General features: G+C 35.1%; 2 protein-coding genes and 1 non-coding gene across 3 annotated transcripts; 1 reads left to right on the top strand and 2 right to left on the bottom strand.

Moving 5' to 3' along the window:
• The first annotated feature begins 15,508 nt into the window (after window positions 1-15,508).
• Lin28b (lin-28 homolog B) lies at window positions 15,509-116,106 on the top strand. Its single transcript, XM_047559324.1, has 4 exons — window positions 15,509-15,518; window positions 16,362-16,549; window positions 68,692-68,876; window positions 115,737-116,106. Exons 1-4 carry the CDS (start codon window positions 15,509-15,511, stop codon window positions 116,104-116,106), a joined length of 753 nt encoding a protein of 250 aa, XP_047415280.1.
• Window positions 42,137-42,478, bottom strand: LOC124989499 (ATP synthase subunit ATP5MJ, mitochondrial-like). The gene has a single exon (XM_047559325.1). It carries the CDS (start codon window positions 42,461-42,463, stop codon window positions 42,281-42,283), a length of 183 nt encoding a protein of 60 aa, XP_047415281.1. The 5' UTR covers window positions 42,464-42,478; the 3' UTR covers window positions 42,137-42,280.
• Window positions 116,107-121,598: 5,492 nt separating the features above from the next.
• Window positions 121,599-121,672, bottom strand: Trnaa-agc (transfer RNA alanine (anticodon AGC)). Its single transcript has one exon. It is a non-coding gene; the product is annotated as a tRNA-Ala (tRNA).
• Window positions 121,673-131,365: the final 9,693 nt, after the last annotated feature.

Genomic DNA, 131,365 nt, shown 5'->3' with positions numbered 1-131,365 from the left:
CGCCGGGCTGCGGCGGCGGAGCGGCGGCGACAGCGCATTTCGCGTCCCCTCGCCGGCTCACAATGTGCTGACCCTCCCGGCCCCGCCGCGCGCATCCCGGGTCTCCCGCGCGCCGCGCTCCCTCAGGAAGTGACAGACTGCAGGCCCCTTCCTCCGCCCCGTCCTACCGGACTAAACGCCACTCACATACTCACACCCTGCCCCGCTCACACCCGAGCTAACGACGCGACCATGAGGCCCCGGAGGTAAGCAGCCGGTCCCCGCGGCCGCGCGAGTGCGAGCGTGGCCGGGTGTGCGCGCGGGTGCGGACCTCGCTCGCGGTCCCGGGTCTGGCACGTGAGCAACGTCGAGGGGAGCTTGGCGCCGAGGAGCAGGAAGCAAAGAGGAGGCGCGAGCGCCAGGGAGGGGCGAGGACAGGGCACGGTGGGGAAGTGACAGGTCTCGCAGCAAGTTGCCGTTCGGGAGCCGGCGCGCCGCATCCCTCCTTCGCCGGCCCTGATTTATTGCCCCGGGGTTGCCACTGAGACGCGGGCGGTCGATGTACTTCCGGGTTCACACCTTTCTCTCCCAGCTCTGCGCCGCTGGGTCGGCGCTCCGGGTGGGCGCGGTGAGACCAGCGCGGTCGCCCAGGCTCGCCGCCACGGCCGCCGCCCCACCGCTGGGGCGAGCTCGGAGCCTGCGGCGAGGCGGGGCGGCTCGCGGCGCTGTGCTGCGGGCGGGCGGGGGTCGCGGCAGCGGGTCCGAGCGGCCGCTGCGGGCGCCTCGAACTCGCGGGGCAGTGCCGCCAGGGGGCGTCGGCACCTGCCCTTCCAGCTCTCCGCACACCAAGCTGCTTTGTACCGGGCAGGCGTCGGGGATCCTTTTTGCTTCGGTATCCGTGGCGCACATTTCAGGAGTTAAAATTAGCAGTTTGGGGAGAACGGAGAAAAACGCCCTTGGATTACGGTTTTTGAAAAGGAAAAGCCAAAGAAGAAATGATAGATTTGCAGAAGCATTAACTGACGACTGGAACACCGGATGCGGATGCTTTACGAGGATTTGTACTCCCAAAACTTTTTTTTTTTTTTTTTTAATTTCACGTTGGTAAATATTGAGTGTTTTCGAGTAACAGCTAACAATATGTATTTAGTAGCCTCATTGCGGAAATTTCTTGAATGTAAGTAATAGTAAGTCCGCCATTTTGAATTGTTTCATGTAACACAGGAAGAATCTTAGGTGCCTGTTTCCTTGAGTTCCCTCAGTTCTTTCTTTGGATTTGTTTTTATCCATAGGTTTTTAAGATTGCCAACTATTGTTGCTGTTCAGAGACCTAAATTCTCCCGTGGTGATTTTTATACCAATAGTTGTTAATGCGGGGGAGAATACATCATGCTTGTGTTTTATTGTAGTTTTTATTTCTTGATCACACATGTTGTCGAAGTGAAAATTTTATATGACAATATTAGAATTCATTTAAAACATTTTGCAACATGGCTGTAAAAAGTATAAATTAGTATGATTTTTACTCTGATCAAGAAAATCTTCAGTTTCCTTTTTTGTGCGGATTATCACCATATTTATCTTGTTATTATAAAAACTTTTTTAAAAGGAAAATTATAAATTCGGCAATAAATTTTAATTACATCACAATTTAATTTTCCAAAGCTTTCAAGGAAACTTTAAAAATCAAAATCGAATTCTTGGAAATTTATACTATTTTGGGTGTTTTTCAAAAAAAACAAATTTGTTGTGAGATTTATGCTATTTTTTTTTTCCTGCTGTGAATTTGCACAGATTTAATAGAGGAATTGTCTATAAATTGACAAAAGAACATGTAATAATCATTATTCCCTTTAGATTAATACCAGACCCTTGTGCATTTTGGGAGCAGTTCTTTTAAAATTATTTGTCTTTGCATGTATGAAATACTGCAATCCAGTGTGCCTCGTTTCCTAAAGAGCTTTAGGAATCAAAGTGACACAGGCCTCTTTCTAGTACTTAACTAGGAGGGGGACAATACCCCAATGAGTAAGAAGTTTTATTAGATTTTTGCATAGTACACATAGGATCAGCTAATCATTGGTTGCAATATAAGAATTTAAAGAGTTGAATCAATTTGTAATACATATTGGTTAATGAAACTCCCCCTACTTCTTGATAGATCTTGAGCCAAGTGATCCAATGATTATGTTCTCATTAATCCTTCTCAGTTTGTAGGTTGTCTTAAATGTGTTCTGTAACCAAACTTCTTTCAAAAAGAGTGAAAAGTTTTATATGGATTAAATCAGAAATTCAATAGAAAATATATTGGAATATAGGGGGAAATAGGATAAATCTTATATTTTGGAAGTGAAGCAGATTGAGCTTTAAAATGGCTCAAAGCTAGTTTTCAGAATCACTTATTTTAAAGGGTGTTGTCTATGTAAGTTCCAAAAGCCACCAGAATTTCAATAAATACAGTGGATTTAAGGTTTTTTGTTGTTGTTGTTGACTCTGAAGGAGGAGATTAAGCAAATCTTACTTGCCTAAAGCTTCAATAATGCTTGGTATCTGATTACATCACTTTTGAAATTTGTAGCACATGACTATCATAATTTGTAAATCACGATTAAGGAGAAAATAAGTTATTAAATAAAACATATACTTAACAGTCTTCAGGTATAGGGACTGATAATCTCAAAAATAATTTAAATGCTGTGCATAGCTACCAATTTGAGGATTATATTAACAAGCTCTGACCAGGAATTGATCTATAAACATTTATCTTAGTCCATAGTTGAGTGGATTAAGGAAAAAGAAAAGTGAGAATACAGAGATGTATCAACTTAGGAGTAACTGAAGCAATTGATTTTGAATGGGGTGTTAAAATTTTGGTCAGCTAAAGGGCCTTCTTATTTGGTATTTTTAGTAGAATTTTATTTTATTTTAAAATTATTAAATGTTCAAAGCTTTTATGTTAAAATTCTTTAAAACCTGTACCTGATTCTCTTGCCTTTTAAAGGAACTATATTTTCTTTATTAATGAGTACTATTTTGATGAGCTAAAAGGAAGAATTTCTAGCTTGCCAGGCAGAACAATGAAAATTCTTTATATTCAGATACTTCAGATTGATTTATACAAACATATCTAGAAGTATGTGATACATAGAATTACATTGGTTTGAGAAACTTGCTCAGCACAAACGTGTATAATAGAATTTACTGTGCTGAATTTCCCTGACAGGACACTCTATGAAGTCGCTGACCATAGTGCTGAATCAAGACAGCCATATTGGCCACTGTACACAGAAATTGTGTAGCAGTTCAAGTGGCATCATAACTACAGGAAATTATAGATACGTAATTCATACACGCATTTTTATTTTTACTTTTATATCTAGTTTATTGCTATTGCAATCAAACATTGGGATAAATTTTATCCCCAATTAATTTACTGTACAAAATTGATTTTGAATAATATCAGTAAAATCAATAGGATCAATGCTAGACATTTTGTCTTCCTTTGAAAGCTGCCATTTCCACATACGACTTCAAAATTAGTTTAAGCATGTAATGAACTCAAAAACTGCAATTTTAGTTGATATAAGGTTGAGTGTGAGCTTCATGTTAGCAATTTTTATTGCAGGTTATATTCTGGCATTATCAAAATAAAAAAATATGTGATTATAAAATGCAGTCAAACTGGAAATGACTCAGGCAATAAATTCCACTTGGAAACAATAATGTGAGCAATTTTCTAACTAAAAGAATATAAATTTTAAAATTGTAATGATTTTGATCTAGCACTTTTGGGAAATTTTCTATTGTTTGAAGCAGGACAAACACCAGGCTTTCATCGCTTACAGTAATATATTATGTTCTACATTGTGTGAGATGAACACTGGTATGAGACACGTGTAGAAATTACCTGATAAGGACTGTTGTAATACATTTAATATTTCAGTGAAAAGTAGTATTTTAAGCATAGAACTTTGACATTTTCCTAAAAATAGAATGGATTGATATGCAGGATCATCAAATAAAGGGTCAAAGGTGACAAACCAGGACAAAGGGCATGCAGCTCATTTTCAAGCAATCAGTTTTTAGTTTTTTCATGGCTGAACAAAAGCTTAATTATATAGAAAAAGAACTCCAGTTCTAATGGTGGAAAAACATGTTTTAAATTTTCTAAGTATTTTTAAATCAGTATCTCTTTTACTGATGGATTGGAAAATACAGGACTGAAATGGTTTTATGTTTTTCAAATAATTCTTTTATGTAATTTTTGTTCAGTTCTTCAAAAGTATTTCAGTTAAAATGTTCTAGACTTTATAGACTAAAAAATAGACTAGAGTTTTTTGGGTAGATTTTAAATTTTATTAAAATCTACAAATTACTGGAGTTTTTTTGTACATCAGTTTACTGGTTTAATCTTCTCTGCTAGTTAAAATGCTGTTATTTTTGTATAATATTATGTGTATGTCACTGTCAGTGATGGAAGGTGAGCAACCTATAAAACATCTTTTTATCTTTATTACACTGAACTGTTTTAAAACATGTTTATTGAAATATTTAGAATACAATGAAAGTTCTTATTCCTTTTTACATCTCTGGCAATATTAAATTTCTAATCACTAACAATATTGTGTATTAAAATTTAAAATGTACTTCAAATAAAATTTTCTTAATATTATAATTGTGTTCAATTTACCTGGAATTGTTTTTGTTTATTTTATCAAGAAGCTATTTTTAAGTATTTAATCTTAAAGTTATGATGGGCCCTTAAAATATAGTGATTAGCCTTTTAAAGGAATTTTGGTTCTTTCTTTAAACCACTATTGCTTTCTCTTATTTTTCTCCTATTTAATATGAACTAAGCAATAACTCATCTGTGAGCTTTATTACATAAAACTATTATTTCATATATTGGAAAATATAAACATTTGAATTGGAAAAACCAACTGTACAATACTTAAATTGTATTGAAGCTCAACTATGTTGTTTACATTTAAGTTAGATAATTGAGTTACTAATTAACATTTGTGCCATGACCATTGCTTTCACACAATCTCTACAGTATGTTAGTTGACAAGTTTTTATTCATTGAAGTTTTCTATTTTATAGAATAAATTATTATTACAGCATTTGAAGAGAATGATAAAGCTGCCCGTATCTTATGTGAAACCAATAAAAATTTCAATTTGTAAAATAATGGAGAAAGTTAAATTTATCTCTTGTGATTTAGCAATATTAAATACTATCCTCCAACTTGTTTCACATATTGTATTATAAGTTGAATCATATACTTTGTAACTATAAAAAAGAAGCTACTTTGAAATGTTTTTTGAATAGAAAATTTCCCCTCAAAATAATTTTCAAAATGTTTCACCAAATATGAATCTTTGTTTTAAAATGTCAATAACCTGTTTTTTTAATTGTAAAAGGTCACATATAAATATGTTACTTTCACTTTTAATAGATTATTTTCTTTACCTGTGTATAATTGAGTATGTAACAGAGAAGCAGCATGTCCAATTATGTCTAAAATTACAGTAGGATGTTTGGTTAGTATTGCAAATTATTTTATCTTGATTTTGCTTAGGGTGCATTTGAATCTATTGACTAATTTGAAGAATAGTTACAGTAAGCTTTTAATTCATATTAAATATTCTCTTAGCTGATACTGTAAGAAAACATTTTGATAAAGCACACGTGTTCATCTCAGGGTTGAATTTCCACATCTATTATTTGTACATGTTGTATCTTAAGTTTAGTTCATGTAAATTATTTTTGTGCTTTAGGTTTTACTCTGAAGTTTGTGTAATATGTTTGCTATATAATTTTAAGAAATATCATTTTAAAATGTTTTTCCCAACTGTTCTTCAAGAAAGAAAAATCATATTGCCTACGTTGACTTCCAAAGAATGTAGTAAATGTACTAAAGTACGTTGATAGTTGAGACATACTTTAGACTCATTTTTGTTATAAACTGTGAAGTGAATATTCAGTGAATTATAGCATATTTTACAATTATTTAGAAAATACTGGTAATAGAAACAGCAAATATTTTTTAAAATGTTGGGAAATTGTAATAAATAATAGTAAGATTTTTCTTTATTATGGGTAATATTATTGTCAATTGTTAAATCCTTTTTTGCTGCCATAAAGTAACTTTTGCATTTTATTAATGTTAGAAAAGTTAAGATGTAAATTGAATTGAAATAAATTATGAGTATTATGTTGTGAAGTTGTATTTTATTTTTATTCCATTCCTTAATTCTCTGGGTTAATAACTTGGCAGTTTTTGAATGAATACCATAATTCATAGTAATGATTGTTTTTGTTTACATTCAGTTACAAGTAATGAATCTTAAAAATGAACAATATATAAAATACGTGAAGAATATTTTTATATATTTCAACAGAAAATATTTAAGAATGTAATGGAGAATAGTTGTCAGGCAGTTCTAGCTAATGAATCCATAACGTATATTTTTTTCTTTTTCTTTTCTTTTCTTTTCTTTTTTTTTTGTGTGTGTGGTACTGGGGCTTAACCCAGGGCCTCGCACATGCTAATAAGCAAGTGCTCTACCACCAAGCTATACCCCATCCCCTCTATATTTAAAAAGAAAGAAAATAGAAATTATATATATATTATTTTGTAAATATTTATCTTAGAGAGTGTAAACCCAGGTATAGAAATCCATTAAGTCATTGATTCACTTATATATTTTTATACCTTTTATTTATTTATTTTGATGCGGTGCTGAGGATGGAACCCAGTGCCTCACAAGTGCTAGGCAAGTGCTCTACCACTCAGCCACAACCCCAGCCCCCTCATTTGATTCATTTAAAAAAGAAATGGATTGAACACTAAAGAATGCTGGGATTATAAGGAGAAAATTGTACAACAGGCTCTGCCACCATAGAGCTTTGAGTCAAATTGGGAGAAAGAACACTTTCATGTGCTATTACAGTAAATTACAATATAGTATTAGATGCTAGAGGCATGGTACCAGTATGGAACAGTAAGAAAAAGAGCTCTAAGTGGAGAGCTAAATGATGAACAGGGAGGAACTAGTCCAGTGAAGGGGCATTTCAGTTTTAACAAATGAAAGTTAATGAACAATGTTATATGAAATATCTTCCCATAATTATAATGTTAAGTAAAAACACCCACATATAAACAGCTGTTCTGCAATATTCATGCATTTAAAAATTTATTTTAATTCTTTATTGTTACTTCAAAAAAGTCATGAAAGAATATGAACATTTAAATTTTAAATAATTTATGTGACATTTACCTGTCTCATTGCTATCATGGTTAAGTAAATATATATGAAATATATATATATGAAAATATATGAAATATATTCATATTTAAACCAAATTGTGCTTACCAACTCTAGTTTTTGGAAAAAACTTAAACCTTTACTTGACATCAGTAAAATTTGTGGCTAGGAGAAGGAGTAGCTCAGTGGTAGAGTGCCATGCTCCTGTGTAAATCCCCAGTATAACAAAGAAACAACAAAAAAGCAAAAAGATGTCAGTGAGATACATGAATTGTTTGTGAAATCATTCCATTTTGCTTTTTCCTTTGAAAAGTATGTAATATTAAAACTATTAAAAACCAAAAATATCTAGTGGTAAGTTTGGATAGTGAAAAAATTGGACATTTTTATCATTCAAGTGATACAGGTCGAACTTTTCTATAAACAGGATTACACATAGGCTGTGAGTTATTAGAATAAAAAAGTATTACCTAGGATTTTGCCGAAATATTTATATATAACATGATAAAACACAAACTAGGAACATAGTTCAAATGTAAAGGAAAGCTATTTAATATGTTTAAATAATGAAGTTTGTAAAAGTTAGGGTCTGTCATCTTGTGTCTTTGTTGTAAACATAGGATGACTGAGGGATTTAATGTACAGAGGTTCATGTGCCTTTTGTTCATATTCTTCCTCTGTTCTTTTCAAATCTTAGTGGGATTGTCATCCTTTGTAAGAAGAATCTTCAGTCGACATTCAGTAGCACTCTTCACTTGGAAAAGCTTCCATTTCCTTGTGAGAAGAAAATTAGATTGCAACTTAAAGAATTTGCACATAATAGTTTTGTGTGTGTGTGTGTGTATGAGTTTATATAGTAGATGTGTGTCTAAAACTTAAAGACAACCATATGATAGTAAGTGAGTGGGTGCTCGTTGAAACCAATCTGTTTTCCAAATCTTTAATTATTCTGATCCAAGGATAAATATGATAATTCCATGGCAACCAGGAGTTTCCCTTTCAAGTGCTATTATTGGGTTGTCTCTTGATTGCAAGTTTCACTTGTTGTGGCATTTGTTAGTGGATATATTGGAAACATCAATACTTATATTTTTAAATGAACACTATTTTTGTTTTACAAAATCTGGGTTAATGCATATTAGATACTTTCAAATATACTTAGCGATTAAATGTATTAAAGTCATTTTCTATCAAAAATTTGAATATAACAGAGACCCAGTATCAATGTTATAGCACCACAATTAGTTTTTCATGATTTATCTTCCAAAATATATCTGAGGAGAATATTTTGGTTCATAAAGAAACACATATTATAGGTTAGGTAAATTTCAACTGTGGTTGAAAAAATATTGGGATTATTGAATTACAGTGTAAAATTAACAATTTTACAATTATATTGTTCATGAAATTGTGACCTTTAATGCCATCTTAATAATCTTGTTTTAAACTTTTTTAAGCCAATGTCTTTTAGTAGAAATAAAGAATAAATTTATGTCAATTGGCTGTCTAATTTTGCTAGGTGAGTTTTAAACTGTAAAAAAAAAAAAGTTTACAGATCATTTCACAGAGTCAAAACCTGGACATTTTATTGTTTTCTAATGATCCATTAAGTTGAAGAAGAGGCAAATAAATAGGCAATTAATGTAGTACTGACTTGAGCTCTCTGATTTTAGGTTCTTCAGAAGACGATGAGGTCATTCAACCAGGTTTCATCAGCCCCAGGTTAGTCTGTTTTTTAAATTAAATATTTTACCTAACATGTTTTAAAAGACCACTAGTGGTGCACAGGAGAACTTGACAGGCCCTCTAGAATTTCCACTTTGACTTTCTGCTTTGGCAAGATGAGCAACATGTCCTACTAGACTCCATCCAGATCAGTTCATCTATAAATTGCACCAGAATTGCATGGATGGCATCTTATAACTAACTCCTTTCCCCACTGGTTTTAGCAGTATTGGAATTTATGATTCCCTTTTTTGTAACTCAAACTAGATGGTAACATTTAAATGCTTATGAGGATGAATGAAAAGTATTTGTGGCTTATTCATTTTTGTAATTCCCAGTAGGCATTAACACTTATCTGTTGAATTAAACTAAAAATAGAGATGTGTTGTTTCAAATAATTCAGTAACATAAATTTTACAATATAATATATTCAACTTCTGTGAGGGAATTTCTCTAATCCAGAAAGCTCCATTTATATTGCTTTTCCTGTACATATGTCAAAATTTCTTACTAATCCTACTGCAAAACTAAATCTTCTTGAACTTTTAAAAATTTAAAGTGTATTTTCTTATATTATTGAAATTGACTTATATAACACTATTTTTGAGAAAATTTCATTTAATAATATTGTTGCTGACTTCTGCTCTGATGAATTTAGTACTTTTTTTGGTTAGTACTATTTTGAAAACACACATAAGAGATGATAAAGCAAAGTTTATGAGCATTCCAAAGTACAAATAAAATGATATTCTATTAAACTGAACAAATAAGGATATGAGTAATCAGAGGGAAGCTTTAAGGATCAAAAGGTTTAGTGGAGGAAGCTGGCAAGTGCCACTTTTTTTCTAGAATGAATTCTTTAACATGGAGATGATGCTCTAATGAGTATTATGAAAAAGAAGATTCTCAAAAGTTGCTACAGTATTTTAATATACCAACTATTTTCCCCTTATTATTGATTGTGCATTTTCTCTAGGGGCAAATAGGGGGCAGTCCAGGGACATTTTTCTTTTCTTTTGGGAAATAATGTTAACACCTATGTGTTAAGTGACTGCAATAAAGTTTCATGTCTGTGTTTCCTTGTGATTAAAAGGGGGTTGGTGAGGAGAGATACCACTTTCTCCAAATGGAAGGTTATTTCTAAAGTTTACATTTTAAGCTAAACCACTTTGAATATCAGCTGGTCCAATCTCACTTTGTAGATGAGGAAACTAAGGCCCAGAGAAGTTTGGTGATTAGTCCAAGACCACCAGGTTAGTAAATGGGACCAGAACTCTGAATTACAATTTCTAACTGGTTGCTCTTTCCCCACAGATTTCCTTCCCATACAAACTTCTTTAAAACCTGAGATTTCTTCTCATTTTCTCATCTTTTATTCCCCACTGTTCTTTTTCTCCCTATTTTTGTAATGCCTGCCCTTTCCCTGCAAATAAACACAGTGTGAATATTGAAATAATACCTGGGATACAGTTCATAGTCTTCTTTCAGTATTTTTTTTTTTAATGCAGTGAAATTTTAAAGAATAAACTTATTTATGGCTTTAGGGAGAGTGAAAGAATTATATATTTGCAGTATATAAATTATGGTTTTCTCCACAAAATCAGAACATTTACTACAAAAAGATCTTTAAATTGCTGGGCATAGCGGTGGATGCCTGTAATCCCACCTACTCTGGAGGCTGAGGCAGGAGGATCACAGTTCAAAGTGAGTCTGGGCAAATTAAAGAGACTTTCAAAAACCAACCAAACAACCCCCAGAAATCTTTAATTTATGAAACATACATGTTCAAGTAATGTAGATAAAAAACAGTGCCTTTTATTTTTCAAATCATAAGGCTTTCTTTTGTGCTTTTCTAAGCAAAGTAAGACTTATTACTATGTGATTTTTATAACATGAATGTAATGAAAATCATTTAAGCAAGTATTTGTTAAGCACGTTAGGAAAATACTTATAACTGTAAAATTTTAATTTTTCCTATTTATTGGGAGAGAAGTGTGTTAATATAAGTTGTTTTTGAAATTTCAATTTTTCCGAAAAGATACTTTCTACAAAATGGTGTTCCTAAAATAATGCTCCTTTTCTGGATTTTGTTGCTCTAAATGCTTTGTTGAAATGTAACTGACCAAAAAGAAAGAAGCATTTGCAAGTGCTTGTTTTGTTTTGTTTTTTGTTTTGAAATAATAAAAAATTAGTTTGAGTGGCAAACAAAATTTACACTAATCCATACCTGTATTTCCACGATTTTGCTTAATTATTTTGCTTAATTATCAAGAAGGCATTTAAAGATAAATTTCAAGATTTCTTGCAGCCATGAAAAATTCTAAAAGCTAGAGCTTGTCTCCAGATAAGAAAATTAAATAAAAACGGATTTCTGCTTTTGGCAACAAAAACAACGTGCCTGTATGTTCTGAAGAGCCTCCACCATAAGACTAACATGGGTAGTCGGTACTCCTTGTTGTTTAACTCCCATGTTTTCACGTCAAGAAAGTAACTGCTAAATGGTGTTGAAACGCAGTGGCTGGCTTCATCCTCCCCGACGTGTGGGTCGGCAACTTGCTTGCGGGAAGGGTGAAACCAGGAGTGACAGGGCTCCCCAGAACCCACGGGCTGAGTGCCCAGCCCCTCCTGCCGGCTGTTCCGGACCCTCGGACGGCACCGGGGTGGGGTGGTGGTGTTTTCATGGCTTCCTGATAGGATGGTTAGAACTGCGCCAGGGTCTGTCTGAAGACAGCTCCATTTTAAGTCTGGCCCGGTGGGGGCGGGGTCGGGCATTTTCATGGGTCCTCCTGTTCTCCTTTTCGACCTTACTCATCTTAAATTCAGAAGGGTCTGGTATCTCATAAAGGGCTCAAATCTTAAATAATATATATGTGGAAACTGAGTAAAAATGCTAGATCGTGCCGGGTTTTTTTGCCACATTGGTAAAGGCAAGGGTTTCTTTTGTTTGTTCTTGGCAACAAGATGAAAAATGTAAAAGTCCCTTAATTAGTGAGACAACACCAGCCCTTGGAATGGCTGGACTTCTAAAGAGGAGGTGGCAATAGGATGGTTAAAGGGAAAGGTGAATAGAGAAAGGTGAGAGGAAGTTGCTGGGCAGGAGGTGGAGGAAAAGGGCAGATTTGCTGGCCAGGGTCTCGGCGACTCTGGGGCGCAGGCTGCGCGTGGAGGCGCGGGACTGAACCTCCCAGGGGCTGTGGACCGGGTCTTATTTGCCAGGGTGGAGTCACTCACAACAGTGCCGCAGCCCCTCCTCCTAGTTTTAAGAACCGAAGCATTGTTTCTGCTTTTATAAAAGTTATTCATTGCTTATAGTTGAAAACAACCACGGTGGGCTGTGGCACCTTTCGGCTCCTTGCATTGTACCGCAAGCGGGGGCAGGGGGCGGTTGTTCAGCTGGGAAAGCATGTACCTCCTTTTTAAAATGAGGAAACTAAGATTGTGATAACCTTCAGACGTGTTAAATCATCTCTGATTTTTCCCCTCTCTATTGCATTGACGATTCTTTGTAGCTACTTGAACTCAAGTTTAAAGACATTTTGAAAGAACTATGATAAATCAAGCTATAAAACATTTGGCTTTCACAGGTATAAAACATGAGTTTTGAGTCAAACACAGGTCTTTCTGGCACTAAAAACCAGTAGGAAATGAGAAAAAAATTAAAACCAGAAGACTTCAGGAAGGTGACAAATTGGAAAACATTGTAGGAGACTCATAGGACTATTTTATATGAAAGAAACACTCTATGAGCTATAATAGTTTATGGTCAGTTTATAAAAGGATCTTAGACTCAAAAGATTTGGAGAGGGAGCAAAATTGGTGAGTGGGATTCTGTGTGTCTCCTGCCTTCCCTTTTCTCCCTTTTAAACTTCCTTTCCTCCTTCCTTTTTCTTTTTGGAGCCTCCTTCCCTATTCTCTCCCCCTTTACCCCACCCCAAGGTATGTAAATGCATTTGCCTTAAATTCTTTGTGAATGAATTTTAGAGAATTTCTCAGGGTTCCCAGTTGGAAAAAGCCTTCTACACAACTTGAAAGGCTGATGTCCCTCTCAGGAAATGAATGAGTCGATAACCTCTGACATCAGTGACCAGTCCAGTGAACCCTACCTTAATTCCTCTAATACTGGAAGCCCCCAATCAGGCACAACTGTGATGTGTATACCATCCAAATATGGTTAAGCCATGTTATCCCTCACTTTTCATTTACATATTGATAGGTTTGAATTTTATCAAATTTAATAATTCAGAATCACTAGCATATTGTTTCTGACTTATGAGTAAACTATTTTCTAATGAAAGAGATAAAATATGATTTAACATATGTTTAACAAAACCGAACTATACTGGCCTGTGAGTTTTATAATTATTTTTCCATAAATAATACCATTTCACCTCAATTTACATGAATACTTTTTCAGATTCTTTTCTATTGGTTTTTAAAAAGTCAACAAATACAAAAACTTAGTTTTCTATCTGTATTGCATGCAATATTTAGCCTTTACTGCTATCATTAAAGTTACTCAAATTAGTGTAATAATTGTATTAGTAATAATCAGTTTCTGCTATTTAAACAATGCCTAGTAAATGTTTTGTTAGGAAAGAAAATTTCAAAGGGTGGAACTTCTGTTACATTTCCAAAATCATTTGGAATTTTACATTTTTCCCCTCCCTACCAGCTGGCACGTTATTCCCCTCAAAATAAATGAAAGCAGAAAGCTTGTCCTCTTTCCTGAGAAACAAAAGAAACATAGGAAAAATTTCTTTCCAAATTGATCAGTTTTGATTGACACCTTTTATCAGAAACAGCTGAAAGTAACTTCCATTTTTATATTCATCGATTTCTTTATATTCGAACTAATTATTTTAAATTTAGTTGTTCAATATGAGGAAGAGGTATTAATTAGTATATGTGGGCTTTTCAATAGTTTTTCCATTCAAAATCCCAACATTTTGTGTGTGAAACACTGGAGAACCTGGACTTGTTTGGAGAGTTGGGGAGGGGGATTGAGGGCATGGTGGGGGAGGGTCAGCTTAGCTTTGCAGAAGGGAAGTGGTATCTGTGCAGTTTGTTTTTCCGTAAACTGCTTGTTTAAGAAAATGGGGGTGGGGGTAGAAAAAGACTGGTGGGTCTCTTAATTTTTCAAAACAGGCTACATTTTGCATTTTAAGAAAAGCAAAGCATTTCTAGTTAATCTATAGTATTTACTATAGTATTCAACAAGGGGGGGGTGATATGATCAGCATCTCATAATCAACAGCCGTTGAACCCATTTGAGAGGTTAGAAAGTAACATTTTGAAAGTGGGGGCCAGCAGAGAAGGAACGGGAAGAACCTAATCCGTTATTAAATTTTCGTTTATTCGACTGTTGTACCCGCTGGCAGTGGACTTTTAAAATGTCATGGCCCAGTCAATATTACACGAATTTACCTTTTCTTGGGCGTGTGGCTCTGCACCCTCCCCGCAGTGCCCTCCACCCCCACCTCCTCTGCTCCGCGTTGTAGCCGCCTCTCCTGGCCGCTCCTCGGCACCTCCCCTGCCCAGCGTTCCCCTCCCCCTCCGCCCTACGTGGTCTTGCTCTTGGGGAACAATCGCCACTGATTGAGGTTCACTCTATGTTAGGCTGGAAAACTGGGCTGTTATTTAGGAAGTCATTAATCACATCTCCTCCCCCGAAAAGAGATGGCGGAGAAACCTGTGAAGTACAATTCCTTACCAACCCCCTCTAAAATGTCCCGAACTGATAAATTTAAACACAATTTGACTATATGAAAGGTGATAGTGATTTTTCCGGCATAACTTTATTTTAAATTTGAAAAAAATTTAGAGACACATTTAGATAATTGTGTGCTTTTTTTTTTTGTAGGCGTATGTTGCATTATCTAAAGCTTAATGGGGATGTAATTGGGTTTAATTTGGTGTTTTATAATTATATATTTTCCTTTAAGTGTTAAATATGAAATTGGCCCAAGCAGCTTTGCTGCTATGAAGTAGCTGGATTTTAAGAGAAAAAAAAAATCAACATTTTTGGTTGCTTTATTTAAATGACTTCCCGGTATGAGATTATTTAGACAGGGCACGCGTGTGTACATATGATTTTTTCTAAATCGACGATTCACAAGGACCCTCCATTGTGTTTAAGTAGAAGCACAAAATCAGCACTCTGATTTATCGTAAAGCGTCCCAAATTGTCTTTAAGATAACATGTTTTGAGTTTTTCGTGTTCATTCATAAATTATTTTGATGTCAGCATAGATGAAATGGCGATTGGTTATCTCTTCCTCCTGCCGGCCCCTTAAGGATCCGAGGTGAAATTAGTAGCAAGAAAGCATGTAATTGACAAAGTCACGTGTGCTCAGGGGGCCAGAAACTGGAGAGAGACGAGAAAAAAAAATCAAAAGAAGGAAAGCACATTAGACCATGCGAGCTAAATTTGTGAACGCACAAAATCAAGATGTTAGATTGATGCAGAAGATCACTCCGTTCCAAAGGCAAAGTTTTCATCTCACGAGTTTGGAGCTGAGGGCCCGTGGGGCAACATGGCCGAAGGTTAATTTTCTTTTCTATTGTTTTACTGTGAATTTCTTTCTTCTTTTCTCCCCCCCACCCCCTTTCTCATCCTTCTTTGCCTGTCCCCCACTTCCCCCTTTACCCCAATACTGGGCATTACCTCCCCACCCCCTATCGTGCAATGGGGCTTTATGCAAACCTATTGTTATAGATCTCCAAAAATGTTTTGTACCGCCCACACTGATTCACAACTTGAAAAGCTTTCAGGGGGCTATTGTTTGAATTGTGTGAGTGTGATTAAGCGCAGTTTCAGTTAGTGAGCCCAAGAAAACTTTTATACACCTGCCCCCTCCCCCATTCCACCCCAACTTTAATTGAAAGTTATGGGGGGAGGGGAGTGCACATTGCGAATAACCGTGGATTCACTGCTGCCCGCGTGTGCATTAACTAGTAGTTCTTACCATCTTCACAATTTCTCTTTCCTCCTCATACCCGCCAGGGAAAATAGTTTAGATGAAAAATTTTTTTTTTCTAAATGGGATCGGTGTTAAATCTGCATTATGCAAGTAAAGTCTCGCATGCTGTACTATATAATATGAGGCTGTAAAAACGGGAGTTAAAAAGTACACGTATGTACAGAAACGTGGAAGTTGGTGTGATCGATAGAACGGTGTGGCCCCCCCCTCCCCGTTTCCTTTTAACCCTTTTCATTTAAAATATTTTCCGTAGATGAGAAAGGATTCCAACTATTGACTAACGTTTTTTTCTATCTGCTCCCCCTCCCCCCAAGCTGTCCCTTTCCCCTTTTTTCAATGAACACAGTATGGAAATACAGACTGACTGATTTTTTTTTTTTTTTTTTTTTGTCCTGTTCCATCTCAGGCGGGGCAAGCAAAGGTGGTGGCGAAGAGCCCGGGAAGCTGCCAGAGCAGGCAGAGGAGGAATCCCAGGTTTTGCACGGAACTGGCCACTGTAAGTGGTTCAACGTGCGCATGGGATTTGGATTCATCTCCATGATAAACCGAGAGGGAAGCCCCTTGGATATTCCAGTTGATGTATTTGTACACCAAGTAAGCCGAATTTTTTCCCCCTTTCACCCTTTTTCATGCGGAGGAGTTGATCTGTAGTTATTTTAATAGGTGTGCTCTTAGGTATATTGAAAGATAAAATTCTTCCTTGAAATCACGTGGTAAATCCAGTTTTTAGGGCACGTGCATGAGCTCCTTCCAGGATATCTTTTCCTAAACAGAAAATGAAATCTTTGATATTTGACTATTCGACCCCATTGACGTTATTAGCATTTCCTCCTTTTCATTCGGCAGCGAAATTGCGTTCTTGTAGCTTCCGGTGTTGTTGGTTACAGAAGACTGGGTCGCCTTGCCAATGAATGGGTGGAAAAATGAATGAAGAACCAGTGATCATTTTAAGGTTAAAAAACAAAAGCAACACATATCGTTGTGATAAGAAATGTATAGACTTTTATTTTAGTCACCTAGTCACACAGTAGCACTTCTGTTTATCGCTGCCTGCCTTGAGATCAGTAAAGCAAAATAGAACACTGTTGGCCTGAATGGATTTGTAGAAACGCCAAATAGAATATTGGTAATTAAACATTTAAGAAATGCACTCCCTGTAGGGCACCCGTGCAAGGATACTGTCTCTTTAAGAGACTGAACCAAAAAAAAAAAAAAAACGTGGTCAAAGGCGGCTTTAGATTGTGTGTTTAAAATGTCCTTGTCTGTTACTTGGGGTAAATTTCCACCTTTGCTTAAATTGTGCTGTAGCTTTTAAAGATGCTTTAATACTAGCAGAATGTCATTGCTTCCCATTCAAAACTTTGTCTAGGAAATATTAAATTAATACCACTTCCTCTTTCATTCCTTTCTATTAATTAATCATTTCATAGTAAAAAAAAAAATACAGTTTACAAGCCTATTTTTTTCATGAAAAGAAGTTAAGGAAATATACATTGAAGTGAATTCGTAGTAAGAAATAAAGAGGCTTAGGACTAAAGAGGTTTATTTTGGCTTGACATCTAAGTTAAAAAGAATTGAATGAATGACTGTTAATACTACAGGTTGACTGACATAGATGAAATACTTAGTATCTTTGCTTGAAAATGATATATTAATTTAATGCTGTGTTGTATGTTTCTGGAATTGGAAATATTTACACCTCACCTTAGTAATAACATCTTCAAATTATGTATATAAACAATAGGAACATAAGAACCATTCTGTTTTGTTGTGTTGTGCTGTGGTGCCTGGCAGCTTCCTGACCTTGCTGTATGGTGTGTTTTCCTTTCCTAAAGGCCTGGTCATCATTATTGGCTGTTTACATGTGGAAGGATCAGCATAATTTGTGAATCGAAATAGGGTTTAAATGCATAAATAGGAGTCCACATGTAGGCTACTGAATTTTATGCCTATTTTATATTGCAAAAAAATCTGTATTTTCGATTATGTTTTCCTCCTCCTTAGACTGAATGAGTAAAATAATTGACAAACCCATTTTCTCTCAGGCTCTTGCTTCCCCCTTTGAACCTTCTTTAGATTGTTAAATTGTTCTTTACGATCTCATAAATTTGTTTTATAGATGAATGAAAAAATAGCACTTTTCTTCTTTGTCTGATCATACCTTGTTATAATTTGGCTTTTAACAAAATCAAATATTAGACATTTTATTAATGTTAATATTTAGACATGTAAAACATCCAGATTTAAGCTATTTAATGGATATATGTTGACAAACATTCCTGTATCCATTGAATTAAAAATATTATGTTGCTGGTAAAGTTTTTTATATATAGCTAACAGTTTCCAGATTATAAACATTATTTTAAATATTTGACTTGCATTAATTTTCTGTTGCATGTTATGTATATATGAAAAAGATAATATTAAATGATACCTAGTTAAAGGTGGTTCTTTATTGAGATTTACATAAATTACATATAAATTGTATGAATAATTGTTTTGAAGAAGACAGGAATCCTACTGAGTTTAGCCAGGCAACAAGAAGTAATAATTAGATGGTTATAAATAGTCTGTATAGGTGTTATGTGAGTATCCCCTGTAGAATCAGATTGCAGTTCAGGACCATTTATAAAATTTCTAAAAACATTTTATTTTAGCCATAAATTTTACTATGTAAATGTTTTTGAAGACATGTCAGGTTTTATGCATGTTAAATTTTTCCATTGTGTCTACAATATAATTTTGTTGTATAATAACATGTACCATAGATACTTAGAAAATTTAACTCAATGTTCAACTGAACCAATACCTATGCAGATTATTTAGGGCTGGGGATGTAGCTCAGTTGTTAAGTGCTCCTGTGTTGAATCCCCAGTAAAAAAAATAATAATAATAATTTTTTTTTTTTTTTTTTACAATATATGACATTTTTTGGTGGGTGCCTCAGAAGTACATGTGTCATTCAGTGAGTATGTTGAACACATTTTTTAATGGTATCTATTTGGGGAAATAAAAAATGATTTTAATTTTTTAAAATAATACTTAAAAATTCATGCCATTATGTACCCAGGAACAATATTGACTGCAAAGAACTATATATCAAAACTATTTAGTTACTATGAAGTAGAAGATATATGTGTGTATATTTTAAAATAGAGCTATAGATTTATTGTTATTTAATTCTCTATAAAAATTTGCTGGTATTAATGTAATAAAACTTTTCTGTAGTTCTTTTGATGTTTCTAAATTCTGAAGTGGATACACATGCACAGGTGCTGTGCTTTCCCTGATGTTGATGAATGCAGTGAGATTCGGCTCTAGGAATATAGTAACAATTGGTGGTTTAAAATGACAGTTTTCATTTGATTTTCTGAAGTTCACTTGTGATTTAAAGATCATATTTTATGACTGGAAAAGGAATGAATGTATTCTGATCCATTTTAATTGTGAAAGGTTGATAATGGACATTAGTTTTTAAAAACTGACATAAATGTGTAAGCACTATATTTGTACATTTTGTCACATTTCACTGTTTTTGAAGTATGCGATAAAATATTTAACTGAAATTTGAAAATTTTGATGATGATTTTGTTTGTAAAATAGAATGAAGTTTTAGGAATGTCTCAAGAATCCAATGCAAAATCCAGAGATTTGTCTCAGTGGAAGTAAGATTTGTGTCATGGTTATTATGGATTTCTAAGTCTAGGTTCTTACTAAGGTGATTTCATCAATTAGAAGACAATTATTTTATAAGTGCCAATAATACTTCCTTATATTAATAAGTTTAAAAAATGCATGCTTAAATTGTCTGGAAAAGGTCACTAGTTTTTTTGAAATATAAGTATATTAAATACTTGATGGTATTTTAGAATTGCATGGTAATTAAATATTAGATCTTCTTTGGAAAAGGGAAAAAGGTAGTTGCACAATAACTACCTGTTGATGTTTGTTATTATGTAAGTTTTTCTTTACATACATCTTGATACTTACTTCCAAAGTCTTTATTTCACCTAAGAAAATGTGATCATTTGAATTTCATTTTCTTCTGGAGAAGCATAGAAACCATTCTTCCTATTGAGCCTGCCTCAGCTTATTTGCAGATCAACACTTTTCTTCACATATTGGGTTTATATATGTATTTGTAATTCTTTGCCACCAAATAAAATACAAAGAATTTTAATGTAAACATATTTATTTAATCATTTATGCAGTAAAATTTCCCAAAGAGAGTAATTTCAAAATTCTGTAATGAAATTATTGTTAACGGATGGCTTACATAGATATGAATTTATTTTTAAAATCATTCCTTACTTTTATGGTCCTTACTCTTATGGTTTTTATTTCTGATTTACATTCTCTTTTTTAAAATGCCCACGTTACAAAGATTTTGTGTGTTTTATGTTCCTTTTATTATTTGGCTTAGAAAGCACCTCAAGGAGTAATGGATAGAAGAAATCAAAATATATTAAGTTTAAAGCATTATTAACAGTATCAGGTGTGCAAATATTTGGAGATCAGTAATAGAAATATGAAAACTTTAAGTGTTACAACACAGTTCAATCAATTGATTTAGCAGAGTTAATGTCTGTGTATTTTCTTATTATGTTTTGTTTGAACCCAGAGGCACTCTACTACTGAGCTATATATCCCAGCCCTTTTTATTTATTTTTTGAGACAGCATCTGGCTAAATTTAGTGCAAACTGGCTTCAAACTTGTGATCCTCCTGCCTCAGCCTCCCTAGTAGTTTAGATTATAAGCCTGTGCCTCCATGCCCACCTTCATGTCTACATTTTTAATATTAATTATATAATTTATGAAGATAAATTTAGTCCAGTATGTTCATGTTTGAGGACTTTTCATAGTATTTCATTGCTAATCACTTAGTCATGTTTACTTTTTTAAAATGTTTTTGTCGTAGATGGACACAATACCTTTATTTAATTAATTTATTTTTATGTGGTGCTGAGGATCGAACCCAGTGCTTCACATGGGCTAGGCAAGCGCTCTATCACTGAGCTACACCTCCAACCCCACATTTACTTTTGTGATAGTTTGGCATGATAACTTTTTATATGCAGAATATATGTTTATTATCTTAGGACTGTTTAAAAAGGCACTTTTATCTTTTTTTTTTTTTCCCCTTGCTGGGCTGCTGATTGAATCTGGGTCTTTACGCATGCTAAGCAAATATCAGCACAACACTGTATCCCCAGAAGAAAATGCCAATTTTAAAATATAATTATGCAAAAAGAAATCTTGAAAACTTAAGAATGATTGTAAACATTCATAGCTCATTTTTATAACTCATTATGTATTTTAATATTCTGAAGATGGTTTCTAGCTACAAAAATTTGAAAGTGATTTTCCTAGTTGATCATTTCAGAAGAATCTCACTCTAAATCCTTTACAGCTGTTTAAAAAGATGCTCCTATTCAATTTAATCTTGAAGTGTGAATTTGTTATTAAGACATATTTATTGCTTTATTTTTAAGTATTTTCTCTTACCTTTTTTTGTGTGTGTGCTGAGAATTGAACCTAGATCCTAAGCATGTGTTCTAAGACTGAATCACATCCTTACCCTTTGACATTTTTTCTTACTTTTTTTTAAGACTTCTCCTTTCAAGACAGTTTTAGGGTCACAGCAAAATTAGGAGGAAGATACAGAGATTTTCCCGTGTGCCTCCTGTACCTATATATGTATAGTTTCCCCCATTAACATCCTCCACTAGAGTAGTTTATTGTAAAAGTCAATGAACCTACTTTGACTCATTATAATCACCCAAAATCTATACTTGACATGACTCATTATAATTACCCAAAGTCTATACTTGACATTAGAGTTAGCTCTTGGTGTCCTACACTCATTACTCATTTTCGATTCTTTTTATTTTGTTTTTCCATACTGGGTATTGAACCCGTGGGTGCTTTACCACTGAGTTATATCCATAGCCCTAATTTTGTGCTGGGGATTTGAACCCAGGGCCTTGTGCTTGCAAGGCAAGCACTCTACCAACTGAGCTATATTCCGAGCCCCCGCCTCCCCCCCCCCAATTTGTTTTTAAGTGTTTATTTGCTAAGTTGCTGAGGCTGGCCTGAAACTTGAAACTTGGCTATCCTCCTGCCTCAGCCTTATGTATCTCCAGGATTACTGGGGGAGCCACTTTGATTCATTGTCTTCTCCCTCTCTCTTTCTCTTTAAAGATAATCTACATCAAATGAAGGCAATACATGAAGGAATTTGTTTTTAAATAGGTAGTTAAGTGACCTCACTTACAAGCATTTAGTATTCCTTAAGCTGTCTAATTTATCTCAGAGTTCTGGGCTTTCATGAAAAGTTAAACTTGTTTGTTACCTATACTAAATATAGTAGGTTAAAAAGTGAGTCCTTGATTGTAATTTTTGTTGCTTTCAGGTAGCAATGAAACACTGTTTGGTTTGGTTTAATTCTTCCTATTCAGAAATTACATAAATATTGCAGATAGTTTTGTATATCTTACCCAAGCAGCTTTTTTGGTATTGGAATTAACCTCAGAGTTGTTAAGCAAAAATATTATGCACAATATTTTTAGTTCTAAACCAAGTATAACCTCAGCAAAGTGAGAATATTTCTGATTAATTAAACTGGAAATATCTTAAATGTGATATTCTATTAGACCTGATTTGGGACTGAATATGAAATCTTTTATCATTATCAACTATTATTAATTTCTTCATACCTTGACATATTTCCCCTAGAATTTTAAGAAAGGTTAGCTTGTTCTATATGTAGTTGCTATAGATTTATGGATTTGTACCATGTATAGTCCATTAGAAGCTCAAACAATTCTTCCCTATTTTATTATTCAATTTTGTCATCTTAACATCTTAGAAGTTGCTGACAATAATATGTTCAAGAAAGTACTTTGCAGACCAGTAGGGGTACATTTAGAAAATGATTTTTTAAGGAGTGTTCTATTAAAGAAGTAATAAAAGTGTTAGGTTGCATTTTGGTATGTTAAGATTCTATCTTTTAAGTAGCAGCAAGGTAGATGATAGTGTGATGATTGCTTCTTTCCCCTAATATCTAAATATTTGATAATTTGGAATTGACTTCTGAAATAAGATTTATACATAATTGGTAGAAATAATTTGTATTTTTATCATCAGCTATAAACCGGAGTAATAAGAGTACTTTGTTGTGAAGAGTAGAGATAATATTATATAAACTGCATAGTAAGTATGTGTTGAATAAACTGGTCTTCATGAAAATAAGATCATTTTAAAATGATTCATAATTGATATTCAGTATAAATATTTTTATACTCATATACTCTTGAAAATTAAATCAAATTATGAACTTTCTTTAAATTGGGAAAAATGTGTTATAAATATTGATAGCTCAATAGTTAATGTATGTTTGTTGGCTTATTTATTTATGCATATAGAGTTTTGACCCCAGGGTCTTGTGCATACTAGGCAAAAATACTCTACCACTGAGCTACATCCCCTGCAACAGTTTAATTTTTGTTACAGTGAACTCTAAGACTTTTTATTATAGTTTTGTGGCATAGACTATTGTTTAATATTGTTTAACAGGCCTATCATTCCAGATACTTGGGATATGCTAAGGCAATAGTGTGACTTGAGCTAAGGAATTCCAGGTCTGCCTGGACAATATAGCAAGATTCCATCTCAAAAACCATTGTTTATAATATGAGGGTATAAACTGAAGCTTGGAAATAATTTTGTTATATTTTTGGTTTGATAGTTTATTGTACCACGAGATCTTTTTTACCCATGTTTTCAGGTATAAATGATGAACTTGTATATTCTTCAGTAGAAGGGAAGGAAAAAAAATATTATTTATTATTATTACTTGTGTGTGTGTGTGTGCGTGTGTGTTTACTGGGGATTGAACCCAAGGTGGTTTACTGTTTAGCCACATCTCCAACCCTTTTATTTTTTATTTTGAAACATGGTCTCCCTAAGTTGCTTCAGATCTCACTAAATTGCTGAGGCTATTTTTTTTTAAATTATTTATTTATTTTTAAATTTTTTACAGACTGCATTTTGATTCATTGTACACAAAATGGGGTACATCGTTTCATTTCTATGGTTGTTCACGATGTAGATTCATACATTCGTGTAATCATACATGTACATAGGGTAATGGTGTCTGTGTCACTCCACCATTTTGCTATTCTTGAATGTAGGATCCTCTTGCCTCAGCCTTCAGAGTTGCTGAGATTACCAGTATGTGCCACCACAACCAGCTAAATTATTGTTTTAATTAGGCCTGTTGTAATAGTTTAGTTCCTACTGCTCTATTAATTAATCCTTGTGAGATTGAAATGTATGGTATAACATGGTATAGACTGGTCAAATAGATCAGAATTCAAATCAGTTTGTTTTATTAGATGTCTATGAGGAAAGTAAGTTACTTTGTTAATGTCTTAACAGACAAAAAAATTAAAAAATACTCAGGTTATTATGAGGGTTAAATGTTATTACATACGTAAAGCACTACACACAGACTTGGCAGGTGATGAGGACTCCAAGGAGAAGTAGTGTGGTATCATGGTGGAAAAAACATTGGGAATGAGGGTTTGGGCCTCTTGGTGGGTTTCTGGCTTTTGGCTAGTCACTTCCTGGTAACTTCAGTGTTCATGAGTAAAAAGTGGCCAATAATGTTTCCTCCCTATTTTACAGGAGTGAGGTAATAGTGGAAAAAATGTGCATGAAAATAATTCAAAGACTATAGCAATCTCAGATTTTAGTTTTAATCTTTATTTTGAGCACTGTATTTATATTAGTACTTTTACCATATAGACGGTTGCTAATACTTTTGAAAGATACTGTTTATGTCATTAATTTTATTAATTTTTTGCCTTATCAGCTTTATTGAGGTCTAGTTTGTATATAATCAAATTCAAATGTAAGTGTATACTTACATGAGTTTTGACAAGTTGTAACTACATTCCTATCATGACATAGAACATTTTCATCATTTCAGAAAGTTTTCTTATGCCCATTTGTAGACATTCTTGAAGAGGCTAAGTTGATATATACCTAAATAAATAAATAGAGGAACCAGGCCCTGTGTAGGCACTGGGGATTGAACACAGAGCGCTTTACTGTTGAGATACATCCCTAGCCCATTTTTATTTTGAGACAAAGTCTAAGTTGCTTAGGACTTCACTAAGTTGCTGAGGCTGGTCTCAAATTTGGTATCTTCCTGCATAGCCTCCAGAATCATGGGATTTCAGTTGTATGCCACAGTACCAGGCTTGGCCTGGTTTGGACACAGGTTATAGTCCGAAATATTTTGTCAAAGAAGATCCATGTTTATTTCCATTTTTTTCCTTCATTTTTTTTCTTTAGTTATTTCTGCCTGAAATTCTGGAAATATCATTTACACCAGCAGTTTCTATGCCTCTGAACTAGAAATTAATTCATATGTATTTTACGAATCTTTAGTCTTTTTGTTGTTGTTGTTGCTGCTGGGGATGGAATTCAGGGGTGCTTTACCACAGAACTACAAATGCAGCCCATTTTATTTTTATTTTGAGACAGGGTTTGGCAAGTTGCCCAGGCTGGCCTCAAGCCTGTGCTCCTCCTGCCTCAGTATCCCAAGTAGCAGGAATTACAGGCATATGTCACTACGTCTGGCTCCAATCTTCAGTCTTAATTTCATTTATCTTTATGGTGCTTTTTCATACACTATAAACTCACTGCTTGCCTAAAGGGTATAATTAGGATTATTGGTACTTCTATTTCTTGTCAGAAATTTATTGAATTTCTGTCTCAACTGGGTTTTTTCTTTAAATATCCTTAGAGGTGTAAATCAACAAGATGGTGGCTCATTGTTATTGAGAAGTATTAACTTTTAAGAAAAAGTTTACTTAGAAAAATTGTTTCTTAATTTTTTTCTAGTTATCTAATTTTTATTGATCAATGACTAAATATAAAGTATCATTGGATGGTATATTCAAGGATTCTTTGTTTTCACTACCTATGTATTTTTCAGTTTTTAAATTATTGCATACATTTTAACTAAATTTTTTCAATTGCTTCTTATTCTTTTCATAAAAGCAAAAGGTCATTTTTTTCCTATATACTACTTTATTCACTTTTTTACCAAGTAAAATTGTATTATCATTACTGATTTTATTTGGGGATAAATATGATAAAAATAAATGATAAAAAAATGTTAGTTTTAAAAAAATTTGAACTAAATACAGTGATTTCTCAGCTCTATTGGTTTTCAGATCTGTGGAGAAACTACCTTTGCCAGTACTCAAAATCATATTAATTTATTGTACTATTAATAATACACTTAATTTTTACCAGTTGCTTTAAATCTTTTTTATAAGTCTACTTTTAAAAATCAAAGTCCACTTAAATTTATTACTTTTGTTAATCACAAAGTTGGATTCTTATTTTAAAGTGTTGTAAGTTTAATTTGCTCATCAACCTAAGATTTTTTGTTTAGTTTTATAGTTTGTGCTGAATGGTATAAATTTCAAATTACTCTGACCAGGACTTGTTCATGACCATTTCTCTCAGCTTTGTAACTAATTTCCTTAGGCCATTAGAAATGGTGACTAGAATGCTCCCAGATCCTGTAAGATGCTTAAATTCTTCTATCTTATATAACATTTTTTTCATTTAAATGAATTGTCTTTGTCTTTAATTCAGTCTATAACAAAAATCTGACCACAGTTGTTATTTATGTCACTTTAGATACTTAGTAAGTCAGCGATAAGTTTGGAATGAATTATTTCAACTTTTTTTCTTAAATATGATTTTAATAATAAATGATTTTGCATACAATACAGAAACACTGGTGCTTGTAAATTATGTTTTTTAGCAACTCCTTTAAGTAGATGAAATAATATTAGAGATACATACCTAGCATAGCTTAGCGTAAGCCATAAATTTTAAAAGGTGAATGAATCTTTTTCATTTTCAACAAGGAAAAACGAAGCTTCCCTTTGTAGGATTGGTTAAGACTGCATCAGAAATTTAACCACAGTATTGACTTCATCTTTTTAAACTCTCTGAAATTTTAGTTGAATACTAAATCTAGGGACAGTTGGATTTGCATGTTTGCCCCTTTCCCTGTTTTCTCCCTCATGCCATTGAAGAATTTGAATGGTGAGGAATTTGCGCCCTTTGGCTCAGGTTGCAGACCCACTTGATCAAGCCAGAGAAGCCAGGGTCAGGACTATTCATTCCTTATCTTTTCCTTGAGATAATTGTAAATCGTGCTTTCTGTTCTGGAACTACAAAACAAAGCAAACACACAAACAAACAAAAACCCCTCTTTATATTGGGCTTATATAAAGCCCAGAGCATAAAATCGTATATAATAGTTGATCTTGTGACTCCACATGGGTTAATTCCATTTTCTTGAAAAGTTTTTCATTGCATCACAGCTTATTCGATTTATATAATTTTATTTAAGTACATGTTATTTTATATTATGAAAGTGCCTTGCTGAATGAAAGCCTATTTGTTGATATGATGTTTTCTCTTAGGTTGAGGGTTTGTATCTTTGAAATATAGTGATTATTTTTAAGAAAATAGCATTAAGTAATTTGAATCAAACTTAGCAAAAGCCCCAAAGTATTTTATTTTGATGTGCTTAATTTATGCTGACACTTAAAACTTGCCTAAATCAATAATAGCACAAGTTTATGAGCTGTACCATAATGGTGTAAAGACTTTACATCTAGACCCATGTTTAAACAAACACAAAACACTTTGTTCTTATCTCAGCATCCCTTAAAAGTATACAGCTCTGGTTCAGGACCTCAGGACCACCCATCACCCCGGACATTGGATACTCCTATTTATTCAAGAGGCTTGTGAAGTATCTGTGTAACAGTGGGGGAAGGGCTGTGTATCTATGCAGGGAATCACAGTTAAGGTGATTTACCCCAACAAAGCAGCAACATTGTTTGTAAACTGAATTATGTCCCTGCAGAATTTTGTAGTTGTGAAACCTAATTTATTTTACAGATTTGTTATTTTATGTAAGTACTGGTTGTATTCACATTTTTGATGCTTTGAGAAGGTTAAAGTGGGCCCCTGTTAAGATTAACCTCAATTCATTACAGCTTTTTGGCTTGCAGGCCCCAACCATTGGCCTTGGATAGCTAATACCAAGCTTTTGTTTCTTCCTGTAGAAAGAAAACTTTTCTTTCTCTTTCATTGCTTAAGTCATGTGACTTCCCTTTTAGTTAGTCACAGATAGGGCTGAAGTGAATCTCAGAATGAATAAGATGACAAAGTTTTATGTTTATCGGAAATTCTTATTGAAATGTGCTTATTCATGTATTTTACGCATTAAAGAGTTTTGAATGATCACCTTATTTTACATCCATGATGTTCTTTTTTAGGAGTCAAAAAAAATTTTAGTAATAAGTATTTAGTAATAATAGGTTTTTTACACTTTAATGAAGATCTACATAAAATGCTAGGTTCTATCCTAAAATAGATTAAAAAAAGACAAACAACCAATACTGACCTTTTTATCTCAGTGTACTCTTTTACCAGTTATCTTTTAGCATCATATGAGGTTTTCAAACTGTAGCTTATTTCTTAGAACTTAAAGTGTAAACAAAGTAGAGGTGGTGGTTGGGATAACTTTAGTAAGGAAAAATTCCTGGTAGAGAAAAAAAAAGAAACATTTTTATTTTTTTTATTTTTTAGAAACATGTTTTAGAACTGCACATAAATATTTTTAAAAATTAGATATATATTTTTTTGTTCCTTTTTCACCTCCAGTCGTAGTGTAGCTGGTGTTTGGGAGACAGTGCTGTCCAACTCTTAATATTTCATTTTGAAATTAAATGAGGATAAATGTTGGCTGCTTAGTCCTAATTTGTTGATTTAATCATGATAGCATGAACCATTAAGTATTTAATCTTTGCAGTTATTTCAATTTGTTCTTAAGTTACATTTCAAGTGTTTGAATTATATTTTAGTAAACAGTGTAGCTGTCTCCAAATAGTAACTAGATTATATGAAACAGTAGTAGTTTCCTAAGAAGTATCCTCTCTTTTCACTGATTACATATTGTTCTTTGGCACATGATATTTCCATGCAAGTAGGTACTTTTCAAGATTTACAGGAAGAATGTTATTTTGAATAAGTCTAATATGCATTTTAATTTAAATAATTTTATATCAATAAAATGTTTCAGAGCAATGATATGTAAAAAAAGATGGTTCTTTGCATTTCCATAGACTTGTGAATCTTAAAAAACAATGATTTTAATCAGATAACTTTGCTATCAATCCAAGATAGCTAACTAGATTTGTAAATATGATCTTTTGCTACTCTTCAGGATGAATACGAAAGAACTAAAATTCACGTAATTTTTAGCAATGTGTGTTGTGATGAGTTTTTGAAAAACCTTGAAAATTAATAAAAGTCTGTTGAGCTACACAGAAAGGCAACTGAGGTTTATGTTAATAACTGGGTTATCAGCTTTTCAACAACTAGGATCTGATGTGTTGGTTCATGCTTTTGCTAACATTAAAATTTATGGCAAATGATTTTTGTGTGTCCTTTACAATTGAATGCTTGAATGCTTCAATTTCTGTTTACTTAATTTTAAAAGTGTAGTGATTTTTTAAATTGTCACCAAAATTTTGCTTTTGGGAAAAGTTTAGGATTCTAAGTCTTTCAAATTCATGATCTATCTTCATTTATTATTTGGATAGCATGATACTCATGAAATACAACTATTATTAAACATTTTAATAATATGAATCAATCTAGTACTGACAGACATTGAAATAATCCATCTGGTGTCTGTCTCAGTAAGTTATGAGAAGGTAAACAAAAGCTTACTTTTTAAAAAATTACTACCAGGGGGCTGGGGTTGTGACTCAGTGGTAGAGCCCTCATCTGCACGCATGAGACCCTTCGTTTTGATTCTCAACATCACATAAAAATAAAATAAAGGTATTGTGTCCACCTATAATTAAAATTATATTTATATGTGATATATATCATATAAATTGCATATATATGCAATTGCATATATATATGTGTATACACACATACACACACACATACATGTATGAATTGATATTGCTACGAGGGTCTTTTGTGTGATACATGTATTTTTTTAACTGAACAGAATTGGGTGTTAATTAATAATAAAATTTGAAGAGGAGAAAAGTTGAATGTTTCTTCTTTTATAACCAGTTTTTCTTCCTGCAGAATTTTTCTTTAACCTATGTGGAGAAAAGTAGTTTCTAGAATGAATGAATATTTTGACTTTGTCTTCAGATGTTGTCAGATGTACAGGGTTCATTTGCGGGCAGTGGGTGAAGGTGACACCATTTGATGTATTTCTACTTATTTTCACATGAGTTATTGTAAATATTAGGTTGATGAGTCATTTAGTTTCATTTATTTTCTTTCTCTTAAAAGAAAACAATAATAAATAGAAAATACTTTTTCAAGTAGGTGAAATATATGAAGAGCCAAGTAAATGGAGCCATAGTCATATTATACCCACATTCTTTAGGATTGGGTGTATTTTTCAAAGATATTCTGATATTAAAGAATCAGATGGATGTTTGGGAGATTCTTTTTAGGTGATGACCACTGTTCCATCTTCTCAGCTTTTAGTTTCAAAGTATTTGGTTATTGTCAAACCATAACTATTGCTGAAAGTAATTCAGAATTTCCTGTGATATCAAGTGTTCAATATATTAAAAAATCTCATAAAACTTGGAATATTTTTAGAGTGAATTTTTAATGGGAAATAATTCATTATTTTGATTTATAGTTTTGAATTTTCAAGCTATAAACTGAAAAAAGAAGTTACCCAAATTATTATTGCCTTTTGCTCTTCCCATATTATTCCCTGCCCTAATATTATAATTTGATCAGGGACCAGGAATTATTATAGCCCTAAGTGGTCTCTTTCTTTGGTGTTGCCCCCCTCCCCCCTTCAACTTCCTCTTCGGGAAGGAAGCCTGGGGCCCTAACTCTAGAGATACCAGGAAAAAGCAGTTGCTCAGCACAAAGGGTCTGTCTTTAGGAGAACTTTCCTTGGAGAAGCGTGTGAGTTGAGAAGAGGTTAACAACATAAGAGTTTCAGATTTTATTCTAAATTCATTTAGAATTTATTTTTGATACAACTGGGTATTACTGTCATTATGAATAAAGTAATCTACATGGTGTGTTTAGGCATTAATACGGTCAATTCTAGTCCTTCACCACATTCTCTCATGTTTGGTTAAATCTTTTACACATTTTCTAAAGGCTTTTGCCAGTGATTTCCCTGACATTAAGGAGGTAAGTAAGTTCTTAACAAATGCTTTGGATGGTTAGGTAATTTAAAAAATGTCTACACACTTACTGCTATTACCAGTATTTTCAGAGAAAGTATATGTGAATGTTTTATTCTACATCATTTGTGTGCCTAGCACATTTTTACCAGGAAGGCTTTTTTTTTTTTTTTTTTTAAACTACAAACAGACTCATAAAATAGTCTGACAATGAAAATAAACAGGAATTGATAGATTGAGAAATGTCTTAAGTGTTTACGTCCTTGGAGAGACTGTTTATGACATCAATCCCTCCCGCCCCCCAGGGATGAGTAAGAAATGCAGATTCAGTGGCATGAAGTTTGAACACTGTGAACCATAGGGTAAGATTGCTGAAGGGCCAAAGTTTCTTTCCACTATGGTATAGATATTTCTGCTAGCCTTTCTTCGTCTTAAAGGGTAATCTCTTTACTTAGATCCACATGCATTTGATTAAATTTGTTATTCTTGTTGACCCTAATTTGAAAAACTTAAGTAAGTATGGTCATGGAATTTTACAATTAAGCTTAAACAGGATTTTATAAGTCATAATTTATATCTAAGAGATAATAAAAATTATTACATTATGCTTATATTTCAAAAATTTAAAATATTAGTCATTTAAAGGGAAAATACAAAAATATAACAGCTAAACAGATTTAAAGTTAAGAGTGTATAAGCAATCCTTTAACAGTATAAAAGAGAATTAGATTATAATCCTGTGTTCCTCCCTTTTGGTCTAAAACCCTTTTCACATTAACATTTGTGTGGGGGTGTGTGTGTTTTAGTTGCTTGCAACACTTAGTTCCCACAACTGCCAATCCCTAGGCATAGACACCATTTTGTCACCAAATGGCAAATGAGTCCTAACTGATCATCCAGAGCCACTGGTATCACACCTCTCCACTAAGACTTTTGTTCTCTTAGCACAAGAGAACCCTTCAGCTATACCAGTTGGTATTATAGTAAGGGTATTGAGGATAATCATGATATTGGTAAAGACAACACAAAATGATAATGGCATTGTGTTAGCCTTAAAAAGTACTTGCATGTGCCAGGTACTGTGCATTTTATATTTGTTAGATTTTCAAAACTCAGAAAGATAGGTTGCTCTTTGTTCCAGTTTTGCTAATGAAGAAAATGATCATAGGATTGCTGCTTGCCTAATTTCACACAACCAAGTTAACAGTATGACTCCGGAGCAGTGTTCTTAAATCGCCCTGTTCTAACCACATTTAGCTATTTTAATTTCATATCAGCGTGTTCACTTCGTGCTAGGTGCTAGAGCTTCAGTTGTGAACAAAAGGCAGAGAGGGATTCTGACCTCGTGGAATTTAAAGAACAGTCAGGGAGACAGATAATCCAATCACACACATCAAAGTAAAATTAGAACTGCTGTAGGTCAGTGAAGAAAAGGTGTACCTTGCTGTGAGTGTGATGGTGAGGGACCTAATCTAGTCTCCAGCTGAGGAAGACTTCTTTGGGTCAGAAGATTTGTGATGTGGAATGAAGAATGAGTAGACAAAAGAACAAGGGGGAAAACAAGCGAAAGGACATTGTAACAGAGGAAGAGGTTTTGTGGGAGCTTTGTGGCAGGAGGGAAAACAGAACTTCATTGAGCATTAGCTTTGCAAAGTATTGAGATTACAGTGACCAGTAATATTCAGTCTCTGTCTTAAGAGCAGTTCCAACGGAGTGCTAACTAGAGGATAAGAATATTATGGTAGGAATTATTCATGATTTAGTAGCATGGAAATCTATAAAGGAAGAAAATTGTTTTGTTGTGGTGGTGGTTGTTCATTTGTGTTTTTTTTTGGTGCTAATGGAGCCCAGGGTATCCAGTGTGCTAGGCAAACAGAACTACCACTGAGCCCAGAAGAGAACTTTTGAAATGAGTCCTGGAAATACCTAGGAACTTAGTCTGTAGGTGCATTCCATATCATAAATGTATAATGGTACAGTGTGTCCAGGTTAGTGGGACTTGATGGTGGAGGTGGGGACAAGAGTAGTAGAGGAATGGTGGAAGATGAGGTTCAAGCCAAGGAGAACTACTTGGTGAACAGGCATATTTATCCTTCTTATTGGTCCTGACCATGAACATTGCTATTTGTGAATTCCTTTGAATTCACTACCCTACAAGGTTAGTTGGCTGTTTGTTTCTGAACAAATTTAGACTTCTTAGGCAGACATCCAAGTTCTTTCTGATCTGATTAAATTTACTTTCTTTGCTTTTCTTCTCATAGTTCCTATTTAAATTGCTTGCTTTGTGAATAGGACCATCTACTTTGTGGACGTAGTCTACACTGTTTTGCCTCTTCCCTTTACATGAACAGTACTGCCTTCCCCCAAATTTTTCCTGCATTCACTTTCGAAGTCATTGCCGTCCTTTGGAGCTAGTACCAGAGTTGGTTCCTTTGTTAGACCTTTCCTCATCAATCTAGTCAGAACTGCTTACTTCCTTATAAATTCCAAAATGCTTTGTAAATAATAGACCATCTTCTATTATATTTTGTTTTCTTATTTTGCATACCAAATTATATACAAGTGGAAGTTGTTTCACCAAATTTTGTATTCCTACAATAGTATTTCTCTTATCACTTCTTCATTAAAATTTCTTTTTCTTTTTTGATACTGAGGATTAAACTCAAGGATGCTTAACTATGGGGCCACATCTTAGCCCCTCCCCCTTTGTGTTTTATTTTGACACGGAGTCTTACTAAGTTGCCTAGGGACTTACTAAGTTGCTGAGGCTGGCTTTGAATTTGTAATCCTCCTGCCTCAGCCTGCTGAGGATTATAGGCATGTGGCACTGCACCCAGCCCCAAACATTTCTTTTCTTTCTTCCTTTCTTTTTTTTTTTTTGTGGTGCTGGGGATTGAACCCAGGCTTGTAAGGCAAGCATTCTACCAACTGAGCTATATCCCCAGCCCCCAAACATTTCTTGAAAAAGAAAAAGGTATAATAAATTAGTACCATTTTTCCTGTCTTTTATTGGATAAAGTAGTTTTGATTATAGGAAACTAACTAGATTCATATTGTATAATAGAACATGTGTGAACTTTCTTGTTTAAGAAAATCTAGTGTTTAACTCCCTTTTAGCATAATTCTTTGGTGTTCATCATACATTGAGTGATGCATGATAAGCTGTGTTTGGAGGTTCAGGGCAATTTTGGTTTTCTGCCTTTTTATTTAACAGAAAAAATGGTGGCTTCTGTGTTATATTTATTATCATTGTTGGTAAGTCAAAAGTATCTGCAATTTATTGATGGAGAAGGACCCTGTGTATCTAATTCTCTTTTTAATTTCAGAGAACATTGAACTGGATGTCCAATAGATATTTTTAAGTGAGATGAGATATAACAGGGTAAATGTAAACCATGGAGATCCTGGAGTGGGAGATACCGGTTTGAATCCTGTCTGTAGTGCTTACTGGGTACTTGCATTTTGCCAAATTACATTATCTCACATTTCCTATCTTTAGAAATTAGTTATCAGTACTAATTTTATAGGATTATGAGCATCAGATTTAATGTATTTTAATTGTCTAGTCCAGTGCCTTGAAAGGGAAATATAGGATATTCTTACTATCCTCATTTTAATTTTAAAAAAATGCATATTGCTATAATTGATATAATGCAGAGAGGTGTATCTGGTGTAAGGGATGACAGAGCCAAGACTATGTATAGTAGACAGATGCAATTTAACTACACAATAGGACATTTAATGGTGAAAAATATAGAAACCAGCATTTTGGGCTGGGAATGTAGCTCCGTGGTAGCATGCTTACCTGGTATGAATGAGGCCCTGGGTTCAGTCCCCAGCACTGAGGAGAAAACCTATTAAGAAATTGGCATCTTAGTTAATAACACAAGAGCATAATTGATGTAGGTCAGTTCCACAAGGATAGTATGGGGCTAGTCTGTCAAGATATTGGATTGTGGGAGAAAGATCTATGATTCTTATACTGGGTACTCTTGGTTACATATCCAGCACCTTTTTCTTCCTTTCTGATCAGAATCCTCATTCTTTTGTTCATGTATCTACCTCTATTTGCTATATGCCCCCAGGAGCGTGACTCCATCTCCAGTATAAAGAGTAGTTCCTTATCAGTCTAAGCACATGACATTCTGCTGGCAACTATTATAAATCCAGAAGCTCGAATGAAACTTCAGTTGCCTGTTCAATCTGAGGAGAGCAGTTGCTTACATTATACTGCTAACAGATCACTGCCTTTTATTTCCAAGATTCTTAGCTTTTCTCTGCTTTAATTCAATTTCTCTGGGCAGAACTTTCACCACTTACAGTTCCTTCTGTGTATACTAATTCCCAGTCAGGGTGTCATGCCTCTCTCACCCTTCCACACCTCAGCCTTTCCAACATTTTTAGTTATTCAGATGTGAAAAGTTAGTGTTTCTTGCTTATGACTCATGTCCAATCAATAATCCAGCTCTATTTTTTTTAATCTCAAAATGCCTCCCAACTTTATATCGTCTATACTTGAGATCTTAATGATCAGAGCAGAGTTTGACTGGCTGCTGTTGGGTCCATGCCTGACAAACAAGTAACTGGAACTTAGGCAAATCAGATAAAGGAGCATTGCAGTTAAAGGCAGGTATATGATGTGACTTGAAGGCAGTATCTTGGTGAGCAAGTAGGTCACTTTTCCCAGAGACCTGGGGCAAACAGTTTCTATCAAGATTTAACTCTATTAGTTTGTTTATTCAGCAAATAGTTATTGGACAACTATTATGTGAGATACAGCAAGAAGCCCAAAAGAACAAATGGAAATACCTACCCTCATATACCAACTTCCACCCCTCTTTTCTTTTGTATTTCTATCTCCAGTGTGAAAAATAGGAAAATAGACTAATTATCTTTAGTACAAAATACAGCATCTTTTCTTTAATTAAACAGTAAATCTCATTAACATTTGAATTCTGGAAATTATTCTACGAAGAACATAAGAAGGTGTTTTATTTTGTGGAAAAGAGAAGGTAACAATATGAGAAGTCTGAAATCTGGAGAATTCTAAACTGTACTTTGAGGTGCCGATAGTAGCATTGTTAGTAAAGAAAAATTGAGGTTAATAATCTGCAGCAGAATTTCTCAACCTGAGCACTTGGGTCAGAGTGAACCTTTTGTGTCTTGTAAGGAACTGTACTGTTCTTCATCGGCTGTTTAGCAATATCACTGACCTCTACTCACCACACACCTCCCCATTGTGACAACTTAAAATGTCTCCAAACATCCCTAAATATCTCCTGGAGGGCACAATCACCTCCATGTGGGAAAGTCTGATTTAGTGAATTTGCTAAGTATTTCAAACAAACATATGATACTTAGCAGTTAACATGTATGTCTTTTATTTAAACATAAATATAGGAAAAAAATATTTTTAGGGCTGGGGAGATAGCTCAGTCGGTACAGTACTTGCCTTGCAAGCTCAGGGCTGTGGGTTTGATCCCCAGCACCAAAAAAAAAAAAAAAAATTTTTAGGGGACCTAAATACCACTGAGTTATTTAAAATATAAGTAATAATATGAAATGAATGCTAAATATGAAACATTTTAATGTTTTTAGTTTTAAAATTTTATTGTATTTTTTTGATTATAAATGTAGCACATATTGATGGAAATTTAGAGGCAAAGAAAGAGCATAAAGTCAATTTAAAAGTCTCTCATTATACCACCATCCAGAGATAACTTCTACATACCTTTTAGTGTATTTTTAAAATTCTCTCCCTCTATTACTTTAAGAAAAATCTATTTCTGAATAGTTTGTTATTTGCTTAAAACTGTAATTACACAGGTGAGGATAAAACTTCTAATTTCCTGTTTCATATTATTATGTATTATAAATTAGAGGAGTTTAAGATGAAATTACTAAGGAAATATAAAGGTATATAAATTTCTGGAAGTTGAAAAAGGAAAATGTAAGAAAACATTACACATTTCAGTGACAGATTCTAAATCATAATTGTTGCTGAAGTATACATTTCTTTAAATAAGAGTAAACCTAACATGGTTATTTCTTACTTAATCCACTTGTAATTTCAGTAGTCTGAATATGTGAGACATTAAAAAAAAATGAAGTCCTTGGGAAATTTTGTTATCTGGCTCAAGAAAAAGCAACAAAATTACATTGATCTCCTTCTCTCTCTCCCTTCCTTCCTATCTTCTTTCCTTCCTTCCTTGGAACCCAGGGCCTCAAGCATGCTCAGAATGTACTCTACACTGAGTTACACCTCCAGCCCCTGTGTTCTTATTTTCACATGAAAAAGTGTAGATGTGATTGGTATGTGTATTTATTTTGTACAAAAACTTAGGCCATCCCTAAGTATTCAGGTAATTTTTAAGTTTTATATGCAAGTTAATTTTTGTAGCTAATATGAAATTAAATTTTTGGTAACTGTCTAGAGATCACTTTCACTTCTAAAATATGTTTAAAATTCTGTAATATAGTTCTGTAATAAAATACCATGAAATAACTTATTAAAATTTATAGGTTTGCCTGAGTTTTGATGAGTAATTGAGAGATTAACCAAGGTAATTGAGAGAAGGTTAATTTTTATTTCTCTGAGAAAGGAAGATGTTTTGGCTGAAGAACAAGGATGGTAAAGTATTCTAGGTGGGGGAAATGGTGTTAAAAGGTTGAAAATTATATGTGACGTGGATTTGGTTTCAGAGATAAACAAATGTGTATTCTTTTGGTCATATATTGATTGAAATTTAAGTGGTAAATGTACTTCAAATTCTGTCTTGCATTGTAGAAATTAAACCTGTTTTAAAAGAAGAGTTTTCATTTAATATTAAAGGAAACAGCCTGTGCACTGTTTTTAAATGTTCCTTTCACTACAGTGATTGATTCATTATATGCTCATCCACATATTCATTGGTTTTCACTCCTGTATCTCCTCTTTGCACTAACATTCTCCTTCTGCACACAAACTGAATTAACCTTTCATACCATGTCCACTTAAATTGTGATTTTCTCAATACAACCATTAGCAACAGCCTATCCCTAACCCATTGTTACTAATTTTATTCCCACCGCATATTAAAATGTATGTCGAATGTATCATTTTCTATTATGTGTTTCCTGGTACATCACAAAGCATATAGGACAGACTTCCACATTATGAATTCACCTTAGCCTTATCCGTAGTGTTATCATTCCCTGTCTTTTCTAAAACACCGCTGTTTTAAAATGCCACTTATTTTTTGCTCCTTGTTGTTTTGCAACACCCCCGTTTCTCTACTCCCCATCCCTACTCTGTCTTCCTGGTGTAAAGAGCTTCTGTGGAAAATTGATAATCCGTGTCTTTCTGCTTCAAAGTCTTTTAACACATGGAGCTGGCTGCTGAGAGAAATTGACCAGGTTCCTGTGATCCTTGTCTGTTTCTCTGATTAATCAATTTTTCTTTACTGGAGAAGATGCTCTTAACAAAAGAAAACTAAACTGAAATTTCCATCATTTACCCATTCCTGCTTAGCTTCTATCTTCTTCTGGTCCTATCACTTTACTCTTTTATTATAAACTTTTCATTCTTACCCTTCAATTATCTCGTTTGTACTGGCAAGTAAGAACTAATTCTTTGTTTCTTATGTATCCTCAGTGATTCCAGCTAATTTAAATACTTGCATAATTTAATTTATAAAGTGAGTTTCCTATTCAAAAGATAATGACTACAAATCAAAATGAGTCCTTTTTGACTTTCTAGCAATAACCAAGGGAAAGCAATTCCAGCATGCTTAAAAGGGAATCATGCTATCATAGATACTATTGGAAGGACACCCAGAAAAATAAGAGCAAGTTATTTTTTTGCCCCTTTTATAGGGATATTTCTTTAAAATATGTCAAGTGCTATTAAATTTACAGAGTTAAAAAATTTGTCTGTAGGTCATGGATAAATTTGAACTGCTAAGTTAGCCAAAAAATAAGGTTATAAGAACTGAGAGAATATTTACAAAATGGCCAGAATGTATTTGGGATATCCTTTAGGCATTATATAAACTTGTTTGTACAAAGTGTCATAGACAGGATTATCATAGGAAAAAGGAATTAATTTGAACGTCCTTGCTCAGTGATAGAGTGAATGTCACTAATGCCTAAAACATGTTTTGTATACAAGTAGTTCTGTGGTATATTAATGTTATCTGAAAGAAAAAAGCATCCCTTATTTAATAAGTTTGAGAACTTCCTGGTTATTCAAAATTTGACCTGTTTCTTCGTTTACTATGTAAACGAAACTTTTGAATGTATTATCATACTGTATGTAGTTTGCTTTCAATTTCCAGAGACAAGGACATAGGATATAGTATATTTCATACTTACTGAATATTGGTTCCTTATATCCCTACACCCTTCTTTTAAAAAAAGCATCTCTTGGGATGTGGTTGTATGGGGACAAGCATTGGGAAATGCTTAACTGATGGCCAGTAATAAATCAGTGTTAACATCTTTATTACGTAACTCATAATCATTAACTTAAAATGCTTTAAAGTTCTTGTAAATGTCTTCTAAAGCATTTTTTTGTTTGTTTGTTTTGTTGTGCTGAGGGTCGAACCCAGGGCCTCATGAATGTTAGGCAAACACTCTATCATTGAGCTACATCTCCAGCCTCTTCTAGGCATTTTTAATGATATATTTTTATTTTATAAAACCAGAGACAATAAATGATGTTCAAGGCATCCAGAAAAACTGTGTGTGTGTGTGGGGGGGGGGGTGGTATCCATCATATAACAATGGCATTACAGATGAACTAAAATCAGGTATTTAGAAAACATCTACTTTGGACATCTTAAAAGGAGAGTGAGGATAACTCAAGATTAGCTGAGGTAAGTAAAGCCGAAATTTAGCAGGGAGGTTAAAAAATGGAAGAAAAATAATGCTAAGTGATATACTTTCCTATTTTCACCAGCAACTTCTCAGAATAGCCTCTGGCTAGGAGCATCTGGCTTCCTTTCCTCGAAGGCAGCTACTCCCTTAACAACCTAGTGTCAGGTTTATTCTGAGGGCAATTTTTGGTGTGCTGGGGCACTGATCCTCAGTCTTTTTATAAAAAGTTTTCTAATCTGTTCTATAGTAGATACTTGTACAAATGCTTACTCTTAGTTTTTATACTTGTCTTGGTCCAGTGATGAACTATTGACCAGCACTGAGCCTTAGACTACACTAGCACTGTACTAGGTTATCACTTCTGTCCAGCTCCTAAACTGAAAATGTACTGAATTTAATGACGGCCTAAAAATTTTCCTACTGAGGACTATAGGCAGAGAAAAGGTGTTTTAAAAGTATAAACAATTCTGGATGTGATTTTGGTAATTTTCAGACCAATAAGTATAAAAAAAAAACCCAGGTGGTTTAGTAAATGTTTAATAATTGACTTTCCAAAAATAATTGTGTATGTGCTATGAATTTTATTGATATAAAGGATACAGCACACCATTTGTAAGAAACAATGGTTATACAAGACTGTGTTATAAATTTCATGTAGTTAATGAATTCTTACCACATAGATTTTTTTTCCTGAACTCTCATCTCTCTTGGTAAACTTGCTTGCTGTAGATGAACAAGTGTGGTTCTTACATGAACACTAAATGATATTTTTTTAAAAATTTTTAATTTTTTTAGTTCTACTTAACATTAAATGGTATTTTTATACTGAGTAAGACAAAAATAAAACTCTAAACATAAAGACATATCAGAATTTTATTTTAGAATGCTGTGAACAATATTCTTTGTTGAAGTGGCTAACAGTTTTTGAATACTGTAAGATTATTCCCTAAGTTTTTCTGCTGTTTACATTGTAATGGCTATAGACATGATGCATTAATAAATTTAATCTGCATCTCTGATATTTTCTTCATCATTTTCCTAAGTATATAGACAATCAACAGAACAATAAATCAAGCCATAATTGGTAGCATATGCCAATTTTCATGCTATTAATACTTCTGTTGTCAATTTCAAGCTCTGGTTGTGGCTCATGTAGATTTGGAAAAGAGAAAAAGCACAATGACAAATTATAGGAGAGAGAAAAAAAATCTTTTTCTCTTTCTTTCCTGGGCCCTGTAGACTAACAAAAAACAGGCTAACAAGAGAAAAACATACTAAGTTTTATATGATACAGAGGCTTTTGAAAGGAAATAGACTTGAAGAAATGATTAAGAAATGAGCGTTTTGTACTAGGTTTGATGAAGTGTGGAAAATCATGATAAGACAAAAAAGGGTGTAAGCTCAGTGCAGTAAGCTAGCAGAAACTAAGAAAGGCCTGTTTTGAGTCCTGTTCAAATCTTTTCCTTGTATTTTAGTTGATTATCATTTATTGAGGTGTAGGAGGACTTTATGTAGTCTTATTAGTACTTTTTATTTTGTACTGTGCTGGAGATTGAACCTGGGCCTTTGTGCATGCTAGGCAAGTACTCTACCACTGAGCTACCTCCCCAGCCTTTTAGTACATTTCTTTATTTTTTTATTTGTTCTAATCGGTTATACATGGCAGTAGAATGCATTTGACACATTGTATGCAAATGGCAGTTAGTACATTTCTTGGTATGAATTTTTCGTCATACACATGTTCTTCAAGTATCTCCTAGTCTGTGGCTTGCCTTTTTAACTTCTATTCTTGGTACTAAGGATTGAACCCAGAGATGCTTTACCACTGAGCCACATCCCTATCCCCCCCCCCTTTTTTTTTTGTTTAGCAAACATTTATTAAGTATTAGACTTCAAGTGAATACCTAGACCTGACCACCAACCCCTATGGCAGTGGAGACTTGCTCCTCATCCCAGGTCTCATCATGAGGGCACCTGCTGCATTGCAAAGGCTCAACTTGGAGGAAACACACAAAGCAGTACCGGCAAGGCAGTGGTGCATCTCAGATCATATATTCACGCCACGTAGTAAGTGGTGCTTATGTGAGGGCATGGTGATGCTCCGTGTTCCCATCTAACAAAGTCCGCTTACATTTACAGGCAGACTGACGATTCTCTACTCAAGCAAGCTGGCTAATGATGACCATGAGCAGGTGCAGGACTTGAACCTTTCAAAGCTTTACTTTTTTTATCAGCACTCCTGATTTTATAAACAATGAAGCTCATCAATCCCATTCCTATCCAAATCTCTTGGTAAACCTGGGTATAGTAGCGCTTCAAGGGGATCCAGTATTTTCTAATAATGGTTTGAAGCATCTCGGCAGCCCCAAGGGCTCCCACCGCAGCAGCCCGTGAAGCCACCCTCAAAGCCCTACCCCTTTTTATTTTTTAATTTGAAACACTAAGTTGCTTAGGGCCTCACTAAGTTGCTGAGGCTGGCCTTGAATTTGTAAACCTGTCTCAGCCAACACACAAGGCCCCTTTTAACTTTCTTAATGGTAGATATACACAAGTTTTAATTTTTGATAATGTCCAGTTTTTTTTTTCTTTACAAAAGACAGTGTTCTGTGTCCTATTGAAGACATCTTTGCATACCCCAAGGATATGAAAATATTCCCTTTGTTTTCCTCCAGACATACTATAGGTTTAACTTTATATTTATATCTATGACCCATACACATACCAAGATAATTTTTTGGAATGGTGGTGCCAGGACGTTTTGCCTGACAAACATGCGCTCTGCCACTAAACTCTATCCCTGTCCCTCAAGTTAACTTTTGAATAGGTAAATCCAGTAGATGTTAAGGTTTATTTTATTTTGTTTTGGGTATGCAGTTAACCCAGCATCCCATATTTAAAAAGATCATCCTTTTTCCAATAAGTCACAATAGAACTTTTGTTATTGATCAGGTGACTGTAATGTGTGGGTCTGCTAATTCTTTGGTCTGTTTGTCTGTCCTTGCATCAGCATTAATTACCAGTTAGTGTAAATATAGTGAGGAACTGTCTGGTTGTTTAAGTTCTCCAGACTCATTCTTCTTCAATACTTGTCTCATTATTTTAGGTCCTTTCTTTCCATAGAGAAAATGAGCTTGTTATTTTCTACTGGAAAAAAACATTTCAATTGGGGTTTTGATTGTGATTATTTTTCATCCATGGATCACTTTAGGAGAGTGATGACATCTTCAATAATAATAATGTTTGTGCTTCTAGTTAGAGCTTCATTAATTTTTCTTTCTTTTTTATACATATTTTTTATTGGTTCATTTTAATTATACATGACAATTTATTCTGATACATTTACACAACCATGGACTATATCTTATTCTAATTAGGATCTTCATTAATTTTTCTCAAATATGTTTTTAATTTTCAGCACAGAGGTCTTACAGATCTTTCTTTGGTTTATTCCTATGTATTTTAGTTTTTAGTTGATCATGTTAAATAGTATTTAAAATTTTTTTTTCTGTTTTTTGTTATTTACAGAAAAACTGTATATTCTTTAAGTATTGTCCTTTTATCTTATAAACGTAGTAGATTTTCTTTTTCTTTCTTTTCTTTTTTTTTTAACAGTACTGGGAATTGAACGCAGGGCTTCACACATGCTAGGCAGGTGGTCTACCACTGAGCTACATCCCAGTCCATTGAAAGTGGTTTTTGTTTGTTTCAATGTTGTATTATTATTGTTGTTATTGTTGTTGTTATTATTTTGTACTGTGGATTGAACTTTACCACTGAGCTACATGCTTAGACCTTTTTATTTTTTATTTTGAGATGGGATCTCACTAAGTTGCTGAGGCTGACCTTGAACTTGCAATCTTCCTTCCTTAACCAACCCAAATCACTGGGGTTACAGAGATGCACCACCACATCCAGCTGTGTTACATTATTTTGTCTTTAAATACTTGAAAGGGCTCACTAGTGCAGCAACATGGCCTGGAGAGTTTTTTGTTATTTTGTTTCTTTTTATAGGTGGGTTTTTAATTACTGATTTAGCTTTTTAACTAGGTACAGAACTGTTAAATTTTTTTCTTGAAAATTTACAAGTTGTGATTTTCAAGGAATTTATATATTTCGTATAAATGTTCAAATTTATTGCCTAAAATTTTTAAAAAAAATTTTTAGATGTTGACAGACCTTTTTTTTATTTATTAATTTATATTTTATTCATTAATTTATAAGTGATACTGAGAATCCAACCCAGTGCCTCACACATGCTAGGCAAGCGTTCTACCACTGAGCCACAACCCCAGCCTCTCCTATTTTCTTCTTAATTTCCATATAATCTACAATGATGTTCCTACTTTCATTCTTTATATTAGAAATCTATTTTTTCTCTTTAGCTTCCTTTTCTTTTCTTTTTTCCCCTGCATTGTACTGGGGATCAAACCCAGAACCTTACATATGTTAGGCAAGCGCTCCACCACTAAGCTATCTTGCAAGAAGATAAAGAGAACTACCCTTTGGCTTTGTTGATTTTTTTTTTCTATTTTGTATCTTCTTTGTATTGTATTGATTTCTGCTCTTGATTATTTCCTTCTTTCCAGTTTTCTAGTGCTTATTTGTTATTCTATGAAATGAAATTTTAGATTCTTGATTTTTAAACCTTTATTTTTTTTCTATAAATACACTAAAATTGTACATTTCTCCATTAACATGTACATTGACTCCATTAACATGTTCTCCTGTATCGTATTTTCATTACCATTCAGTTTCAAATATATTTTCATTGTTTTCTTGTTTGACCAATGGTTATTTGGAAGTATGTTGCTACATTTCTAAGTATTTGGTGGTATTGTAGTTATTTTTCTTTTTTTGACTTTCTAAGTATTTGGTGATATTGTAGTTATTTTTCTTTTTTTGACTTACACTTAATTCCACAGTGATCAGAAAATACGTTTTGTTTGATTTCAATCCTTTCAGATTGCCTGAACCACACACCACAGAATGTGATTTGTTTTACATGCAATTGAAAGGACTCTCTGTTCTGTAGTATGGAGGGGAGGGCAAGCTGGTCAGTCATGTAGTTCAAATCTATCTTCCTCATTTTTCTGTTTGTTTTTTCTACCTGTTACTGGGTTATTAATCATTGGTACAAACCAATAATTGAGGATTATCTGTTACTTTTCAGATTCCATCACTTTCTTTTTATATGCTTTTAAGCCATGTTATTAGGTGCATACACATTAGGATTGTTGCATATTCCTGTTCAATTAACACTTGTGAAATGTCCTACATTTCTTTGTTTGCTTGTTTTTATGGTAGGGGGGATTGAACTCAGGGCCTTAGTGTGAACCATCCTACATTTCTTAGTACTTCTTGATTTAAAATCGATTTCTTCTGATGTTGAATAGGGTACTGGCATTCTTTTGATTGGTGTTTTGCATGGTATGTCTTTTTGACCCCTTTGCGTTTAACTTCTCTGTGATCTTACATTTAGTGTCTCTCTTGTAAACATTGTGAGTTTTTATTTTGTTCAAAATATTTGATGTTTTAACTCATTTATATCTTAATATAAATTTATTTAGCTTTACCATCTTGGAATTTGTTTTCTAGTTGTGCTTTCTTTTCTTTGTTCCTTTTTCCTTCTACTTTGCTTTCTTTTGTGTGGATACAGATTTTTTAAAATTGTTTTTTCTTCTCTATTAATTTTTATTTTTACTCTTTTCAAATTATTATTTTAGTTGTTACACTGGAGGTTGTGGCATGTATCTTTAATTTATTTTAGAGCACTTTGGTTACTTTTCTACTCTTCAGAAGAATTTCATGGTGTCTTTTGAGAAGTTGTTTCTTTTAATGTAATTGGATTTATCGACCTTTGTACTTACAATTGATGCCTTTCGTGTTTTGTCTTATAATTATTTAGATTAGCTTTATATCCTGAAATTATAAAGCTGCTTGCTTTCCTTCATTTTCTTCTTAAAGCTTTAAAACATTTTCTTTCACATTTAAAGGTCTTTGGGATTATGTATTTATGTTAACATTGTTAAGACTATTGTTCAATAAATGTCCATTATTTAATTTGTTCATCTCAGGATTTAAAAGTTAAGAGCCTACATTTTATTTACAGCTTGTGAGCATCAGTACAGTTAAGTACTTGTAAAAACAATAAACTGTTTATCCAGTGAAGTAACTCTTAACTATAACTTGTGCAAAGAAGCTGTTTATCTCTAAAGAGTCATTAAACTATACCAATAAATGATAGAAACATTTCGAAGCTTTTAACTTTACACTTTAGTGAACAGATTCATGGCAAAATTAATTTTATTTTATATTATTTTTTTGCTGAGAGCAAAAATCAACTACTTAACTTTTGTATTTAGTTCTATTTTGTGTTAGATGTCATATGTTACATACTTAGGATACAGGGTTGGGGATGCAGCTCAGTGGCAGAGAAATTGCCTAGCACACATTAGGTCCTAGTTTCATTCCCTTGCACTGAGACGGGTATTAGGTCGAAGAGGATATTTAAGATACAAAAGCAATTTATATTGTCAGCTGTGTGTTGGAAGACCTCGTGGTTCATGAGAAAAAACTATAGACGAAGAAGTGCATTAAAGTGACATACATGTTTTGGGGAAATTTGTACATTGGAATTCCAAAGAAAATGTGCTTGTTGAGGTGCTGAAAATACTTTTTGTAAGAGGTGATTATTAAGGTTTCCCATCGTAAGAGGAAAATCTTTATTATGCAGACATCTAGGGAAAGTAATTCTCAGTGGAGAGAGCGTTATAACCAAAGCCAGACGTTTTTAGGACATTTCTAGTATTTGAATGTGCTAGAATGATGAGGGAGCCAGTGAAGATGTGGGAAGTTCGAAGTGGCCTTTAAATTAATGATAATTTTGCCATTGGAGACCAAATTTGGGAGTCCCTGGAGGATTTTAAACAAAGAACTAATTGAAACAGATATTTACTCTGGTTGGTTTCTGCTATAATATATTGGGATTTGAGGGAGGTAAGAGAACTATAATTCTAAGAAAAGGGTGCTGAAGACCTTAACGAAGGCACTAACATGGGAGACAGAAAGATGAGAAATACAAAGATTATACCCAGGGTTTGGTGTAAACTATCGTGGAGGGTAGTTGAAGAGGAAAGTGTATGGATGACTGTTAGGTTTGTAACTTGGGTATTGAAAAGAATAGACACAAGGATGGGAATTCTAGGTGAAGGAGAAGGAACAACAGTTTCGGGGGGCTAGATATTGAATTCTGTTTTAGAAATGCGAGCATGAAGACCCTGTTATCCTCCAGGTGAATATATATATGTGGGTCTTAGAAGAGAAATTGGGTTCTATTGATAGATTGGGAACTAATCAGATTTAGGTCTTTGTGAAACTGAGGTTGATAACATCAAAAAGAAGGAATTACAGAGTACGGGGGAAAAAGGATCTTGGAACAGAACTTTGGAAAGTACCATGGTGGAGGGGGCTGCAGCTGTGGGTAAGTGGTAGAGTGCTTGCCTGTCATGTGTGAGAGGGCACTGGGTTTGATCCTCAGCACTCAGCACTACATAAAATCAAAGTATTGTGTCCATCTACAACTAAAAAAGAAGTACCAGGAAGTAAGAAGGATTGGTGACATCTGTGGTCCTCTTATAATGATAGAAAACTGTAAATGTTTGAACTGTAAAGAGATGATCTTTTATGTAAGTGGAGGACACCTGTGTGCGCACATGCACTTGTAATGAAGATTTTTTTTACTTAACTGAATACATGAAATATAGTATTAACTATAAAAACACATGATGAACTAAACATAAACTAAACTGAAAAATAAAAAGCCAAAACCAATTAAAAATAACTTTTGCTTAGTAATAAAGGGAGACTTCTTAGGTAATGTGTTTTGAATGAGGTTAAAATAAAAAGTGTTATGTAATAAAAACACACCACTAGAAACTCTTGAATCCAACAAAATTGGATTTATTAACTTGGAGCAGTGAGGGACATAGCACTTAGTGTGTGGCATCTAGAGCATCTCAGTTAAAAGAGTGTTAGAAAGGACTTACTAGGATTCAAGTTTATATATTAGGTGATTTGGAGAGAGGTTAAGGAAGTAGGAGTTATCTCTGAGTTGGGTACTGTTAGAAAGCAGGAGTAATTCTGTGATTTGGTGTCTTGATGTTATCTAGAAAGGAAGAGGTATGAATGTAGTGAAGCTAAAATTGGAGCTGGTAAGGGAGCAGCCATACTAACCAGGAAAGAGGAGTGTTCGATCGTTTTTCAGTTTGAACAGTGTTCTTGTTTTTGTCTCTGTTCAGATAAGGTCACCAAGTGGCCTTGTCTGATGTGGGTGTTCTCTGAATTGCTTTTAGTGAACAGGAGAACACCAGGCCCAACTGATAGTACCAGGCCAGTACCTTGCTGACGGAGTTTCCTCTTGTCTTTCTCAGTATCTAAATGATAAGAGGAGAATTTAGCAAAGACTTGGGCATAAACACTGCGTGTTAGGAACTTCTATAGTAAGCTTGTAGTTGAGATGCAATAGAGACAAAATTAAGGGAGGCGTGGGGGTCAGGTAAGGAAAAGCCAGATGGTACTTTTTTTTTTTTTTTTTAAGTTGTAGATGGACACAATACCTTTATTTTATTTATTTATTTATTTATTTTTATGTGGTGTTGAGGATTGAACCCAGTGCCTCACGCATGCTAGGCAAGTGCTCAGCCACTGAGCTACAACCCCAGTGCCCGGTACATGGTTTTAATTGATAAACTTAAAATGTAGTTTAGATAGATTCCTAAACCAGTTTGTGGTGTGATGAAATTAGTGTTTATGAACCACACTGCCTTCTAAAAGTGGTTTTAATGAACAGTGCCTTGCCTGTTACTTTACTTCAGGCAACTTTATTTTCCTTTAAAATGTTTGTTCATCTACATTTTTACATGGTTGTAATTATAATTTTATGTTCTGTTTTGAAGATGTAGAATAGAGTCAAAGAGAATAAGAAAAGTTTGAACCCTCAATAGTGACAAAATTGAACCATTATCTATATGCATAGTGTCTTAGTTGGATGCTGAATTATAATACATTATCAACAAAGGTATATAACACTCCCCAAGTGTTATTTCTAGGGGAAATAACAGACCCCACTGCTAAAATGATAAAAGGTTTTCAGGTTGAAATGTTTGACATTTAGTGACAACAGTAGAAAATAATAAGGGTAGAATTTCTAATGGTAAGATGTATACATGTACTGAAATCAGCATTTACAGTTTCCATGTGACTGGGTTCATATCCCATAAAAATTAAACTGAGCACATTAGCGGAGGCTGACACCTCTGGGTTTGTATGCTCAGCATCCCCATTAGTGTTGGTGGTACTCAGCGGAAGGAACATCCTTCCTCCCTTGTGCTTTTTGATGAGGTTGTCTTCCTTGAGATGCTTTTGAAAAAAAAAAAATGTCGTATTTATACACAGTAATAAACTGAGGAAAGAAAGCGTCCATTGTTGGAGAAGTCTGATTGTTGACAAATTGTTTTAAGTCTTTTTGTGCTATAAAATTTTTAAGTACTTTTGTTACCCTTCTAATTTGTTTTAATCATAATCAGTAGTTTTAGATAGAATATATAATATAAATCAAACCATACTATAACAATATTAAAATAAACATACCTAATTCATACCCATATTTTTAAGAATTTCATTTGTTAACTCCATAGGAAAGGAAATCTGGAAATAACTGAAGTTCATGGTAGAAGAATTTAACCTATCACATAATTGAAGTTCTGAGATGATCTTTCATTCATAGAGCATAAAATTCAATTTAAAGAGAGGTATAAAATTTTAATTTTTATTATTGTTTCATTTAATTTTAATTTTTTGGCATTAAACTATTAGTATAGGTTTTATTGTTAAAATATAGATTTTAATACTTAAATTATTATTTGTAAAGTTTGTTGACGTTCACCAGTTATATTTAACTGCTTTTTCCCCTCTGTAGACTTGCCAGCTGTGTCATATTACAACTGCATGTATAAAAAATTAATTTCTTCATGTCCATTCATTTCCTCTTAGACTCCAATATCATTAATCATTCACTGATGTTGACAAAATTAAAGTCAGTTTTATATTTAGATGACCTATATTTATTAAAGATAATTTAGTTAGTAAAATATATTATTTAAAATATATTTTAATTTTATAAAGTTGACTTACATATTAGAGTCATACACTTAAGTAAAATAAATAAATTGTGTATAAATTAACTATGAATACATCTGGAAAGTAAGGTAGACCACATAACTTTCTGATATTGTGCGTGATCATGAATCTTTGTCATTTTAATTATATTTTTGTTATTAATTAGACTTAAATAGCTGGTAGAAACTTGTAATGAAATTGCAAGGCAAATTGAAAAGTAAGGAAATTATTTATAACACATAGACATTTCAAGGTTAATATCCTTATAGTATAAAGAACACTTGTAAATTGTGAAGAAAAAAATTCTTATAGAAAATGGGCAAAAGAGAGGAACTGAAAATTCACAAAAGTATAAATACAGAAATTAAAGAAATGTTAGTCGAAAGTAACATTTAATAAATGAATGTTTGATAAAGCTGTTGTTAATACCTGAAGTTGGCAATGTTGCAGAGAAATAGTCTTATATACCTCTAATGGACATATATACTGATAACAGGTTCCTAGAGTATACTTTGGCAATCTTTGTCAAAAGTATGTAAATAAGGATAGAGGTACACAAAGATATTATAGTACTTTCTGTAATAACAAAGAATTGGAAACAACTAAATGCTCATTATGAACATCAGTATAATGGAACATTGTATAGCCATTTAACAAAATAAAATTCTGAAACTTAGATTGTTGAACTGTGTTCATTAGTTTTTTGATTTCCTTGGCATTACTTGAGTACCCTTGGGAGAGGGGAGGCTTAGCACATCTCTGTTCTGCATCAACCACAACAGTTCATTGTGTGTGTGTGTGTGTGTGTGTGTGAGTGTGTGTGTGTTGCTGGGAATCAAATTCAGGGCTTGAAGTGCTTTATCACTGAACTACACTCCTGACCTCTGTCTCTTTGGGTTTTTTCTTTTTCTTTCTTTCTTTCTTTTTTTTGTTATTTTTTTTTTTTTTTTTAAATACAGGAGTTTCAGATAAGATTTTTGCCTGGAAAAAGGACAGGAGAAGGGGCACATTTAGTTGCTAAAACCAGGACCTTAAAATGTTCAATGCAGCAGAAAAAAATTTGTTACTTTCTTAAATTAAAAAAAGAGGGAACCCAGTGTTTAAAAGAAAGTTACATTTTTATCCATCTGTGTGTGTGAATAAAAGGAAGTTTATGATAGTAATCCTTGCAGAAGGGTAAAAAAAGGATAATGGTGTCTGAGTTTTACTGTTTTTTTTTTTTTTTTTTTTTTTTTTTTTGTAGTACCAGGTGTTGAACCCAGGGCCATGCATATGCTGGACAGTCTACCACTGACCTACATCCTCAGTCCTTCCCTTGAATAGCTGGGAATTATAGGCATGCACCACCATGTCTGGCATTATCTGTATTTTCTAACATGAACAGACATTGTGATAAGTGGGAAAAAAACATTGCTGTCATTTTATAAATACTTTAAATGTGTTTACACATTTATATGCAAAGTTCCCTTTTCATGCTGATTTGGTCAGAACTAGCTTTGCCTTTAGGGTAACTGTTCAGGAGACCTTTATCTATAATAAGATGCTGTTGTAACTGAGTTTCTGTTGGACTAGGATTTTGAATTTAATAAGTGAAATCATTTTAGTTTAAAAAATATGCAAAAAGAATAAGCAAGTCTTAAATTGAGGATACTTATTAAACTTAAATTGAAAATCTTTCCATAACTTAGAATAATAAAGACTAAGCATATGATTTACTACATCCCAGCTACTGTTCTAAACAGTTGACCTATATTAACTTATCTAATTCTATTAAAATCCTTGTTTTTAAGGTATTGCTATTATATTCAGAAAGCTTAAGTAATATGACTGAAGTCATACTGCTGATTTAAGCTACCTGATAAATCAGAGTTCTATCTAATTGAAAACTGGTTCACATTACTAATTCCCTTAAATTTTAAAGCTTGTTTATAGATGGCAGATGCTAATACATATATAAATACATTGGCACATGTGTACAATATTTTATATATTATTTATGTCTTAGATCTTTTTAAAATCTCATTTTGTGAGAAGCCATTGACCTGCATTGGCTGAATGCAGATATTGTCAGTTTTTTGTTGCTCTAACAATATTCCTGAGACTGAGTAACTTTATAAAGCAAAAAGGTTTATTTTGCATACAGTTCTGGAGGTTCAAGGGTAGTCTGTTTTCCTGACTATATAATGACAGGAGCACATACAGGAGCCAAAGAAAGCATCACCAGAAGGGAAACCCAGAGCAATGTGTAGGGCCCATCTTGCTCTTATAAGCAGTTTACTCTCATGAGTGCTAACTCAGGATTCCATGAGAAGTAGCCCCTTCTTATGTTTTGGACCGTATATTAATGGGAATATACACAGACTAGTTTTTAATACTTGCAAATGACATTTCTTTTGGTATTATATTCTTAATCCAGGCTTCCCATGTCAGTAATATCTGGACCTGGCTTATTTATGAAGGTAACTGAATGTGCGGAACCATCCACGTATTCTCTTATCCCCATGACCCTCTATGCCTCTGTGGACCTAGCTGAGGAAACTGGGGGGATGTCTGCATGCAAAAGCTAATAATCTCTATGGATACCTTTTTTCTTTTTCTGGTTTCATGAATGTCTTAAAAACAAATGATTAGAATTCTAAGGGAAAAGAGACATGTGTAAGAGAAAGGAAGACTTATTAACCAAGATCAATGAAGTATAATGACAAATGGATAGAGAAGACAGAAAAGTAAGTCTAGAGGAACGTGCTACTGAAAATACCTTAGAAAACAGTAAACTGGGCATGGTGGCACACGCCTGTAATCCCAGTGATTCCAGAGGCTGAGGCAGGAGGAATGCTAAGTTCCAGGCCAACCTTGGCAACTTAGGGAGACCCTGTGTCAAAATAAAAGAGCTGGGGATGTAGTGTAGTGGTTAAGAGTCCCCTGGCTCAATCCCCAGTGTGGAGGAGTCGGGGGATGGTGGGGAGGAATGAAAACAGGAATATCACTGAAAAGTGACGAGCTAATTAAGGAGATGTGCTGCTGATATCCTTAAAATAACGTGAGGCCTTCAAATTTTTCTTGATTAAAAAAATATTCTTATCCTTAGTTAGGAGATAATTTTTTAAGACAAGTTTTCAAATATTAGAGAAGGAGCAGGATGGGAAAAATTGACCTGAACATCTTTGGCTTCATTGTATCATAAGTTAATGAAGCTCTTGCTTAAAATTTTATCTTTTTGTTTTCTGTCTGCTTACTTGGAACTATTTTGAGTAATGTAAAAAAAAAAACTTTAATATTGGGTAGATCTGAGGCATGACTCTATGTGTAGCCAGTGACTTATCCCATGAGAGAATTAGAGTTGCGGAACTTGTTTCATGCCTGGAAAGATCCCTTGGGGCTTTGTGACCCTTCTGTGATCATTGGAGCAGGCTGGGCACTTGGAAGAGATCCTCCGATTTTCTTAGAGGAGGAGGATTTGTTTATTCTTCACCCAGCCTTGCACCAGCCATAAAGGTTTCCTCACAAGGCATGTACTGTCCTGCTCTCTAACGTATAGTTTGGAAGCCAGAGGTGTTCAGGTAAATACAAACATTCCAAAATAATATGCTGCCTCATAGTCACTGCCTATGTTAATTCTTACATTAATGGGATTGACTTCAGTTTATGACATAGCAGTAGAATGTGCTGTGTGTGTGAGGAATGTCACTTGTCCCCATATGGTCTTTTGAATCAAAATTATTAAAAATTAAATTACTTCCTTTTAGTTGTACTAATATCATTTCAAGTCCTTGATAGCCACATGGCTAGTTGGTTGTACCATCTTGGACAGAGCAAGTGTTGAACATATCCATCATTACATAAAGTTCTATCCTTAGCACTCCTGTATGTATATATTTAGAGGAGGTCATTCTTTTTGTCTCCTCCATGGCTGTTGAAGTTTGGGGCTGGAGGTATAGCCTTGCCACTAGCTGGTTACAAGACTTGGGGTAGGTTACTTTGGAATTTAATTTCTTTTTCTCTAACTTATAGATCTAAATTTAAATTTGATTTTTTTTTTTTTTTCAATTCTAGGAATTGAAACCAGGGGTGCTTTGCCACAGAGCTATTTTATTTTGAGACGGGGTCTTGTCATGTTGCCCAGGCTGGCCTCCAGCTTGTCATCTTCTTGCTTCAGCCTCCTAAATGTCTGGGTTACAGGAATGTGCTTCTCCACCTGGCCATACTGGGTTACTCTGAGGCTTCACTGTGATCTCTAGGGTTTTTTAAAAAATTAATTTTTTCATGACCTGATCTTTTCTCTGTGAAAACTCATGTTTTCTATTTGTGACGAGCTATGCTCAATAAAATCCTCCTCCTTTTTTTTTTTTAACTCCAACCGGTGGATGCTGTATTTTATTTTAATCATTTACTCATTTTGTTCATCATTTTTGTCTTTTTAAAGCATTTCATCAACTGTAATTTCTGTTGATTCTTTTTTAACTTCCTGTAATTATAATTCAGTTTCCCAGGCTCTGTTAGGATTTTGGGAAGCTCCTTTTTGTTTTATAGATGCATTATAGTTTTATCTATCTGGGGACATTAATTACAGTTTTTAAAGACTTCTCTTGACATCATCTGTTTCATCTAGGCTCTCCTCTGTTGTTTTGGCTCTTTTCTCTCGTGGTGAGGTACATGGTGATTCTGGGCTTTTTTTTTTTTAGTGCTGGCGATGGAACCCAAGGCCTTAGGGGTACCAGCATGTTCTCTACTCTGAGGTACAGCCCTGTCTAGGCTTTCAGTTTTAAGTGACTTAGGCATCTACAAAAGAATCTGAGAAATGTGATATTTATCTTACCTGGGTTGATATGGGATTTTGTGAGCCAGTTTGCAGTGTAATCTATTGTACATACCTTTGACTTCTCAATAATCATGTGCATACTTCTCCTAATCTCCACACAGCAGAATAGCCAAAAGCATCATTCCTCAGCCTCAAATAGTGCAAGTATACTTGAGTAATATGGGACATGCTGGGCACAGTGGCACATGCCTGTACTCCCACAGGCTAGGGAGTCTGAGACAGGAGGATCACAAGTTTGGGACCAGTTTCAGCAATTTAGTGAGGCCCTAAGCAGCTTAGTGAGACCCTGTCTAAAAATAAAAAGGACTGGGGACTGGGACTGAGGTCGTAGTTCAGTGACAGAGGGCTTGCCTGCACGTGTGAGGCACTGGCTTCAATTCTCAGCACCACATAAAAATAAATAAAATAAAGGACCATCAATAACCAGAAAAAAGTAAAAAAAAAAAAAAAAAAAAGGACTGGGATGTGTCTCAGTGGTAAAGTGCCCCTGGGTTAAATCCCCAGAATAAAAAAATAAAAAAGTTTTTATATATATATATATATATATATATATATATATAACATGCTTGCTCTTTCTCCTGGAAGGGTTTTACCAAGTCATTGCTTGCATCTCTGGTTTTTATCCTTCTTCTAGTTCATACACAGACATTTAATATATGTACTAAATTAAACAAACTGTGAGTAATACAGCTTATGTTTCAGGCAAAGGGAAATTGAAAGATGAGTTAAATATATGTAAAGAGAACAATTAGGGGATAAAATGCAGTTAACTATGCTATTTCTTGGTTCTTTAAGTCTTTACTTACCTATCATTTGTGTATAACTTTCTCCACTACATCGTCTTCAGCTTGGCTGTAAGTTAAGTATCTTTTTCTGAAGATGTTTTTAAATCTTCATCCCTACTGGACTTTAGTTCTCTGAACTGCTTCTTGTAAGGATTTGCTGGACACAGAAGCAGTAAGTAGTAGTCTAAAGCATCCCTTGATTTCCAGAAACGTGCCTTCCTGCCCACGGGGTTTAGCAGTAACTTTTCTCTTTCGATAGTTAAGATCAACCATCGTAGCTAAAAATCTTCCCTTTTTTGCCTTTTCAGTGGCAGAAAGAGCCCCAGATGACAGAAAAGCATCTTAACTTAGAATTCAATGGAAAAACTGTCATAATCTCTGATGGAAACTTTCCTCTTTTAGATGCTGAGATCTCTAACATCTGAATCCAGCATAGATAGGGAACAGCCATTTGTTAATGGTTCACCAAGTGTAATGTGATAGATTCTTTAATATGAATAGACCCATATAATAGCTACTTCTTATGTTACCTCTTATTGACTCATACCATAATATCCAAGATTTAAAAATTTTGCATTGTTTCTTTTGACTGGATACCAAAAAACCTGACAGTTACACAAATTAATGGGCTACTGTGTGATGTTTCTGTACCATTGTGTCATGTTTAAATCAGGTTAAAAATACATACCACCTCAGACATTTTTCATTTGTTATGCTGAAAACTTTCAAAATTCTTCCAGCTTTCTGAAATATGTAATATATAATTGTTAATTGTAATCCCTTTACTATGTAGTAACACTCTAGAACTTCCTGTTCCTATCCAACTAACTTAGTACTCATACTTTCCCCAGTCTTTTTTGTCCCATATGTTCCCCAGTCCCTGGAAATTTTTCTACTCTCAACTTCTAGGAGATCAGCATTTTTAGATTCTGCATATGAGTAAGATAATGTGGTATTTGTTTTTCTGTGCCTGGCTTACTTCACTTAACATCGTCATCTCCAGGTGTATTTGTGTGTTTGCACATAACAGGATTTCACTCCTTTTTATGGCAGAATGGTTTTCTGTTGCGTACCACATTTTCTTTATCCATTCATCAGTTGATAGTTGCTTTTCATTTCTGGATATTGTGAATTGCGCTGCAGTAAACCTGGGACTACAGATGTCTCTTCAACATACTGATTTCACTTCCTTTGGAAATACACCCAGTGGTAGGATTGTGGGAGCATTTGGTGGTTCTACCTTTAATTTGGGAGATACCCTCCCTGCTATTTTTCATAATGCTGTATTAATTAACATTCCCACCAACAGTGTGCAAAGGTTCCCTTTCACCACCATATTCTTGCCAGTTTTTGCACTTTCTCTCTCTTTTTGTCTTTTTGAAAATAGACATTCTAACTGGAATGAAGTAGCATGACATTGTGGTTTTAATTTGATTTCCTCGATTATTAGTGACATTAAGCACTTCTTTGTATATCTGTCTTCTTTTGAGAAATATCTCTTTAGGTATATTTCCTATTTTTAATAGATTTTTCCTCTCCTTTGGATATTGAGTTTTTGGAGTTCCTTACACATTCTGGCTCTTAATCCCTGTCAGATGTATCATTGCCAAACCTTTTCTTTCATTCTGTAGGTTGTCTTTTCACTCTGATGCTCCCCACCCCCACTGTGAGGAAGCATTTAATTTGATATAAATTTTGTCTTTTTTTGCTTTTGAGATCTTGTCCAAAAAACCCCTTCCCTGTTCCAATGTTCTGCCCATATTTTCTTCTAGTTGTTTCACAGTTTCAGGTCTTACATTTAAATCTTATTCCATTTTGAGTTGATTATTGTAACTGGTGAGAGATTGGGATCTAGTTTCTTTCTTCAGAATGTGGATATTCCCCGCATTTTTTATGGAAAAGAATTTTTTCTCTTCTTGGATTGTTTTGGCACCTTTGGCAAAAGTCAGATTACTGTATAGGAGTGGATCCACTTTAGAGATCTGTTTGGTTAGTGGTACTTACCAACCTGTATACTGGAACCTATCATCATTACTTTAGCTTTATACTGAGTGAAGTAATCAAGTAGTATAAGTCCTATACTCAGTTCTTTTTGTATACTTTGTCTATTATGTTTCTATATGGATTCTAGAAGCAGCATATCATTTTGTACCCCAAAACCCTGATGGATTCATGATTGGGATTTGTTGAATTTGTCAACCTGTAGACAATGAACAGTTAACTACATCATTTCTTCCATTCCATTACATAGTGGATCTCCCCATTTATTTAGCTTTCTTTTGTTGTTTACGCTAGAAAGCTCTTCCACGTCTTTTCTTTAATAACTTCTCAGTTATTTTGTGTTTTTGATATGCAATCTATTTGTAAATTTGTTTTTCATTTTTTTGCTGTTAATGCATAAACACACAGTAGATATTGGTATCAGATTTGCTTCCCTTCCTTTATTATGGTGGTCTAGCTGTTGCCTTGAAGATTCCTTAGGGAATTTTTCAAAAATAGTTCTGGTATCTGTAAATAGAGACAGATTTGCTTCTTCCCTTCCAGTATCGCTGCCTTTTAACATTTTATTGTAATGGCTAGTACTGAGCATTGCTTCCCATTCCCAGAAGAAAGGATTCAGTATTTCATTATTAACTTTGACTTGGCTTTAGATTTTTTAGAAGTGTCATTTAGTGGATTGGGAATGTTTCCTACTGTTCATAATTTGCTGAGAATTTTCTTTGAATTATATTTTAGTTTACTCATTTTGTTATTTTCCTCTTGTGCCTGTTTCAGGAAGTGAATAGAAAAAAACAAACGCAGGCTCAATTTCTCCTACTGTATACTTGCAACACAGATCTCTCTTCTGTGACCGCAAAATGTTTGATTGTTGTCACCACCAGCAAGCAAGCAGACATGGGCTGGGAGTCCTCTAATTCAGTTCACTTCTGGCACTATCAAGATAGTGTCAGGTCCCATAGGTGGAATGCTCAGTCCCATAGGGCTGCCCTCACTTCAGACCTAGCTTTAAGGCCAGCTCTCCAGAACTTCAGAGTAACTGACTATGATTTGGGATTCCCACTGCTTCCTCCTTGAATTTGGTTAATTTGTTAGAGTACCTCATAGAACTCAGAAAAATATTAAACTTACATTTATCTGTTCATTATAAGGGGTATTTTAAGGATACAAATAAGCAACCAGATTAAGACAAACATAGGAAAAGGTCTGGAAGGGCTCTAAGCACAGGGAGCTTGTCTCTGGGGAGTTTGGGTGTGCCATCCTCCTGGCATGCAGGTGAGTTCTTTGTAATATTATTGCAATACCGGGAATTTAAGCCCAAGACCTCATGTGGTGTGCTAGGCAAGTGCTCTACCACTGAGCTACATCCCCAGCCCTGGGAATGAATTCTTGTTCACCTTCCTGTTAGCTGGCATGTATTCAGCTGTGTAGAAGCTCGTGAAACTCTTCCCTTTTTGGTATTTATGGAGACTATTACACAGACTTGATTGATACATGGACAATCACGCAGAAATTTGATTGAATGAGAAAGGTCTGATATAAAGCTGATGACTGAGTGGGGAAACACAGCGAGGCCTGTCTGTTCAGATTCTTCTTGGCCTCTGTGCAGCATTCCTTCCTTGAGGGAATGAGCAGGACACCTTGTGAAATGGGGGTCCCATGATCTACTATCAGACAGGATCGGTCAGAGAATTTCTTAATAGCCAGCAGCTCTCAGGTAGGGAAAGATAAGAGTACATTTTTGGTTTATGTGACCTGTTTTGAAGAAGATCAATTCTGGTCTCTGTGACCTGCCTTGGGGAAAATAAAAGAGCAGGTGAACAAAGGGCAGGAGTAGGTCAGAGGGAGAGGGAATTTGGTTTCTGAGGCCTGAAGAGCAACAACACAAGTTGTTACGTATAATAATAACAAGAGACAGGGAAGTGGCTTGGGTATGATAAACCCACTTTGAGTCCTGATTTCGGTAGTTTTTTGTGTTCTCTATTTTTGCTCTTGTCAGGCTACCTAAGGTTTTATCAGTTTTGTTGACAGCTCCAACTTTTGACTGCTTAGTTTTCCTCTGTTGTTTTACTCCCTATTTTATTGACTTGTGTTCTTGTTACTTTCTACTTTGGGTTTCCTTTATCCTTTCTTTCCTAGTTTCTTAAGGTAAAAACACTGTAACATTGGCTTGAGAGCTCTCTTTTTATAGTAAAAATATAATTACTGAATTCTGCAAGTTTTCCTCTATGGATGTTTTTAGCTATATCCTACAAATTTTGATACATTTTAAATTATTTGATTAAAAAAATAATTTCTGCTGGACACAGTGATGCACACCTGTAATCCCAGAAGCTTGCAGGGCTGAGGCAGAAGGAATAAGAGTTCAAAGCCAGCCTCAGCAAAAGTAAGGCACTAAGCAACTCAGTGTGACTCTGTCTCTAAATAAAATACAAAGTAGGGCTAGGAATGTGGCTCAGTGACCCAGTGCCCCTGAATTTAATCCCCTGTACCAAAAAAATTTAAATTTTCCATGTGATTTCTCCTTTAATCCATCATACTAATAATATATATTATTTAATTATAAATATTTATAATAACCATATTGGTTTTTATTTTAATTCTGTTTTGATCAGAGGACATGCTCTGAAATACTCTGAAACTTTATTTTCCCTTGGTGCTGGGGATTGAACCCAGGACCTTACACATATGAAACACACTTTCTAGAACTGAGTTACATCCCCAGCTCTGAAACTTTTTTTTAATAACCCGCTGTAACTGTCTATGGGCTGTGTGGAATTGCAGAGTTGTTGGGAATTTTATAGTTGTTAAGTGTAGTCTTTTTTTTGTATGAATGTTAAGTAAGTTAAACTAAAGAATAGTTTTTAAAGGTCTTCTATGTCTTAAGAGATTTTTTTTTTTCCTCTAGTTATTCTACTAGAGAATATATGGTGGTATATACAAAACATCTCCAACTACTCTTATGTTTGGGATTTGTCTGATTCTCTTTATAATTGTAATTCTTGATTTATATGTCTTAGGGCTCTCTTAACAGGCACATTTATATTTATGACTGTTAATGGCATCTTAATGAATTGATTTTTTTAAAAAATTCATTATGAAATTTCCTTATTTCTAATTATACTTTGTCTTAAGTCTGATTTTAGTGGTAAAACAAAGCCATAGCCTTCTTATTACTTTTTTTTTTTTTTTTTTTTCATGTTTTGTCTTTTTCTATCCTCTTTCAGGATTTTGAATCTTTTTTTGGCTAAAATTTTGTAGATGGCAAATAGATAAGTCTCTGCATTTTAGTTGTATTAGTTCATTGACAATGTAATAAAGGTTTGTGTGTCTGGATTTGAATGTATCATTTTGATAATTTTCTGTTTACCTCCTTTTATGGGATAACTTTCTCCATTTCTGCTATCTTCTGCCTTTTTTTTTTTTTTTTGGGGGGGGGTGCTGGGGATTGAACCCAGGGCCTTGTACATGCGAGACAAGCACTCTACCAGCTGAGCTATATCTCCAGGCCCTTTGCTATCTTCTGTATTAATATATTTCTAAAATTTCTCTGTAATTAATCCGTTGACTTTTTTTTTTTTTTTTTTTTTGTGCTTAGGGATTTGAACCCAGGGCCGCATGCCAGGCAAGCACTTTACCACTGACCCACACCCTTAGCCCTTTTTGTACTGTTTTTAGTGATTGCTCTAGGGTATCCATTCTAAAGAGGATGACAGATATCACAATATGGGGATGAGAATTAGTTTTTGTTGGGGCAAAAAGATTATAGATATTATAGTGGTTTGTGGTCCTTCGAAGAGCCACAGTACATAAGCAAATGTTCAGTGTGTTTATGGTACTAAAAGTTCACATGGGGAAGCAAAAAGGAAAAAAGGCTCCTAATTGGAGAGTATAATGAGAAAGTAAGAGCACTACTGTAGGTTTGCACTACATGTTCTTCCTTAATTATACATAGTATACGTGGACTTAATATTTCGCTACTTCATGTAAAGTCAGAGATGTGTATTTTTTAAAGTCAAGTCTACTTGGTGTACATAATTTTTCCATTTGATGAAACATAGGATCATAAATTTGTTTTTTAAAATTGCTTTTTTTTAATACAACTATCAGCTGTTAAGTAGATAATTAAAAGTTCACTTAGCCCTTGTCTACCAAATACTTAATTTCAAGAGAAATAAAATAAAATGCTCTACCATAAAAGAATCAATTTCATATGATTCATTGTATCAACCAAGAAGTTTTATACTAAAAATTTTAAAGCTGAGAAAATTAAGAGCTAAAGAGTGAGTATGAGTCGAGTAGGGAGATCCGCTGGAAGCCAGAACTTCAGGACTGTAAACCTTATATAGATTGTGAATGTGTTGTTGAGGAATGAGTGAATTATTCCTGAGGATATTATACTGAGTATTGTGGTGCACAGGGTTTTTGGCGTCAATAGAGATTTGAGTCCTAATTCTGCCATTTATCAGGTAAGACCTTAGGCTTTTCATCTCATCTTAGAGGAAAAGGTATAGCTAATTTTTATTCTCTCCCTTTCTCTTTTTCTTGATTCTCCTGTCTGCCTCAAACACATATTGAGTACTTGCTATATTTCTGGGATGGTTTTAAGCATGGAAGTGAGAAATTATATTTCCTTTCTAGAAGTTTGTAACCTTCTAAGAAACAAACACATTATAGTATGGAATGGTAAGTGTTATAATGGTGCTATACATGGTATGTAGTTAGAACACGGGAAAAGGAATAACCGCGTTTTCTTGAAATTGGCATAAAAGACTTTGAAGAGGAGGTAATGTTTAATTTGATATTCGGTGACGTACAGACTTTTGCCAAGTGGGGACAAGGGATAAGGGTAGGTTGGATCAAAAATTCTGCAGGTGAAAGCATTCAGCCAGTGCTGTTAATTATACATGCTCAGTACATGCTTGTTTTGTCTCAGCTCTCCCTTACCTGTGCCAGTAGGTGGAGAGCACAGTGGAAACAAATAATCTAAACGATTTACTGAGCTGCTGGACATTCAGCTAAGCACCATTTTAGGCATTTTACATCATTATTTGGGACCCATTAATAACCATAGCAGATAGTTGTTATTCCTAGTAATATTATTAGCTTATAGATAAGGAAATTGGAGCAGTTTAAAAACAAAATATTTTCAGCAGTTTTTGGCCAGTCAGCTTGAATTTGTGAGTAGGAGGATCAACATTCAAATTCAGGACTTGGGATGGGAATGTAGTTCAGTAGTAAAGCACTTGGCCTTGCATGTGCAAGGTCCTGGGTTTGAACCCAGGAAATATTTATTTTTGAAAATAAATAAATCCAAAATTGAAATTAAATGTTAACACCTGTGTGCCTTCATTTTTTGCTTTTTCCTATGCCATTTGAATAGTATTGCCAGTTTTAGTGTATCCTTTTCAGTTTTGAAGTACACGTCAGATGGAGGCTTCCTTTAATATTCAACATGAGTAGTGATCTTATTCTTATGAAATTTAATAATTTGACTGGAGTTAAATTGGATTTATTCTGTTTAAGTAAAATTCTCAGCAAACATTTACTTCAACACTGCCATCATAGTTTTTCAGCTTCTGTTTTCTTAAGGGATTTGAATTTAAAAAGAACTAAAATCTTGCTCTTTTTTAGTGAATTGGGACATACTAAGAATATATGAAGGGAAATATCAGTTTTGACTAAAAAATCGTTACCATTTATTTCCATCTGTGTCCACACAAAGAGAAGTCATAAAATTTTTAAAAAATTCTTATAACTAAAAGTAGTGATGTGCATTCTATTACAAAAAGAAAAGAGGGAGACATGTCCACTTTTATGCAGCTTGTCCAAGGTTATATAGGATGCTCATTTGTTTTATCCTTTCTCCCTCCTTCCTTCTTGTCTTAGATCCTTTCCCCTCTCCCTCCTCTCTTCCCCCCTCCTACCATTTCTTTGTTTTTGTCTATATTCTAAAAGATTTTTTCATCTTTTACTTCCAACCCACTTAATTTGAATGACCCCACCGCAGTATTGGGGCTTCTGTCCTCAAGCTACATCTCCAGCCTCCAAGCTACATCTCCAGCCCATTTTATTTTATTTTGACTCAGGTTCTTGCTAAGTTGCTGGGGCCGGCATTAAACCTAAGATCCTCCTGCCTCAGCCTCCTGAGCTCCTAGGACTACATGTGTGCAGCACCACTCCTGGTTCCAATGCACTTGAATTCTGTTTTCTGTGGCTGGCACCCCTCCCGTTATCTTCCTTATTGTATGAATCCATTATATTTTATTTTATTGTTATACTGTCATTTTGATGGCTTTTAAAGACCAACTTGAGGCATGTTTATACAGCCTGCCATGTTGAATTGGAATTCCAGAGAATAAAATGTATTCCTATTTCTGTGGAGGACCATGTAGCTACACTTATATGCCTTCCCAATCTAGTTGGAGAGAAATTATGTGCCAAAAGAGATAGGTAATGCTAGTACTGTCTGGAGACCTGGGTAGAAATACTTGACAGATAAAATACAGCATTTGAACTGTTCTCATTTCACTTTGTATTCCTATTACCATTCTTTTAAACAGTTGGGAGGATATAGGTATATATCAAGAAAATCAAAAGCTCATATATTTATAATTTTGTGATATATTTGTGGCACAATGAATTTTAAAAGTTGGAATAAAAATAAAGGGAAACAGGATAAAAGGGAACCTTATCTTGTTGGAAGAAAAGGAACCAAATAAACTGTTCTACGCACTGATGTACACATTCAGATTTGGTCTATTCCATCATAAGCACACTGTTTTAGTACATGTCAGTAGTTTCTTTTAAATGCTCTTCCTTCATTTATTATTTCTTTGTTCATTCATTCATTCAATTTGTATGATTCTCTTCTATACAGAGTATTTTTCTATTTTGCCCAAACAAATGGTGTAGATGAAAATATAAGCCCATATGTCAAAAGTCTTCCCTTAATAATGTGAAAGTTTTTAAAAACCATCATCAGTCTATATAGTCTTAGATCAGTCTTCAGGGATTGTGAGGCACATCAAATGTAGACGAATGATGGGTTGAAGTCATTGGCTAGCATGACTACCTTGAACCATTGCAATCCTGTCTGCATTTTTTGTTGTTGTTGTTGTTCTGGGGTTTGTACCCAATGGCCATTTATCCCCAAGATCTCTCTCTGCTTCTTTCTGTTTTGAGTCAGGGTCTCATTAAGTTGCTCAGACTGACCTCAAACTTGCAATCCTTCTTCCTCAGCCTCCTGATTTGTTGGGATTATAGGCATGGGATTATAGCCTGGCAGCATTTTATTCCAGATGAACCATATATGTGTCACTCTGACATGAAATGAATTTTTTAAAAAAAATTTAGTTATAGATGGACACACAATACCTTTATTTTATTTATTTATTTTTATGTGGTGCTGAGGATCAAACTCAGTGTCTCATACATACAAGGCAAGCACTCTACCACTGAGCCACAACCCCAGCCCCATTAAATGAATTTTGTGATATTCTTCTTGTGACATTCTTTTTATGACATTAAAGGAATTTTATGTACTAGAAGTAGAAGTAGGTAAGGAAAATTTGACTCTGCAGGTACAACTCACTTACAAAAGAGTTCTGTCCATTTTTTTTTTTTCCAAATGAGAATTGGACTGATAATCCTTGATTTTACTGATGCTAACTCTAGAATTCTTTTAAGTACTTATTGAGTGGTAGCTATTTGCAGGCATTATGTTCAACCCTTTGGAAAATACTAAGATATACATTCTCTAACCCTTAGAGGAAGATAAATCCAAAAGAGCAAATGAGATGTAAGGCATATACAAATATTTGCATTACATGGCAGTGTCCTGCAAAAACTATATAGAAAATTCAATTAAGTGAAAGAGAAAAGATCCAATTTGGGGCAATTGAGGACGATGACATAAAGGATCACTGAAACTATGCCTGAAGAGTAATAATTTTGTTATACAACTGTGAGTAGGGGAGTATGCCCCTAACCAAAATAAGCTGGCTTATAGACCCAAGGTGATCTTTAAGGAAATTCAGGTCTACCAGTTTTACTAAGAGTAGTATTGTGTTTTAGAGTAATGGAAAACGATATGGCAAGGGTAAGTAGAGGTAAGATTATAAAGTACCTCATCTTAGCAAGATCCATGTGTTAGTGTAGATTTTGAGTTATGAGTTATGAGGCTAAGATATATTCAGAGGGAGCATGTAGATGTGAAAGATGCTGTGCATTAGGAAAGAGACTTGATGTTGAAATATAATAAACTGTTATCCTTACCCTAGTCCCTTTAGTCTCGTGATTTCAGTAGTTGAACTGTACTCCACTTCATCTGACTTAAAAGAAATACGCACTTTCTTGAGTGGGAAGGAAGAAAGGGAATGAAAGCAAAAAAAACTATTTTACAATTAGTGAGGAGAAAGCTTAGGAGAAAAAAAATGAGATGATGCTTTAAAACTGTTAAAACAATTTTTATAATGATGATTTGTTATTTTAAAGAGTTTAGACAGTTGTGGATTTTTCCCCTATAGCCCATCAGGTAGCAAAAATGGTGCTGTCAAATTGCAGATTTCAGCATGAAGGATTTCACTGTCAGGTTATCTTCACTAGAAATAGGTTAGTAACTCATATTGCTTTTCACAATGAATAGTCTACTTTTGTGTTACATTTTGAAGTGTGTTTATTTGTTCCTTGTAATGATATGGATTATAAATAACTACAGAAGTCCCCTTTATCCAAGAACACACATTCCGTGACCCCCCAGTGGATGCCTGAAACCAGGGACCCATAGGAAAAACACTATGTGCCAATCCCTTTGTGTACTATTTTTTCCTTTAAACCCGTAACACAAATCCGATGCCTTTTCCAGCTTCACTAAGCTACTCTACTGTAGCTATAACTTTTGCAGTTTGAGGTGCAATAGCAAACTTAGTATGAATTTCTTTTCCTTCTTTACAATGTCATGAGTAGATTTGTTCTTATCATAGGTCTTAGTAACCTCAGCAGATGATTTTTTTTTTCTTTCCTTCAAGTCGAGAATTACCTTTTTTTAATTAAAGAAAGCACTTTATAGCTCTCTTTGTCGTTTTTTAATTGCCAGCAATGCTACTTAATGCCCTTTGGGATCATTATCAAGTAAAATAAGGACTACTTCAACACAAGCACTGTGGTTCAGCAAGTTCATCTGATAACCAAGATGGCTACTACGTGGGAAGTGTATGCAGCGTGGGCACATGGAATGAGGGGGAATGATTTAAGTCCCGGGTGGGATGGAGTTGGGCAACCAGAGATTTTATTGTGTTATTCAGAATGGTGTGCAATTTAAAACCTATGAATTAACTTGTTTTCTGGAATTTTCTATTTAATATTTTCTGACTGCCATTGACTTTAGACGACTTGAACCCCTGAGAAGCAAAACCATGGATAAAGGGGACTACTGTATTTAACTGCTTTATTAGTCTGTGAACTATAATAAAGTACTTGTGGCAAGTAATTTAAAAAGTGTTATTTGGCTTACAATTCTGGAAGTTTAAAGTCCAAGACCAGGTGGGGTGGAGAGCATTGGTTAGATTTCTGGCAAAGGCCCAAAGGCAGATGGCATCATGGCAGGGGCACATGTGAGAACAAAAGACTGCAGTCCTACAGTCCCTTCCAAAAGCATGTGACTAATTGACTTAAGGATCTCCTACTTAACAGTTCCACACTCTTTCCTAATGCTGCTATCAGGAGACCAAGCTTGGAGCACAGGAACCTTTTGGGGACAAACCACATCCAAACCATAGTAGATGCCTTTGAAATCATGGACTTGGTGGGGGCTGGGTGTGAAGATTTTCTGGTTTTGTATTTCCTTAAGTACACTAGTGATCTGTAAGTTAGACATATTGAACAAGATTTTTATTATGATGGCAGTAGTGGAGGGGAAGATGTTTCTGAGACTAATATGCTAATATGATTGGCCCAAGAAGAAGCAACATATAGCATTTCACAAACTTATTTTACCACAAATTCCTATTTGTATGGAGTCATTCAGATTCATTGTTAAATCAGAATTCCAATGGCCTGAATTTACAGATAAATAGAAAGTATACATTTTACTTGAAGAACTGGATTTGAACTAAGGTCTCCTATCATATTGTATTTCTTCCTTTTGCCCCTACCCTCTAGATGCAGAAAAGCCTCAACAAACTACATGGTATTCCAGGTTAGATCTGTCATTTGTACATGAGGGGGTTTGAAGAAGTAAATAAAACTAATTACTGAATTATTTTTAGTAGATTTTAAATGGGCATATTGACTTTGATGAAAATAGTAGGACTAAAATAACCAATGAGCAGTTGACATTACAGTTACAAGTTTGTAATTGGAAAATTTAATTTTTTGCAAAAACTCAGTTGTCTTTCAAATTATAAAAATAATTCCCTTTCAAATTATAAAAAGCTCAAGAAGTACAATAAAGTGTATATAGAAAGCTTTCCTACCTTCCTAGGACAAGATTGAAGAGAATGACTAATCACTGGGACTTAATGGACATTAGGGTAGTTGGGATTCTTTTTTTTTTTTTTTTTTAACCTTTGTGTGAGTTGTCTGTAGTAGAATTCTTGTGGAATTGCTGGGTCAAAGAATATGCACAATTACATTTTTGTACCTATTGCTAAACATTATAAGGTGTCACTGAGTTTTATAAAAACTATACTTTTGTAGTGTATAACAGAATATCTTGCTTTGTTAATTTTAAAATTATTGAGAGAAATAATAAATCAGTGATAATAATGATCTCGCTCTCCCTGTTCATTTTTCCCTCTTTACAGAGCAAACTATTCATGGAAGGATTTAGAAGTCTGAAAGAAGGTGAACCAGTGGAATTCACATTTAAAAAATCTTCCAAAGGCCTTGAATCAATACGGGTAACAGGACCTGGTGGGAGCCCCTGCTTAGGAAGTGAAAGAAGACCCAAAGGGAAGACACTACAAAAAAGAAAACCAAAGGGAGACAGGTAATCATATCACTTGGCTAATTTATGAGTTTGTTATATTTGGAAAAGATTTCTAACATTTCTTTATTTTTATTGTTTTATTGAACTTCATATAGTTTAGCCAAAAGAAAATGTTACCACTGTGTAGTTGATTAGAATATATATATATATCAAGAATATAGTCAGTCTTGCAATTTGAATTATCTGCAGAGTCCTGAACTGAGCTTTGGGCATAAAATTCTTCATGTTCATGGTTCCTTGACTACCACTTTTACCAGACTGAAAAGTCTGAGAACACACATGAGGAGCTGGAATTCCCAGTAGACAGAGGTGCTCTTCATACATCCAAAATTTGCCAACACTTCACCTGTTTTTTCAGATGAAAATTCACTTATGGCTTTGTCTGTTTTTAAAAACCAATTCACATGTGAAAAATCCAGACAACATAAAAAACTATAGTAAGGGGAAAAAAATCACTTGAAATCCTAACTATAGGTGGGAATCATAAAATATATGCTGTTTTGAAACTTGTGAATCTTTTCCACTTAACAGTATATTACTCTTTCATGTCAGTTATTAACACTTGCATAAATTCCCACCATATGGATATACCAGAATTTAATTTAAATGAGCAATACTATGTTAATAGGTAGTTAGGGTAATTTTAGTATTTTGAATTATCAATAATAGCACTGTACAAGTCCTTATATGTACAGTTTTGAACAGTCTGAGTTAGAAGAAGAATTACTTCATAGGGAAAATTTTGGATCAAAAAACTGATGCTTTAAAATGTTTGATACGTATTTCTCAACTACTGTCCAGAATCAGTAAGGCCCAAATACATCCCTTCCAAAAGCAAGACAGCTCACTGAATATAGTCATTTATTTAATCTTCAGAGATGTGGCTCATTGTTTTACTTTGCCTCCTTTGTTGACCTTAGAAGTTGCAAGTTTTAATTTTCAATTTTTATTCTACAAATTGCATATTTCTGATTCTTTGACCTTTGATCTGTTGATGTTCATTTGTTATTACTGACCTGTAATTTCTCTGTATATTTAGGATGTGAACCTTTGGTCTCATAAAACATTAGAAATATTTTTCAACTAATAAAGTATATTTTAGTTTTAATGATAGTGGTTTTTAAAATTAGTATTGAAGTTTTGAACTTTTATAGAAACAAGTTTGTAACTCTTCATAATACTATCTAACTTTAGTTTATATCTACTTTCCAAACTACAAAGTTAAAAGTATACTATATGGGCCTGGGGTATAATCCATTGGTAGAGCATGTGCTTATTAGCATGTATGAGTCCCTGAATTTAATCCCCAGCACCCATACACAGAAAGAAAGGAAAAAGAAAAAAGTATACTATATTCATCAATATTTTCTTATACTGTTTTTGTTAATTTACCTTTCAAATATTATGCTCTCTCTTCTCATTATAATATGTTTTTGAAGAGAGAGAGGGCTATATGGGTCTAACTTTTCTTTCTCTTCCAAAAGCCTAGCTACTTATCATTCTAGCATTTATTTCCTGGTCCCTATTTTCTCAATGATTTGAAAAGCTCTCCAGTAAGAGAATAAATTATTTCCATCCTCATTTTTTGGAGCTCATTTTCTACAAAAGAAAATCGATGAATATATTTGAAAGTTTAATAATACACTTAACAGTTGAAGTGGTTTTCTGCTCCCAGAGAAGAGATGATAATGATGACAATAATAAAATACAAGTAAAGCAAAGTAAAATAAAATAAAACAATTCTTTATTTTTTATATTAAATGTTTAACAATATAGTTCTTCTTTTGTTGTTGTTACTGTGAATTGAACCCAGGGGCGCTTTATGACTGAGCCACATCCCTGCCCCTTTTTAGTTTTTTATTTTGAGACAAGGTCTAAGTTGCTGAGACTTGCCTCAAATTTGTGATCCTCCTGCCTCAGCCTCCCAAGTCACTGGGATTACAGGCATGAGCCACCTCACCTGAGTAACAATATAGTTCTTAATGCTTTTTATGTTATCTTATTTGTAAGGGGTGGGAGGATGTTGGAGGCTGAGAGTTAAAGCATAAGATAGCAAGTCATTCCTTCATGTAGGACTTTGTCAATCATTGGAATAACTGATTCTGGAGAAAATGAGAAGGCATTGGAAATTTTTAGGTTAAAAAAGTAGCATAATATGACTTACCTCCTTAAAGTATCATTCTGGTAGCTATGATTACAGCATAATTTGAGAGGCAGGATTGGAAGCTGAGAGATCATTAAGGAGACTTTTCCAATGCTATGGGAAAGAGATGGTGGTGGTTTGGACTGGGATGTTAGCTGTAGAAGTGGTGAGCGAAAATTCCAATATGTTTTGAAGGTGGAGACGGCAGGATTTACTGGTGGATCAGAAGTGGACTGTGAGAGAAGAAGAGTCCAGGATGACTCCAAGGTTTGTTTGGCCTGGGCAACAGGAAAGGTGGAGAGAACATTTACCAAGATGGGGAAGACTGCAGAAGGAACAACATATCAAAAGAATGGTTTTGGATATATTTAGTTAGAATTAACCATCCAGGTGGAGATGTAGATTAGGCAGATGGAGTTCCCTGAGTAGAGATAAAATATTTAGAGAAATGATGATATTTGCAGCTCTAATATTAAACAAGATCACCATCGGAATAAGTTTATGTAGACAGTCTTTGGCATGCTAAGCATTGAGAAGCAAGCACAGCAAAGGGAATGAAGGAGAGAAACGAGGGAAATCAAGAGGGGATTTTGTTTTAGAAGTCAAGGAAAGAAACAGTTTCAAGAAGGGGGAGGTTATCAGGGGTGTTCAGTGGTATTATGATCAAGTAAGATGACCACTGAAACTTGAACTGCTTAGTAACACAGAAGTCATTAGTGAAGTTGGCAGGTTTGATGAACCAGTGAGACTTAATGCCTACATGGATTGTGTTCAACAGTGACTTAAAGGAGAGGAAGCAGAGACAGCAAGTGTAGCCTATAAGTGACACTTACTGGTAAATGGGCTGTAAAGGAAGCCATAGCTAAGGAGAAGGAATTATAGCATGTTTATGTGTTGATGGGAAATGATCTAATAGAAAGGAAAGATTAAATATGCAGGGGAGAAGAGGACAATAACTGCAGTGATTTCTTTGGATGAAAAGATTGGGATTTAAAGCACAACTGGGAGAACCAATTGTGAATTTATAGCTGGTTCATTCTTCAAAACTCAGGCAAGGTACAGCCTATGGGCACAGATACAGGTGGGCAGGTAGACATGAAGGTGGGATAAGGTAAGATTTCTCTCCATTTCATACTATTTGCTTAATGAAATTTGAAGCAAGGTCATTGACTGAGAGTGATGGTTAAAGAGGAGATTGGAAAGTTAATAAGGAGAAGGCATGAAATATGAAAATAGAAGGGTGAACACATTGTGGAAAAGAAGAAAAGTTCCAGACTATAAAAGTTAGTAGGCATGAGTTTAAAGTCAAGTCAGTTGATATGAATCTTTCTCCTCCTTTGTTGACTTCATGGCTATGGCTGTGAAATAGGCATTAAGACAGAATTTTCTACAGTTGGAAGACAAACTAGTTTTTCCTAGTTGATAAAGTCAAAGGAAGAGAAACAAGGGCACTGAAGGTAAAGGGAACGAGTGTAATGATGAAAACTATGGGATAAACTGGGTAAGGAGTGAAGACACTGGAAAGGTAGGGGTTCGTGGGCATAGGTTGCGGTGGGATCAAAGAATTGTAGTTGGAATCCTAGAAGGTGTGAGCTAGCAGTCAAAGGCGAATTACTGCGCCAACCACTAGCCTTAATTGCCTGTCTTATTGTGGTTAAGACTTTGACACATTTGCTGTTTAATGATTTTTGACTGTCTGTTTATTGAAGTTTGGGATGCCCATGATCTTTTTCACTCTAGTTGTCCATGTGCCACTTTTTATTATCTGCAATAAAATATTAAAATAAGCATTGAGGCTCCTGAATAGAAACTGAAATAAAGAGAAAACAAGATTTGACAGTGGGGTGGCCGGAAGTGGGTCTTTATCAATTGATGACTGGAGCAGTTAGTTACCAAGGCACTGATTTGCTCCCTGAATATTGAAGAGGCTTCAAGATCTTTGATAACTTTCTGAGTTCTATGGGTATTAACCTTATCTACTTCCTGAAACAGTTCTAGTAATGAGAATAAAATGGTACTTTGATTCATATTTCATGTTTAATTATGTAAAGTATCCTAAAAAAACTTATAAAACATTCTGGATTATCTAGTTATTGCCATATTCGATATTTATTTTATTGTATCTCAAAGAACAAAGTCTTGTATTAATTTGTTGTGCTGTTTTTTTCTAATATATTCTGTGATTATTCTTAATATTTCCTTTACTTTCATTTTATTTTTTTACAAAAGTTCAATGAATGTTCGTCAGTGGCATGCACAATCCATGGAACTGAGGAGTTACATGGGCCTGTAGTAGAAATTTAAAATAGAGCAGGTGCTAAAGGAAATGTTATTTATTGTCATCATTTGATCAGTCTCTTCCTCCAAAGATTCCTTAGCATGTTTCTCTGCTTCTTCCCTCTGGTGGAACAATTTCTTGTCTTCCTTAGGATAATTTACCAACCTAGCCAAGTTCCAGTTTGTTTTAGTCAGCTTTTTTGTTGCTGTCACTAACAGACCTGACAAGAATAAATAGAAGGGGAAAAGTTTATTTGGCTCACAGTTTCAGAGGTCTCGTCCATAGTCAGCCAATTCCATTACTCTGGGCCCGAGGTGAGGCAGATCATCAAAGTGGAAGGGCATGGCAGAGGAAAGCAGCTCCAGACATGGCACCAGGAAGCAGAGAGCTATTTTTACCTTTTTAAAAATTTTTATCTTTTGGTTCCAAGGATTGAACCCAGGGGCACTTAACCACTGAGCCACATCCCAGCTCTATTTTATATTTTATTTAAAGACAGGGTATCCCTAAGTTGCATAGGGCCTAAGTTGCTGAGGCTGGCTTTGAACTTGCAATCCACTTACAAGTCTCTTGTAATCTATAATAGCACCCTCTTATTTTAATGTAATTAATTAATCATTTGGTGGCATTGGGGATTGAACCCAGGAAGGAGCACTGTACCACTGACCTGCATCCTTTTTTAAAAGGCCATCCCTAAAATGATCGCAGTGGTACTCCCCTATAATCCCAGCAGCCTGGAGATTGAGGCAGGAAGACCACAAGTTCAAAGCCAGCCTCAACCATTTAGCAAGGCCCCAAGCAATTTAGTGAGACCCTGTCTCAAAATAAAATCTAAAATGGGCTGGGGATGTGTCTCAGGTATTGAGTGCCCCTGGGTTCAATTCCTGGTACCAAAAAACAAAACAACAACAACAGAAAGGCTTTTCTAAATTTTGAAACAGTCTCACTAAATTGCCCAGTGTGACCTTGACCTCGCAATCCTCCTGCCTCAGCCTCCCAAGTAGCTGGGATTACAGTTGTGTGCTGCTGTACTTAACCAACATCAACTTTTTGAAGAGACTAGGTCAGTTGTTTTAAATATACCATGAATTGGATTTATTCCAGTGACTTTAAACTGGTTTCTCTTAATCCTGCATTGCCTGTATATTGGAAGTGCTATGCTAAAAATTTTGGACTTGAAATTTACAAAATTATTCTGTCATGTAATTTTCACTTTATAAGCAATGGAAGGGTTGGAGGAACACATTTTAAAACACAGGATGAATCCAGATCATGATTTTAGTTTGTCTCATGGCCCCTTTGTTATTAGATTGTGGTTATTCACCTTTAGCAAGACTGTTGGAAATAGATCTGTGTTCTTGCTGTCTCCTGTTAGGTGGCACAGAGTTGATGTTTCCCACTGCTCATGGTGGGTGATTTTCTTTGCATGGTTGAGATGGTATCAGTCAGGCTTATTTCTCCACTTTAAGTTATTCTTTTTCTTTTGTAATTAGTAAGCATTTTGTGGGGAGATACTTTAATATTTCATTTATTAATTATATTAGAACCATGGGTTTTTTAAGGAGTTATAATCTGTAACTATCAAGATTTATTTTAGTTTAAATTTTCCACATTTGACTACTAATTGTCCCTTCAAGCTGACTTCTGGATCTTTTAAATAGGTCCCTTTCTTTTTTTGAGAACTTGTTTACATGTATAAGATATTTTTATACTCATAGTCCACAAAAATATTTAAAATAGCGATTGATGTGGTTTGCTGAAGTACTTGAAAGCTAGAATCCAGTTAATTTCTATTAAAAGAGAAGTAAACAGTATTACATTTCTGTATATTTCATTTGCCTGGAATGTTGTTTTATTTTATTTTGAATGGTTGTATAATAAAATTAGCCTTTTTCTCTTAGTATGCAGTTGTATGAATTTTAACACATGTATAAATTCTTGTATTTGCCAACATTCAGAGTCTTATCCTCCAGAAACCAGCCTCTTGCTATCTTTTATAGTTATGCTGCCTCCAGCCATACCCTGGCAACCACTAACCTGTTCTCTTTCACTGTACTTTTATCTTTATGAATGGAATCACACACTTTTATTTAGCATAATACCTTCGAAATTCACTCACACTATTCAGTGTATCAATAGCTCATTTTAAAAAATGCTGAGTAGTATTCCATTATGTGGGTAGAACACTGTTTATCCATTCATCTGTTGAAGAGCACTTGGGTGTTTTCCATTTGTGGCAGTTATGAACAGAGCCATTATAAAGATTTGTGTGCAGTTTGTGTGAAGGTTAGTTTTCATTTTTGAAGTGAGATTGCTGGATAGTGTGGTCATGGCCGTATGTTTAACTTTATGGGAAACTGCCAAATTGTTTTCCAGCAATTCTGGAAACTGCCACATTGTTTTCCCACCAACAATATATGAGTATTCTACCTGCTACACATCTTTGCTAGCATTGGGTATTGTCACTTTTTTTTTATATATATTAACCATTCTAATGGGTATGTAGTGATGGTTTATCATGGTTTCAATTTTTATTCCATACTAGTTACTGATACTGAGCATATTTTTATGTATTTTCATGTCATCTTCATGTCCTTTTTTGGTGAAATATCTCTTCTGGTCTTTTGCCCATTTTTCACTTTGTGTGTGTGTGTTTTATCTTCATTTAGACATTGTGGATACAAGACTTTGCCAGAAAGGTAATTTGCACATATTTTCTTCAAAGACCAGTCTGTGGCTCTTCTTTCCAATCACTTAAATACTTCTTACAGAGCAGCAGTTTTTAATTTTTGAAGAAGATAATTTTTTCATTTTTATTTGATGTTGTATTTTTATGAGTTCTTTACTTAACCAGAGGTCACAAAAATTTCCTTCTGTGTTTTCTCTAGTGTTTTAAGTTTTACATTTTCCCATTATATCCATGATCCATTTAGAGTTAGGTTTTTGTATAAAGTGTGAGACTTAGGTCAAGATTGACTTTTGCCTGTGAATATTATGAATTGCTCACATACCATTTGTTGAATATTCTTTCTCCTACAGTGTTTTCGGATTATAAAGTTTACTTTCCATCATTTCAAATTAACAAATAGAAACTTTGAAATTATTACATAGAATTGTTATGTTTAACAAATTCAAAATCTGATCCATCACTCAAGAGAGCTTATTGGTTCTACTCTAATATTTATGTGGAATGTTAGAAACATATTTTTGTGAAGAATTATATATTCATAGAAATAATATAATATTAAGAATTGTACCTTACTTATAACTATATATTTTTTTAAAGTGGGATTGGTTTTTCACTGTCTTAAAGTTCTGCTAAATTTAATATCTAATTCCTACTGTCCAGTTATTCAGTAATAGTAAATATTATTGAACAGTTTTATTTTATTTAAAATTTTCCCCATTTGAGATTTCTTAAAATTTCAAATGAAATAATTTCATATTTATTCTGTTTAGTTTTTCTTAGTTTATTTTAAATGGTAGGAGATTTAATGGCCTTATAGAGCTTTCTTTATAATGAAATCAAGATGATTATAACTAAAAGATTTTAAAAACTTATGTTTCTTCTAAAAAGCTGTCCTACTCGTGATAACTTTTAAGAAAACAATTTACTGTGATGAAGAAGAAGTAACTTCTAACAATAAAATTGTAGGGGAGAGTGATAGAATGATTTATTTTGTTGGCTAATGTTGACTTTTATATGAAATAATTATGTCAGCCTATAGTGTAGAATTATTTTATGAAATGAAATTTTTTGTTTATGTTTGCAAATATTTTAATGAGAAAAAGGATTAAAATAATTTAAATCCTTAATAGTTAATAAAATGTATAACTTCTAGGAACATTTGCAGTGCCTGCATATGTGGTAGATATGTGTGTTGAGTGTGCAACATACAGCTTTAGGGGTTTTTTTGTTTATGGCTTTTCTTTTTACCTTCTTTTTAGTACTATTTTTTCCCTGGGGTACTGACTATTGTCTTTGTTCTCCTTAACCTTCCACATCTTTTGACCCAACCACACTCTCCAAGATGTACTATTCATAATAATGCAAGTTCTCTTTTTCAGAACTGTTGACTTGAGAGTTTTAAAAATAACTTAGAAAAGAATACTGGAGTCTGCTGCTCTCCTTTCACTTGCTGCAATACTTGATTTGCATAACTACATTAGCTTTTTTATTTTCTACACAAGTTAAAGTGTTAAGGTATTTTGTTTAGAAAGGTAGTTAATTGTTGAGACATTTGGTATAACTGCTTTTGGTGTAGACGTGTAGGGAATTCCTTTTATTTGATCATAAAAGTTGATTAATTTATCATTTTAAAGAAACTATTTCTACTCGAAATTCATTATGAAACTTTACATTCCTTTTAGTCCAGTATTAAAATGGTACATTAGATATGTTGATCACTTATGGTCAGAAAGACCAGGGCGAACATAAACAGAAACTAATTATATGTTGTCAGATTTAGTTTCAGCTTCGAAGAGTTAATTTTTGCCTTTTGGCAAGAAAGTGGAGATGTGTGATAGTAAACTTATTTTTACAGGGCCATAATTTTGTGAGCTCAGTTTCTTTCTCTAAATATGCAAGAAGGTTTTGGAAGTGATTTTTATTTTGGGGGTTTAAAAACAATCTACTTAGGCCTTCTTTATTAAGAGGCTTTGTATTGTGTTTATTAAAATGAAAAAAAATTTGTTTATTGCCCTCATTTGCCTTAGAGCAAGTGAGCTCAAAATTAACCAGTGGTAATCCTGCTTGTTTTGCAATAGTACAACCTTTTCCACTCATTATCTCAGTGGTGTAATGTGAAGTTTTCCATTAACTTTATACTTAGGAAATTTAGTGCTATATATTTTGAAATCTCCATAGCATTCCTAAGGAATATCTGTTTTACTTTACAATTTCTGTCAGTAAATTTTATTCATATTTTCTTACAGCTCAGTACCTGTTTCCAAAAGAAGAATTAAAATTCTGTTTAAGTGCTAGAAGTGTTTGAAAATGTAAATCAACAAATTCCAATAAATAACTGTTTCACCCTGATACTTGTGTGATTAGATTTAGGAATTTGCTGTTTAGTAGGTTCCTATTGTGGCAGAGAAATCTTTCAGGCATGAATTGATAGTCCAGATCCTTTGAGGTCTGTCTATTCTGACCTATGACCCCTATTCTTACAAGGTCAACATCTGAGGGCAGGAGATTAAGGCAGTTTACAGACCAGAATGGTAAATGGAATGGAAAAATTAGCCAGCACATTTTGGGTGCAAAACATCAAAGTCATCAAATAGTTTGCTTATTTTAAACCTGGCTTATGGGTATGACAAGCTAATTTTACTGTTCATAGGAATCAAAAAATTAATAACCGTAATTCATTTAGAGGTACTGCTTATGTAACAGTAAATTTTAACTGTAGAATAAAAATTAAATTCATATTGCTTAACCTCAGAATATGAAAAACTGCAAAAATAGTTTGTCACCATATCAGTACATTTTAATCTTGTATCCAATTTGGATATTAAATTTAAACTTGGAAAGCATTTCTTTGCTTTTGCTGTGAAATATTTTAATTTATCAACAATGTTGAATAAAAAAATATATACCTATACTGGCACATAATTGAAGTGAGTGAAGATTTGACTGTAATAATGTACTGTTGACTTTTAAGTAAAAATAATTTTTAAAGCTGGAGGTACAAAATAGTATAAGGTAAATTGATCAGGCAATTTGTTCTTTTTTCTCCTTTGTCTTTTTGAGACTTTTATCTTTTACATCTTACCTCTTAAAATATTTCTCCTGCTTTTTCATTTTATGCTTTTCATTATAATTTCAAAATATGGATCAGTAGGTATTCCTTCTTAGTTCCTATATGTTGTTCCCTTGTAAGAAATTCCCCCAAATCCTTTATTTTATATTCGTTTGTATCCTGGACAGCTGTGAATTTGCATCTTAAGCTTCCTACTAATGATTAGCAAGGGGCTAGAGTTGAATAACTGAACTGTTGCATCCAAGTGTTCATTCATCTATGTAGTGACTAAGGAAATTAGTAAAACCAATAGAATACCCAAGTCTTCTTAATTCTGCATTTTTTATTCTATTCCAATTTTTGCTTATTATAGACCTAATTTTAGGGTGGTTTTCTAAGTCCTTTCTTCTTGTGATTATTTGGCCAGAGATCTCTTAATGAGGCAATTATAGTTGTTTCCTTCATTCACATTATCTTAGCAGATGCTCTCCCTGCTGTGACCTCTGTTCAGACCAAGCAGACAATGTGCTGTTCTCATCACCCTCTGCCAGACATTGTATGGGGCTGAGTTTCATTTTGGCGCTGCATAGGTCTCTCAAGATGCCTGATGGGAATGGTCAGAAGCCAAGTGGCAGATAATCAGAATTTTAGGTTGATATTCTGATTGCTGTTTTATTCTAAGCATAGAAAGTAGTAAAATAATGCCTAGAGGGAAAATAAGTTCCAGAGGCATCTCTAATAACATTGCAAGCTGAAATTATGGATTTAGGAAGTAACTTAGTTTTCATTCTTTATACTGTAGCCCTGGTGAAAATAAGATCAAATATTTATTGTATGATTTAATAAAAGTGTTTTGTAAGAATTGGGTAATATTTCAAAACCTTGAGATCCTTTCAAAAGAGAAATAAATTTAGCTTCTAATATTAAATATGTATGTTTTTTAATGAACTTTATGAGATTGTTCAAAGTCTCACTTGAATTTTAAAGTATGCTTAAATTTAAACACAAATTCTCATGTTTTTTGTCTGCTCGTTATGATGTCCAGTCTGTTCCTGTGTGAACAGAATAAGGGCTGATCAAGTTGAAAATCTAATCAACAGAAAATTTCCACCTTTATGCTGCTAAATCCTCCTGCTGAAATACTAGTCTTATGCCACCAATCCAAGTAACAATCCAGGAGCATCACAACGTTTTTAGCAGCCTTTATTCTCCATTAATAAGGAGTCTCAAGTCAAATTGTAGTCTGATAAAGTTGAAGTCTGTGCAAAAGTTCTTCTGTATTTATATTGGAATTTAAAATTTTGAAATTTGATGAAAATAAATGGATTAAAATCTAGGACTTAAAACCATTCTTATAAGAGATTTTTATTTCTGTTGCTATAGTATAATTATGCCATTCATTTTATAATTTATAACATAATGTAAATTATCAGCTTGCTGTTATCAGTAAGAAGTAGTAATACAGTGAAACAGATTATCTTTTTATAGAATTAGATTTATAGTCAATAAATTTTCATGTGAAGTAATGTTTTTAATATGTACATTCATAAAATGTTAAGCTTTTTAAAGTGTACTTCAAATTTAAGTGGAGAATAAACATTAAAATTTTAAAACATTTGGAAAGGAAGAAATGCTTTTATAATATTTTCTTAAAGTCTAAAATAAATAAAGGAAGTTTAAGAATTTTAGTTTCTAGAATGCTTTAAGTTTAATCTCATCTATTATATGATTATTTCAAACAATGGATTAACAAGGAACAAAATCAAGTGTTTCCCTTGCTTTGGGAGGAGAGCTATTTGTTGATTGGGCTATAGGAATGTTCAGTCTCTAGAAATTAAAAAAATGAAAAAGAGGTACTAGTATCCATGTATCAAAAATTATAAATTCTACAAAATATATTTTTTATTTTATAAAAATGAGATCAAATTGTATGTACCTTTTGTAACTTTCTTCACAATTGGAAACCTGAGTACAAATTTAAAACTCTGTTTTTCAAGAATCTTATACTAAGGGTAACTGAATTTCATAACCATCCTTATTAATGGAGAAAGTAGCATATGATATTTTGAGGAGCTTATTTGTAGTATGTTAAATGGGAACCAGCGGCTTGCCTACCTCCCCACTAGCCATTCTCTACTGTCACAAATAAAAGAATCCTTGGATAGCAGTTGTTTTGTTTTGTTTTGTTTTTTAAACAGAATCATTGTTTGAAACTACTGTTAACTCAGTTCCTACTTTTTTTTTTTTTAAAAGATGTCAATGGACCTTTATTCTATTCATCTAGTTATATGTGGTGCTGAGACTCGAACCCAGTGCCTCACACATGCCAGGCAAGCGCTCTAATCAATGAGCCACAACCCCAGCCCCTCAGTTCCTACTTTTTTCTTACTTGGTTGATTTCAGATACTATTCTTTGATTTTATTGTTTGATTTTTGTTCCCTCATTTTTCAGTAGTCCATTTAGAGTCTCGCCCTCTGTTTATTAACATTATACCAGAGGTACTACCAATGCAATAAGAGAAGAAAAACATGAAAAGATCTAAGGATTAAAAAAGAATTAACCAAATGTTCTCTGATACACCAGCAGATATATGGCTGAGATTATTTATAGATAAATTATTGGAATACTAATCAGAATAAAAAAATTTAACAAGATTACTCACTATAAAAGTACAACATACAAATTGAACTAAGAACAATTTAACATCAGGAATGTAAGAACTGTCCTATATTCAGGAACTCACAATTAGAAATTATAGCTTCAAAAAAGTTGATTTGAGAACTTGGAGCACATAGCTCAGTGCTAGAGTGTGTGCTTATGCAGGAGGTACTGGGTCCCCCCTTACAACCTCCCCCCTAAAAAAAAGAAAAGAAAAAGGAATAGGGTGGGAGGTTCATTTTGCATAAACTATAATTTCATTATTGTTCATTGTAACATAAATTATAATTTACTATATCCAGAAAAAATTTGGACAAAACTGTAAAAGACTTATAAAAAAATGATAAACTTATATTGAGAAGTATAAAATCAGACCTAAATAAATAGGATATTTTGTTAATGAATGGCAAAAATGATTTTCCCCCTTTGATGATGCTCAGAATTAGATCCTGGGCCTGGTACTTGCTAAGCAAGTTCTCCACCATGAGTAGTTTCCCCAACTTGAAACTCAATAGTTGAAAGAAAGTTAATTCCCCATTAGTTAATCTATAAATTCAATGCAAGTCCATTCAAAATTCCAATAAACTGTGCCTTGGGCTTGGTGGCACTTGCCTGTAATCCCAGTGATTCTGGAGACTGAGGCAGGAGGATTACAAGTTTTGAGGCTAGCCTCAGCAACTAAGTGAGGTTCTAAACAGCTTAGTGAGACCCTAACTCAAAAACCAAAAAGGGCTAGGGTTGTGGTTCAGGGGTGAAGTGCCTCTGGATTCAGTTCTCCAGTATCCCCCCCTGCAAAAAAGAAAAAAAAAACTACAAAAAGAAAAGAAAGAGATAAATTATGTAAGTATATGTAATTAAGGTGTTAGCCTGCTGAAGGGCAGGTAGACCATGGAACGACTATGTTTGTGTGTCTATGTATACATATCTTTATAATACCATATATATGTATATACATATCTCATATATATGTCTTGGTATATGACAAAGATGGTATTTCAGATCTTGGAAAATGAAGCACTGGACTAAGTGGATAAATCAGAGCATTCAGGGAGTTCCAAAAAGCCAAACACATCTGACTGTCAAAGGGGACCTGGAGGAAGGAGTCCTTGGAGAGAGGCCTCTAGAAACCACTGCCTCTGACTATACCCTCCTGAATTTTCAGATAAGAGCTGGTAGCAGGCTGCTGCTGGTTAGCAGAGCCAATAGTTTGGAAAGACAAGCTAGACACAGAACAGCAGAGAGAGAGAACAACTGGGACCTGCTGGGTATGTGTCTGTCTGTTACCATGTCTGACCATGAGCCCCTCCAAGAATAATCGCTTCTCCTTCATTTTTGCTTTCAAGCCTTTCACAGGTTCTTCTTTTGGGCAACCCTAACCTAGAACCATCTGCAGAAGGTAATTACCAGTTATAACCATATGAATTAAGAATTCCAGCACCAAGAATATAAATTAAGCTAGAGAATAAAAGAGAATGGGGAAAGGTATTTGAAATGCATGTAATTGGTAGAGTGTTGCTCTTGCATCAGCATCAGCATCACATGGGATCTAGCTCATTGTTAAAAACCCACATTCTCCACCCTCATCCCAGTTACCCTGGGATGTGGATCTCAGCTATGGGTTTTCCCAACCCTCCCCAACAAACACTCCAGGTAATTTTTTTTTTTTTTAAACATTACCCAGCTTTATTCTAACTTAACTTCTGTGACATCTAAAAATACCTTTTTTTTTTTCACGCATTTTTTATTGGTGCATTATAGTCGTACATGTTGATGAGTTTTGTTGTTACATATTCATACATGCACACAATAAGACAATATAATTTGGGCATTATCACTCCCTAGCACTCCCCGCATCCCTCTTTACCTCCCACCCCTTGATCTCTTCCCTCTACTGATCTCCCTTTGATTTTTAGGAGATCTACCGTCCACCGTTGTTTTCCTTTATTCTCTCAAATGTCTGCATATTAAAGAAAAATCTGTGACCTTATGAAAATCAATGACCTTCTGATTTTGACTTCTGTTGCTTAACAGAATGGTCTCTAGTTGCATACATTTTCCTATAAATGCCATAATTTCATTTTTTAAATGACTGAATAAAACTTCATTGTGTATATATACCACATTTTCCTTCTTCGTTTATCTGTTGATGAACACCTAGGCTAGTTCCATAGTTTGGTTATTGTGAATTGTGGTGCTATAAACTTGGGTATGCATGTATCACTGTAGTAAGATGACTTTAATTCTTCAGGATAAATACTAACAAGTGCTATAGCTGGGTCATATGGTTGTTCAAAGCCTAATCTTTTGAGGAGCTTTCATACTGATTTCCATAATGGTTATACTAATTTACAGTCCCACCAACAGTGTAAAAGTGTTCCTTTTTCTCCACATCCTCTTCAGCATTTATTATAATTTGTATTCTTGGTGACTGCCATTCTGACTAGTATGAGATGAAAACTCAGTGTAGTTCTGATTTGCATTTCCCTAATTGCTAATGATGTTGAACATTTTTTCACATTTTTTTTGGCCATTTGCATTTCTTATTTTGAGAAGTGTCTTTAATTAATTTGCCCATGTATTAATTGGGTTATTTGATTTTTTTTTGGTGTAAAGTTTTTTGAGCTTTTTATATTTTCTTGATAGTAATCTTCTCTCACATGGGTAGCACAGATTTTCTCCCATTCTGTGGATTTTTCTCTTCATATTCCTAATTGTTTCCTTTGCTGTGCAGAAGCTTTTAAATTTAATGATATCCCATTTATTAACTCTTGGCATTATTCCCTGAGCTTTAGGAGTCCTATTGAGAAAGTCCCTGCCTGTGCCTAAAAGCCCTTCCAGGTAATTTTGATATGCTCCCAGGTTTGAGAACCACTGACTAAATGAAGAGAATTCTAGAATTTATTGTCTCACATAATTTGTAATTCCAGTAATTAAAGTAGTTTCAAGTGCATCTGGATTTGAGTGCTTAATCCCAGTGCCAAGTGAGATATGATTCCCAGCAATTCTACCAAGACCCCAGGATTGATTTTATTGATCCAACCTAGAATGTGGCACTCTGATTTGCTGGACATGAATCATTTGCCCACTCCTTCTGCTGGGGAGACAGGTAAGCCCCATCCAGACCACACGGATTAAAAGTAGGGCAGGGAGGATTCTCCAAAAGAAAATCAAAGCATCGTTAGGAAAGGAGATGCTGAATGGAGATATGCAAAAATAACTGATACACAGAGAAACAGTGCTCCTCAAAGAAACCGTCTGCAAACTATTACCAGACAAGGAGGTTGAACGGTAGTTTGTCAGCCTCTCACTTCTTCATTGAAAGGTCTTGCTACAGGAAGTATTGCCTGTATGAAATATTCATTTCTTTATGTATTTAGAAATTTTATTAGTTTGTGTTTCTTCTTTAGCAACTGCCTTTTTTTCCTTGAATTCTGTACATTTCCTGCACATCTATAATCCCAATGACTCAGGAGGCTGAGGCAAGAGGATCACAAATTTGAAGCCAGTCTTAGCAGCTTAGGGAGACCTTACTCCAGATAAATCTCCTTATCTCAAAATAAGCCTTATCTCAAAAATAAAAAGGGTTGGGGATATAGCTCATTGATAGAGTGTCCCTGGGTTCAGTCCCCAGTACTTCAAAAGAAAAAAATATAAAATACAGGCCAACATTTATCTGATCAGTAGGTAGGTTGACAAACTAAGGCAGAAACAAAATGAAAGAATAATAAAATTGAATATACCAAGATACACCATACAGGTGGTAAAACTGTTATTTCTGGTAGGTTAAAAATATTTCATACCTTAAAAACCATAAATAAATTGAAAAATTATTATAATCACTACAAGAAGTGACTGGTTATAAAATTATACAAAATTAATCCTATTTTTTTCAAGGTCTTAAGAATCAAAGGAGGAAAATGTACCATTTTCAGTAGTATACACACACACACACACACACACACACACACACACAAAGATAATATGCCCAGGACATAATTTACATGTGTTAATTCAGTTTAGTTTTACTACTTTTCAATAAGGTCTTGTTTATCTCTTATTAAACTTTATTCCTAAGTATTTTCATTTTGTTTTTTCTTTGATAAACAACATATTCTTCAGTGAGCAGAAGAAGAAGGTACAGAGAAAGAGGGTCTTTCTTTGGTCATTCATCCTCTTATCTGTACCCTTAGGAAAAGAATTGTGGTTTGTCTGGTTACTGACAACTGGTAAGAGCAGAGATTATGCCTTCTACAGCTCATAATTTTGACTGCTCAAGAGAGCTAAAAGCCAGCTCTATACTCACGTAAAGGAAAGAAAAACCACAATTGGAGGAAAAAACAACAGTAACTCATAGAGACAAAGTAACCTGAGGAAGAAAACTGCCCTTCTGGAAAATGTGGTTCCCACTGACATCTGAAGAGATTTTAACATAAACAGATCAGGTTAGAAGAGAAAGGAAGGCTCTCTGGAACTAAAAACATAATTTCAAATTTTAAAACTGAGTAGAAAAAAAAAGAGTAGTGAAAGAAGACGGTCACACCTGAGATCTCAATCAGTACTCTGAAAGAATTCAATTAATGTTCAAAAAGAGCAATGCTAACAAGAAGAAACAAGACAAGAGATGAGGATGCTGAGAGGAGAGATAGGAATATTTATTTATTTATTTTCATATACTGATCATTGAACCCTGGAGTGCTTTACCACTGAGGTACATCCCCAACTGTTTTCATTTTGAGACAGGGTCTCATTAAGTTGCGTAGGTCCTTCTTAAGTTGCTGAGGCTGGCCTCAAACTTATGATCCTCCTGCCTCAACTTTCTGAGTCACTGGGATTAGAGGACCCAGCTAATGTTCCTTTTATGTATGTGCTATGTAGTTGTTTTGTTCTCAATTTGGAGGAAAAAGGAGATAATGAAATTAAAATATAACATTAATTATTGGTTAATCACTGGTTAGGTGAGTTTTCAAGACTAGACCCATTGCTCAAGAAGTTTGGTCTTAAAATTTAATTTTTTAAAAATTTACATAATAATACACAGCATTTTATTAAGAAATAGCAGCTCTGCTGGGCACAGTGGAGCACACCTGTAATCCCTAGGGAGACTTACTGTATTGTTCAAGCTGGCCTCAGACTCCTCCACTTAAGTGATTCTCCTGCCTCAGCTTCCCAAACCTGGAGTAGAGGTGCATATCTCCCTGCCCACCTAAACTTCCTTTTTAAATCAAGTTTCTGGATAAATAATGCTTTCATATGGTTTCAACATCAAAATGTGTAAGAAGGCATGGAGTGCAAGTTGTCTCCCATACCCCCAGTGTTTATCCTCCCAGTGGTTAACCATTATACTTTGTCAGGGACCAAGAACCTACTTGGGCCTCAAACTTCAAACTAATCAAATTCAAATCCCTAATATACAATTGCGTGTGGACCATCTCCACACTCTTAACGATTTCCAAAAACTACTAGGGGATATCCAATGGCTAAGACCATATTTAAAACTGCCCACCTATGTGCTTTTGCCTCTTAATGATATTTTAAGGGGAGATTCTGACCCTTCTTCTCCTCGAGAGCTTACTCCCGAGGCACAGCAAGCATTAATTCAAGTCACAGAAGCCATTGCTCAACAATTTGTTACACAAATATCTTATAACCTTCCTTTGGTTTTGGTTATATTACACACCCCTCATACACCCACGGGACAATACTTAGCTTCTTAAATTTTTATTGTAGAGTTGATTGAAAATGTTATATAACTAACAGTATTTGGCCCCATTTCAGTTTGTTAATGTTTTTAAAAAATTATCTTTTATTATCATAGAGTCAATAAATAAGCATTATAAAACTTAAAAACCCACATAAGGCAAGAGAGGAAAAAGTCATTTTCTCATCATATCCCTTATTTCACAACAGACATTTATTTTCTCAAGTTCTGGAGACCTGAAGTCCAAGATCAAGATGTCAGCAGGTTTAGTGTCTCCTGAGACCTCTCCTTGACATGCTGGTGGCTGCCTCCTTGCTCTGGGCATGACCTTTGGTGTCTCCTCTGAGAAGGACATCAGTCATATTGGAATGGGGCCCCACTCTTGTATTTAAGCTTAATTACCTCTTCACAAAATCTGTCTCCAAATACAGTCACTTCAGGGGTTAGGGTCTCAACATATAAATTTTGGGTAGGAGGTACAATTTGGTCCATAGCAACCTGATATCATTTCATCCTTCCTTTCAGTCTTTCAATATCCTTGTGTTTTATATGCCTCATATAAACAACATATAGCTGATTTTTGCATTTTTAAAAATCTTATCTGAAAACCTATAAATGAGAAATTACATTTAGGCTGTATGCATTTACTGTCATTATTGATACATTTTTTTACTGCAAGGGTTCCCTTATTTATTCACTTTGCATTTTTCTCTCTTGTCTTTTCTTTTTGGTTTTGTTCTCCTTTTTCCTGTTGCAGTTGATGGAAGTTTTTGTTGCTTTCTTATTTCATCTCCCCTTCCCAGTAGTCCAGAGTTCACATAATATTATTTCTACTTCTTTAGTGGTTCCCTTAAAATTCTGTCATGCTTACGAAAGTTAACTAAGTCTTAAGTTAGCAATTTAACTAAAGCTGATATTCAGTGATCACACATTGGTATAGACATCCGGTATATTTTCTTGACCATCCAGATTGTTTTTTATAGTATAACAATAGTTAAATATTTTTTACTGTTACTTCTGTTCAAACAATAACACTTAGGGCATTTTAAATTCTAAAATCCTCCTCCCAAGTTATAGACTGTGCTTTAGTTTTTATTTTTATTTTTACTTATTATTATAGTTACTTTTTATCTATATGCGTAACAAACTTAATTTTATATTCAGTCTTCCTCTCCCGTCTCTAATCTTTCTACTGGGATCATTTTACTTTTTTCCTGATATATATCTTTTAGATTTTTCTGTAGGAACAACTGTTTGTGGTAAACTGTTTTTTTAAAATCTGAATGTATGTTTATTTTACTCCTATATCTAAATACCATTTCCAACCAGACATGGTAGCATGTGCCTGTAATTCCTTCTAATTGTGAGGCTGAAGTGAGAGAATCATTTGAGACCCAACATTTGAGATGAGGTTGGACAACATATTGAGACTCTGTTTCACAAAAGGGAGCAGCTAATTTCACAGTGTATGCCTTTCTCGTTAAGATATTTTCTTAGCATTTAAACATACTGTGCTGGCTCTTAAAGTTTCCATTGTTACAGTAAGGGGTGTCTACCATCAGTCTAATTGATTTTTCTTTACAGATAATCTTTGTTTCTAGCTGTTTGTAAGATCTTTTTATCTTAGGTTTCTGTAGTTTTAGATATTATGTGTAGATGAAGATGTATTTTTACTTATTTTGTTTGCTATTTGTAATATTAGGCTTCATCCATCCTAGAAAATTGTTACTATTTCTTGAAATATTGTTTCCCCTTCATTGTTTCTGTTCTCACCACATATGTGTTTGTACATGATATACTTCAAACATTTTCACTGTAATCTCAGTAGTTTATAACCATTCTTTTATATTTTTAACCTTATATTCTGTCTCTCCTATATTCCATGTAATTTCTCAGATTTATTTGCCAATTTACTAAGCCTACCTTTCACTGTGTCTAAGATGCCTTTGAATTATTCCATCAAGTTTTAAATATCAACATTATTTTCAAATCTAATAACTTTTGGATTTTATACTTTGAAATGTACCCAATTGGGGCTGGGGAGATAGCTCAGTCGGTAGAGTGCTTGCCTTGCAAGCACAAGGCCCTGGGTTCGATCCCCAGCACCCAAAAAAAAAAAAAAAAAAAAAAGTACCCAATTATATTTGCTGGTCTCTTGCTGATTATGCATTTTTATGATTTCATCTTTTATTTCTTTAAAAAGTTTTATCTCTAGCTCTTTTGTAGTCTGTTTTTGATGTTTCAGAATAATGTCCTTGGAGATCTAAATCCCTAGTTTGTTGTTTAGGCTAGTTCTCATGTGCATAATGATGGATTGTTTTCCTTATTGTTTCATGGTCTTTGTTTATGAAATCATACACGTTTGATTGTAATCTGTGGAAATACAGCAGGCTTAAATTAGAAAAGCTTTCCATTAGAGGGAGTTGTGTTCGCTTTTGTCTGGAGTTGCCATTGCCACTGCTCTAATCATTGTAACTAATTTCACATATCCCTGCCTTGACATGGAAGTAAGTTCAGATGCTGTCACCCATGTTCTTGTATTACCAGTCCTTTTTCTTTTCGATGTGTTGTTTATGAATGTACTGCAGTATGTATATCCATTTACCTTTTGATAGGCATTTGGGTCATTAACAATGTATTGGTGTTATGAATAAAACTGCTGTAAACATGCTTGACCATATGTTTTTATTTATTTCTTCTGAGAAATTACATAAAAGTAGAATTGCTGTATCAAAAGATTTGTAGATTTTAAGAAACTGTCAGTTTTTATTTTAAACCAGACATTTTCAGGTTGTTCCATTTGATTTTATTTATTTATTTGTTTATTTTGGTACCAGGGATTGAACCCGGGGTGCTTAACCACTGAGCCACATCCCAGCCCTTTTTAATATTTATTTAGAGACAGGGTCTTTCTGAGTTGCTTAAGGCCCCACTAAGTTGCTGAGGCTGACTTTGAACTTGCCGTCCTCCTGCCTCAGGCTCCTGAGCTTCTGGGATTATGTGGGTATGCCATTGCGCCTGGCTTGTTTCATTTTCTTTGAATTTGAAGTTTTAGTCTTTTAAATTTTAACCTTTCTACTGATTGTATAGGAGTCTCTCATTTTGGTTCTACTTTTATTTCAATGATGACAAATGCACATTCTTTTGTGTGCTTTGAGCCATTTGTATTTGCTCTTCTGCTAGTTTGTTTCTTAGATTGGTGGCCTATTATTATTATTAAAAGAGTTCTTTAGACAAACATTGCCCTATGTAAATTTATGATTACACAAATGGTTTGCCTTTACTCCATGTACAAACAGAGAAACAACATGTATCCCATTTGTTTACAATAAAAAAAAAGAGTTCTTTATTTAGATTGTTCTGCACACAATTTCATTGATAGATAAAATGTACTCAGAATATTTTTTTGAACTCTGAAGTTTATTTTTTTATTTTTGTACCAGAGGCTTTCAATGAACAGAAGTTTTTCAATTTTAGTGATATCCAATTTATTATTTTTAAGAAAAAATTAGCTGGGGCTTATTGTGTTCTAAGAAATGTTTGCTTACGTCAAGGTTCTCCTATGTTTTCTTTAAGAAGTTCTGTAGTTATATCTTTTTTTTTTTTTTTTTTAATTTAGTGGTACTGAGGATTGAGCCCAGAGGTACTCACTCTACTGGTGAGCAACATCTCCACATTTTGCCCTTTTTGTCTTTTGAGACAGGGTTTCACGGAGTTGCTGTTCTGGAACTTGGAATCCTCTTGCCTCAGCCTCTCAAGTCGTAGGGATTATAGGTGTATACCACCACGCCCAGCTTATAGTTATAACTTTGTGTTTAGGTTGGTGATTCATAAATGAATTCATTTTGACATGTACATGAGGTAGAGAATGATTTTTCCCCCCCATTACTTGGTCTAATTGTTCCAATTCCTTTTTATTTTTTGGGTACTGCAGGTTGAACCTACGGTCACTTAACAACTGAGCCACATCCCAGCCCTTTTTATGTTTTATTTTGAGACAGGGTCTTACTAAGTTACTGAGGCCGGCTTTGAACTTGGTAGTCCTCCTGCGCCTCAGCCTTCCGAGATGCTGGCTTTACAGGCGTGTACCACCACTCCCAGCCCCAGTTCCTTGTTGATGAAGATTTTGTGTTTTTGTGTTTTCATTGATTTGCCTTGACACTTTTGTTGAAAATCACTGGCTATACAAAAGTACCATACTTAAGGCCTTTATTCTTCCATATTAACTTGTCAATCCTAATGCCAGTATTTACTTTATCAGTGATTCTCAACTGAAGGTGGTTTTGTCCTGCAGGAAACATTTGACAATGTCTAGAGACATCTTTGATGTTACTAGGGAGAGGGGTGGCATTGGCATCAAGTGGGAAGAGGTTAGGGATATTGTTAAACATCCAGTAATGCACAGGGCAGTCTCCACAAAATGAATTATTTGATCCAGAATATCATAATGCCAAAGTTGAAAAGCCCTACTATGTGTAGCTTTAGAGTAAGTCTTAAGAAATCACATTGTGTCAGTTCTCTAGACTTGTGGGTCTTTTTCAAAACTGCCTTGAATATTCAAAGTGTTTTGCATTTTTACATAAATCATAAATGGAACTTGTCCTCTGGAAATTTAATTTGCAATGCATTTAATCTGTAGTATAATTTGGTGAGAATTGAAATCTTTATAATTTTTTAGTCTTTTCTCTTTAAATGTTTTATAGAATTCACCTATGAAATCATATAGACTTAGAGACTTCTTTGGTATTTCATTATAAATAATTTTTTTTAAAAAAACAAGCAGAAGGCAAATTAGAGTTTACATAAACAGAGCCAGTAGGTGGAGAGATAGAGGAACAGAGTTTTTTAAGGAATTTTCTCACACTGTCATGGGAGCTCACAAATCTGAAATCTGCTGGGCAAGCTAGCAAGGTAGAGAGCCATGTAAGAATAGATTGTGACTTGAATCCTAAAATATTATGGAGGCAGAATTCCTGGAGGCTGGCAAGTCTCAAATCTGAGGGCAAGCCAATAGGCCAGAAGGGAAGAATTGATGTTTGCAGCTCCCGGCCAAAGGCACTCTGGGAACAGCAATCCCTCTTCCTCAGGTGTCTCTGTTTAACTAATTGGAAGAGACTCAACACAGTGGGTAGGGTTATCCGCTTTACACCACCTCTGTTTATTTCAGTGTTTATCATAACTAAAACTTAGATTTTTGTTGCTGTGACCAAAATACCTGACCACAACAGTTTAGAGGGGGAAAAGTTTATTTTGTCTCAGAGTTTCAGAGGTTCAGTACATGGTGAGCTAACTTTATTGCTCTTGGCCAGAGGTGAAGCAGAACATCAGGGTGGAAGGGTATGACAGAGGAGAGCTGCTCATCTCATGGCAGCCAGGAAGCTGAGAGAAAGGAGGAGGAGCCAAGGGAACAAGATCTAATGCCCAAGGACATGCTACCGGTGACCCACCTCCCCCAGGCACACCCCACCTGACAACAGTTACCATCCAGTACAGTAGACCTTTCAGATTAGTAACCTGGCAAATGTATTAACCCACTAGTTAGGTTGCAACTGTCGTAATCATATTCACCTTTGAACATCGTTGCATTGTTTCATAAGCCTTTGAGGGGCATCACTTATTCAAACCATAACATTCTGCCCCTGGACCCCAAAAGTTCATGTCCACAAAATGTATTCTGAGTTTACTCCTAGAGTCCTGGTAGTCTTAGCAGTTCCAGCATTGCCCAAAAGATCAAGTCCAAAGTTTCCTCTGAGACTCAGGGCAAACTCTTGATTGTGGGCTGCTGTAAAAACAAAAGCAAGTTACATATATCCAGTACACAGTGGCATAATCATTTCCATTTCAAAAGAGAGAAATAGAGACATAGAAAGAAGAGCTTAAACCAAAATAAGACTGAAACTCAACCAACCGGGCAATCATTCATTTCTGTAGCTCTACTTTCAGCATTTGGGATACATGAGATTGAGAAGTGATCTTGTGTAGTCCCTCTTCGATGACCTTTCTGGTTGCAGCCCACATAGCCTCTCTTTAGACTGGCTCTGTCTGCAGCCAGCAACTTTCCTCAGTGGACTTTCCATGTTACAAACATCTCTTAATATGTAGGGTCCACACTGCAGTCCTGGATTTCTTTTCACAGCTTCGTGTATTACACTCTGTGGGGATGTCTGCAGGAATTCCAGCCCTCTTGCCTGGCCTCCCAGGCCTTCCTTTGAAATCTCAGTGGAAGCCTTCATGACACACTAACTCCAGCATCCTGCATCACTACAGAACCAGCACCACATGAATGATGCCAAGCTCTGATACCAGCTCCTATTCCCAGGTCTCTTGGTTCATGACTATGGCTTCTGAATGCCTGGATGGCTGAGCATGGTGACCCAAATCCTGGGTATACAACTTTCTCAGTGTTCCTGTGTGAGCAGGGTGTCCCCATAGTCTCTTCTTAGAAGAGTTTTCCTTTTTCACACCATCCCATGGGTGTGGTCTTACTGAGTCCTGAGAAGTCCCCAAAGCATCTTTCCTATTGTCTCTGTGCTAAGTACTTAACTTTTCTTTAGGGGTGTTAATTTCTTCAGCAACCACACCTTCCTTGGCCTGAATTTTACATGCACTTTTCTGACCAAACTACAAGTTTTTAAATTCTTCTGCTCTATTTTCTATTCCTGATTGTCATAGTAAACCTGGCAGAAAGCTGCCAGCAATACCCATGCCATTGCCTGAATGCTGTGCTGACTTGGAATTTCCTCTGCCAGATTCATTAGTTCACCATTTTTAAATTCAACCTTATATAAAAGTCCCAACTCATGGGCAAAATGTAGACAAATTCTTTGCTGGAATGTAGCCTGAGTGTTCTCTAGTCCAGTTCCCAGTAGAGCCCTCATTTCCATTTGAAACCTCATGAGCACAACAAGCTTTGCTGTCTGTACTCTTGTTGTAATTCTGGTCTCCACCAGAATCACTTACTACATTCTGCTTACTACAATCTGCTTCCTACAGTCAAGGATTCTCTACCCTGATGCACACATGTTCAAACTTTTCCAAACTCCTCTGACAGACCAGCTCCAGTGGGCTGGGGATATAGCTCAGTTGGTAGAGTGCTTGCCTTGCAAGCACAAGGCCCTGGGTTCAAACCCCAGCACTGCAAAAAAAAACAAAACAAAACAGCTCCAAAGACTTCTGAACCACACAGTCAGCTGATATGATCACAGCAATCACCCCATCTCATGTCTACCTTTTTGTCACTATGACCAAAATACCTGGCAAGAACAGCTTAGAGGAGGAAAAGTTTATTTTGGCTCATGGTTTCAAGGGTTCAGTCTATAGTCAGTCAACTCCAATACACTGAGAGGCACAGCATCATGGTGGCAGGGTGTGACAAAGGAGAGATGCTCAGCTCATGTCAGCCAGGAAGCAGGGAAAAGGAGGAGCCAGGGGGACAAGAGGTAGTCTCCCAGGGATCACACCCCACCCATGGTCCACTTCCTCCAGGCTTGACCCACCTGCCTACAGTTTCTGCCTAGTATAGTGATCCTTTCAAATTTTTAGTATTCAAATGGATTAATCTAATGACTAGGTTATAGTTCTAATAATCTAATTGTATTCATCCCTTGACATTGCTCCATTGTCTCAAGAGTTTTGGCGGAACACCATATAGTCAAACCATAACACTTACATTCACAGAACTAACTAGACTGGTGTTTCAATAAATATTGGTTATTATGTCCTAGCCAAGTGAATGCATAAAATTAATCATCAAGAAGACAGTGCAAATTTTCCCTTTATTCATATGTAAATTTACTTTCATTGTTTCTTCCAGGAATGGGTTCTTTTAATGTTTTTGGGATAAAATTGTTCATAATATTCATTCATGTCCTTTTAATGTCAAAGATATTAACAATATTCTGTCTTTCATTCTTGATGGTAATTTGTTTTCTCTCTTGTTTCTAGTTCATTTTTACTAGGACTTTATTAATTTGATTACTGTTTTTGAACTGGCTTTTGGCTTTAGAAATTTTTTCTATAGCATTGGTTTCCTCTCCTTTGATTATCTTACTTTACTTTGGGGTTTTTTGTTTTTTTTTTTTCTCTCTTTTGCTAGATTCTTTAGGTAAAAACTTAAACCATTGATATTTAAACCTTTTCTAATGTAAACATTTGCAATTTGTTTTCCTGTAAGCACTGCTGTAGCATATTCCATAAATTTTTTTTTAATTTTTTTCTCCCTTGTGATATCTTATTTGATCTAAATATTATTTAAACATGTATTATTTCCTGAATATATGAGAATTTCTGTTTTATTTTTTCTTATTTAATACTGTCATATAGTCAGAGAAAACATTCTATAAGATTTTATCTTTGTGAAACTTAACTACTGCTAATTTTTTTGTCTCAAAATGTTCTATCCTGGATAATGTTCCATGATAGAAAAGAATGCACATTTAACAGATATTGGCTGCATTGTTCTGTGTTAATTAGGTAATGGTGATGCATAATGTAGCCTAAATCTGTATTTTAGTGTGTGTGTGTGTGTGTGTGTGTGTGTGTTGTTTTATTAGTTACTGGAAAAAGATTGTTGAATTCCAATAAGGATTGTAATTTTTCTAATTCTTCTCTGAGTTATAACAGTATTTGCTTGGAAATTCCATAAATAGTAGAGTATTTATGTTCATATTTAGGAATATTACATCTTCAGATAAATTCACCTTTATGTTTATAAAGTGTTCTACTTCCCTTGTAATACATCCTATTTTGAAGTATCCTTTATTTAATACTAATATGGTCACAATAGCTTTATTATAGTTAGGATATGATTTAGGTGTACCCAACAAACCTGACCATTCTTGCCTTTCATTTGGAGTGTTGAGACCATTTGTATTTAATGTAGCTATTGATATGGTTAGATTCTACCATGTCACTGTTTATTTTTTGTTTCTCTCTCTCTCTCTTTTTTTTTTTTTTTTTTGTTCCTCTGCTCTTCATTTTCTGTTTTCTTTTGTTTAACATTGTTTCATGTGATATAAAATATAAGAGCCTTATAAAAGTATTCACTCATCACCTATGTCAATACTCTACCGTTGAGTCATGTATTTTATTTAAACATTTTAAAATTCCACAATTCTGTTATTACTTTTGCTATGAATATTTACCTTTATTTTTTTCTCTTTTGTATGCATCTCTTGGTTCTAGTCCCTAACACCCAAACCTGGTACTGGGGATTGAACCCAGGGACTTCTTTGCACACGCTAGGCAAGCACTGTCTACCACTGAGCTTGTATCTTCAACTCTCTTCCTTTCTTTCTATAGGTGTAAGTTTCTACGTAGTGACATTTCTCTTGAACTTCAAGAACTTCAGTCAGCTGGCCAAAATTTCAGAATTTTTTTAAAAAGTATTTTAGCCTTTTAAAAATATTTTTAACTGATTTAGAATTTTCAGTTTAAAGTATATTTTCTTTTTGTACATTTAAGATGTTGTTCCATTGTTAACTAGCCTCTATTATTTCTAAGGTGACATCACACATCATTTGTTTCTTGGTTTCATAATATGAAATGTGTCTTTTTTTCCTTTACTCTTTTATTTGGGCTTTAAAATTTTGTTTAATTATGATGTATCAAGGTTTATTTTTCTTTTTATTTATTATGTTTGAATTCTCTGAGCTTTTTTAGATTTGTTGATTCAAGGTATTTCCAGTACAATTTGGAAGACTTACGGCCATTATTTCTTCGAGTAGTTTTTCTTCCCCTTTCTCTTTTCTCTTTCTGAGATTCTAATTACATATGTATCAGCCTATTTTATATTTTCCCATATATCACAGAGATTCTGTTCATGTTTTATAACCCTTTAGTTTTTTTGTGATTCAGTTTTTATTTCTTTTGTAATCAGTCTTTTTTATTGACTCTTCTGCAGCTTCTAAGATGGCATTATTCAATCAGTGAATATGTTGGTTTTAAATATTCTAACTTTCAGTTCTAGAATTTCCACTTTTTTTAATAGTTCCTTCATTTTTCTTCCTGTCAAGATTCTCTATCCCCCTTTTAAAAAAATGTATTGTGTTGCCTGTAATCCCAGTGGCTCACGAGACTAAGGCAGGAGGATCTAGAGTTCAAAGCCAGCCTTAGCAAAAGCGAGGTGCTAAGCAACTCAGTGAGACCCTGTCTCTAAATAAAAGACAAAATTAGGCTGGGGATGTGGCTCAGTGACTGAGTGCCCTGAGTTCAATCCTTGGCACCCCCCCCCCATGATAATAACAACAACAACAATAATAATAACAATAATTTATGTTCATCTTTACCTTTGAGTAATACAGAATGTGTTATTGAGCTTTTTTATGATAGCTATTGTGAGTTCTTTTGTGATGTTTTTAACATTTGGGTCTTCTTAGGGTCTGGACTACATGTTTATTTGCATATGGGTTGCCTTTTCCTGTTTCTTTACGTCTGATATTTTTTTTCTTGTATGCAGAATGTTGGACTAATAGGTTGTGAGGAGTCTGATTTACTTTGTTTTCTTTACAAGGTATTGAGATTTGTTCTTTCGTGCAGTTGTAGTGCCAGGTACATTTTAATTCTGCCAGCTTTGTTTTCATTCAGTAGTAGGGTAGATCTGTTTTGGTTTTTGTTTACTCCTAGTGTACAGCCTTCTTTCTTTAGCATATGGGCCTTCTTCCTAGGATCCTAGCTTACTAGGATCTTAAATAAATGCAATGTCCATTTCTAGATTTAAATTTCAGTGTGATTTCTGCACCCTGGATTGCCTAGAACTGTAATATCTTCTGTGTTGTGTGATCTTGAGTATTTTTGCTTATTTCTATGCCACATAATAAAGCCTCTTTCTGCTCTGCTTTGCAGGAACTCAGCCTATAGATATGCAGCTTAGCTCTTAATCAAAAGAATCAGGAGTGTGTGCAGGGAAGAGGATAGTCCTCCATGCATATGTTGCCTCTCTTCCACAGCCTGTTCCAGGAATTCTAACTGCTTCAGGAACCCTGAACCAAAATCTGTATTTCTTTGGCTCTTTGACACCACTCTCCTATATTTGTATTCTATTTCTTTGCCCCTTACTTTCCAAAAATTTATCCAGACAGAAAGCTAGGGCAAACATGGTAGCTTACTGTGAGTGCTCCCTTTTCACCAAGCATCATGGCATTTCTTTTCTTTCTTTGTGTGTGTGTGCAGGGGGCAAATGCTGAAAATTGAACCCAGGGGTGTTCTTCCACTGAGCTATATCCTGAGCCCTTTTTATTTTTTATTTGAAGAGAGGGTCTCATTAAGTTGCTAAGGCTAGCTTCAAACTTGTGATCCTCCTGCCTCAGCCTCCTGCATAGCTGAGATTACAGGCATGTACCTGGCCATCATAGCTTTTCACTGTATTTTTCTGTTCTCATATAGCTTTCAGTTTTATAGTTGTAGACTGAAGAAGAGCCAGTGTAATAACAGTAAGTCTATTATGGTCAGAAGCCCACTGAAATGATACATTGCTAAATTTTTTTTGTAATACAGAGATAAAATATCTATATTTTATAATTACATGTAGAATGTCTTTTAGCCATACTATGATAGCTGTTTCACTTTATTTGTAATCTCTTATATTTTGTTGTTTGTTTTCTAATTAGGTGTATTCCCTGTCATCTATTAAAGGATATGGTCTCTGAGATCTTTTTATGTAGTTGACACTGATTTTATTTCTCAGCACATGGTAAAATTGAATGTATGTGGTATGTTTTCTGCTATACTTCATCACTGTCATCTGCCATCTGATAACATAGGGAATTGTGCGCTACACATATATGTAAGATGTAGGTCATTTGAAGGGTATTATCTCATTTTTTTGTTATTAATTTGCCTTGATGTATTATGTTACTTAAATGATTTCCTCTCATTGAATATATGCACATTCATCTAGTGTCCCCCTGTATCTCCTTTCATGTTCTTGTTTAGAATGCCTTCTCTTAAATCCACATTTGTCATAGGTAAATACAGGTATTGATAATTTCATTGGTTTTCCTGTGTACTTTTGCCACTATATTTTTAGTTGAAATGTGTATTACTTTACTATAAAATACCCTTTTCCTATATAGTAAATTAGGATGATTGATATATATTAAATAATGTATATATGTAGACTAGATTATTTAAAAATTTTTTTAGGATATAAATGGGGCATTACAAAAATGTTTATTATAAAAAGTAAATATTAGCCTGATAATGTTAAGAAATATTCCTTTAAATATGTCAGAATGTATGTGTTTTATAGTCTGGATTTGATCAATCCAGTTTCTGAAGTCTTAGGTCTGTCTGCTGACTAGTTCATGATGCCTGATTTTATTTTGTCTTTTGTGACTTTTTCTTTTTTAATCAGAAAATTCTGTTTCCTGAACTTTTATCTATCAGAATTCTATGACTTGAAAGTACACTTCCTCTGGGGAGAATTTACCTTTACCTTGTTATGTACCTGCAGGTATTTGTACCAACTGGGAACCTTGTTAAAATAAATTCCCATCTTGAATCATAGTCCTTTCTTGAGCTGCAATACCATGTGGAGTCTGTTTTATGGTTGTCCTTTCTCAAGGGAAATATCTGTTTTCTCTTCCTCCCAGCACCAAGTTGGAATCAGAAAAGTCTTCTTTCCATCTCCTTCCTTGTGGCAACTTCTGCTTTCATTCATCTTTTCATTTCTATGTAATTTTAGGGAATTCCAGCTCTATGGGGCAAGATCTCTTATTACACTCCTAATTTCAGACAGGATCTAAACTTTGTTTCCTGGTTCCTCTGCTGCATCAACCACCTCACAAGGGAAAGCATAAGGTTGTTTCCAGTGCTCTGCAGACGTTTCCAGAGTACACATCTATTTCACTGCTCCTCTTACTACCCTAATTTTCATTTCATTTTTAAGTATGTGTGCCATTTCTCTTTCTCTGTAAATTGCCTGTTCATGTTTGTTCTCTGTTTTTCTCTTGGACTCTTGATTTGCAGATATGTTGTGTACAGCTTTTTTAAAAGTGCATCTTCTCTATTCTCAAAGGAAATTGCTGCTCAAGCAACATCTAATTCCTAAGACATGCTTGTCTAACTTTGAGGAAATTAAATTTAATGCTAGCAGTGTGGTCCAACTTTAATTCCTTAATCCTTTTGTATTCATTTTATGTTCTACCTGATGCCCCTACTACCTCCCACTTGTAAATTCATCAGCCTATTTTAATATCTTGTTTGATCTCTCCATTAGTAACCACTTTCTCCAGTATGAAAGTATATTTTAGATTTTAGCTGAGGAAATACCTCTTTTGTTATCTTCCTACTACTTCTCTTATTTTCTTCTTAGATGCCTGTTTCCTCTACCAGAAAGGTATTAAATAGTAGTATTTCTGAAAGTGTTGTCTGCAGTTCTCTTCCAGTCCTCACATGGCTTATACACCATTTGTCTGTTCAGTGATGTCTCCCAAATTTGTAACTTAAAACAGCAAAAAACTTCAGGTTTCAGACTAGCAGTATCTCCAGAGATGCACATCAAGATACAGTTAACTTACTTGATAATGGTTAACTTACTTAATAATAACTACATAATTACTTACTTGGAAAATTATTATAGCAGTAACTAAAGCTTAGTATGATTTGACAAAAGATAATTAGATAAAGGGAAGCTTAGAATATTTTTTCCTTTCAAAGAACATTAAAGATAAGTGGATAAAGAATGGAAAATAAATTAATTATAGAGCTTCCATAAGATATTATAGATATAATAGATATTATCGTTTCATCAAGTTTCTCTTTTCTTTTCCAAGCCAACCAACTTGCCTTTCTAAACAAGCCTTCCGGTTTTCTACTTCTCTCTAATTTGTCTTGCCATTTACTAATCTTGCATGTTTTCTTTTCTATCTCTGCATCTATGTAGACCTTACTCTTTTTCATAGTTTTTAACAACCTTACTATAGCCGGGCCAGCTCCTTCCCATAGCCATTTCTGTTGTTCCAGTAATGATGATGATGATGATGTCTCCTTTTGAAAAAAATTAACATTTTTTTTGTTACAGCAATTGTCAAAGTCTATGTTTTATTAGCCATAAATATGCCTGGAAGAGTAGCCATCATCTACTGGACTCCTTTAAACTAATATTACAAATAATTTACAAATTAAAGGATGGTTTTTACAAACCCAGAAATTAATAAGAATTTAATTATAACAAATCCAAATGTTTTATCCCATATTTTTCTGTCATGATGATATATGTATCCAAAATGGGCATGAGCCTTTGAATGCAAGTAACTGTACATAGATGATTCTGGAACATACCTGTGTTGTAAATACCCCTATTTCAAATCTATTTCTAAGACATGCCAGCACATTATTACTTCTGGTTCTTCTTTTACTTGCAACCCCAAGAGGAATACTTTTTAAAATTTTTATGGCTCTTAATTTTGATGAAAAGAAGATAGTCATTCTCCTTAGCCTGTAATTTCAAAACATGTTTCATTTTTGACACCAATTAGAACAATCATTTCAATGGTGTTTTTAATTTCTGTGCAACTTTCAGTGTCTTCACTACTTGCCAAGTGTGCAACTCTGAACCATCTTAAGTGAATTTCACAGTACATGCCTTTTAAAAAGTGAAAGAATACTGTTATGTATCCTTTTAGCAAAATTTTTGCTTAGAAATTATGCATAATACTGTCACTGTAGAATGACCAGCTAAATAGCCTATTTCCTTTTTGTCCTTAGAAATACATTGTTCACTCATTAATTCTTGAACTTGAGATAATTTATAGAGATACTACCTCATATGAAGACTCATAATCTGAGATTTTACTTATATAACTAACTTTGTCATCACTCTTAGCATCTGGAGTACAGCTCTTTTTCTATTTGTGCTTTTATTTGTCTAACAGTTGTAAAACATCTTCTGTCAGTTCTCTGCCTTTATGGACAGGAAATGAAAGATTCTGAATTCTCAACTGTATTCAGTGAAAGGTTAAAAAGAAAAAAGGCGGTAAAAATGCCGCCTCACAATGTCCTCTACACATTCTTGAAAGATCAGGCAATACCTTGAGAAACGCAGCAAGAAAACTGAAGGAAGGCGAGATAGAGGTGATTTGTTTCACTATCTTATTGTCTCTCTAGCGATTATATCTTTTTCTCATTTTAATTTCTTTCTCATTATTTTATTATTTTAATATTACTTTACTGTGTCTTATTAAATGTAAGAACTATTTTTATAACAACAAGCATATTTCTTTTACTTTAATCTCTTTTTAGCATATTTGGAAATAATTTCCAGAATTATGAAATAGCAAAATTTCAAAATATAGGAAAAATAAAATCATTGAGAAAAGAAACACAAAATCTAAATTGGGTTTCATAACCTTGAATTTTAAAGTTAGTTATGCATTTATCTTGTCTCCTTTCTAGATCTGTGTGCTTAAAAGAACAGACAGTGTCCATGATGATTTCTGTGTCCTATGCAGTGACTTCTCTAGTCCATATTTATTATATGTATCTTATACAGATACAAAATGAATAAAATGTTAAAAGATTTTATTTAATTCAATTAAGTGATATAACCAGGAAGCTGTTATAACTGGTTCAAAGAAGAATCCAAAGAGTTTACTCCAGATTAGGAATATTGAAATAAATGTGCATATGGGGGCAAAACTAACTCTTTCTGCAGCAGGGTAGGGAAATGAGTTGAACCTCTGTCTTTCAGGATAGAATTTATCTCTCTACAGAGAATAACTTGGCATTTCTGGCAGTCAGCAGTCATGTAAAGAACTGTAATACAGCCCTCATAGAGCCAGAACCAGATAATCCAGAATGTATGCTCTGGATCTAGACAAAGAAATTGAAGAGAACTTTGCACTCATTGTGATAAATAAGTGGCATTTTACCATATGCAGCTATCATATATTAAAACATTTGTTAGTTTTCTGAAATAAATATAATTTTAGAGTAAAACGATTAAGTATTGTCCAAACAAGTTTACTTTCTTTTACCACATCTGTTAGGGTATTTCTCAAGTTTTTATTTATTTACTTATTTTTTAAGAAAAAAAATATGTAGTGGCTTTGTTTCTCTTGTCCCACTGAGAAAATAAGTCAAGTTCTTCATATAAACTTCTCCTGGCCAAATCCAGAGGGTAATCAAAGGAGAGGAAAACTTGTCATTCAAAAACATACAGAATTACTCTCATTAAAAAGCCGTTTTTCCTTTGGCTTGTAGAGTATGTACAAATAAATTTGGTGACATGTACAGTCTATCCCTTAGGATCATCAAACACTGAAGATATTTGGAAATGTGGGTCCATTAAGGGATTTAAATGCCCTACTCGTATTTACCTTCTGTTTTTACCTCCATCTTTAGCTCAGTGGCCATGTGTTCGCAGGGCTGGGCTCAGTGGTACACACCTATAATCCCTGCTGCCTGGGAGGCTGAGGCAGGAGGATCACAATTTCAAAGCCAGCCTCAGCAGCTTAGTAAGACCCTCGGCAATTTAGTGAGACCCTATCTCACAATAAAAAATTTAAAAAGGGCTAGGGATGTGGTTCAGTAGTTAAGCTCCACTGGGTTCATTCCCTGGCACAAAAAAAAAAAACAAAACAAAAAAAAAAAAAACAGCCAAAAAACAAAAGAAAGAAAACGAAAAAGAAAGAAAGTTAAATAGGAAGACAAGATTCCAAAGGGATTAGTGACAGAGATCTGCAGGATGTATTAGCTACTTGACCATCAAACTTTAGTCACATATAAAACTTTTAAACATGAAGGACAGCCTAAGCAGTAAGGAGAAGAAAAAGAAGTAGCCATGAGGTCAAGAACATTTTCATGACTTTGTCTTCAAAACCTCATTTTCCAGAACTGACTTACACAAGAGGAGAAAATATCAGTTTACGGAGATTTTCTGGACATGATAAAATTGTTCAATTTTCACCTACCTACCTAAGTGGTGAACAATTTAAGAACTGCTGATTCTTGGCAAAGCTTGTCACAAGAAGACCAGGTCGACTAGATTAGAAATGGACAGGGTTATTTACTTCTCATCTATACCTCATCATTTTCCTCAGCTGTAACTGCTGCTGGAGTGGGAGATCAAACTCACTGATCATTAGAAGCCTTTCCTTGGTGATTTTAGCAAAATACTTTTAACTCTTTTCAATTCCTGTGTAGCTATCAAGGCAGGAGATGGTTTGGCACAGGTTTCTTTTGCCCTTTGCCCTTAAAGGCACATTTTGGAAAGATCACGTCAGACACTGTGCTCTAAGACGCTGGATCTCTGTAAATATTTTTTAATGCTGTTCATGGGAACATTGTCAAAATGGGAGGTTTATGAATATTTCTTAGTAATTCAGTAATATAGTACTAAGTCAGTGCTAGCAATTCAGTAATGCAGCAATAGGGAGGTGTTTTGACATAATCTTCATAAAAACCCAGATACTGTCAGCATTACTTGTATTAAAAGTAACTCAATCATGGTAATGTCACAGCTCTGAAAAACCCAGCAAGTACTCCCTTGGCTAAACCCAGGATAACATCTTTTAATCTATCCTCTTCTTTGCCTGTGACTTGCAAACAACCAGTATAAACTCCAACTTTTACGTAACCCTCATTTGTACCATCAGTCATGCCAACAAAATTGATTCTTAGCCTCTGTGTCTTTCTTTTCTTTGGAATTTCTCATGGTGTCTTCCTTCTGCTTTAATAGAGAAGTATGTGTGTGAGAGAGTGAGAGAGAGACAAGCTGGTCACTATGTTATTTTGAAATTTTTATTTTATATACCTAAAATATTTGTAAACCTATTTTTATTTTGGCATTTAAATTCTTTTTGTTTGGATGTTTATATTCACTTCTCTAGGTAACAGATTATTGCTTCACTTATTAAGTAATCATGATAATTCTTTTAAAATTTTTTGTGCTTCAGTCAAATATTTAATAAAGTTTTTTCAGTGCACTAAAATTTGCAATATGTATATATGACTTTAGAATGGCTTGTAAAATAGTGTCACAGATAAGAAAAGAATAATGCTGGCTTACAGAACCAAAGCCTAGAAGAAATAATGTGATGAGCAAGAAAAAAGCATTTATAAAAATTGGTACAAAGGACAGGAGATGTCTCTGAGTGGTAGAGTATGCCTAGTATGTACAAGGCCCTGGGTTCAATCCTTAGTACCACAAGAAAAAAAAAAGTTGACACAAGCACTAGCAGGATTATATTTCTTTAGGCCAAGCCGATGCTTATTCACATCAGATGTCACTCCACTGACACACCTTTGCTGGTGAATTTGGAATGGTCTGGTGGAAAGCGAGTGGTTCTGGGGTTTTAAGTTTCTGGCCAGTCTGCTGTAGTAGATATTTTCAGATTGCATATTATAATCTGTTTCTTCTATCTAAACAAGCATCTAATTTTAATAATTTAGAGATGGATTAAATATTATCTTTTCTTTATATTTAATAATAGCAACAACCTAAAATACTCTATACCTAAAGGTCAGTGTGATTGAATATGGTAAACTTCCAAAAATGATGAAAGTGTGCAGTTTGAATACTGCAACATGTGCTCTGTGTGTGTGTATGTGTGTGTGTGTGTGTGTGTAAGAGAGAGAGAGAGAGCAGACTGAGAGAGTGTGTCACTCCTGGACTAGACATTCCCTCTTCTCGCACCTTCATTGTCTTGGGTTTTGAAAGTAGCATTGGCCGAGTGCCCACTGCATGTGAGATTGGGTTGTTTCATAACAAAGTGCTTCTACTCCCAAGAAATTGGAAAGCATTAAGTTCTCTGTGTTTGAGTACGTCTTTCTCTTCCTCCTCCTCCTCCTCCTCCTCCTCCTCCTCCTCCTCTTCCTCCTCTTCCTCTTCTTCCTCTTCTTCTTCTACTTTTCCATTAGCCAGGAGATTACCTGTCTAGGATGTTATTTGTCTGTTAAAAGAGACATAACATTTTGATTTCAAATGAAGATTTAACTTATGATATACCTTCTTAAGTTAATGGTACAGAATAGAAGACACTCAACAAGTGATTATTATTCCGTGGGATTGCAGCAGTATCTACCACGTACTTTTAAATATAATGGAATGAAATATGAAAACCTGGTTTATAACTGTCCCTGATTGAAGTGCCCTAAGCCCTGATGATTTCTGTCCCCTTCTGTGGCCTCTTCTAAATCAGTTGTGTGTCTTTCTCAGTGACCTGCACTGCCATTTGAGTGTCTTTACCCCATATTTTCCATCTTATCATGTTGTTTTATAAAAAGAAAGGTTTGCAAAAAGAGCTATTGTGTGTTTTAGCTGGTTTTCAAGATACTGTGGTACATTTTTCGCTGGTATTATAAGGTAGACCATATCTACCATAGACCCCAAAAGCTAATAAATTGAAGACAACCCCTAGGGCAGTTAGAAGATGTCAGATGAGGTGAGGTACATAAACCTCATTACCCAGATGACTATTCACATACCTTTCACTGGCATCTCATGCATAGTTGTGCACATAGTATATTTAAGTCTTGTTTTCTTTTTCATTTGACTTTATGAAAATGATTGAATGCACATTATAAGCAGTTGAATCAGTCCACCAATAGGCAAGGTCTGTAGTTCCTCATCATATAACCAGACAAAAAAGAGAGGTTAGCATATCAGTGGGCAAGTAAAAAACACCTTTTTAAATCAGTACAAACCCCAAATCAGTTTAGTTTGTCTAAAAACTAAGCTTTAGAGAAGACATAAAGAATTAATTTCCAACGCCAGCAGTTTTAGAGTTTTGAATTCACTTTGGTTCCTTGCCACCACAGAATTAGGTAATGCAAAACCATCCAAACACCTTTTATTATTCATTATGAAGCACTGATTGATGATTTTGCCAATTGTCCCTTCTTAATAATATTGAGAACCTGCTCTTATGGTAGTCTAACAAGTTTTTTAACTGTCTTGGGCTTTTTTATTTTTAACCTTTAATTTATTTCTATGTGATGCTGAGGATCGAAACCAGTGCCTCACACATGCTAGGCAAGCGCTCTACCACTGAGCCACAACCTCAGCCTTATCTTGAACTTTTTAAATATTGAAATCCAGAGTGAGTAGTAGTTAATGACACTATTAATTTAATGACACTCTTCCAGGCAACATATAGTTTAAATATTAACTTTGTAAAAAATAATGACTAATCATTTTATAAAAAACAAGAGATCTTGTCTGCAGTAGGACCCAGGCATTAGTATTTTTAAACACTTCCAAGGTAGTTCTGGAAAGGGATTTGTATACCTTATATACATATTACTTACTTTCTTATGGGTATAGATTTATACCCATATTTTAATGTTCAGGCTTTAACTTATTTTTCAGTTTTACATCTTTGTAGTTTAGTGGTCTGCAGCCAGACCACCTGGGTTTGATTCTAAGTATTTATTTATATATATATATATTTTTTTTTTTTAATTTTTTGTTTATTTTTATGTGGTACTGAGGATTGAACTTAGTGCCTCACATGTGCGCTACCACTGAGCTACACTTCAACCCCTGAGTATTTATTGTTATTAACAATTTATTTATATTTATTGTTATCATTATTATCATTTTTAATTATCCAACTTATATCCATAAGAAAGTACAGCATTTTCTCTTTGAAAGCCAACAGAATTCGACCAATCAGGAGAAATTTTGCCAGAGTATATTATACCAAACAAATGTATATGCTTGTCAATGTTATTTTAGCTATGGGACATATCCAAAATAACTGAAAATGGGAAATCATATGTTACTTGTTAATGATGATGAAGTTTAGAGAAGGTAGCAGTTGATTAAGGTACTGTAAAGTTTTATCCATTTTAATGATGGTGACTACACATTGAACCAGTTCCTCATTATGAACTAATAATCATGTAAATGTCCTCAGAACAGAGAACCACTTATGAAGTTAAACTCAGTAGATTTGTAGTGTTTTCCTTCCAAAATAAGCAGGTATCAGTAATGCTGCAAGGTTGTAGCTGTCATAGCCAGCAATTACAGGGAGTCGTGTTTGGTTCCCAGAAAGGAAATAAGATACACACTTCACTCCCTCGCTTTCCCCTTTCCTCCCATCTCTCCCCCTTCTCCTTTCTGCGGCATCAGTGACCTGTTGAAAACAGTTTTTTGTTTTGGGCCATATTGCTTACAGTAGTTGGGATTATAGAGTGACCCCATGGTAAGATTGTCCTTGCAGAGTAGTTTGTGTACAGCTGCAGTTCTCAAGTAGCTGCCTGTCACTGTTCACCAAGGAGCTTTTAAAAAATACTGATGCCTGGAGCATCCCTCTGAAAGATTCTGTTTGAAAGGTCTGCTGGAGGACTCAGGCATTAGTAGTTTTTAAAGCTTCCAAGGTGATTCTGGAACCACTATTATATTAGGTTCACTGTCATGTGACTAACAATAAGAGGGAAGGTTAAATTACAAAATGGAAATTGAATTATGTAACTGTAATTGCTTTTTATTTTTTAACAAACAAATAATATATTCTTTCTTGTAATTTAAAAAAGGAACTATAAAAATTCATGGGAAATGAAATGCCACTTCATACACTATTTTCCTTCCTAGATGTAACCAGTGTTAATTTGTTAACTTACTATTTATCCTTCTGGTATTTTTTCCTTAGGATAAAAAATGCATGTAATTACTTATATGTATAGTGTCTTTGAAACATTAAGGTGATTATACTATATTTATGTATTATCCTGTGGTTTGCTTTTTTTACTTAAAATCTTGGAAATCTTACATAAAGATCTCAAGTTTTTGAAAATTATTTTATTTCATTCTTTTAAGTATCTGCAGAGTGTTTCTTGGTGTATGCAAACTTTAAGTTATTTTTCAGTTTCACATATTTATAGCTTAGGTATAAAGAGATGGACTCTGCAGTTAGACCTGGATTTGATTGTTACTATCATTTTTCTTTTCTAACTTTTTACCATTATGAACTTGGCTCTAGTTCTTATCTTAGTACCCACAACATTGTTGTTGGTGGTAAATATTCCTGGAGGACAGATTCCTAGAGTTAAAGTTGCCAGATCAGAGGGTATGTGTATTAATATTTTGAAATATGCTGTCAAATTATTCTCCAAGAGAGATAGTCTTAATTTACATTCACTGCAACCAGTGGAATCTGATGGGAGTGTCTCAAGGCCAAATATGTCATGCACACCATGGTATGATTTCATGGACTAACTGAAATGTCAGACCTCTCTTTTTTGACTTAACTTTTATGGAGTCAGTTTGATAACAGATTATAGCCTATCAACCTAAGGTTCCCAATTTCAGTCTTAGAAATATGATTAAAGAGAATGGAAAAAATATTTGCCAGTATTTAAAACAAAATTTTGCAATGTATGAAATAAAGGAGGATAGAAATAAAACCTGGCCTTGATAGTGAGAAAGAAATCTGAACTAATCTAGTCCCAGCCTTTGATTTTATAGAAAGAGCTCAAGAAAGGAGCTGACCTCTCCAGTGCAGTGATAAAACAGTAACCCAAATCTCAAGAAAAATCTACTTCAAATCATAAACACACATACACATTCATATGTGTGTGTGTGTGTGTGTGTGTGTGTGTGTGTATGTGCTGGTGTTTCAAATTTAAGATCTTTTTTTTTAGACTTACATATAATAAAATGACATCCATATTGTTGATTATAACATGGTTATGTAATAAAAGTGGAAATGGTTAGGCACGGTTATGCATACCTGTAATTCCAGTGACTCTGGAGGCTGAGGCAGGAGGATCACAAGTTCAAGGCCAACCTCAGCAACTTGGCAAGACTCTAAGCAGCTTGGTGAGACCCTGTCTCAAAATAAAAAATAAAAAGGGTTAAATATGTAGCTCAGTGGTTAAGTGCCCCTGGGTTCAATCCCCAGTACCAAAAATAAATAAATAAAGGAAGTGAAACATGCTGATTTCAATTAAAATTCTCTTCTAGGTAAATTCTCTGAGTTAATTTCTTCATCAATAAAGTATAGATATTGTAGTACCTATTTCATAGGGTTTGCAGGAAGTTTAAATTATGTAACATATTAAAAACCTTTAGCATAGTGGTGTCAGTACATAGTTAGTGCTCAATAAATTGAACCTATTTATTATTATTTCTATTATTTTAATTTTGTTAACAGTATGTTTAGCTGTACTGTGTATAGATTTTTTAGTTTTAGAATTAAGGTAATAGAAGAGGATGATACTGGCTTTTTAAAAAATATTTTTTTTTGGTTGTAGATGGACACAATACCTTAATTTTATTTATTTTACTTATATGTGGTGCTGAGGATTGAACCCAGTGCCTCACACATTTGAGGCAAGGTCTCTACCATTGAGCCACAACCCCAGCCCTGATACTGATTTTTATCTTTCAAGATACTAATAAAAACTTGTCTGATGTTAAATGAATTTTTTTTTCATATATTCCTTAGGAAACTTTTAAAAAGAACTTATTACTACTAATATTTTGAAAATTCAGTGTTCTTATTTATTGTACTTATGAAGAATATTAAAAATTAACTTTATTAAATGTTATATTGTCTGGTTTATGGTCTTCAGAGTTTGATTTAAGAAACTGAAATAAGGAAACTATAAAGCATAGACTTTAAGATTTTACAAATACTCTATTTAGAAATCTTTTTTTTTTAATTGTAAACAAATGGGATACATGTTGTTTCTCTGTACATGGCGTAAAGGCATATCATTTGTGTAATGATAAATTTACATGGGATAATGTTGTTTGATTAACTCTGTTATTTTTTTCCTTCCCCCCCACCCCTCTTTTCCCTCTATACAGTCCTTCCTTCCTCCATTCTTGCCACCCTCTTTAACCCTAACCCTAAACCTAACCCTAACCCTAATGCTAACCGCTTCCACCCCCCATTATATGTCATCATCCACTTATCAGCGAGATCATTCGTCCTTTGGTTTTTTGAGATTGGCTGATTTTGGTCCCTCTTACTCTCAGGAGGCACAGGGTGAGCAGATTGTTGCCATCAAGAGCTACGTTCTGGGTCTTTTCCTTTTCAGCTCCTGTGGGTTCTCTGATAACATTTCTATCCACCCACCTCCTCCACCACCAGGCTGGGGTCCAGCATTCCCATGTTCTGGACTGATTGACACTTAACTGATTAGAAACAAGTGTTCAGACTTATTAGAAACAAAAAATATAAAATTGAGGAATGTTATTAGTATCATTCCTGGGTTTTGTTTTTTGTTTGTTTGGGGGTTTGGTTTTTGTGTGAGAGGTTTTCTTTTTCTCTTTTTGGTGCTGAGAGTCGAATTCAAGGCCTCATGCATGCTAAGATACACCCCCAACCCCTCTTCTGGATTTCAGTTGAACCCTATATTAAAAATGATAAGTTCTTCAGAGAGTGGGTTATCTTTTCAATTTAGTTCCTGAAATTCTTTTCAATCTGTGACTTTTCTTAAGTCCCTCTGGCATCCTTTTTGGAAACTTTACAATACTTTTTCTCCTCTTTCTTTTCCAGGAATTTTTATCTATTCCTGTCTTATACCTTTTACCTCTCTAAAACTTTCACTTTTTCCACTCTATACTCTGTCCCTGATACTGCTTTACTCACTGTTCTCTCAACATTTCCTTTCTGTTGAGAAGCTTGCAGGTCATTGTCTTCATCCTTAATGTCTGACCCTTATAGATTGAAATTTCCATATAAATTCTTAGTAGTCTCAAAATGGAGAAGCGCCCTAACTTATACTTTTTCCCATTATGCATTTAGGCACATCTGACTCTCCCTCTATAGGATCACTTACTTCCCTAATTTTTGCTGTTGTTATCATTTTGGGGATTAAGGGGAACCTAGAATTGATGAAGCCTTTAAGACATTTGGAGTATCATTTAAAAATTACTGTACGCATACATTTTAATCTAGTGATCCTCAGTTGAGCTCAGGTCTGAACATTATTGCTGGTATCATTTGAAAATATGATTTACGTATTCCTTTGTTTGGAGACAAAGAAATCTGAGATTTCTAAGGATCATAGCAGACCTAAATTCTTATTGCTGAGTCATTTTTCCTTTTTAAAAATTGGAGCCTTCAGAAATTTGGATATGTTTTTATTATTGATTAACTAGTAGTCTTTTTGTCTTGATTTATAAAAGCCTAAAAGATTGGTTTCTATTTATTTGGCCATCTTATGTGCCTCTATTCTATCTGTTGATTGGCAGTTCTTTCATTTAAAAATTTTACTCTTCCTTTGATAGTCTTTTAAGATTTGACTCTAATTTTTATTTTTATCTTAAAAGCTTTTAAAATAAATAATACATAGTGAATGTGTTAGCTCATTAGAAGTACTTAAAAGTTTATGAAGAACTTAACCATTCTAAGATTAAATGGAATGTTTTTTCTTCTTTATGTTTCATAGGTAAGAAAATATACTTTGTCATTGGCTCAGCATTTTATAAAATACTTAACATGGATCATTTTATTAATTAATTAATTAATTAATTTTTTAAAATTTATTTTTCACTGTGGTAGGGATTGATCCCAGGGTTTCATTTGTGGTAGGCAACAGACTATTTTATTTTTTATGTAGGGCTATGGGAATGTATAACAAAGTACGATTGTAGTTTTCTTTATGTAGCCTTTGCTTGTGACACTACCCTTCCATTTCTTAAGCATGTAGCTGTATGTGGCCACATGTGCCATTTTTATACTCATATCACAATGTAAAATTCATACAAACTAATGAAAAACAAACTGATTTGGAGAAGTGTGGAGTGTGAACAAAAGGGACCAGACCACATATAGCTTGGTGGAATTTGTGGTTGTGGTATCATTTATGAGCTGCAAGGTAGCTGGACATTTCCATTTTGGTTTCAGTCCCTGGGGAAGGAAGGGATTTCATAATGGGGTGTGATCTTAGTAAGAATGATTGACATTGAATGATTAAATAGAAAAGGAGAAAAATACCACTCCTCCCCCTTCTAAGACCAAGCACATATACACTGAATGCAAATCTTTTCAGTGTGGAAGGCAGTCTGGACGTATGATAGCACATTATCTGAAAAGCCAAGGGGGTGAATTAACTATGCAGATGAGAATGCATGAACAAAATTATATAGTATCCTTATAAATAACTTTGATAACCCAAATGTAATGGTAAGTGCGTAGAGTGTGATCAGAGTTGCCATTTGTGAAAGAATTCTGACATCAAGGGCCTGATGAATGAGTGGGCAGAATAGTTTCCCAAAGAACACGGAGCATGCCAGTGACATGAAATCCACGTGTCTGCAGGAGAGCCAGCTTTTTACTGAGCCCTCTGTCCTGTTTTCTCTCTCTGAAAATGAGCTCCTGACTGGATGTTATCCTCAGCAAGTGGGTTTCATTCAAAAGAAAGATATTTTACAGATGGGCAAATCTAATGTAGCATTCACTTTGTTATAGAAGAGAACTGTGGGGGAAACATTATCATAAGTAATGGGGTCATATATTTCAAAGGTGCCATTTTGAGTGTGTTATTTTGGTTACTGTATTTCAAGCATTTGTCGGTCATTTTTATTCTTCAGTTTTACAGTCTCTCTTAGAACATATGGTTGAACAATATTGAATCTTCAGTATAGTGTTGTTTTGTTAACTTATATTTATGAGTTACACAACAAATAGAACACGTGATTTCTTGGTTTTCCCTTTGATTTTAGTAAGTATGATCCTGTCTTAAAGTCGTATACCTGCACAAAATGAAATCCTGTCTTGTGAATCCATTATTCTAAAATCTGTAAAGTTGATTTTGATAACTGGAGAAGCAGACAATATTTGCTATTGTTTTTGCCAGTTGAGAAAATTCACCTTTAAAACTGATCCCAGAAGATAAAATACTAAGTATCCTACATACACTGCTTATTAGGTCAGGAGTTTGTCTTGACATATTAGGTAGTATAGGTTGTTGAACTGGAAACACGTACAAATATAATTAGTCACAATTAATTTTTGTTGTCCCTATGATCTTACACAGTAATTCTCACAGTTACTACATATTTTCCTGTTTTTTTAAACATTGTGACCTGTTATTTGTTCTTTGTAATGAGAAATGTAGAATCATAAATTATTTAGAAAATAAATTTAAACTATAAAGCTCTCAAAACATTTCACTTGAAAACAAATCACTAACTACATTCTGTATTCAACGTTCAGATTACCTTTGTAAATATAAATTTTCCTTAGTTTCTCCACTTTCTTTTCTTGTTTTTAATATACAGATTTTAAAGAAAAAGTCTATTTGAAATTGAGCAGATACAGCTTCCAAATAATTTTGCTCAGCTTTTAGAAGTAAAGTCAAACATTTACCTCAAAACCTTATCCCTCGTGTGTACATTCAAATATTAATTTAGGGATGGATTATTGTTTATTTCAATTTAGAAAAAAAAAAAACCTAAGGAAAACTCATTTCTACAGGAAGAAGAAAGTAACTTTTCTTGTCACTAAACTAGTATCAGACTTCATTAATCTGATCCAAGTATTTAGAATGTTTATTTTATAGCATTTTCCTGGTATTGTTATAAAATTACTTGGTAATTTGCCAGATTGTCTGATTTGATATCTTCCTTATATATCAAATTTCAGTGTACTATTTAATTTTGTATGAAGGAAAAACTTTAGTTCACCTGGCTTCCATAGGCAAAATAATTAACACTCAAAATGGCGTTAAATTCATAAAATTTAATTTTGTCCATAATTTTCCCAGTTGCTGAGCAAATTGCTATTTCACATCATGGCAAACAGCTGTATTTTTATACTGTTATTTTTAAAGCTACCTGGCTTTTTTGTTGAATATTGACTGCCCTCTAGTGGACTAACTGTTCTTTAAAAATAACCTGTGGGACCAGTTGTGATGCACACCTGTGATCCCAGACACTTGGGATATTGAACCCAAGGATTCCAAGTTCAAGAGCAGCCTGGACAATTTAATGAGACCCTGTTACAAAATAAAAAGGGCTAGGGAGTAGCTCAGTGGTAGAGTGCCCCTGGGCTCAATCCCCAGTACCACAGAAATAAAATACAATACCCTGTTAAATTTAAACAAGTCATCAGTACATGGAAATGATTATATATTCTTTCATGTTTTTGTACTCATGCTTTTCATTGATTATTATGTTTAACAAAATTAATTTTTTAAGTTGCCAGAATGTTTGGTGCTATCCTTGAAGCAACCAGTATAACCAGTATAAATAACATTACTTTTAAGAAGGCATATTAAAATATGCTGATCTCATGGACAGTTTATATATTTTGGTATTTTAAAGATTCCACATTTCTGTATAAATGATTATTTTACATAATTGTATTGATTATTAAATTCTGACTTTAAATTTTTAATGACGCATGCTACCTACTTCTAAGATGTTTTCTTCATTCTTGCTTGCAGATGCTACAACTGTGGTGGCCTTGATCATCATGCTAAGGAATGTAGTCTACCTCCTCAGCCAAAGAAGTGCCATTACTGTCAGAGCATCATGCACATGGTGGCAAACTGCCCACATAAAACTGTTGCACAGCTGCCTGCCAGTTCTCAGGGAAGACAGGAAGCAGAATCCCAGCCGTGCACTTCGACCTCCCCCCGAGAAGTGGGAGGCGGGCATGGCTGCACATCCCCACCATTTCCTCAGGAGGCTAGGTCAGATATCTCGGAACGGTCAGGCAGGTCACCCCAAGAAGCTTCCTCTGCAAAGGCTTCTGCAGCGCCAGAAGAGCAAAACAAGAAGGGGCCTTCTGTTCAGAAAAGGAAAAAGACATAATACTTCTTAACCTATCTTGTTCTCTACCCAGTTGGGAAGTCTACCTCATGCAAGTACAGGGGAACAGTATTTCACAGACAGCAGCTGACCTGGGATTTTAACTACTGTTGAGGAACTGTGAATTTTTTTTAAAGAGACAAATCACTCTAAGCAAATTACATTTGAGCAGGGTGTCATGTTTTACATAATTCAGAGAATGAGAGACTGTGTTTATCAGTAAGTACATGTGCGAGAGGGGGAGAGCCTGAATTGTGTGTGTTTGTATGAAGATTTTACACAGGAATGTAGACATACATATAAAGAGGGGTTGTCTTTATATATGTGTGTATGTAGCTGGAAGCACACACCCTCCCTCACATAATTGGACATGTCCAAGAATTTAAAATCCTTGTGAATCATTTAAGATGGTTTCAGAACTAACCCCTGGAGTTCTTCTTAAGTACTGCTTCTTTTATATTACATAAAAATAAAAACATGACTGTTACCTTTTGTGTGAACCAAAGGATACTTCAGATCTCAGAGCTGCCAATCATATGGTACTAAAAGTTTTTAAGACATCCATTTTCTCCCAAGTTTGAGATTGCCTTTTTTTCTTGATATCTATGGAGTGTTTTTTTTTTTTTTTTTTTTTTTTCATATTCTCCTGTTTGAAGGTAGTACCTTAACTCCATAAGCCTCTAACTGCCATAAACTTTTTCGATTTTGGGATACATAACTCCAGAAAAGACAATGAATGTGTAATTTCTGTGCCGATATTTCGATGTTTTTAATTCTGTGTTTTGATTATAAATCACATGCCTATTAAGAGAAATGAAGGGGAGGATGATGTATAAATGTAGTGACTTGATTATTTTCAATGGCATTTTGATACCAGATCATTGTTATCTTTTACATGTTCTGAGGTTTTTAAAGGGTTGTGGCGGCAGCAGCTTCCCTTAACCAAGTCAATCTTCTGACCATCACTTAGAGCAGGGAGCCCTCCTTTTTTACTACTGAAGACCTTAGAGGAAAACACCAATCATTTAGTATATATTTTTGGTGACTGTTTTTATTTCCCCTGGAGAGTTCTCTAACTCGTTTCTAAAACAAAAGCAGCATGGAAATGAATAAAATACTGGGGTTGAGAATGAAAATTCAGTGGATGTTCACAGTTGCCCAGTAGGTATGACCTGTGAATGATGCTAAAAAGTGTAATGTTTGGTGGCAGGCAACTAGAGTGACAAACCTGGGGCAGAGGGACCAAAACCTCTCCCACCATATAGCTGAAAGTATCTTATACAGAAGCATTGATCTGATGGAAGTTACCATCAGTGCTTACGCTGAAGTAACCCATATGGTGAATTCAGGATGAACACAGGGACTGAGGATGGAGAATCATCTGGGGTTGGTTCTCGGTTATAGTAACTAGCTAGGGACCAATTGTGGTAACAGTCCCTTAATGTTTCGGTCATGAACAAAATTGGGAGTCATCCTGGTTCCAGATGTTATGGGCAAATTTCTGAAACATCTCCAAGAAGGTACCAGTTAATTGTATGCTTAATATTGGCAATAAATATAGTTTTGTATGGGCCTGTTGGTGTAAGCTCAGATAATCAGAAAGACATTAGCATGACTCAAATGTGGTGTATTCTGCTAAACAGTTCCTGCTCCCTCTCCCGTGCATCCTATCATGGGACACTGGTATAGTTGCTGCTGTTTCAGCAAGCCACCAGAAGAAAATGCCTCAGACTGACCTACCAGTGCTTTACAGCTCAGCTTGAATTTCATGACAGTGTTTGAGAATCTCCATGGTATATACTGAAATACCAGTGTGCTGAGATGCAAAGCTTATTACCTTTGACGATATTGAATGTGATATAGCTGTAGAGAAGTACTTCCTTGCCTTATGTGAGGATTTCAAGCTTATTTAAATTATGTAGACAAATCAAAGTGGCATTGCTTAATTTTTAGCAGGTATAATAAGCAGGTTAACAGTAAAATGCAAAATGTGATACGTCACTTTGAAATTTCAAACCAAAGTTCCTTGACTTTATAGACATAGGAAATTATGGACTTGAACATTGGACATTCCCTGTTTACATATGAAAGTTCAGAGCTGAGATCATGGTAAAAAATGAAAACAGAAAAGACAGAAACACTTGAGAATTGTGGACCATATAGGTGCAATTTGAAATCTGTTTCAGCATCTGACCAGACTGAACTACTAAGAGCACATATCAAACCTATCTTATGGTTAAGAGTTGGGATTTATTTTTTATATGAGAAAATTGCCACTATTACATAACATACTCAGGACAAAGAACTTTGCTCAGGGAACATACCATATAATGTTGTTGTTTCTTTACAGTGTAGTCTACAGTCCTGCTTACTCAAACCAAGCCAAAAAACTTAGACCTTCATGTGAATATGTGTACTTGATGTTAGTAACTACCTCTGAGTTTGACCTAGATCAAAATTCTGAATAGCAGATATTAGTCCTTCTGTCTTTATTTCATGTGAAAAGCCCTCAACTCCTTGCAGATGTGAAGATCGCTAACGTGAGCACGTGGTTCATTTACATGGGTTAAATACTGTGTTTACAGCACACAGCTACCTCATAGTTGATACATAGCACACCTTTATGCTGCTCCAGCCTCACGTGGCTGACAACTCTCTGGTACAGAACCTTTTTATCTATATTATAGATAGCAAATCACAACTATGTGTTTTTGACAAACTCTTGTGAATAATGAAGCATCTTGTTTTAGTCAGCAAAGGCTCCAAGCATTTCCTTGAAGTTATCATGTATTTAGTTTAAAGAATTAGGGGCACTCTTCAACTTAAGCAAAACAGAACACAGAAGCAATCTTGGAAATAGCTGCTTTGCCCAGAGGTGGGGGACAAGAAGGGGTAGCAGGAATTGGAGTATGAGGGAGCTCATGCTGGGCAAACAGTTATAAAAGATGCCAATCTCCTTCATTTACATGTCTCTGCTGCCCTGCAGCCAAAGCATGTTGCAGCCCCAGACTCTTAACTAACTAGCACTGGCTTGCCAAGGAGTGAACTTAGAAGTGCAATGCATTCCTAGCTACTGAGGGAAGAGGATCTGTGTGGACACCAGTTTGCAGGTGTCACTAATGGTGGGGCAGTGGACCTGTGAACTAAACTGCCCCTTGACCTCTCCCTCCTGTCAACGCAAATGTCATTCCTAAATAAGATGCACTACCAGTCTCTGTAGCCTGTAAGCTACATATTTGCTACATGGCAGATTATAGTGGAAACATTTTTATACTTGCATTTCTAGTCTTGGAATGTATTTTTAAAATAGAAAGGTTTTCACCTGCTTTTAACTTGGAAGTTTAGTGTGCAATGTAAAAAAATAAATAAATAAAAAATACCAGGAAACATGTTATTAGCATCAGCCCACCTTCAAATATAGGATATTTTTATTGCCAATATTTTTTTTCTCAAATTTTGGCTCAGTTTTATTTTGCACCAGTGAAGCCCCAAGTTACTGCTGGTTGTATTTAGTTTGTGAATAGAAGCCCATAAGTGTTAATAGATTCTAACATTCACTGTATGATGAATTAGACAGGCCATGGGAAATCTCATTAAGTCCTAAAGTTAAATTAATTTATCTGTTTTCTTTAAGAAATGTTTATCATAAAATATATATGTGTTTCCCATGGTTATAAAATTTGGGAAAGTATGTACAAGTACAGCCGCACTGACTTTAATTTTCTAGATGTCTTAATGAGATTTGTTTTAGGAAAGAACACTTGTTTAAAGCTTCAAATTCTGTGTCACCTAACCGTCAACAGCCTCTTTAAGATGTGATTATGTGATCTGCGTCCTAGTTGTTCACTTAGAGTGGAAGGTTGACCTATGATTCCTTGTTAATTTTATGTTTGGAACAAAGCTGCAAAGTTATGGTAAAGTACTGTACTGTGAGAAAGTATTATATTTACTACATCCGTGGCTTAACCCTTGTGAGAGTTAACCAGCTTCAACACAACGTCGTTGACTACCTCTTGAATCACCTACATCTATCAGCCACTGGCACCCGCCACCAAGCTGGCTTTAATTAGCGTGTGTTGCTTTTTTGGTATTAACAGCTCTAACCATACTAGAGACCAAAGTGGACCCTCATTTCTATATGTCTTTAATATGGTGTTTTATCTAGTGTTTTGAAATTATCCTGTGTAGTATTTAGATTACCTCACTGTCCATTTTGACTCATGTTGTTTACAAGTGAAAATAAGAAGAAAAACACTTGAACTGTCTGTTTCTAAAGGACAAAAAAAGGAGTTGATGTTTGGAATGGCACTTCTCGTGTGGTCAGTCACCTCAATGAACTAAAGCGCTGTTTGTCTTTCTGTAGACATGGGTTTATATTCTCATTTCATGCTTAATGTCTTATTCTTTCAATTATGGATATTTTGAGGCTTAAATTACTTGATTAAAAATAAAACATATAACGTTGGCATTTATGATTGGTTTTGGAAATTTGTGTGTGTGTGTGTGAGATTTAGGTGGTCGCTAAATTAAATAAATGAATAAAGGATCATTTAGTCAGTTCCTACACCAGTGTCACCCTAGGTTAAGTTTTTTAACATTCTCAGACAGTGGTGGTTATTTATTATCATGAAACTTATTTATGAAAATACAATCATTAGGAATTATCCTCTGTTATCCAACAGGGATTATGAATGTTTGTGAATCCAGACGCTTTGGTCAGAAAGAGTGGCTTGATATAAAATTTTTAAAGCCTTTGGAGAAATAATTTTAGAATTTTCTTAATAGGGTTTTTCTGATAATTATGAAGATTTTGAAAGGAGCAATCAAATCCTGGATCATCAGTACCAAAAATCTAAAATGTGAATGTAAATGGACCCAACCATTTATGCAGCAGTGTACGATTTGGTAAAACAGTTCTATAAACTGGCCAATCCCATAATTATTTTAATTATTTTACCACTCAACACGTGGATAATTCACTTTATTTTTTGGCAGTCTACTATGACTCCTACTTTTTTCTTTATTTTTAATTGTGGTAATAATAAAATTTGTTATCTTAGCCATCTTTCAGTGTATCAGGTACATTCACATGCACTTTCTTGTGCAATGATAGATGATTCACTTAGAATGTGAAGACTTTTTTATAAAATTGTTTTGTTAAAAAAGACAGTATTAACTGGGCATGATGGTGCACAGCTGTAATCCTAGCAACAGAGGCAGGAGGATCACAAGTTCAAAACCAGCCTCAGCAGCTTAGTGAGTCCCCCAAGCAACTTGGTGAGACCCTGTCTCAAAAACCAAAAAGGGCTGGGAATGTGGCTCAGCAGTTAAGAAACCCTGGGTTCAATCCCCAGTATCCGCCCCCTCTCCAAGAAAAAAATTGGTAGTATTGTACTTTAGAGAATATGGAAAACTTTTCAAAAAACAAGCCTATCACCTGAAAGAATGTAATACTTTTTGATTTTTTTTTTTGTTTTATTTTGTTTTTTTGTTTTTTGCGGTGCTGGGGATTGAACCCAGGGCCTTGTGCTTGCTAGGCAAGCACTCTACCAACTGAGCTATATCCCCAGCCCACTTTTTGATCTTTTTAAAAATGGAAACACTTCAAAAATAGAAGTAACACATAGTCTTGTCACCTAGAAATAATTATTAACATTTTATTAATTTTCATACATATAGGGATGATTTTTTTTTTTTTTATTTAGGTACCAGGTATTGAACTCAGGGCACTCAGCCACTGAGCCACATCCCCAGCCCTATTTTGTATTTTATTTAGAGATAGGGTCTCACTGGGTTGCTTAGCGACTTGCTTTTTGCTAAGGCTGGCTTTGAACTCAGCCTCTGAGCTGCTGAGATTACAGGTGTGCATGCACCACCATGCCCAGCTAGGGATGATTTTTAAAGTTAGGTTACATTACCATTTATCGGTTTAGAGCTTGTGTTTTTTTCCTTAACATTTAGGATACAATGCTTTGTCATAGAGCCAAGATCTGGTCTTCTGCACATACCAGCAATTACTAAAAGATTAATTTGTCTAGATAAAGTGAAAATACTGATTGTTGGTGTTGCAGGGCAACTGGTAGCCAGGAACGTGAGGGGCTATGAACCTTGAAAGAAGGGAAGCATTGGGACTAGCCCCTCCTTCACCCCCATCTTTTCCCTAAAAGCACTTGGAAGCTCCTTGAGGACCAGGGGAGAAGACACAAAAGGAAAGTGTCAGTCTTACTGAGCGGAGGAAACAATGCTAGAACTTTAAAGGACAAATCCCAAAGTCAAGACAATGACTGACTCCTAAAACTCAGCAGAAAACAGTAGCTAAGAGCGACCTCAAGGGCTAGGGTGGGGCCAGAGGCCCTTCTGGAGTACAAGTGCTCATTTTCAGGGTGGTACTTTACCTTAGACACCTTCCTTGTCTCACCCGAATCCCACCCTAGGCGGGAAGCTAAAGGACTTAAAGATTTCCTCAGCACATGGTCCCTCAGCAAGCTAGGCAAACACCCTGAGTTTTTTTGTTATCCTATAGAAGAATATGTAAATGTGGACCCCAGGAGGGCTCAGCTAGGAATAAAGATCATGCCCTAGAATACTAGGAAAAAGCAAAATGAAACAGACCAACCCTTACAAAGTCTAAAACTAACACTTAATAGAACCGAGGTGACTAGCTGGACATTAGCTGCCTGAAAAAGCAATCTTAGCCCTCCTTGAGAGAAGATACTCCCATCCAGTGCCTCAACGGATTTTCATCTGTAATGTCATATCCAATCATAGGAAGCTTGCCGGAAACGAAAACTACAGACCACACAAAGATGCACAGGAAGTTCAGATACTGCAGTTATTGTACAAGGACTTTAAAAATAAATGTGGTAAGTATAGGAGAAGTCCAGAAGTGAAACAAACTCTAGGACTAAAACTTAGTATGCCTGAAAATAATTCAACAGATGAGGTTAGCAGGCTAGAAGCTACTAAATGGGAACACAGGTCAATAGAAAGTATTCAGATTCATGGGCAGAAAAATTTGCTGCAATATGTGTGAAAGTAAAATTGCAGAGTCTTGAAAAATGAAAAAAACAATAGCAACATGACCTATACTGTTCATTTGAATATAAATAAAAAATACAATGCAGCAACTAGAAAAGGTAATTTTTCAAGATGAAAAGAATTGACTGCTCTTTTGCTTACTGTTTTATTTAATTATTGGGAAAAATACATAAAATAGCAGAAATACAATGTTATTACAATTAAACAGCTGATTCCTTAGCAACATTATTATATTGCAAAAACTGCAAAGCAATTTTCTTGCTAAAATGATAACTAGAAGCCCCATTGGACTTCTGCTCTTTGCTTTTATGCCTGAATATGGATGTCTTTCCCCAAACCTCATTGTGAATTTGAAACTTGTGATTTTGAAACTAGTCAATGTGACAATAAAATAGGTATGATGATTCTAATGCCAGCTTTAGAAACAACGCAGGCTCATTCCACAGACATCATTACCCTATGTACATGTATGATTACACGAATGGTATGAATCTACATCGTGTACAACCATAGAAGTGAAAAGATGTACCCCATTTGTGTACAATGAATCAAAAAGCAGTCTATAAAAATAAAAAAAATAATTCAACAACAACAACGCTGGCTTCTTTCCTCAAGAGTGTCTTCTCACGACCCGTTCTTCACACTTGGGGGATCCTGGAGCCCCAGTTTGAAGGCAGAGAGGAGTGGAACCAGTGGGGTGAGTCAGAAGGTTCTACAAGAGGGACACACTATGGAACTAGTTCCATGAAAAGTCAAGGGTGAAGGGACTTCTGTTTCTGCCTTAACTGGTCATTTATGAACACCATGGCACTATCAGTTTGTGTGTATATACTGGTTCTGAGAAAGAATTTGGGTGTTTTAATAATAAAACTCCCTAGACACATTGGAAAGTAGCTTTGACCATCTGAAGTCTTATAAAAGTTTTAAAATACACAATCATATTGCCCTTGCACCTCATGCTGACTTAGTGAAGCAGTTTACCACATTTGTCCTCACAGGAAGCTACTCTGGGGGAAGGCATGAAGTTGCAGTATATAAATGATAGAAGAATTTGATAATTAACGTATAGGTGATCAATTATGCTTCTCTAATGAATGTCTCTTTTCTTTTTTTCTATTAAAGAACAAATGTAAGTAAGGCCCATTTAGGATCACAAGAAGACCTAGAATCCTGTGCCGTCCTTCTGTGAAGGCAGAGCATTGCATTTGCTTTACCTACCCCAGTTTGCACCTCTCATGTAATGTGAAAGTCATCAGGATCAAAATGGAGTCAATTGTGTCAAGCTCTCACAATATCAAAAATAAGTAAAGCTGGGAGGTTCTGGAGAAGGAGTTCTCTTGTACATATGCCTGATAACAGGAATTTTTGCAAGTTTCTTTGGAAACTCATTACTGATTTAAAGATTGAACATGATGCATTCCTGTCGCTGCTCTAAACCACCAGAGGGCGCTCTTCACTCGCGCTCTGAGTTTATCACCTCAGCTACTATTGGAATAGTCTAAATAGTTCGAGATTGATAAACTTATCTAGGAGGGTTTTTACTGGGAAAATGTATAATTATGTGTATTTTGTGGGCTCTTATTGGAATTCATGATGCTGATAGGATACCAATATTGGTAACTGTCTAGGACACAGTATCTCTCACTTTTTCTGTGTTTACTGGGGACTGAATTTAGAACTTCAATGATGCTAGACAAGTTCTCTATCACTGAGCTAAACCCGCAGCTCTAGGATAAAGAATCTTATCTGATTATTTTTAGATCTTATTGTAATAAGAGAATTAAATGGTCATCACCCATATTGAATTAAACACATATCACATTACTATACCATAAATTTCTCCTTCAATTTTCAGGCCTTAATACATACAAGACTTTTAAACTTCTTGGTTGGGATTATATTACTTAAAACTTTGATGTTATTCTTCTCACCCAGACTTCTTAGAGGTATGCCCATGCACCCATTATCTTAGGAGAAACAATATCTCGTTAAGGTACCAATACTATCATACCCAGGTGTTCTGTGTATTGGATTTAAATGTTTGTGGGCACCTAGAAGTAAGGACAAATCAGATATGAGTTAGGAAAGGCATTTTCAAGTATATTTAGTGAGGAAATATTTCACCTTAAGCTTTCAGCTATGTGTCACTGATTAATAAATTAATAACTTTCACTTCTATAGTGATTTATAGTCTACATGGTTCTTTGAGATTTGGTTCTCACAAAACCCTCTGAAATTAAAGATGGCAGATATTAGTACTCTTAGGTAACAAAAGCATGTTTGACTGGGTTTGGGGAGATTATATTTACTGCTCAGATCACGTAACCAAGTTTGGGACTGGAAAAGACACTTCAGAATTCCGATTTGAATATTCTTTTTTCCCATACCCAGGATAAGTACAGTAAGCATCTTTCTGACTTTTTTTTCTTTTTTTCTTTTTCTTTTCTTTCTTTTTTTTTTTTTTTTTTCCGACAGGGTCTTGCTAAATAACCAGGCTGGTCTCAAACTTTGGCAATCCTTCTGCCTCAGCCTCCCAAGTTGCTGTTAAGGTGCACACCAAGCCTTTTCTGACTCTTTAAGAAGCTACAGGGAAGCCTGGTGTGATGACACAAGCCAACAATCCCAGGGTCTTGGGAGGTTGAAGTTCCCAAGTTCAAAGCCAGCCTCAGCAATTTAGCAAGACCCGGTCTCAAAATGAAAAAGAAAAGAACAGAGGATGTGGCTTGGTAGTTGTGCCTTGGGTTCAATGGTTCAATCTCAGTACTGGGGGCGGGAGGGAAGAAAAAATAGTTACAGGGAGCCAAAAAAGTAACTACAAGAGTTGAAAAGATCAAAATTACCTGCCCTGCCAAGGAAACTACCTGTGCCACCCACTTCTAATTATTCTGCAAACTCACTGCTGCCCTCATTGCGCTTCCCCTGGGGGGGATTAGGACCGTGCCTGACCACACTAGCCTACATAGTCCAGGCTGGACAGCAGCTTCACCCATATCACCTGCTGTGCCTGCATGAGGGGAAGCTCCTGCACCCTACTCCAGAACAGAGCTGCTCAGATTCACTATCCATCTGAATCCCTGGAAAGCTTGTAGGACTCCTGATGTCCAGATAAATTGCATCAGAATCTCTGAATCCAATGGGCAGCCAGAGTTAAGAAACACCATTCCCAGCCTGGGTTCCTGGGGGCTAGAAGTTAACTGGTCCCTTGAGTAACTCTTCTATGAAAAGTTTGGGAACCTCTGACCTAGGACTGTAATAGTGGTCCACTTTATGCTTTGAATACAGACAGCCCTTGCTGCTCAGCCACTGCAATTTATTTTTTAAATGGACATATTTCTTTTTCTTCTTCTCTCCCTGCTCCTCCCTAATCTTGTCTCCTCCCTAATCTCGTCCCCTCCCTAATCAGAGTGGAAGCAGGATTACCTTTCTTTCCCATCCAGGCAGTTATCTGTCCCTGAGTACACACTCACCATAGGAATGAAGTAATCCAGACTTCGGGGATGTTACCGGATCTCAGAAATGACCATCTCCCAAATTAACAAGTGAATTACAACTCCAACAGAGAACACGTGGAAGGTAACCTCTTTAAAGGCCCCTGTTCCTGCTGATGGGCAGAATCGCAGCTTCTGGGATAGGAGCCCCCTGTGTTTCTCCTTTGCTAGTACAGCAATAAAACTTTTTCCTTTTTCTCAAAACTGTGTCCTTGCTATTGGACTGGCATCAGGGATAAGGACAGAACTTTCAGCAACAGCACCAACAAAAGAACCGGACTGTGAACAAGAAATACTTGGGTTCTAGTCTCAGTTGGTGCTATGGTTTGAACATGTCTCTGGAAGTCAGGTATTGGAAACTTAATCGCCCTGTTCATGCCTTAATGACATCTGGAGGTGGGGCCTTTGGGAGGTGAGTAGAACTAGGTAGGACCTGAGGGCGGGGCCTCCAGGATTGCATTAGTTCCTCTGCAAGCAGGGAGGGGCCTGAGCTAGCAAGCTGGCTCTGTCTTGCTATATGCTGCCCGAGTCCCCACCAGCAAGGAGACCCTTACCAGATGTAGCTCCTCGACCCTTGGACCTCCAGAATTAACCTTTCTTAAAAGAATTTACTCAATCTCAGGTATTTTGTTATAGGAACAGAAAGACTAAGATGCTTGCATTCAATTTTTCTATCCACAGTTTCCTCATCTGTCAAATAAGGGGGCGAAATTGACTAGTTAAGGGGGTGTCAAAGTGTGTTCCCCTGTTTTAGTCAGCAGTTTTGGTACTGTGACCAAAAGATTTGATGAAAACATTGAGGAGGAAAAGTTTATTTGGCTCATGGTTTCCGAGGTCTTAGTCCATAAACTAACTACATAACTCTGGGCTCAATGTGAGGCAGAACATTATGGTGGAAGGGCGTGATGGAGGAAAGCAGCTCAATACATAGCAATCAGGAAACAGAGCTCCACTCACCAAATATATAACCCAAAGGCACATCCCCAGTGACACACCTTCTCCAGTCACACCCTACCTGCCTATAGTTACCATCCAAGTTAATCCATTCAAGTGGATTATTGCACTGATTAGGTTAAGACTCTCATAACCCAATCATTCCACCTCCAAACTTTCTTGCATTGTCTTACACATGAGCTTTGGGGGAGATGCCTCTTATCTAAACCATAATATCCCCCAAAATGACAGCATCATCTCAGAACTTAGAAATGTAGATTTATGATCCCTACCTCAGATGTACTGAATCAGACTCTGGAGGCAGGGTCCAGCAAGCTGGGGAGCATCCAGGTGGTTCTGATGCACACTTCAGTTTGAGACCTTTGCACTAGTTATAATATACATAGTCAATTTGCTCTAAAATTCCACAATTCTGTCTTCTCTAGAGGAAAGTCTCAATTAACATTATTTTGGAGGTGTTTTTTTTTTTTTCAGCTCCTTTTGAAAAACTCTTTAAATGGTTTAAAAGGAAACATTGAATATTGATGATGAAAGGACCTAATACATTTCTGAATAGTGAGAATGATAAGACTTTAAGCCAACACAGCGTTAGTGAAGGACAGGGCAAGTTTGTAAATGTTCATCTGGATAGGCAGCTGGGGGTAGGGCAGCCGGGGAGACTTTGTCTAACTACCCAGATCATTCACGTTAAAAAAAAAATTTTTTTTCATCCAGTTGGACAACAACAAACACATGGAGTGAGAAGAGATCGTACCAGTCTTTAAAGTGTGCACACTTGGAACTAGGGTCCAGAGGTGGAAGAGTTCTCTCCTGGTCTAATCTTACTGTACAGGTGAAACCGAGGCCCAAACAGGAGATATAACTTGCCCGATGTCCCAACCAGAAAAACTTCTTTCCTTCCTTTTCTTTCCTTCCTTCCTTCCTCCCTCCCTTCCTTCCTTCCTTCCTTCCTTCATTCATTCCTTCCTTCCTTCTTTCCTTCCTTCCTTCCTTCCTTCCTTTTTTTCTTTTTTTTTTTTTTTGGTACTGGGAATTGAACTCAAGGGTGCTTTACCACTGAACTACTCAGTGCCCTTTTTATTTTTTATTGTAAGGATGATTTTCAAAGCCAGAAGTTCCCAACTTTGAATTTGCAATCCTTCCTCCTGCCTCAGCCTCCTGAGTTGCTGGACTTACAGGTGTGTACAACCACACTCAACTCTCCATCTTTCTTGTGGTCAAAACATACCCATCAGGTGCTCCATGCAGATCCATTCCATCTGCTCACAGTTTATGTGTAGTTACCATGGAGATAAGCAAAGGGATTAATTAGTTCAAAATGTGCTAGATGCTTACCACAGCTTAACACATTCTTCCTTCTCGCCACCTTGTGGAGGTGATTGAACCTAGTGCTGGTGTTTTCTACCACCTCAGAGTCTCCAAGGCCTCCTTTCCCTTTCTGTTGTGGAGGATCGACTCTTCTTCTGCCCCAAACATGTCCAGAGAAGTAGGGAAGTGTTGGGCTACCCAGCCTTCAGCCATTTCTGCAGTAAGCAGAAGGAACCTTGGTTCCCTGACCGGCCTGTTCCTTTGGCTCTTCGTAAGGATGTGGTTGCTGAGATTCCAGAAGCCTTAAGGTTTCAACTTGACAACCATAAGAAAAAGGAAAAGGGGGTGAGTACTAACCTTATTGAAAGCCAAGTGTATGTTAGGGAAGGTTCTAGTGTACACATAGGACACTGTGGCCCTCAGAGGATTTGAGAGCTGGTGTCCAAACACACATCTGACCTCAGAGTCAAGTTCAAGGCACGATTCTGCCTCCTTTATCTCTGTGCTTTAGAGCTGCTGTGATCTAAGAGCAAGGTGGGGGTAAACCACATAGAAGAGAAATCTGTGAGGCAAAAGTGTAACTAGGACCCCACATTTTCACATGAGCTGACAAATCATTTTAAAGGCCAATATTTTAAGTTTGTCTAAGAAAAATTCTCTACAGAAATATGTGTGTGTTTCAGCATGCAAACCCCTCAATCACCTCAGGAAAAAATCTGAGAACAAGATGTGGTGGTGACTTCACACCATCTAAGAAAACTGGAGAGGAAGGAAGCAAAGAGGAGTGGACCCTGCAGTTGTTGGGTCTTAGCTGGGTTGTCTTGACTAACAAGATACATTTGAACCTCAGTTCGTTTCAGTTTTGGTGGTTTGTACAGATGGAGCTGCACTGTGGGGAGGTTGGGCCAAAGGTTTGTTCCATGTCTGTGTCTTTCTGAAGTTTCACGTCAGCCAGTCTCTGCACAAATGGCACAATTATATGTAACCATCAACAGACGTGAGCAGCTGTATTATTTGAGGGTAAGTACCAAGAGTTAAATGGCTATAATCATTTGAGGCACAAGGGACCCTTCCCGTATGAGTTATTTTAAAATAGCATAAAAAATATGGAGTCGTGATGCTACCTTCTCTAGGGAGCAGGCCTGGGTGCTGGCCCAGCAACGGGAGGTAAGAAGTTGGACAGGCATAGCTGAACATTGGAAAGAGGTGAATTCTTTCATGACAGGATGAAGAAGGAAGCTGGGAGACCTTGAAAGCCAGTGGGGATATGTTTGTCCTAGTAAATAGCAAGGTAATAGTTAATGCAGCATCTACCATCTAGGATCCAGTGAGACAGGAACCAAGACAAGGCTGGAACTATAAAAATGACCCAAAAATGCAATGAGAATCAGGCCTAATAGTAAAAACACTGTTAGAATAAACAGGGTTTTCAGATTTGTAAGGTGGAAGTGGGAAAGTACCCAGACCAGGAAGCTGTTGGGTCCTACTTGTATCACCTGCTAGCAGTGTGACCTTGGGCCAGTCATTTATCCTGTCTGTGCTTCCCTCCCTTCTAAAAAGGGAACACCAGTGCCTGCTCTGACACTTTTACAGTACTGTCGCACGTTCAAATAGAGGGCTTAAGTGAAAGGTTTGTTAAATTCAACTCAGCAAGGAGCTGAAGTGACCTTCAGAACCTATGCAAGTGCCCCTGCCGTGGCTATGCAGTCATCCCCACTACCTGTGGTGGATTAGTCCCAGGATCCCAGCAGATGCTCAAGTACCTTATGCCAAACTGCATCCCTAATTTGCATACAACCTATATATTCCTTCTGTATACTTAAAATCATCTCTAGATTTCTAATTGTATCTAATATAATGTAATGCTATGAAAATTATTATACTGTGTTGTTTAGAGTATAATGACAAGAAAAAAGTCTGTACATGTTCAACAGAAAAAATTTTCCCCAAATATTTTGATTTAGGGTTGGTTGCACCTGCAGGTGTGGTAAGTGCTGATAAGAACCGTTGTACAAAGGAAACTATCAACAATGCGAAGAGAGAGCCTACAGAGTGGGAGAATATCTTTGCCACTCATACTTCAGATAGAGCACTAATTTCTAGAATATATAAAGAACTCAAAAAACTCTACACTAAGAATACAAATAATCCAATCAACAAATGGGCTAAGGATATGAACAGATGCTTCACAGAAGAAGATCTACAAGCAATCAACAAACACATGGAAAAATGTTCAACATCTTCAGTAATAAGAGAAATGCAAATCAAAACTACACTAAGATTCCATCTCATCCCAATTAGAATGGCGATTATCAAGAATACAAGCAACAATAGGTGTTGGAGAGGATGTGGGGAAAAAGGTACACTCATACATTGCTGGTGGGGCTGCAAATTAGTGCAGCCACTCTGGAAAGCAGTGTGGAGATTCCTTAGAAAACTTGGAATGGACCCACCATTTGACCCAGCTATCCCAC

This window comes from Sciurus carolinensis, chromosome 7 (assembly GCF_902686445.1).
Source record: "Sciurus carolinensis chromosome 7, mSciCar1.2, whole genome shotgun sequence".
In the NCBI taxonomy this organism is placed as follows: Eukaryota; Metazoa; Chordata; class Mammalia; order Rodentia; family Sciuridae; genus Sciurus; species Sciurus carolinensis.
This window is presented reverse-complemented; position numbering and strand designations above follow the sequence as displayed.

Bases quoted from the DNA above. Each gene is read 5' to 3' on its own strand.
- Lin28b (XM_047559324.1), top strand. The intron at 16,550-68,691 runs GTAAGCCGAATT...CCCTCTTTACAG, and splicing joins TTGATGTATTTGTACACCAA to AGCAAACTATTCATGGAAGG. The intron at 68,877-115,736 runs GTAATCATATCA...TCTTGCTTGCAG, and splicing joins AGAAAACCAAAGGGAGACAG to ATGCTACAACTGTGGTGGCC.
- LOC124989499 (XM_047559325.1), bottom strand. From the start codon at position 42,463: ATGCTTCAAACCATTATTAGAAAATACTGGATCCCCTTGAAGCGCTAC.